The sequence below is a fragment of the Rhinoderma darwinii genome, chromosome 5 (genome assembly GCF_050947455.1).
Source record: "Rhinoderma darwinii isolate aRhiDar2 chromosome 5, aRhiDar2.hap1, whole genome shotgun sequence".
NCBI lineage: Eukaryota > Metazoa > Chordata > Amphibia > Anura > Rhinodermatidae > Rhinoderma > Rhinoderma darwinii.
The window spans coordinates 338,242,448-338,381,718 of NC_134691.1; the positions used below are offsets into that span (position 1 = coordinate 338,242,448).

General features: G+C 43.2%; 4 protein-coding genes across 6 annotated transcripts; 2 read left to right on the forward strand and 2 right to left on the reverse strand.

Moving 5' to 3' along the window:
- The first annotated feature begins 49,503 nt into the window (after positions 1-49,503).
- DNAJC19 (DnaJ heat shock protein family (Hsp40) member C19) lies at positions 49,504-57,568 on the forward strand. The gene is made up of 6 exons (XM_075827789.1): positions 49,504-49,614; positions 50,446-50,497; positions 51,227-51,300; positions 55,726-55,802; positions 56,540-56,610; positions 57,394-57,568. Exons 1-6 carry the CDS (start codon positions 49,612-49,614, stop codon positions 57,468-57,470), a joined length of 354 nt encoding a protein of 117 aa, XP_075683904.1. The 5' UTR covers positions 49,504-49,611; the 3' UTR covers positions 57,471-57,568.
- A 4,261-nt stretch (positions 57,569-61,829) lies between these two features.
- On the reverse strand, positions 61,830-69,194 carry LOC142652209 (E3 ubiquitin/ISG15 ligase TRIM25-like). The gene has a single exon (XM_075827788.1). It carries the CDS (start codon positions 68,900-68,902, stop codon positions 67,313-67,315), a length of 1,590 nt encoding a protein of 529 aa, XP_075683903.1. The 5' UTR covers positions 68,903-69,194; the 3' UTR covers positions 61,830-67,312.
- An 8,932-nt stretch (positions 69,195-78,126) lies between these two features.
- Positions 78,127-89,644, forward strand: SELENON (selenoprotein N). 3 transcript variants are annotated; one of them, XM_075827791.1, is made up of 2 exons: positions 78,127-78,220; positions 85,064-89,644. In XM_075827791.1, exon 2 carries the CDS (start codon positions 85,066-85,068, stop codon positions 86,758-86,760), a length of 1,695 nt encoding a protein of 564 aa, XP_075683906.1. In that variant the 5' UTR covers positions 78,127-78,220; positions 85,064-85,065; the 3' UTR covers positions 86,761-89,644. The 3 variants fall into 3 exon arrangements, with proteins under 3 accessions (XP_075683906.1, XP_075683907.1, XP_075683905.1); XM_075827792.1 differs by having other exon boundaries at positions 78,201-78,234; XM_075827790.1 differs by lacking the exon at positions 78,127-78,220 and adding an exon at positions 78,891-79,024.
- A 17,611-nt stretch (positions 89,645-107,255) lies between these two features.
- On the reverse strand, positions 107,256-121,086 carry LOC142652213 (uncharacterized). Its single transcript, XM_075827793.1, has 7 exons — positions 120,909-121,086; positions 115,827-115,924; positions 115,400-115,468; positions 114,653-114,763; positions 110,316-110,954; positions 109,460-109,525; positions 107,256-108,551 (listed from the first exon to the last, which is right to left on the reverse strand). The coding sequence occupies exons 2-7, from the start codon at positions 115,909-115,911 to the stop codon at positions 107,782-107,784; spliced, it is 1,740 nt and encodes a 579-aa protein (XP_075683908.1). The 5' UTR covers positions 115,912-115,924; positions 120,909-121,086; the 3' UTR covers positions 107,256-107,781.
- Between the last annotated feature and the right edge of the window lie 18,185 nt (positions 121,087-139,271).

The window sequence follows — 139,271 nt, forward strand, 5'->3', positions numbered from 1 at the left end:
AAGGGATAAAAGTAACACTGCCAGGAAAGGCACCCTGTAATTTCGGGCATCTTGACAGGGACGTCCTGGGCGCAAATACACACTAGAAGGATCCAATCAGAGAGCCGGAATAATTTTTCCTCGCCCCTTTGATTTCTCAGAATTACGGCTCTTCCTGTTTCTTTGTAGTCAGTGCTAAAGCAGTTTGTCATGTGATACCCCTCGGCCCTGCTGATTGGCTTAGGATAGAAAGGTGGGGCATATAAGAGAAGCTTTTTCCTAGCACTCTGATTGGCTCAGAAGGCTTTTTTAATTAAACCAGTTGTGCTCCCTGTTATTTACCACTCCATAGTCCGGCTCCATACTGGCGGAGTCCGTATGCCATAGCACCCGGCTCGGGGCCGATGACTTCACCTCTAGTGGTCTATTTAAAGTAGACTTACGCCTTTAGAGCTCCCTAACCTCCGGTTAGTATCTTTATGTTTGAGGTATTGCTATCGTTTTGTATCCCCTGATCCTGGTTATGAACTCTGCTACATCCTGACCTTCGCTCCTGCCGTCGCCCTTCAGATTTTATGCTCGGTACCTTCCCTACTGAACTGCCTGAAATCAACATGGACTCCATCCTGTGACTAAACCTTGGATCGTCCCAGGTACTTCTGCCTATTTCTGACTGCTTTCCCGATCAGGGACAGATGAAGTCCCTGTTCACACAGCGTGTATTTGGTGCATATTTTAGCACATCTTACGCTTGATTAAACTTTCCACTCTAATCAACGTGAAGTGCGCAGTTAGGACATTCAGCGCGTTGTTTTTTACGCAAGCGTATTTAAATAAATATTTGAATAAACGCGTCGCATAAGAAAAAAAAGCACCAGGTCAATGCTTTAACGCGTAAAACGTGCCGAAAATGCGCCAAATGTTGATTATTCGGCAAAAAAGTCCAAAAAGCATGCACAAGACGCGTAAAAAAACATGCGGAAGACGTGTCAAAAACACGTTAGCGTATTTGACACGTTTACATGTGGTTGTTTTTTTAGCGCCGTGTGAACATGCCCTAAGTCTGTCTTGAATATGGAGCCGTTCATTTATGGGGGCCAAAGATGGAGCCCACAGGGGTTGTGACATCATGGGGCCCAGAGCTGGAGCTCCTACAGCTCCAATGATACTCCGGCCCTCTTCCCGCTATTGAACCTTGACTTTTCCGGCCTATGCCTCAATATTCGCCATGTCCCTGCCTGACCTTCTTGGAAGCTCCCTTGCCGTCGATTGGTGACTGCTCCGCGGGCCATGACCTGGGGATCTGGTAAAGTCCATACCTCCGTGTGGTGTAAAGTATGGGGGGCTCCTCAGATTTCGCACCCTGTTTGCAGCCAAGAGCTTCCGCTATCTGGAGAGTTCTGTAACAAATTTTATTATCTTTGAGGGACCCTACTATTAACCCCTTGACGCATTATCACGTACATGTACGTGATAACCATCATAGGGAAGTATGGGGCGCGCTCATGGGCTGAGCGCGCTCCATACTCAGCGGGTGTCAAATGTGTATTAGGGCAAAGCCACACGTGGCGGAATTGCTCTTGAATTCCGCTGCGGACACTCCGCAGCGTTAATCCGCAGCGGAGCCGTTTCTCCATTGCCTTCCACTTCTTTTTAGTAGGCTTCGTTTAGATGAGGCTGAAAATTCCACTGCGGAGCATAGGCTGCGGTGCGGAATTTGGTGTCCGCAGCATACAATGGATGTTGCGGAGTTGTGGCGGACTGGTTGCGGACTCATGGCAGGAATTTCTCCATTGACTTCAATGGAGATTCTAAATTCCGCAATGAAGTCCGCAGCTGTCATGCACATGTTATGTGTGCTGCGGATGCGTCTTGCTTTTTTGACATGACATTTCTTCATTCTGGCTGGACCTATGTATTTCTAGGTCTACAGCCAGACTGAGGAAGTCAATGGGGCTCCCGTAATTACGGGAGTGTTGCTAGGAGACGTCAGTAAATAGTCACTGTCCAGGGTGCTGAAAGAGTTAAGCGATCGGCAGTAACTGTTTCTGCACCCGGGACAGTGACTACCGATCCCAATATACAGCAACCTGTAAAAAAATAGAAGTTCATACTTACCGAGAACTCCCTGCTTCTGTCTCCAGTCCGGCCTCCCAGGATGACGTTTCAGTCTAAGTGACGGCTGGAGCCAAATCACAGGCCAAGCACAGGCTGCAGCGGTCACATGGACTGCCGCGTCATCCAGGGAGGTCGGGCTGGATGCCGAAAGAGGGACGCGTCACCAAGACAACGGCCAGTAAGTATGAAAATCGTTTACTTTCACTAGGGAAAGTGCTGTCCCTTCTCTCTATCCTGCACTGATAGAGAGAAGGGAAGCACTTTTACCGCAGTCCGCAGCAGCTAGTCCGCATCAATTTACTGCACATTTTGGGCAGATCCGCCGCAGAATCTGCAACGCAGATTCTGTGCGGCATTGATACGGACAGTTGCGGAGGAAATCCGTTATGTGTGGGCATGCCCTAACAGTTGACTCCCGTGACTAACGGCCAGGAACTGTGATCGCGCTGTTCCTGGCCGTTTAACCCCTCAAATGCTGTGGTCAATCATGATCGTAGCATCTGAGGCATTGAATAGAGGTGGGGCGCCCCCTCCGACAGCTCATTGCCCCCCCGCAATGCGATTGGTGGGTGACGATGGTTGTCATGGCAGCCCAGTGGCCTAATAAAGGCTTAACAGAAGCCTGTAAAGATGACAATATACTGCAGTGTATTGTACCTGTGATCCAATGATCGCTGGTTCAAGTCCCCTAGGAGAGGGCTAATAAAATGTGTAAGAAAAAGTTTAATAAAGTTATTAGTAGTGACCACGCTATTGATGGAAACGTAAAAACGTTATGGCTCTTGGAAGGCGGGAAGTAAAAAACAAAAATGAAAACATGGCTCAGTCCTTAAAGGGCCAAAGTGCTGAAAAGTTCCCTTTAAAGAAACCAAAATCCCGGCGACATCGTTGCAGGTTCCGGTTTCTTGTGTTCTGTGAAATCTTCCAGTTTTCATTTTACGTTGGGTCGAGCTCAATTTTCTTTTCGACTTGGAGGTGAAGCGCTGGTATCAGATAAGTGATGCCGGATGTACAGTACAATGGGGAGTAAATGAGAGAAGATTTCCTTTCACAGCAGAAAAGCCGAAGAGCAGATTTAATATGAGGAGTGAATCAGTCAGTTCAGCCAGACACGTTGATACGATTCACCGTCTGTTCCTCGCCTGGCGCTCACCGACCCGGAAAATTAAAAGTCCAGTTATCAGTTAATGGATCTACATATGGGGAGAGCTGAAGAAGTCCCAAAACAGTGTGAAAGCAAATATGTATCAATGGTGATCCCTCTCGCTTTACACTGCAGCTCTGCTTGGATTAGCAGAGTCAAGGTATGGAGTACAGATTTTTATTAAAGTAAGGATACTGTGTCATTTCTGATGACATCAGGAGCTCAGGCTTTTTCTACCACTCTTGATTTACACTGCAGCTCTGCTTGGATTAGTACAAACTCTCTGTTCCACCCCTAGCATTTTGATGAATTTGGTTAAAGTTGGGAATTAAGGCGCGGAGAGTGGTTTTTATTTTAAAGCAAGGCTTCTCACCTTATTTCTGATTGACAGAAGTTCAGACCATTGCTTCCTTTCTGCTGATATTGCCCCTCCTGCTTTATACTGCAGCTCTGCTTACAAAAGTACAAGCCCTATATTCCATCATTGCAAAATAAAGAATCAAGGCATGGGAAACTGATTTTCCTCTGAGGTTTGAGAGGTTGACTATTGAAGGAAATTTTATAATAAACTGACAGCAGAGAAGGACCTTCATTTCTTACCCTTTATTAACTATTTGATTTAATAACCATAAATTTAGGTAAAAAACCTCCTTAGGGTCGGGGTACACAACGCGGCCTCTGTTTGGTCAAACTACGGGTGCCATCTGGCTAAAAAACGGACCAATATGCAATTGTTAAATGCTTATTTATGTCCATGCGTTTTTTGCAGGTAAACAGCAGTTCCCGATTATTTACCTTTCTAGAGCTTCTCCCTCGTGTATTCAGCAAACAGATTTAACTCAGGTTGCCTAGCAACCACTTCACTTCCTGCCTGGGTGACTACTATTTGATTACATACACAGACGTGGTCACAGGAAGTTCAGTAAGTTTCAGAAAATACTGTATCCGCAGGCTACGCAGACTTTTTAAAGCCTTGATGCTATTGCCGATTTGCACGGATGGCTGAGTTCTATTTTTGTAGCTTCAGTCACATTAATAAAAAAGCATGTTTAAGACATAAATGCATGATAAATTATATACTTCTTCAGATATAACCAAAAATACATAACTTCCACATGGCACACCCCATATACATCCCACATTACTTTAAAAGGGGTTGTCTAGGGATAATATATAACATCACATGGTTCTTCCAAACTGTCCCTCAATGACCATGTGGGTATTCTTGTATATAGGGGGCAGTATTATAGTAGTTATATTCTTGTATATAGGGGGCAGTATTATAGTAGTTATATTCTTGTATATAGGGGGCAGTATTATAGTAGTTATATTCTTGTATATAGGGACAGTATTATAGTAGTTATATTCTTGTATATAGGGGGCAGTATTATAGTAGTTATATTCTTGTATATAGGAGCAGTATTATAGTAGTTATATTCTTGTATATAGGGGGCAGTATTATAGTAGTTATATTCTTGTATATAGGGAGCAGTATTATAGTAGTTATATTCTTGTATATAGGGGGCAGTATTATAGTAGTTATATTCTTGTGTATAGGAGCAGTATTATAGTAGTTATAATCTTGTATATAGGGGCAGTAATATAGTAGTTATATTCTTGTATATAGAAGCAGTATTATAATAGTTATAGTCTTGTATATAGGGGCAGTATTATAGTAGTTATATTCTTGTATATAGGGGGCAGTATTATAGTAGTTATATTCTTGTATATAGGGGGTAGTATTATAGTAGTTATATTCTTGTATATAGGAGGCAGTATTATAGTAGTTATATTCTTGTATATAGGGGACAGTATTATAGTAGTTATATTCTTGTATATAGGGGGCAGTATTATTGTAGTTATATTCTTGTATATAGGGGCAGTATTATAGTAGTTATATTCTTGTATATAGGGAGCAGTATTATAGTAGTTATATTCTTGTATATAGGAAGCAGTATTATAGTAGTTATATTCTTGTATATAGGAGCAGTATTATAGTAGTTATATTCTTGTATATAGGGGCAGTATTATAGTAGTTATATTCTTGTATATAGGAGCAGTATTATAGTAGTTATATTCTTGTATATAGGAGCAGTATTATAGTAGTTATATTCTTGTATATAGGAGGCAGTATTATAGTAGTTATATTCTTGTATATAGGAGCAGTATTATAGTAGTTATAGTCTTGTATATAGGGGCAGTATTATAGTAGTTATATTCTTGTATATAGGGGGCAGTATTATAGTAGTTATATTCTTGTATATAGGGGGCAGTATTATAGTAGTTATATTCTTGTATATAGGGGCAGTATTATAGTAGTTATATTCTTGTATATTGGAGCAGTATTATAGTAGTTATATTCTTGTATATAGGGGGCAGTATTATAGTAGTTATATTCTTGTATATAGGAGGCAGTATTATAGTAGTTATATTCTTGTATATAGGGGCAGTATTATAGTAGTTATATTCTTGTACATAGGGGGTAGTATTATAGTAGTTATATTCTTGTATATAAGGGCAGTATTATAGTAGTTATATTCTTGTATATAGGGGGCAGTATTATAGTAGTTATATTCTTACTCTTAATGTGCATAGGAAACGTCTGGCTGTTTTAGTAAAGATCTTTTTTCACATAAGATAAAAATTCTGAAGCATCTTTTTTAAGTTTTTTATAATTCTTAGAGAGGGGAATGGTAACACCCAGTTATCAATTTATTTTTACATTTCCAGGAGACATAACAGAGGAACTGCACAATGCAGAACTCTGACAAAGCGTGCTCCAGAATTTTTATTTTATGGGGAATACAAGTATTTACTAATCCAGACATGTTGGGGAGCTGACAAGTTTTCTTTAGCAGATCTGGCACAGTTAATGTTATTATACAATCTTGTTGGGTAGAATGCAGTAAGGGCACATTCAGATGTGGCGGACAGTCCGCAGTGGAATTCTGCAGCAGCCGTTTTTTACATTTCTTTCTATACAGTTTTAGGAAACTTAGTTCAGACGTTGCTGGAAAATAACTGTACGGACATTAGGCTAAGGTGCAGATTTTTCCCTCCACAACATACTCATTACATTGCGGAGAAGAAGCGGAATTTCACTTCGGATTTCAGCCTTTGCAATGCAAAAACTGAAATCTGCTAGAAGTCCGCTGTGATATCTGCAACGTCTGAATTACCTGTCAGATATGAAAATGTTGGTGCAGATTCGTTGCGTAATCCCCCCGAACAGGGCCGGCGTCAGCACCCGGCAAACCCGGGCAAGTGCCGGGACCCAATCCACTTGGGGGGGCCCACTCGGCCGCCGGGTGCTGATGCTGCCGTCGTTAAGGCATCACTATCCATATATGGACAGTGACGTAAGAGGGAGAGGAGTCCCAGGCAGAGCGCTAGCGGCTCTACCCTGGGATTCAGTCTCTGGGAAATCCCCGGACATCACTGTCCATATATGGACAGTGAATATGGACAGCGATGCCGGGACCAGAGCAGTGTCCCAGCCTGACCGCGCTGGTCCCGCCTCCAACTGAGCCGGCATCCGCAGGACTCAGATTGAGTTAGGTTGAATGCTGGAGCCTCGCTCCGTCATTCACTGTGCCGTGAGCAGCTCGGCGTAGGCAGACGCGATGTAGTGACGTCTCTACATCGCACCTGTCTACGACGAGTCACTCACAGGACAGTGCAGAGGAGGAGAAGGATCCTACACGTCGTGGGAACGGGGGTAGGTAAGTAATTATGTTGTTATTTTCTATTAGGTACATATGGGGGCATTATACTGGATATGGGAGGGGGGTCCTATTGTAGCTGCTGAGGGGGTATTATGCTGTATGGGACAGCTATGGGGGGCATTATACTGTATGGGGGGCATTATACTGTATGGGAGAGCTGTGGGGGCATTATACTGTATGGTGCAGCTATGGGGGCATTATACTGTATGGTGCAGCTATGGGGAGCGTTATACTGTATGGTGCAGCTATGGGGGCATTATACTGTATAGTACAGCTATGGGGGGCATTATACTGTATGGTGCAGCTATGAAGGCATTAAAGTGTATGGTGCAGCAATGGGGGCATTATACTGTATGGTGCAGCTATGGGGGGCATTATACTGTATGGTGCAGTTATGGGGGGCATTATATGGTATGGGGCAGCTATAGGGACATTATACTGTGGTGGTCAGCTATGGGGGGAATTATAAAGTGTGGGGCAGCTATGGAGGGCATTATACTGTGTGGGGGGCAGCTATGGGGGCATTATACTGTGTGTGGGCAGCTATGGGGGCATTATACTGTGTGTGGGCAGCTATGGGGAGCATAATACTGTGGGGGCAGCTATGGGGGGCATTATACTGTGGGGGCATTCAAGGGGTCTGTCGGGCAAGGCAACTGGGCATAGGCGTGCGCAGGGGTCTGGTGGTGTTGGGTAGGGGGGCCTAAGCTGAATTCTTGCACCAGGGCCCATGAGCCTTTAGCTACGCCACTCCCAGTGCTAATAGTGCTCTGCCTGGGACTATGGCTCTGGGGTTGCCCCTGACAACACTGTCCATATATAGACAGTGACGTCAGGGGCTGTGTGGCACTTCCTGGGAGGGGGGGCTGTGTGGCATCTACAGAGGGCACTACATTTATTGGGGTACAAACTGGGGGCCTAACTTCTATATGGAGGCATAAACAGGGTTTAACGTCTATATGGGGGCACAAAATGACGATTTTTTAGCATTATACTGCCGCCGTGAGTTTCCCTGCAAAGAGGCCCACTAAGTCTGTGTCGCCCAAGTGCCCACATGAACCTGGAGCCGGCCCTGGCCCCGAATCTGCACTAACATTTGCAGCGGAAACATTCTGCCACGTCTGAACATGGCCTAACAGGTCTTCTAAAGATCTTATCATTCAGTTTAGAGGGTAAGAAAATCTGATGGAAATGAAAACAATGTAATCTCACCCTTATGAGTTTTAGCCATGTTTCCCAATGTTTCCAACCTGTCTACAACAAATGGATAGAAGAAATTTACGAGCCCTAGTCGAGTCATTGCGGGTAACATCTTTCCGCCCGTCCTGACTTTCACATTTTGGTTGCTGTTTTACTGTTTGGGGACGTTTAATGACAAGACGGGTTGTGTGAGATCATACAGAATCTCACCCCTCATGAAATGAATCATGCAGTTATTATCCAAGAGTAGGATCCTCATGGGAGTGTTATATATTTATTCTATTTTGTAAAAATCAAGTGGTTGGTGTATTGGTCACCTGAGTCACAGTGTACGGCGTTGTGCCGGGTCTATAGTGAAATCTACTAAAATCTAGTCACCGAGTCTTATAGGTTACTCACTGTCAGTTTGCATTGGCTACTTTATAATGTGCGGTTCTTTAATGTGGCTGAAAAAAGGGTCCGCCAGACTGTCAGCCCCCCCCCCCCCTTCGTGCCCCCCCCCCACCCCCCCTGCAGACCTGCTGTAACTTCTCCCTCTCCTAGCAGGCTGTCAGGAGAAGGAGAACAGTAATTGTAATTATAAAACACTTTTTTTTTAATCAAATCTATCTCATATCTTTCTATCTATCTGTAACGTCCAAAGTCGCGGGTGTGGATGAGATAGATTAGATAGACAGACAGATAGACAGATAGATAGATAGATAGATAGATAGACAGACAGACAGACAGACAGACAGACAGACAGACAGACAGATAGATAGATAGATAGATAGATAGATAGATAGATAGATAGATAGATAGATAGATAGATAGATAGATAGATAGATAGAATATATCTACTTTAATACTGTCCCCTATGTACAAGAATATAACTACTATAATACTGCCCCTATATACAGAATATAACTACTATAATACTGTCCCCTATGTACAAGAATATAACTACTATAATACTACCCCTATATACGAAAATATAACTACTATAATACTGTCTCCTATATACAAGAATATAACTACTATAATACTGCCCCTATATACAAGAATATAACTACTATAATACTGCTCCCTATATACAAGAATATAACTACTATAATACTGTTCCTATATACAAGAATATAACTACTATAATACTGCTCCCTATATACAAGAATATAACTACTATAATACTGCTCCTATATACAAGAATATAACTACTATAATACTGCCCCTATATACAAGAATATAACTACTATAATACTGCTCCCTATATACAAGAATATAACTACTATAATACTGCCCCTATATACAAGAATATAACTACTATAATACTGCCTCCTATATACAAGAATATATCTACTATAATACTGCCCCTATATACAAGAATATAACTACTATAAGGCTGGGTTCACACGTGGCGGAATTTCACTTAAATTCCGCTGCGGACACTCCGCAGCGTTAATCCGCAGCGGAGCAGTTTGTCCATTGACTTACACTTTAATTTAGCAGTGTTCGTTTAGACGAGGCGTAAAATTCCGCTGCGGAGCATAGGCTGCGGAGCGGAATTTGGTGTCCGCAGCATGCTCTGTCTGTTGCGGAGCAGTGGCGGACTGGTTGCGGACTCATGGCGGAATTTCTCCATTCACTTCAATGGAGATTCTAATTTCCGCAATGAAGTCCGCAGCTGTCATGCACATGTTATGTGTGCTGCGGATCCGCCTTGCTTTTTTAACTTGACATTTCTTCATTCTGGCTGGACCTATGTATTTCTAGGTCTACAGCCAGACTGAGGAAGTCAATGGGGCTCCCGTAATGATGGGAGCGTTGCTAGGAGACGTCTGTAAATAGTCACTGTCCAGGGTGCTGAAAGAGTTAAGCGATCGGCAGTAACTGTTTCTGCACCCGGGACAGTGACTACCGATCCCAATATACATGTATCTGTAAAAAAAAATGAAGTTCATACTTACCGAGAACTCCCTGCTTCTGTCTCCAGTCCGGCCTCCCAGGATGACGTTTCAGTCTAAGTGACGGCTGCAGCCAATCACAGGCTAATAACAGGCTGCAGCGGTCACATGGACTGCCGCGTCATCCAGGGAGATCGGGCTGGATGCCGAAGGAGGGACGCGTCACCAAGACAACGGGCGGTAAGTATGAATTTCTTTGACTTTCACAAGGGAAAGTGCTGTCCCTTCTCTCTATCCTGCACTGATAGGGAGAAGGGAAGTACTTTCCCCTCAATACGCAGCAGCTAGTCCGCATCAATTTACTGCACATTTTGTGCAGATCCGCAGCAGAATCTGCAACGCAGATTCTGTGCGGCATTGATGCGGACAGTTGCGGAGGAAATCCACCACGTGTGGTCATGCCCTAATACTGCCCCTATATACAAGAATATAACTACTATAATACTGCCCCTATATACAGAATATAACTACTATAATACTGCTCCCTATATACAAGAATATAACTACTATAATACTGCCCCTATATACAAGAATATAACTACTATAATATTGCCCCTATATACAAGAATATAACTACTATAATACTGCCGCCTATGTACAAGAATATAACTACTATAATACTGCGCCCTATATACAAGAAAATAACTACTATAATACTGCTCCCTATATACAAGAATATAACTACTATAATACTGCCGCCTATATACAAGAATATAACTACTATAATACTGCCCCTATATACAAGAATATAACTACTATAATACTGCCCCCTATATACAAGAATATAACTACTATAATACTGCCCCCTATATACAAGAATATAACTACTATAATACTGCCCCCTATATACAAGAATATAACTACTATAATACTGCCCCTATATACAGGAATATAACTACTATAATACTGCCCCCTATATACAAGAATATAACTACTATAATACTGCCACTATATACAAGAATATAACTACTATAATACTGCCCCCTATATACAAGAATATAACTACTATAATACTGCCCCTATATACAAGAATATAACTACTATAAGGGCATGACCAAACGTGGCGTATTTCTTCCGCAACTGTCCGCATCAATGCCGCACAGAATCTGCGTTGCAGATTCTGTTGCAGATCTGCCCAAAATGTGCAGTACATTGATGCGGACTAGCTGCTGCATATTGCGGTGAAAGTACTTCCCTTCTCTCTATCAGTGCAGGATAGAGAGAAGGGACAGCACTTTCCCTAGTGAAAGTAAAATAATTTCATACTTCCCGGCCGTTGTCATGGTGACGCGTCCCTCTTTCGGCATCCAGCCCGACCTCCCTGGATGACGCAGCAGTGCATGTGACCGCTGCAGCCTGTGATTGGCCTGTGATTGGCTGCAGCCTGTGATTGGCCTGTGATTGGCCTGTGATTGGCCTGTGATTGGCTGCAGCCGTCACTTAGACTGAAACGTCATCCTGGGAAGCCGGACTGGAGAAAGAAGCAGGGAGTTCTCGGTAAGTATGAACTTCTATTTTTTTAACAGGTTGATGTATATTGTGATCGGTAGTCACTGTCCAGGGTGCTGAAACAGTTACTGCCGATCGCTTAACTCTTTCAGCACCCTGGACAGTGACTATTTACTGACGTCGCCTAGCAACGCACCCGCAATTACGGGTGCAAACACATAGTTGCCCGTAATTACGGGAGCCCCATTGAATTCCTCAGTCTGGCTGTAGACCTAGAAATACGTAGGTCCAGCCAGAATGAAGAAATGTCATGTTAAAAAACCAATACGCTCCGCAGCACACATAACATGTGCATGACAGCTGCGGACTTCATTGCGTCATTTAGAATCTCCATTGAAGTCAATGGAGAAATTCCGCAATGAGTCCGCAACATCCATTGTATGCTGCGGACACCAAATTCCGCACCGCAGCCTATGCTCCGCAGCTGAACTTTCCGCCTCGTCTAAACGAAGCCTACTAAAAAGAAGTGGAAGGCAATGGAGAAACGGCTCCGCTGCGGATTAACGCTGCGGAGTGTCCGCAGCGGAATTCCAGAGCAATTCCGCCACGTGGGGCTTTGCCCTAATACTCCTCCCTATATACAAGAATATAACTACTATAATACTGCCCCTATATACAAGAATATAACTACTATAATACTGCTCCTATATACAAGAATATAACTACTATAATACTGCCCCTATATACAAGAATATAACTACTATAATACTGCCTCCTATATACAAGAATATAACTACTATAATACTGCTCCTATATACAAGAATATAACTACTATAATACTGCCCCTATATACAAGAATATAACTACTATAATACTGCTCCTATATACAAGAATATAACTACTATAATACTGCCTCCTATATACAAGAATATAACTACTATAATACTGCCCCTATATACAAGAATATAACTACTATAATACTGCTCCTATATACAAGAATATAACTACTATAATACTGCCCCTATATACAAGAATATAACTACTATAATACTGCCTCCTATATACAAGAATATAACTACTATAATACTGCCCCCTATATACAAGAATATAACTACTATAATACTGCCCCCTATATACAAGAATATAACTACTATAATACTGCCCCCTATATACAAGAATATAACTACTATAATACTGCCCCTATATAGAAGAATATAACTACTATAATACTGCTCCTATATACAAGAATATAACTACTATAATACTGCCCCTATATACAAGAATATAACTACTATAATACTGCCCCTATATACAAGAATATAACTACTATAATACTGCTCCTATATACAAGAATATAACTACTATAATACTGCCTCCTATATACAAGAATATAACCACTATAATACTGCTCCTATATACAAGAATACAACTACTATAAGGGCATGACCACACATGGCGGAATTCCTCCGCAACTGTCCGCATCAATGCCGCACAGAATCTGCGTTGCAGATTCTGCAGCGGATCTGCACAAAATGTGCAGAAAATTGATGCGGACTGGCCGCTGCGGACTGCAGGAAAAGTGCTTCTCTTCTCCCTATTCAGTGCAGGATAGAGAGAAGGGACAGCACTTTCCCTAGTGAAAGTCAAAGAAATTCATACTTACCGCCCGTTGTCTTGGTGACGCGTCCCTCTTTCGGCATCCGGCCCGACCTCCCTGGATGACGCTCCAGTCCATGTGACCGCTGCAGCCTGTGCTTGGCCTGTGATTGGCTGCAGCCGTCACTTACACTGAAACGTCATCCTGGGAGGCCGGACTGGAGATAGACGCAGGGAGTTCTCGGTAAGTATGAACTTATATTTTTTTTTACAGATACATGTATATTGAGATCGGTAGTCACTGTCCCGGGTGCAGAAACAGTTACTGCCGATCGCGTAACTCTTTCAGCACCCTGGACAGTGACTATTTACAGACGTCTCCTAGCAACGCTCCCGTCATTACGGGAGCCCCATTGACTTCCTCAGTCTGGCTGTAGACCTAGAAATACATAGGTCCAGCCAGAATGAAGAAATGTCATGGTAGTAAAAACAATACGCTCCGCAGCACACATAAGATCTGCGGACTTCATTGCGGAATTTTGACTCTCCATTGAAGTCAATGGAGAAATTCCGCCATGAGTCCGCAACCAGTCCGCCACTGCTCCGCAACAGACAGAGCATGCTGCGGACACCAAATTCCGCTCCGCAGCCTATGCTCCGCAGCGGAATTGTACGCATCGTGTAAACGAACACTGCTAAATTAAAGTGAAAGTCAATGGAGAAACGGCTCCGCTGCGGATTAACGCTGCGGAGTGTCCGCAGCGGAATTTAAGTGAAATTCCGCTATGTGTGAACCCGCCCTTATACTGCTCCTATATACAAGAATATAACTACTATAATACTGCCCCTATATACAAGAATATAACTACTATAATACTGCTCCCTATATACAAGAATATAACTACTATAATACTGCCCCTATATACAAGAATATAGCTACTATTAGGCTGGGTTCACACGTAGCGGAATTTCACTTGAATTCCGCTGCGGACACTCCGCAGCGTTAATCCACAGCGGAGCCGTTTCTCCATTGACTTCCACTTAAATTTAGAAGTGTTCGTTTAGACGATGCGTAAAATTCCGCTGGGGAGCATAGGCTGCGGAGCGGAATTTGCTGTCCGCAGCATGCTCTGTCTGTTGCGGAGCAGTGGCGGACTGGTTGCGGACTCATGGCGGAATTTCTCCATTGACTTCAATGGAGATTCTAAATTCCGCAATGAAGTCCGCAGCTGTCATGCACATGTTATGTGTGCTGCGGATGCGTCTTGCTTTTTTAACATGACATTTCTTCATTCTGGCTGGACCTATGTATTTCTAGGTCTACAGCCAGACTGAGGAAGTCAATGGGGCTCCCGTAATTACGGGAGCGTTGCTAGGAGACGTCAGTAAATAGTCACTGTCCAGGGTGCTGAAAGAGTTAAGCGATCGGCAGTAACTGTTTCTGCACCCTGGATAGTGACTACCGATCCCAATATACAGCAACCTGTAAAAAAATAGAAGTTCATACTTACCGAGAACTCCCTGCTTCTGTCTCCAGTCCGGCTTCCCAGGATGACGTTTCAGTCTAAGTGACGGCTGCAGCCAATCACAGGCTGCAGCGGCCACATGGACTGCCGCGTCATCCAGGGAGGTAGGGCTGGATACCGAAAGAGGGACGCGTCACCAAGACAACGGCCGGTAAGTATGAAATTAGTTTACTTTCACTAGGGAAAGTGCTGTCCCTTCTCTCTATCCTGCACTGATAGAGAGAAGGGAAGCACTTTTTCCACAGTCCGCAGCAGCTAGTCCGCATCAATTTACTGCACATTTTGGGCAGATCCGCAGCCGTAATCCGCAACCCGGATTAGGTGCGGCATTGATGCGGACAGTTGCGGAGGAAATCCGCCACGTGGGGGCATGCCCTTATACTGCCCCCTATATACAAGAATATAACTACTATAATACTGCTCCTGTATACAAGAATATAACTACTATAATACTGCCCCCTATATACAAGAATATAACTACTATGATACTGCCCCCTATATACAAGAATATAACTACTATAATACTGCCCCTATATACAAGAATATAACTACTATAATACTGCCCCCTATATACAAGAATATAACTACTATAATACTGCCCCTATATACAAGAATATAACTACTATAATACTGCTCCTATATACAAGAATATAACTACTATAATACTGCTCCTATATACAAGAATATAAGTACTATAATACTGCCTCCTATATACAGGAATATAACTACTATAATACTGCTTCTATATACAAGAATATAACTACTATAACACTGCTCCTATATACAGGAATATAACTACTATAATACTGCCTATATATGCAAGACTATAATACTGCCCCTATATACAAGAATATAACTACTATAATACTCCCTATATATACAAGAATATAACTACTATAATACTGCCCCTATATACAAGAATATAACTACTATAATACTGCTCCTATATACAAGAATATAAGTACTATAATATTGCTCCCTATATACAGGAATATAACTACTATAATACTGCTTCTATATACAAGAAAATAACTACTATAATACTGCTCCCTCTATACAGGAATATAACTACTATAATACTGCCCCTATATACAAGAATATAACTACTATAATACTGCCCCCTATATAGAAGAATATAACTACTATAATACTGCTCCCTATATACAAGAATATAACTACTATAATACTGCCCCTATATACAAGAATATAACTACTATAATACTGCCCCTATATACAAGAATATAACTACTATAATACTGCTCCCTATATACAAGAATATAACTACTATAATACTGCTCCCTATATACAAGAATATAACTACTATAATACTGCTCCTATATACAAGAATATAACTACTATAATACTGCCCCTATATACAAGAATATAACTACTATAATACTGCTCCCTATATACAAGAATATAACTATTATAATACTGCCCCCTATATACAAGAATATAACTACTATAATACTGCTCCCTATATACAAGAATATAACTACTATAATACTGCCTCCTATATACAAGTATATTACTACTATAATACTGCTCCTATATACAAGATTATAACTACTATAATACTGCCTCCTATGTACAAGAATATAACTCCTATAATACTGCCCCCTATGTACAAGAATATAACTACTATAATACTGCCCCCTATATACAAGAATATAACTACTATAATACTGCTCCTATATACAAGAATATAACTACTATAATACTGCCCCTATATACAAGAATATAAATACTATAATACTGCCCCTATATACAAGAATATAACTACTATAATACTGCTTCTATATACAAGTATATAACTACTATAAAACTGCTCCTATATACAAGAATATAACTACTATAATACTGCTCCTATATACAAGAATATAACTACTATAATACTGCTCCTATATACAAGAATATAACTACTATAATACTGCTCCTATATACAAGAATATAACTACTATAATACTGCTCCTATATACAACAATATAACTACTATAATACTGCCCCCTATATACAAGAATATAACTACTATAATACTGCCCCTATATACAAGAATATAACTACTATAATACTGTTCCTATATACAAGAATATAACTACTATAATACTGCCCCCTATATACAAGAATATAACTACTATAATACTGCTCCTATATACAAGAATATAAGTACTATAATACTGCCCCTATATACAAGAATATAACTACTATAATACTGCCCCTATATACAAGAATATAAATACTATAATACTGCCCCTATATACAAGAATATAACTACTATAATACTGCCTCCTATATACAAGTATATAACTACTATAAAACTGCTCCTATATACAAGAATATAACTACTATAATACTGCTCCTATATACAAGAATATAACTACTATAATACTGCTCCTATATACAAGAATATAACTACTATAATACTGCTCCTATATACAAGAATATAACTACTATAATACTGCTCCTATATACAAGAATATAACTACTATAATACTGCCCCCTATATACAAGAATATAACTACTATAATACTGCCCCTATATACAAGAATATAACTACTATAATACTGCTCCCTATATACAAGAATATAACTACTATAATACTGCTCCCTATATACAAGAATATAACTACTATAATACTGCTCCTATATACAAGAATATAACTACTATAATACTGCCCCTATATACAAGAATATAACTACTATAATACTGCTCCCTATATACAAGAATATAACTACTATAATACTGCCCCCTATATACAAGAATATAACTACTATAATACTGCTCCCTATATACAAGAATATAACTACTATAATACTGCCTCCTATATACAAGTATATAACTACTATAATACTGCTCCTATATACAAGATTATAACTACTATAATACTGCCTCCTATGTACAAGAATATAACTCCTATAATACTGCCCCCTATGTACAAGAATATAACTACTATAATACTGCCCCCTATATACAAGAATATAACTACTATAATACTGCTCCTATATACAAGAATATAACTACTATAATACTGCCCCTATATACAAGAATATAAATACTATAATACTGCCCCTATATACAAGAATATAACTACTATAATACTGCCTCCTATATACAAGTATATAACTACTATAAAACTGCTCCTATATACAAGAATATAACTACTATAATACTGCTCCTATATACAAGAATATAACTACTATAATACTGCTCCTATATACAAGAATATAACTACTATAATACTGCTCCTATATACAAGAATATAACTACTATAATACTGCTCCTATATACAAGAATATAACTACTATAATACTGCCCCCTATATACAAGAATATAACTACTATAATACTGCCCCTATATACAAGAATATAACTACTATAATACTGTTCCTATATACAAGAATATAACTACTATAATACTGCCCCCTATATACAAGAATATAACTACTATAATACTGCTCCTATATACAAGAATATAAGTACTATAATACTGCCCCTATATACAAGAATATAACTACTATAATACTGCCCCTATATACAAGAATATAAATACTATAATACTGCCCCTATATACAAGAATATAACTACTATAATACTGCCTCCTATATACAAGTATATAACTACTATAAAACTGCTCCTATATACAAGAATATAACTACTATTATACTGCTCCTATATACAAGAATATAACTACTATAAGGGCGGGTTCACACATAGCGGAATTTCACTTAAATTCCGCTGCGGACACTCCGCAGCGTTAATCCGCAGCGGAGCCGTTTCTCCATTGACTTTCACTTTAATTTAGCAGTGTTCGTTTACACGATGCGTACAATTCCGCTGCGGAGCATAGGCTGCGGAGCGGAATTTGGTGTCCGCAGCATGCTCTGTCTGTTGCGGAGCAGTGGCGGACTGGTTGCGGACTCAAGGCGGAATTTCTCCATTGACTTCAATGGAGAGTCAAAATTCCGCAATGAAGTCCGCAGATCTTATGTGTGCTGCGGAGCGTATTGTTTTTACTACCATGACATTTCTTCATTCTGGCTGGACCTATGTATTTCTAGGTCTACAGCCAGACTGAGGAAGTCAATGGGGCTCCCGTAATGACGGGAGCGTTGCTAGGAGACGTCTGTAAATAGTCACTGTCCAGGGTGCTGAAAGAGTTACGCGATCGGCAGTAACTGTTTCTGCACCCGGGACAGTGACTACCGATCTCAATATACATGTATCTGTAAAAAAATATATAAGTTCATACTTACCGAGAACTCCCTGCGTCTGTCTCCAGTCCGGCCTCCCAGGATGACGTTTCAGTGTAAGTGACGGCTGCAGCCAATCACAGGCCAAGCACAGGCTGCAGCGGTCACATGGACTGGAGCGTCATCCAGGGAGGTCGGGCCGGATGCCGAAAGAGGGACGCGTCACCAAGACAACGGGCGGTAAGTATGAATTTCTTTGACTTTCACTAGGGAAAGTGCTGTCCCTTCTCTCTATCCTGCACTGAATAGGGAGAAGAGAAGCACTTTTCCTGCAGTCCGCAGCGGCCAGTCCGCATCAATTTTCTGCACATTTTGTGCAGATCCGCTGCAGAATCTGCAACGCAGATTCTGTGCGGCATTGATGCGGACAGTTGCGGAGGAATTCCGCCATGTGTGGTCATGCCCTAATACTGCTCCTATATACAAGAATATAACTACTATAATACTGCTCCTATATACAAGAATATAACTACTATAATACTGACCCCTATATACAAGAATATAACTACTATAATACTGCTCCTATATACAAGAATATAACTACTATAATACTGACCCCTATATACAAGAATATAACTACTATAATACTGCTCCTATATACAAGAATATAACTACTATAATACTGCCCCCTATATACAAGAATATAACTACTATAATACTGCCCCTATATACAAGAATATAAGTACTATAATACTGTTCCTATATACAAGAATATAACTACTATAATACTGCCCCCTATATACAAGAATATAACTACTATAATACTGCCCCTATATACAAGAATATAAGTACTATAATACTGTTCCTATATACAAGAATATAACTACTATACGTCTGATATAAGTGAAGTCTTTGCTATGAAGAAGCTGCATTTATAGACATTATTGTATCAGCTCCTCCGGAGATTTGTGACCGCTATGAATTATTGCTGCCAGTCCCGGCCATTGCTTAGAAACATGGGTCGCGGCCTGTGGGTGACAATTCTTGGTTAATGCTGTTATGGAGATCTGCCAGTCATTAGTATTAGGTTATGTTCACACGCAAATGTAAATTATGTCTGAAATTACGGAGCTGTTTTCAGGCGAAAACAGCTCCTGAATTTCAGACGTTTTTGCATGTACTCGCGTTTTTCACAGCGTCCATTACGGACGTAATTGGAGCTGTTTTTAATTGGAGTCAATGAAAAACGGCTCCAAAAACATCAGAAGAAGTGTCCTGCACTTCTTTGACGCGGGCGTCTTTTTACGTGCCGTCTTTTGACAGCGACGCGTAAAATTACACCTCGTCTGAACAAAACATCGTAAAACCCATTGCAAGCAATGGGCAGATGTTTGCAGACGTATTGGAGCCGTAATTCGAGGCGTAAAACGCCTGTATTATGTCTGAAAATAGGTAGTGTGCACATACCCTAAGATGTGGCGGATGCAGGTATTTCGTTGCTCCACCAGAACGTCCATGTTGTCTTCTCTTCTGTTAAGGGCGGGTTCACACATGGCGGATTTTCACTTAAATTCCGCTGCGGACACTCCGCAGCGTTAATCCGCAGCGGAGCCGTTTCTACATTGACTTTCACTTTAATTTAGCAGTGTTCGTTTACACGATGCGTACAATTCCGCTGCGGAGCATAGGCTGCGGAGCGGAATTTGGTGTCCGCAGCATGCTCTGTCTGTTGCGGAGCAGTGGCGGACTCATGGCGGAATTTCTCCATTGACTTCAATGGAGATTCTAAGTTCCGCAATGAAGTCCGCAGCTGTCATGCACATGTTATGTGTGGTGCGGAGCGTATTGGTTTTTTAACATGACATTTCTTCATTCTGGCTGGACCTATGTATTTCTAGGTCTACAGCCAGACTGAGGAAGTCAATGGGGCTCCCGTAATGACGGGAGCGTTGCTAGGAGACGTCAGTAAATAGTCACTGTCCAGGGTGCTGAAAGAGTTAAGCGATCGGCAGTAACTGTTTCTGCACCCGGGACAGTGACTACCGATCCCAATATACATGTATCTGTAAAAAAACATATAAGTTCATACTTACCGAGAACTCCCTGTTTCTGTCTCCAGTCCGGCTTCCCAGGATGACGTTTCAGTGTAAGTGACGGCTGCAGCCAATCACAGGCCAAGCACAGGCTGCAGCGGTCACATGGACTGGCGCGTCATCCAGGGAGGTCGGGCTGGATGCCGAAGGAGGGACGCGTCATCAAGACAACGGGCGGTAAGTATGAATTTCTTTTACTTTCACTAGGGAAAGTGCTGTCCCTTCTCTCTATCCTGCACTGATAGGGAGAAGGGAAGCACTTTTCCCGCAGTCCGCAGCAGCTAGTCCGCATCAATTTACTGCACATTTTGTGCAGATCCGCAGCCGTAATCCGCAACCCGGATTAGGTGCGGCATTGATGCGGACAGTTGCGGAGGAATTCCGCCATGTGTGGTCATGCCCTAATTGTGTTCAGCCAGGGGAAGTTGGTTGACAGCCACCCAGCTTTTCTAGGCTGTAAAGTGGCATGATACTATCGATTTAATGCATCCCCTGCCCTTCCTTTCATTGACACATTTCACTCTCCCCATCCTCCAACATTGTGACGCAACGTCTCAGCGCCACAACGTCCAACTTCATGTCAGCTTAGGAGCTCCCAACACTGCTGCCCACAGCTGAAAGACACTAGCTCCCGTAATCTGGCACCTGCCGTCTACCAGCCCACCACAACCGTGGGCCAACAGGTGCACCGACCCTTCGGAATAGGACATAATCAATGTAGCAGCACTGTAAGGGCGGGTTCACACATGGCGGAATTGCACTTAAATTCCGCTGCGGACACTCCGCAGCGTTAATCCGCAGCGGAGCCGTTTCTACATTGACTTTCACTTTAATTTAGCAGTGTTCGTTTACACGATGCGTACAATTCCGCTGCGGAGCATAGGCTGCGGAGCGGAATTTGGTGTCCGCAGCATGCTCTGTCTGTTGCGGAGCAGTGGCGGACTCATGGCGGAATTTCTCCATTGACTTCAATGGAGATTCAAAGTTCCGCAATGAAGTCCGCAGCTGTCATGCACATGTCATGTGTGCTGCGGATGCGTCTTGCTTTTTTTAATTGACATTTCTTCATTCTGGCTGGACCTATGTATTTCTAGGTCTACAGCCAGACTGAGGAAGTCAATGGGGCTCCCGTAATGACGGGAGCGTTGCTAGGAGACGTCAGTAAATAGTCACTGTCCAGGGTGCTGAAAGAGTTAAGCGATCGGCAGTAACTGTTTCTGCACCCGGGACAGTGACTACCGATCCCAATATACATGTATCTGTAAAAAAAAATGAAGTTCGTACTTACCGAGAACTCCCTGTTTCTGTCTCCAGTCCGGCCTCCCAGGATGACGTTTCAGTGTAAGTGACGGCTGCAGCCAATCACAGGCCAAGCACAGGCTGCAGCGGTCACATGGACTGGCGCGTCATCCAGGGAGGTCGGGCTGGATGCCGAAGGAGGGACGCGTCATAAAGACAACGGGCGGTAAGTATGAATTTCTTTTACTTTCACTAGGGAAAGTGCTGTCCCTTCTCTCTATCCTGCACTGAATAGGGAGAAGAGAAGCACTTTTCCTGCAGTCCGCAGCGGCCAGTCCGCATCAATTTTCTGCACATTTTGTGCAGATCCGCTGCAGAATCTGCAACGCAGATTCTGTGCGGCATCGATGCGGACAGTTGCGGAGGAATTCCGCCATGTGTGGTCATGCCCTAAAACTGCAGCAGGTCTAAAGGTGCACACATATAAATAGCGACCATCTGAAAAACAAAATATATAAAAAAAAGTTGCGAAACGTTTATAAAAGAAAAAAAGCAAAAAAAAAACCACTTTAGGATCGGCTCAATAGAACATTTCCCGACTTGATTCGTCCTTTATTAAAGTTAGAAGGGAGCAAAATAAAATGTATTTTTGCAGCTTGAGCAGCGGTATTGTACGTGACATTTGCAGCGCAAACTGTTGTGAGCTATTTTTAACAATGTAACATTTGTGATAAGCGTCTGGCAGCGCATTACTCGCATGTCACCACTCTGACCCTTCCTGATTGTTACAAAAAAATGGATGTTTGCAACTGTACAAACAATTTCAAGGGGCGAGTCCACGTGTTACCCATTATCATATAGATTAGTTTAGTCTACGCTGACGGATCTTACCTATAATGATCAACTATTGACAATTACAACCACACAGGATCATGGAAACATCATTCCTATACTATGGTGCGGGGGAGGGGCAGAAGTTGCAGCTGCACCTGGGCCCTAGGGCCACCTGCTAGTGTCCTACCAAGAAGAGTGGGGGCTGCATAGCAAACTGGGCCCCCATTATGGTGCAAGGATTGGCCACCCAGGACGTAAGATCCCGATGTTTGTTTCCCCCTCCACCCTCTTTCCGTGCCCACAGGGCCAATTTCCCCTTGTTTGCTGACGATCCAGTTCCTCTGGAGAGAGAAGTCCTCACTTTCCAGTAGCAAAGGGGCCTGGGTCCCTCTCTCCAAGGGCCCCATGAGCGGTATCTATGGTTCATATGGCCCGGTCCCTGGGGCAGCACTACTATAAGGTATGTCCACGCGTAACCTAAACACTGCAGATTTTCCGCAACGGGTTTCATTGCGGAAAATCTGCAGCATAAAATTTGCCTAAAAAAACAGCCAAAAAACCATTCATAAATTGACCTGCGGTGCGGTTTTTAATACGCAGATTGTCAATTGTATTTGCGCAATCGCTACTTTTTTGTTGCGGTTTTTCCCCATTGAATTCAATGGGCGGTAAAAGCCGCAACAAATAGCAGATGTTGCAAGTTTTGCGGCAGAAAAGCTGAGATTCCGCCGCAAAACTCGCAACTCAGAAAAAAAAACAAGATTATACGCTAGAGGCGGGGGGGGGGGGTTTACTGAGCATCTTGCTGACAGCAGAAGGCTCTGTGGGGGGAACAATAATAAAGCAGGGGGTCAGAGCATCTGACTGAATGCAGAGAGCTCTATGGGGGGATAATTTCCCCCTATAGAGCCCTCAACATTTAGATGCTCAGACCCCCCCCTTGCAGTATAGTAACTACTATTATTCCCCCCCCCCCCCCCGCCACAGAGCGCTCTGATGTCAGCTAGGTGCCGAGACCGCCTTGCAGTATAATATCCCCCCCAGCGCCAGCCAATCACTTTTAAATTAGTGGGGGCAGGAGACTGAGCGCAGTATTATCCTTCCCCATAGAGCCCTCAGCAGTCAGTCAGATGCTCATCCCCCCCTGCAGTATAATCCCCACCATAGAGCCCTCAGCAGATATTATACTACAAGGGAGGGGGTCAGACCATCTGACTGACTGTTGAGAACTCTAAGGGAGGGATAACTCCCCCCACAGAGCCATCAGAGTTAGACGCTGAGACCCCCTGCAGTATAATTTCCCCCATAGCGCCCTCAGTAGTTATTATACTGCAAGTGGGAGGGGTGTCTGACGGCTTCAACTGTAACTAAACGTTTAAAAAACTTCTGACTTGCCATAGTGACATGTCAGAAGTTTTGATCTGTGGGGGTCCGAGCACTGAAACCCCCACTGATTACTAAAACGAAGCGACAAAATCACCCGGGTGAGCGCTGTGCCGCTTAGTTTCTGATCGGCTTTCCTCGGAGCGGTGTACGGACTCATAGACTTTCTATTGTGCCCGTACACCGCTCCGTGCCGATCAGAAATGAAGCGGCACAGCGCTCCTCGGGGTGATTCTTCCGCTTCGTTTTAGTAAGCAGCGGGGGTTCCAGTGCTCGGGCCCCCACCGATCAAAACTTCTGACATTTCAAAAGTTTTTTTAAAAGTTTTGTTAGACTTTGAAGTGTAACTAACTAATCTAGCAGGCGCTATGACTCCGATAACTACAGTGCGATTTGTTTTCAGAAACGTTTATTATTTGCATATAAATTATGAGATTTTTTCTAAATATGCTAATTTGCTATACTTGCCAAATAGGAGGTGACTTTTTCTTTTCACTCTGGGCGGGGTAATGTTTTCTGTATGACGCTGTCCAATCAGCATACAGCTCCTCCCCCTCCCCTGCCCAGCAACACAGCGTGCTTCGACTTACAAGTGTGAATTATCCAATAGAGGTTGGCTGCTTGGTTTTTTTATGATTTTTTTGCGGATGGGGGCGCCATTTCAATTTTTATCTCAAGCAGCAGAAAAAAACAGAATCGGCCCTGGGGGGGGGGGGGGTGTACATATTTAGCATGGTTGAACTGGTAAGATAGATGTATACCTCAATGCTGCGTCCATGGCTGCAATCTACGCTGCCTCTTTAAATGTCAGTGCAATATATGTCTGGATTTAATGACCCATTGATGGTTTATTGGTAGATGACAGGACGTAGATTATGATTATTATGTCATATTATGCGCAGGTGTCAGTGTGTGGTTGCACTCAGTCTATGTCCGGTGTAGAGGAGCCGGCACAGCGCGGCACAGAACATTCCACATTGATTTCTCCAACTCACACTCAGAAGCTTCTTGTATTTCCCATAAGGATATGACATTTCAATGCATTTTAATCCCTTCATTTTACAAATATTAAACTCGTAACCAGACAGGAATTAAACTGGGATCAGTCACGGACGCTGGAATTTATTTGCCAACAAAGATTTTAATGACATGAGTCTGGAGATATCCGGTTCCTGCAGTGAAGAAAGAGAAAAATGATTATAATCTGTGCTCAGAATAGAAATTCCTGCAGATTCATGGAAAAGTTTCTGTCATATAGAACTATCTATCTATCTATCTATCTATCTATCTATCTCATATCTATCTATCTATCTATCTATCTATCTCATATCTATTTATTTATCTATCTATCTATCGAGTGATACAAAAGGAGGATAGGTGATTTTTACACTCCACCGCTTTGTGGCAGTGCTGCTGTTATTCCTAGATGCTTCTACTTTACAATAATAACACTTACAGGTGACTGGAGAAAATATAGCAGCTAATAATACCACTTACAGGTGACTGGGCAGATCTAGCAGCTAATAATACCACTTACAGGTGACTGGGGCAGATCTAGCAGCTAATAATACCACTTACAGGTGACTGGGGCAGAACTAGCAGATAATAATAACACTTACAGGTGACTGGGGCAGAACTAGCAGATAATAATAACACTTACAGGTGACTGTGGCAGAACTAGCAGATAATAATAACACTTACAGGTGACTGGGGCAGAACTAGCAGATAATAACACTTACAGGTGACTGGGGCAGAACTAGCAGATAATAATACCACTTACAGGTGACTGGGGCAGATCTAGCAGATAATAATAGCACTTACAGGTGACTGGGGCAGATCTAGCAGATAATAATAGCACTTACAGGTGACTGGGGCAGATCTAGCAGATAATAAGAGCACTTACAGGTGACTGGGGCAGATCTAGCAGATAATAAGAGCACTTACAGGTGACTGGGGCAGAACTAGCAGATAATAATAACACTTACAGGTGACTGGGGCAGATCTAGCAGATAATAAGAGCACTTACAGGTGACTGGGGCAGAACTAGCAGATAATAATAACACTTACAGGTGACTGGAGAAAATATAGCAGCTAATAATACCACTTACAGGTGACTGGGCAGATCTAGCAGCTAATAATACCACTTACAGGTGACTGGGGCAGATCTAGCAGCTAATAATACCACTTACAGGTGACTGGGGCAGAACTAGCAGATAATAGTAACACTTACAGGTGACTGGGCAGAACTAGCAGATAATAATAACACTTACAGGTGACTGGGGCAGAACTAGCAGATAATAACACTTACAGGTGACTGGGGCAGAACTAGCAGATAATAATACCACTTACAGGTGACTGGGGCAGATCTAGCAGATAATAATAGCACTTACAGGTGACTGGGGCAGATCTAGCAGATAATAATAGCACTTACAGGTGACTGGGGCAGATCTAGCAGATAATAAGAGCACTTACAGGTGACTGGGGCAGATCTAGCAGATAATAAGAGCACTTACAGGTGACTGGGGCAGAACTAGCAGATAATAATAACACTTACAGGTGACCGGGGCAGATCTAAAATCCCTTGTAAAGTCACTGAGCTCTTCTGTATGACCCAAACTACTAGCAATGTTTGTCTATGGAGATTACATGATTAGGAGGAGGGGTCCACATACTTTTGGCCATATAATGTATCTATATATCTTTCTTATATCTATTTGTTCCAATAATAAAGAAGACTTTTGCAATTGGTTAGTGCCGTGAATACGTTGTCTCTGTTGCTGTGTATTATCGGGGACTTTGTACATACCGCTGAGCACCACTTATACAAGTTATGTAGCAGAGTCCATGAGCAGTATCTAAGGGTCCTGATTAGACCTGTAGTACTACACCATCTATAGAAGACGAGGCAGTGCCCGTTTAGTTCTCACTTTGTAATAGTTTTTCTTTATTCCTCTGATTTAGTGTTTGTTACTTGTAAAACTTTGATACTTCACCTTCTACAGAACATTGAGCAGACCTGCCGCATGTGGTATCATTTCTACAGTCCGCCTCCCGTCAATACATCAATCTACTGCCATGCAAAAATTAGGCTCAACACTTCTATATTAGTACTGGACAGCACAGGCGCAGCACTGCCATCAAGTGGCTGACTGCGGAACATATATTCTCTGAGAGCTGCTGGTAAGGCCTCATGCACACGACCGTATTTTTCATCCGTAATTACGGACCCATCAATTTTTATGGGCTACGGACACCTTTCCGTATTTTTACGGATGGGTGACCGTGGCGTAAAAATGATAGAACATGTCCTTTTTTTGCCCGTAATTACTGCACGGACCCTCCATAGAAGTCTATGGGCGCTTCAGTAATTACGGACGGCTACGGATGTGTATCCGTAGCCGTCTGTAATTACAGAAGCGTTGCTGGGCGATGCCAGATTACCCTAGATTCCTCCCTGTTTTTATGTGGATCCGTAAATACGGATGCATTAGACAGTATTTACAGACACCGTTCCGTATATGCGGACGATTTACGGATGACTACAAATGACTTCAAATCCGTATTTACGGACAGTATTTACGGATGGATAAAAAATCCAGCTGTGTGCATGGGGCCTAACCCACTAATATAAGACCCCATGCACACGAACGTGCTTTTGCGGCCGCAATTCCCCCGAACATCCACGGGAGAATTGCGGCCCCATTCATTCCTATGGGCCCATGCACGCGACCGTGGTTTCCACGGTCCGTGCATGGCCCAGGAGCCTGGACCGCAGAAAGAACGGGCAAGCCTTATTACGTCCATGTTCTGCGCTCCAGGCTCATAGGAAATAATGGACACGGCCATGTGCACGGCCCGCGATTTGCGGGCGGCTCGTGGGTGACACTTTGCGGCCGCCCGACCCAAAAATCACGACTGTGCACATGGCTACGGTCGTGTGCATGAGGCCTAAGATGTTCCGCTTTGCCAAGACACCCACCGCATGTCTCACAGAGTCCAACTTAGTCCAGGATGCAAATACAGTTGGATACAATGGTGGAGCAGTAACCCGTCAGCTCCCCTCTTCACCATTCACTCTCTGACGCATGCCGTCAGCGGCCCAATGCAAGTCAGCGTGATAACGCCATCACGCCTGCCTACTCCCACCCGCCAGCTGCACAGGCTAGAGGAAGAATGCAGAATGATCGGCTCCGTTCACTGTGGTAACGGGGCTAGGTGAGCATTTATTTTATTATTTAAGGGGCTCAATTTCTGTCTGGGGAGTCATTAAGGGGGCCGCGTTACTGTGTGTGAGCACTAAAGGGAATCCTTACTGTGAGAGCACACTAGGGCAACATCATCACTGTGTGGGGGGCACTAAGCGAGCATCATCCATTACAGGAGGTACTATTGGGGCATCCTTATTGTGTGGGGGTGCTAAGGGGCATCATCACTGTGTGGGGGCACTATTACTGTGTGCCACACAACAAAGGCACTATGAAAAATTATTGGGCACTATCACTGTGTGGGGGCACCATTACTGTGTGTGGCACAAAGGAGGGTACTATTACTGTATGGAAGCAGTAATACGGTGTGTGGCACAATAGGGGCATTATTACTGTGTGGGGGGACAATTACTATGTGTGGCACAATGGGGGGCACTATTACTGTATGAGGCACTATTATTATGTGTGGCATTATGGGGGCATTATTACTGTATGGAGGCAATATTACTGTGTGGCATTATGGGGGGCATTATTACTGTATGGGGGCATTATTACTGAATGAAGGCACTATTACTATGTGTGGCACCTTTACTGTATGGGGCACATTGGGGGCATTATTAATGTGCTGTGCACTTTGCCTGGGTTGTCCCTCTTTCCGATCTTTGAAAGTAAGGAGATCTAGTATGCCAGTATTATAAATGGCACGTGGTAGGTGGGGGCCTTTTATTGATTTTGCAATTGGGCCCCGAACCTTCATGTCACGTCTATGGATAGTAAATTATTATTATCTGACATCAAGAGTGTTGGACTCCAGACAAACATTTGCCTGCGCTGATACATTGTAACAAACTATCAGGACAGGAGGAGATTTGTGCTGCTGATGTGTTTACCTCACAGAAGATTGTCTTCATTAGATACAATTGTAACAAACCTTCAGCTGTAAGACGTTATAGGTTTGTTCAGGTTTTCGGTCTCCGAATGTAAACTAGAATATCTCTATTCAGCGACAGCAAGCAGACATCTTGAAAATGGTGATGAATTGAAGCACCAAAAGCTGTGACAAACAATAGGCTGCCAATATAGGGGTTGTTACCCTGCTTTACCAGTTTGCCTAATTTTGCAGTGAGTTGCCACATGGAGTCTGGGAAAGACACTTGAATCAATATTGATGGCCATATTTTTCATCATCCAGCTTTTCCAGAAACAGAAATGAGGTTCTGATGCACGACATTATGGGAGATGTCCTCTTAATCAGACTCCTGCGCAATGTTTGATGCAAACACTACATCTTCCACAATGCATCACAGCAGAGCATGCTCTGTACAGATAATGAACCAGCAGGGGGCAGCAGTAAGTTGTGAGGTCGTACAACCTGTGAGTTAACAGGAAAGCAGCAGAATTTGGAGTGAAATCTGGGGGATCCCCGATACTTGGGTTACCTACAAAGGGGGGCTACATAGTGGACAACACTGTACATGAACTGTGCTAGAGGGCGTAGATAGGATTCAGGATGGGGTCACTTAAGGATCCCAGAAGAAAGTGTAAAGTCTGTGGTAAGACAGGGACCCGCCAAGCAGCTGCTGTCTGAGCAGCGCTCGGATAATAACGTCCAATTGTTCTAAACATGTCCGTCTGTGGGCTGCGTGCGGCCAAATATCCGCAACCTGACACCGCAGCGATTACTCGAGGCGAAATAACGAAGATCAACACACCATCTGCAGAAACCCCCGGACTATACGTCTTTACCAACCCTATTAAATAACTCTGTAATGTCCACACAGCTGACACATAACATATGTACAGGGGGCAGCAGAGGGCACGGCCCAAAAATGGTGCATGCTCCTATTAAAGGGAATTTTGGGGTGAAGAATCTTTATTTATAGCTGTTTATTGCCTGACTGTTCCTTCAATTGAAATCAATGGGAGGTTTAGGAGTAGGCGTTTATATTGCGATCTTACAGGGTGTGTGTGGGCTGTCATGTGGCCATTCCTAGTCTCCGGTCTTCCTTGTCATAGTAGGTACCGAAGGCACATGGTAATAACCAGCACAAGTTTCATTGATAATAGGTAGGAAAGAAGGGAGAGGGGAAGAGTGTGTGTATACAGTACTTGCATGCAGAAGGGTGACCGGGTGACCAGAAAACTGAGCTACATGACTCCAAAATGGCTGACTAAGGCTGTAATGTCTGGTTTACAACTCGGAAGAATAAACTGCTGCTCTGACAAATGACATACAGAGAACAGAAGCACTTAAAAGCAAAACTCAAAACCTAAAAATACAGCTGGGACTACAGGTAACCCCAATATTCTCCTTCCCCCCATGTCACACTCATAGGAGTGTATCCAAGTGTCACAGGAAGCACAGGGAAGATAATACAGCTCTACAGTGGGAAGCAGTTTCGCATATCTCAGCATCCTGGACTTCTGTATGATGATTGTTTTCACATTTAAAACAACAAAGAATTATAAATCTAGAAGTTCTACTTCAGAGCTGAAATCTTCCAGAATACCATACTTGTGCAATGTCTGCACAGGGGCTGCCCTGCTGATTTGTCAGGCGATGTATAGTTATCTGATGTAGGAAAAACTAACTATCCCCCTGCATTATAGGAGTTCATACAAACTGCAAAGGAAGTTTATGATGACCAGCTTACAGATGGTCTCGCTCAACAACCAGCAGAATTGTGAATGCAGCACTAGAGTATAATACAGGCTGTAACTCAGGATCAGTACAGGATAAGTAATGTAATGTATGTACACAGTGACTCCAACAGCAGAATAGTGAGTGCAGCTCTGGAGTATAATACAGGATGTAACTCAGGATAAGTAATGTAATGTATGTACACAGGGATTCCACCAGCAGAATAGGGAGTGCAGCTCTGGAGTAGAATACAGGATGTAACTCAGGATCAGTACAGGATAAGTAATGTATGTACACAGTGACTACACCAGCAGAATAGTAAGCGCAGCTCTGGAGTAGAATACGGGATGTAACTCAGGATCAGTACAGGATAAGTAATGTACTGTATGTACACAGTGACTCTACCAGCAGAATAGGGAGTGCAGCTCTGGGGTATAATACAGGATGTAACTCAGGATCAGTACAGGATAAGTAATGTAATGGATGCACACAGTGACTCCACCAGCAGAATAGTGAGTGCAGCTCTGGAGTAGAATACAGGATGTAACTCAGGATCAGTACAGGATAAGTAATGTAATGTAGGACACAGTGACTCCACCAGCAGAATAGTGTGTAATGACAGGGTTGGGAGACAGACAGGTGAGCCCTAATCTACCCGCCACTCAGTCCCTGCCTACTTGCACGGCCCGTCCTAGGCGACGGCGTACAACTGGGCGACGGTCCCTACGCTCAATATGTGTAAGACAGACAAGGGTACACAGAAGCGAAGGGAAATGGGGCAGTTGCCCACGGCAACACCGTGAGCAACAGGAGTAGTGAACGAGCCGAGTCAAACCAGGAGTGTACGAGGTACCAAACGCAGAGCAGGAGCATAGTCAGCAAAGCCAGGGTCAAAATGAAGCAAGTTCAATAATAATAATAGCAGGAGCAGCAGAGCCAGGAAAGAGGAAAGAATCATAGGCAAAGGAGGAGCAGGAAATGAAGGTTTAAATAGACAGAGGGCGGGAGCTAGCTCCGTCTGGCCAGGCTGTGATAGGTTCTCCCACTCCTCAGCCTCCCAGCCTGAGTGGTAGTAGATCGAGTCACTCTAACAGACCTAGGCACAGATGCAGACTGATTAACCACGGGCGTCGACAAAGAAGCTGTGTCAGGCAAATCCATTACATAGTGAGTGCAGCTCTGGAGTATAATACAGAATGTAACTCAGGATCTGTACAGGATAAGTAATGTAATGTAATGTATGTACACAATGACTCCACCAGCAGAATAGTGAGTGCAGCTCTGGAGAATAATACAGGATGTAACTCTGGATCAGTACAGGATAAGTAATATAATGTAGGACACAGTGACTCCACCAGCAGAATAGTGAGTGCAGCTCTGGAGTATAATACAGGATGTAACTCAGGATCAGTACAGGATAAGTAATGTAATGTATGTACACAGTGACTCCACCAGCAGAATAGTGAGTGCAGCTCTGGAGTATAATACAGGATATAACTCAGGATCAGTACAGGATAAGTAATGTAATGTATGTGCACAGTGACTCCACCAGCAGAATAGTGAGTGCAGGTCTGGAGTATAATACAGGATGTAACTCAGGATCAGTACAGGATAAGTAATGTAATGTATGTACACAGTGACTCCTCCAGCAGAATAGTGAATGCAGCTCTGGAGTATAATACAGGATGTAACTCAGGATCAGTACAGGATAAGTAATGTAATGTATGTACACAGTGACTCCACCAGCAGAATAGTGAGTGCAGCTCTGGAGTATAATACAGGATATAACTCAGGATCAGTACAGGATAAGTAATGTAATGTATGTACACAGTGACTCCACCAGCAGAATAGTGAGTGCAGCTCTGGAGTATAATACAGGATGTAACTCAGGATCAGTACAGGATAAGTAATGTAATGTAGGACACAGTGACACTATTTCTTTATTTAGAACCACATGCGTTGTTTAAAAGCAAACTTTCCCTTTCAGAACTAATATTTATTATTACGAGAAGGGACCAGCAGGTTTATAATGGAGCCAACTAATAAGTGTGGTAGACGCTCTCATCCGGGGGAACAGCTTCCTATTAACGCCAGACCTGAGGCAATATCGCCTGCTCTAACAGTCAATCCCATGTGACTAATGGCGATCCGTGTCACATAGTCCACATGTTACATGCCTGTCCAGGAAACAAAACCTTTGTGACTCCCCCCCACCCCCCCTAAATACAGGACATGTGGTAAGTTATAATATTACCAGCTGCCGCTTTATTATCATTATATGTTATGTCACAGTGGTGTAACTACCGCCGTAGCAGCCGTAGCGGCTGCTACGGGGCCCGAGGCATGAGGGGGCCCGTGTCACCCGTCGGCACGGGCCCCCACCATGGCTGCAGGCTCCGCTAGCTGCCGCTATGGCTGCTACAGCGGGACGCCACTGAACACTACGGCAGAGCAGGGAGGTATCTCTCCGCTCTGCCATTAAACAAAAGACATGTATCCCCTATCCACAGAATCTCCACAGGATAGGGGATACATGTGTGATCGCTGGCAGCGATAGGGAGAACGGGGGACTGAAAGTCCCCTGAAGTTCTCCATCACAAACCTCGGACTTCCGGGGTCTGTGTCGGCAGCTCCGTAGAAATGAATGGAGCGCTGGTCGCGCTTGTGCGCATGCGTGACCAGCGCTCCTTTCATTTATATTGAGCTGCGCAGACGCCGGAAGTCAGAGGTTAGTCGTGGAGAACTTCGGGGGACTTTCGGTCCCCCGTTCTCCCTATCAATCACACATGTATCCCCTATCCTGTGGATATCCTGTGGAAAGGGGATACATGTCTTTTAGTAGGACACACTGTAGGTCGGCTTTTTTTGGGAGGGGGGGCGCTGTATGGCATTCCCTACGGGGGGGCTGTATGGCGTTCTCTACAGGGGGGGGCTGTATGACGTTCTCTACAGGGAGGGCTGTATGGCGTTCTCTACGGGGGGGCTGTATGGCGTTCCCTACAGGGGGGGCTGTATGGCCTTCCCTACAGGGGGGGCTTTATGGCCTTCCCTACAGGGGGGGCTTTATGGCCTTCCCTACAGGAGGGGGCTGTATGGCCTTCCCTACAGGAGGGGGCTGTATGGCGTTCCCTACAGGGGGGGCTGTATGGCGTTCTCTACAGGGGGGCTGTATGGCGTTCCCTACAGGGGGGGCTGTATGGCGTTCCCTACAGGGGGGCTTTATGGCGTTCCCTACAGGAGGGGGCTGTATGGCGTTCCCTACAGGGGGGCTGTATGGCGTTCCCTACAGGGGGGGCTGTATGGCGTTCCCTACAGGGGGGCTGTTTGGCGTTCCCTACAGGGGGGCTGTATGGCGTTCCCTACAGGGGGGCTATATGGCTTTCTCTACAGGGGGGGCTGTATAGCGTTCTCTACAGGGGGGGCTGTATGGCGTTCTCTACAGGGGGGGCTGTATGCGTTCTCTACAGGGGGGGCTGTATGGCATTAGCGCCATACAGCCCCCTCTGTAGATAACGCCATACAGCCCCCCCTGTAGACAACGCCATACAGACCCCTCTGTAGATATCTACAAAGGGGGCTGTATGGCGTTATCTACAGGTGGGGGGCTGTAAAAAAGGCACTATCTACAAAGGGGTGGGTTGTGTGACACCCAACGGAGGAGGGGCCCCAGTCAAAAGGTTGCTATGGGGCCCAGTCTTTCCTAGTTACGCCCCTGTTATGTCATATACTCATCTCATACCAAGTTATAGAAAATAAGGAAAAAAGTGTGACAATAAACCTGTACATAAGGGTCGGTATTATAGTAGTTATATTCTTGTATATAGGAGGCAGTATTATAGTAGTTATATTCTTGTATATAGGAGCAGTATTATAGTAGTTATATTCTTGTATATAGGAGGCAGTATTATAATAGTTATATTCTTGTATATAGGGAGCAGTATTATAGTAGTTATATTCTTGTATATAGTGCCAGTATTATAGTAGTTATATTCTTGTATATAGGGAGCAGTATTATAGTAGTTATATTCTCGTATATAGGGTCGGTATTATAGTAGTTATATTCTTGTATATAGGAGGCAGTATTATAGTAGTTATATTCTTGTATATAGTGCCAGTATTATAGTAGTTATATTCTTGTATATAGGGGCAGTAGTATAGTAGTTATATTCTTGTATATAGGGAGCAGTATTATAGTAGTTATATTCTTGTATATAGTGCCAGTATTATAGTAGTTATATTCTTGTATATAGGGAGCAGTATTATAGTAGTTATATTCTCGTATATAGGGTCGGTATTATAGTAGTTATATTCTTGTATATAGGAGGCAGTATTATAGTAGTTATATTCTTGTATATAGGGACAGTATCATAGTAGTTATATTCTTGTATATATGGGCAGTATTATAGTAGTTATATTCTTGTATATAGGGAGCAGTATTATAGTAGTTATATTCTTGTATATAGGAGCAGTATTATAGTAGTTATATTCTTGTATATAGGAGCAGTATTATAGTAGTTATATTCTTGTATATAGGGGCAGTATTATAGTAGTTATATTCTTGTATATAGGGGGCAGTATTATAGTAGTTATATTCTTGTATATAGGAGGCAGTATTATAGTAGTTATATTCTTGTACATAGGGAGCAGTATTATAGTAGTTATATTCTTGTATATAGGAGGCAGTATTATAGTAGTTATATTCTTGTACATAGGGGGCAGTATTATAGTAGTTATATTCTTGTATATAGGAGGCAGTATTATAGTAGTTATATTCTTGTATATAGGAGCAGTATTATAGTAGTTATATTCTTGTATATAGGGAGCAGTATTATAGTAGTTATATTCTTGTATATAGGGGCAGTATTATAGTAGTTATATTCTTGTATATAGGGGGCAGTATTATAGTAGTTATACTCTTGTATATAGGGGCAGTATTATAGTAGTTATATTCTTGTATATAGGGGCAGTATTATAGTAGTTATATTCTTGTATATAGGAGCAGTATCATAGTAGTTATATTCTTGTATATAGGGGGCAGTATTATAGTAGTTATATTCTTGAATATAGGAGGCAGTATTATAGTAGTTATATTCTTGTATATAGGAGCAGTATTATAGTAGTTATATTCTTGTATATAGGGGCAGTATTATAGTAGTTATATTCTTGTATATAGGAGGCAGTATTATAGTAGTTATATTCTTGTATATAGGAGCAGTATCATAGTAGTTATATTCTTGTATATAGGGGGCAGTATTATAGTAGTTATATTCTTGTATATAGGAGGCAGTATTATAGTAGTTATATTCTTGTATATAGGAGCAGTATTATAGTAGTTATATTCTTGTATATAGGGAGCAGTATTATAGTAGTTATATTCTTGTATATAGGGGCAGTATTATAGTAGTTATATTCTTGTATATAGGGGGCAGTATTATAGTAGTTATATTCTTGTCCATAGGAGAGGATAGACGTGTGCTTGTGAGCTCCCTGTTAGGACTATGCATGGCTTCTGACCCAGGTGGAGGGGAGGGGTCCTGGGCTGATGATCCTGGGAAAGCCCAGAGTCTGGAGTTTGGCCTGCAGCATGGAGATGGTGGAGGTGATGATCTGGAAATGGTGGCTGGTGAGTCAACTGAATCTCATGATGTTGGTGAATTGTGCACAAAAATGACAAAGAAAAATATCTTTAAAATGGAAATGCAAGTTCGCAAATTGAGAACTGAAATTAACCAAGAGACTGATCCAAAGGCAAAGCTGATGAAATGTGAGTGTCTGGATGTTTGCACACGTGAGCTGGTGATATTGAAGGAGAGATTGCAGAAAGAATCATGCACAGTACCCAAAATAAAGAACTGGGCAACTGAGAACAAAAGGGAGACCAGAGCCCAAACTGTGAAGAGAAAAAATATCATTGCAAAAAAAGACACTGACTATAAGACTGTGTATAATATTGTGGAGCAGGGAAACCCTGGAAGATATGAGTGTGCAGTGGCTGGAGGATCACAACTCCCATCATGTGTGGGGTCTGTGCAATCAGCCAACACAAATGCTGCTAAAGCTGCAGAGAAATGTGTGGCAGCTGACGAGGGGTTAACTGCAGTAGACTCTATGTGCAGTACTGATGAAGTGAATGCGAGTGGCACTCCTGGGAGTGAGCAAGAAAGTGCCGCATATACTGACATTGTAAGTGAGACCTCGCTCAGCGCGGTGATTGACAGTCTGATATCGGATGAACCAGCGGCACAGGCTGAGGCGGACATTGCAGACCCTGTTCTGGAGGTTCAGCCGTCCGCAGTGTCAGTGAATGGAGTGCAGGTTACACAGCGATCAGGAGCAGACACAGGAGGATCTGCAGTACAATCAGCTGAGGAGAGGTCCAGTCCTGACCCACCTGCTGACAGACCTCAGTACAGGAGACTGTTCTCCAGCGTCACAAGACCGACTAACCCCGCACCTCAGAGGAGGAACGCGGTCAGAATCAGGTACTCAGGACCAGATGAAAACCTCCCCTCCAGACTCTACATTGGGAAAGTTTTGTTGAAGGAGTTTATGAAGTTTAAAGCTTCTGAGGTGTTCGCTCTGATCCACGTTCCCTCCAGCAGGAATTATGACATCAGTTTCAAGCTGCAATCTAGTCTAGACTTATTCTGGAGTATTTATAATGATACGAAGGAGCACGCGATGTGGGAGCATCTACATGTCATCCAGCTGACTAAACCCCAGGTAGTCACCGCCACCGTCCTGTTCCAGTCTGAGGTGGTGGCTCTGGCAGATTTGCAGCACTGGTTGAGCAGATATTGTGAGGTGAAGAGACTGCCAACAAAGATCTATGATGAGGAGGAGATCTGGAATGGAGGATATTCTGTCAAGATCCAGCTGGTTCAGGAGAATGGAGTGACCAGACATCTGCCGCACTCCTTCTACCTGGGCTCTGAGAGAGGCGTATGTTACTACCCTGGTCAACCGCGACTGTGCCATAGATGTGGGGGCAGACACCTGGCATTCAACTGTTCCCGTATTAAGTGCTCACTATGTGGTCAGTTTGGGCATGTGAAGGACGATTGTACAGGACCTGTCATCTGTAACCTGTGCTTAGGACCAGGACATACATTCCGGGAGTGTCCGCATGCAAAACATAATAAGGAGGAGACCTTTAAAGGAGCCATGGAGGAAGAGCAAGAGGATGTCTCCATATGTGTAGATACAACCCCAGAACCTGGAAGCCCCAGCGAGGATGTGAGCCAAAGTACCAGAGACCCTGCTCCAGAGACGAATGTCCCATCTGTGGATGCTGCACAAGTGTCACCAGCCACTGAAAATAGAGGTCATGCTAAAAGCGAAATATCCAGTCGCTCTGTCACCAAAACATCTAAACATCTGCTCAACACCAGTAAAGAACCAGCTGATCCAGCCGCAGCGACCAGTAAAGAACCAGCTGATCCAGCCGCAGCGACCAGTAAGGAACCAGCTGATCCAGCCGCAGCGGCCAGTAAAAAACCAGCTGATCTAGTCGCAACGACCAGAAAAAAACCAGCTGATCCAGCCGCAGCGACCAGTATGGATGAGGAGGGATTTCAGACGGTTAAAAGGAGAAGTAAAACAGATGATTCTTCTAGGAAAAAAATCACTGCTGCAAAGAAATCACCGGAGTCTCCAGTGCTGGCGATAACTGGGGGACGTTACTGTGCGCTGGGAGAAGATGACCAGGAAGAAGAAGCAGAGATGGAGCAAGTCTCCTCACACATCCCAGATGACGAACCTCAGGATGAAGACGCTGACCCCCCAATGTCCACCAAAAGATGGGGTGTTACAGGACATAGCAGTGGAAGAAGGAAAAAAAGTAGGAAAGATATGTAACCAGGATGAGGCTGAAAATCACCTCCTATTAATGTGAACAGTGTGAAGAATAGGAGCAGGCGGCAGGCGATATTCCAGCGTCTGTCTGACGACAAAACCAATGTCATCTTTATACAAGAGACTTATCTACAGAGTAATGTCCCTGCAGTCACCACATCTAGTGGGACAGTGAAACTCTCAGCTGCTGTATGGAGACTTCTAGCCCGAACTCCGTTTATATCATAGAGGTTCACTATATGTCATAAATGTGGTGACCGTGTACCCTCTGTGGTGTGCGCGATGCTGCCTGGGCACCAATAAAGGAAGAACTCTCCTGTAATACTGTCTAGAATAATATCATGAAAAATAGTTGAAACAATCTATACTGGAGCAATATTCATGTATTATGGTTTGTTTAATGATTGTGATGTTATTAAGAGACATACGTTTACTTTCTTTATCTGTTATGAGTGTATTGCAAAGGTATTGTAATAATTTGTTGCAAGTTTTCAAATAAAAAAGATAATTATAGTAGTTATATTCTTGTATATAGGGGCAGTATTATAGTAGTTATATTCTTGTATATAGGGGCAGTATTATAGTAGTTATATTCTTGTATATAGGGGCAGTATTATAGTAGTTATATTCTTGTATATAGGGGCAGTATTATAGTAGTTATATTCTTGTATATAGGGGCAGTATTATAGTAGTTATATTCTTGTATATAGGGGCAGTAGTATAGTAGTTATATTCTTGTATATAGGAGCAGTATTATAGTAGTTATATTCTTGTATATAGGGGCAGTATTATAGTAGTTATATTCTTGTATATAGGGGCAGTATTATAGTAGTTATATTCTCGTATATAGGGGCAGTATTATAGTAGTTCTATTCTTGTATATAGGGAGCAGTATTATAGTAGTTATATTCTTGTATATAGGGGGCAGTATTATAGTAGTTATATTCTTGTATATAGGAGGCAGTATTATAGTAGTTATATTCTTGTATATAGGGGCAGTATTATAGTAGTTATATTCTTGTATATAGGAGGCAGTATTATAGTAGTTATATTCTTGTATATAGGAGCAGTATTATAGTAGTTATATTCTTGTATATAGGGGGCAGTATTATAGTAGTTATATTCTTGTATATATGGGGCAGTATTATAGTAGTTATATTCTTGTATATAGGAGCAGTATTATAGTAGTTATATTCTTGTATATAGGGGGCAGTATTATAGTAGTTATATTCTTGTATATAGGGGCAGTATTATAGTAGTTATATTCTTGTATATAGGAGGCAGTATTATAGTAGTTATATTCTTGTATATAGGAGGCAGTATTATAGTAGTTATATTCTTGTATATAGGAGGCAGTATTATAGTAGTTATATTCTTGTATATAGGGGGAAGTATTATAGTAGTTATATTCTTGTATATAGGGGGAAGTATTATAGTAGTTATATTCTTGTATATAGGGGGAAGTATTATAGTAGTTATATTCTTGTATAGAGGGTAGTATTATAGTAGTTATATTCTTGTATATAGGGGCAGTATTATAGTAGTTATATTCTTGTATATAGGAGCAGTATTATGGTAGTTATATTCTTGTATATAGGGGCAGTATTATGGTAGTTATATTCTTGTATATAGGAGCAGTATGATAGTAGTTATATTCTTGTGTATATAGGGGCAGTATTATAGTAGTTATATTCCTGTATATAGGGGCAGTATTATAGTAGTTATATTCTTGTATATAGGGAGCAGTATTATAGTAGCTATATTCTTGTATATAGGAGCAGTATTATAGTAGTTATATTCTTGTATATAGGGGCAGTATTATAGTAGATATATTCTTGTACATAGGAGCAGTATTATAGTAGTTATATTCTTGTATATAGGAGCGGAGCAGTATTATAGTAGTTATATTCTTGTATATAGAGGCAGTATTATAGTAGTTATATTCCTGTATATAGGAGCAGTATTATAGTAGTTATATTCTTGTATATAGGGGGCAGTATTATAGTAGTTATATTCTTGTACATAGGGGGCAGTATTATAGTAGTTATATTCTAGTATAGAGGAGCAGTATTATAGTAGTTATATTCTTGTATATAGGAGGCAGTATTATAGTAGTTATATTCTTGTATATAGGGGGAAGTATTATAGTAGTTATATTCTTGTATATAGGGGGAAGTATTATAGTAGTTATATTCTTGTATATAGGGGGAAGTATTATAGTAGTTATATTCTTGTATAGAGGGTAGTATTATAGTAGTTATATTCTTGTATATAGGGGCAGTATTATAGTAGTTATATTCTTGTATATAGGAGCAGTATGATAGTAGTTATATTCTTGTGTATATAGGGGCAGTATTATAGTAGTTATATTCCTGTATATAGGGGCAGTATTATAGTAGTTATATTCTTGTATATAGGGAGCAGTATTATAGTAGCTATATTCTTGTATATAGGAGCAGTATTATAGTAGTTATATTCTTGTATATAGGAGCAGTATTATAGTAGTTATATTCTTGTATATAGGAGCAGTATTATAGTAGTTATACTCTTGTATATAGGGGGCAGTATTATAGTAGCTATATTCTTGTATATAGGGGAGCAGTATTATAGTAGTTATATTCTTGTATATAGGAGGCAGTATTATTGTAGTTATATTCTTGTATATAGGGGCAGTATTATAGTAGATATATTCTTGTACATAGGAGCAGTATTATAGTAGTTATATTCTTGTATATAGGAGCGGAGCAGTATTATAGTAGTTATATTCTTGTATATAGAGGCAGTATTATAGTAGTTATATTCCTGTATATAGGAGCAGTATTATAGTAGTTATATTCTTGTATATAGGGGGCAGTATTATAGTAGTTATATTCTTGTACATAGGGGGCAGTATTATAGTAGTTATATTCTAGTATAGAGGAGCAGTATTATAGTAGTTATATTCTTGTCCAAAAAAGAATACATACATACAGGCTGCTGTGCTGAATAAGGACATTCTTCAGAATAACTCTTTTAATTCTCATTAACGCAGTAAGGAAAAATCATAAATAATCGCTGCTAAAATTTAAGATTATTATTTAAAACCTCTTCCATGTCTATCACGATTACAATCTGTTCAGTATAAGGCTATGTTCACACGTAGTGACCAAAAACGTCTGAAAATACGGAGCTGTTTTCAGGCGAAAACAACTCCTGATTTTTACACTTTTTTTAACAACTCGCGTTTTTCGCGTCGTTTTGTTACGGATGTTTTTGGAGCTGTTTTTCAATGGAGTCAATGAAAAACGCCTCCAAAAAGGTCTCGAGAAATGTCCTGCACTTCTTTTGACGAGCCGTCATTTTACGCGCCGTATTTTGACAGCGATGTGTAAAATAAGGGCTCGTGGGAACAGATCATCGTAAAAACCATTGAAAGCAATGGGCAGATGTTTGTAGGTGTATTAGGGTATGTGCACACGATAACTGCATTTACGTCTGCAAATACGGAGCTGTTTTCAGGAGAAAACAGCTCCTGAATTTCAATCGTAAATGCATGTACTGGCGAGTTTTTGCCGCGTCTTTTACGGACGTAATTTGGAGCTGTTTTTCATTGAAGTCAATGAAAAACGGCTCCAATTACGTCCCAAGAAGTGTCCTGCACTTCTTTGACGAGGCTGTTATTTTACACACCGTCTTTTCACAGCGACGCATAAAACGACAGCTCGTCGGCACAGAACATCATAAGACCCATTGAAAGTAATGTGCCTGATGTTTGCCAACGTATTGGAGGCGTTTTTTCTGATGTAATTCGAGGCGTAAAACACCCGAATTACGTCTGAAAACACTGTGTGTGAGGGTATGTTCACACGTAGTCAACAAAAACGTCTGAAAATCCAGAGCTGTTTTCAAGGGAAAACAGACCCTGCTTTTCAGACGTTTTTTTACCAACTCGCATTTTTCGCGGCGTTTTCACGCCGTTTTCGCGGCGTTTTTTACGTCCGTTTTTGGAGCTGTTTTCATTGGAGTCTATGAGAAAACAGCTCCAAAAACGTCCAAAGAAGTGTCCTGCACTTCTTTTGACGAGGCTGTATTTTTACGGGTCGTCGTTTGACAGCTGTCAAACGACGACGCGTAAATAACAGGTCGTCTGCACAGTACATCGACAAACCCATTCAAATGAATGGGCAGATGTTTGCCGACGTATTTGAGACGTATTTCCAGACGTAAAACGAGGCAAAATACGCCTCGTATACGTCTGAAATTTGGCCGTGTGAACATACCCTAAGGGTATGTTCACACGGCCTATTTACGGACGTAAATCGGGCGTTCATGCCCCGATTTACGCCCGAAAATAGCGCTTCAATAGCGCTGACAAACATCTGCCCATTGAAAGCAATGGGCAGACGTTTGTCTGTTCACACGAGGCGTATATTTACGCACCGCTGTCAAATGACGGCGCGTAAATAGACGCCCGCGTCAAAGAAGTGACCTGTCACTTCTTTGGCCGTAATTGGAGCCGCTATTCATTGACTCCAATTAATAGCAGCGCTAATTACGGCCGTAATTGACGCGGCGTTCAAGCGCCCGCACATGCCGGTACGGCTGAAATTACGGGGATGTTTTCAGGCTGAAACATCCGCGTAATTTCAGCCGTTACGGACCCCCGCCGTGTGAACATACCCTAAATCTTTGGTCTTGGAGTTACTTTAGTGGATTTATTTTCTGGGCTGCAGACAGTGGTTCTTTCCTGCCATCTTGTGGTTATATTTAGGTACTGCATGTGCTGCGTTTGTAATGTAATTGCTCTGCCACAGGAGCAGCAGTGAAGTTGGTATTTTGTGCCAATTGTGTGTCGCCAGCGCCCCTTGTACATGTCAGTGACACATCCAGATCATAACAAAACCAATTTGAGTGTTGCATACCTAGAGTTACGTCTCATAAGATAAGGCGGTACCATCCACACCGTAACTTATAGCTGACATTCGTCTGCAATGACTGGGATCGGAGCTTACTCCGATCCCAGTTATTTAACCCCTTTTATGCTGCAGTACACAGCATCCACATCCAAGTTTACCCTATTATCGCTATCGGGGGGCTGATGGGTTGTCACGGCCTATGTCTGCCATCTGTATGCGTCAAAAATCCCAATATAGTAACAAAAAAAATCTTCATATTTGGTATCGCCGCGTTCCTATCAACACATAAAAAAACGCCGCAAAAGAAATCCCCAGAAAACAATGGCAGATTTTTTTCTATTAAACCCTCTAAAAAAGTTAATAAAAAGCTAATCGATGACTTGTGTACCCCAAAATGGTATCATTAACCCCTTAGTGACCACCAATATGCCTTTTCACGATGGTCACTAAGGGGCCTAAGGCTAGGTCATCGCCTTTTCACGGCGGCCCAGTCTAAGCCCTGCACGGGTGGTGTCCCCTGCAGGCTGGAGCGGGTGCTCGGCCATCTGATGACAGCCGGGCTCCTGCTCCAACGGTAGCGATCGAAGTTTACTTAGATAGCGGGCGTTTAACCTGTTGAATGCCGCGGTCAATAGCGACCGCGGCATTTAACTTGTTTACAGAGGGGGGAGCTCCCTCTGTCACCCATCGGCGGCCCGCAAATGCAATCGCGGACCTCCGATGGGGTGTCATGGCCGCCGGGGGCCTGATAAAAGCCCCCAGGTCTGCCCTGGGCATACGCCTGTTAGGACGTGCCAGAGACACGTCCTAATAGATGCCTGTCAGATTTACACTATAATAAGTATACCAAAGCATTATAGCAGCGATCTGAAGATCACACAGTAAAGTCCCCGAGTGGGACTAATAAAATAAGTGATAAATGTGAATTAAAAATTGTTAATAAAAATTAGAGTGGTATGGCTCTTACGGACCTATATGTCTACTACCTGGCTGGTCAACTTAAATATCTGGGAGCATGGGTGTCACATGAGGAACCGGTGGGAATGGAGAGATGTCTGGCAAAATTTCTAGGATTGATGAAACTGTGGCCAATACTGGAACCTTCGGTACCAATTGGCAGGAATACCTTACCGATACATAAGGTGGCGAGAAAGACCTGGGCAGCCGCGGTGCAGATCTCGTGGAATGGTCAGATAATGGCGGAGACCCCCCTGTGGCATAATGACGCGATGGGTCAGCTGAGCTCGTCACAGGACGCTGATTTTTGGTCTAATCTGGGTATTAATATTATCGGAGATGTTTTTGATAACAATTTGCTATTTTTCTTTTACCCAGATGGAAGAGGTATACCAAGTTCCGAGACAGGCCTTTTATAAATTTCTGAAATTCCGACACTCTCTACAGGCTGAATTTAGTGGCAGGGCTATTGACATCTCCTCATACCCTCTGATAGGCATTGTTAGATCTCAGGGACCAGGGTTGATCTCCTCGATTTACTCCTTTCTCATTCATGCCAAAGCAAGTAGGGCAGACTTCTCGGCATTGGATAAATGGCAGGAGCTGATCCCGTCCATGGATGAGGAATCCAGAGCAAGCCTTTTGGAATCAAATCGATTTGTATCCCCTGCCATTAATAATAAACTTATACAGCTATATATAATACATCAGAGTTATCTCACACCACTCCGACTACATAAAATGGGAAGATGGTCTACTCCCCATTGTCATAGATGTTTCTTTAGCCCTGCCGGATTTCAGCATATGATATGGACCTGCCCAGACATTCGCCACTTTTGGACAGAAGTTACCACCCTGCTTGCTAGGGTACTGTCGATCCCTGTGTTAGTGGAGCCGGGTATCTGCTTATTCGGGCTGATTGAGGAGGAATTGATCTCACCACACCTCCGCACGTGCCTTCGTGAGACCTTGTTTATGGCCCGCAAGGCAATTGCACTTAGATGGATGAACGCCCGTCCCCCTAACAAAGCTATGTGGATCCAACTGGTAAACACGGCTATACCTTATGAACGTATTATTTATATTCATAGAAACCGACCTGAAAAATTTAACTGGATTTGGGATGGCTGGTGTAACTCGGACCTCACGTCTTACTCTGGGACGGAGTTATCAGTGACAATAAGGGTATGTGCACACACACTAATTACGTCCGTAATTGACGGACGTATTCCGGCCTCAAGTACCGGACCGAACACAGTGCAGGGAGCCGGGCTCCTAGCATCATACTTATGTACGATGCTAGGAGCCCCTGCCTCTCCGTGGAACTACTGTCCCGTACTGAAAACATGATTACAGTACGGGACAGTTGTCCTGCAGAGAGGCAGGGACTCCTAGCATCGTATATAACTATGATGCTAGGAGCCCGGCTCCCTGCACTGTGTTCGGTCGGGGACTTGCGGCCGAAATACGTCCGTCAATTACGGACGTAATTAGTGTGTGTGCACATACCCTTAGAGGGATCCACACATGAGCATTACCGGCCTGCACTGATCTCGGTAGGATAGGAAGGAAGTTAGCTGAACAATCGTCACTACAGGGGGTATCTCTATATATATCTATATACTGTACCGGATGCCCCGAGATGCATATGTTTTTGACTGATTGAATTACTGAAACCCCTACCCCCCCCCCACCCCCCCTGCTCTCTTTTCTTATTTTGGAATGTTTATATTTCATTGGGACGGGCATGTAGCTGGTCAGAACTTGATAAAGAGATGTATTTTTTTGTTCTCCTTTTTCATTTTTGTTGTTTCGTTTCATATAAGTCGATATGAATCTTGTTATGTATTTAATGTAACACTAAACAGTTTCTTTATATGCATATATTCTGGACATGTCCGCTGCGCGGGGGTCCAGCAGTTTACTGTGTTATGGTGTTTATATGTCTCCTTCAATAAACTGAGTTTAAAAATAAAAAAAAATTAGAGTAAAAAAAAAATGGAAATTTTTTTTTTTTCCTATGAAAAGTGGTTTTATTTAGTAAAAGTGTAAAAAAGAAATAAAAGTACACATATGTGGTATCACCGCGACCATAATAACGCAAGCAATAAAGTTAATATGTCATTTAGACCGCAAGGTGAACATCGTAAAAAAAAAACGCAAAAAACGAATGGCGAAATTGCTATTTTTTTCCATTGCCCCCCAAATAAGTCATAATAAAACTTAATCAATAAGTCCCACGTACCCCAAAACAGAACCAATCAAAACTACATCTCGTCCCGCAAAAAACAAGCCCTCACATCACGACATTGACGGAAAAATAAAAGAAGTTACGACTCTTGGAAAGCGACGCTGTAAAAACAAATAATTTTTATTCAAAAGTGTTTTTATTGTGCAAAAGTCGTAAAGATAAAAAACCTCTACATATGTGGTATCGCCGTAATCGTACCGACCCATAGAATAAAGGTAACGTGTTATTTACGCCACACAGTGAACGGCGTCCATTTAAAACGCATAAAACAATGGTGAAATTTCAGGGTTTTTTTTCAAACCCCCCCAAAAAAAGTTAATAAAAGTTAATCAAGAAATGCTATGTACCCCAAAATGGTGGCATTAAAAGTACAACAAGTCCTCATGCAGCGATGGCGACGGAAGAATAAAAAAGTTATAGCTCTTTGAATGCGACTATAGAAAAACGAAAAGAAAAAAGCTTGGTCATTAGGGCCTAAAATAGGCCGGTGGTCACTAAGGGGTTAACATATAAAAATCGCCCCGTTAAAAAACACGCCGTTAGAAAACCGCATCAACCAAAAAATGTGGGATGTGTCCCGAGTGACGGCCGGGTTTTCCGGAGCTTGCGCTCTATCTCCTCCTCACAGCGCAGAGTGCATGTGAGGAGGAGGAGTTGATGCCATTCTGACGAATGGCATCGCTGTACACGGTGTGGCAGGGCCGGGGTGTACAGCAGGTGGAGGGAGCGCTGCGCTGGCTCCCTTCCCCTGCTTGTTTTAAAAGCGCGCTGGCCCGGCGACACCTTCCATGGCGCCGCTAGCAGCTGCTGCGGCTACTACTGTAGCGACGCCACTATAGCAGAGCAGGGAGGTATCTCCCCGCTCTGCTATGTGCTAGCCCCACTTTAGCTCCTTGAAGGAGCGGAATCCCCGTGTGTTCGGGGATTCCGCTCCTGGACAGAGCGCTTGATGTCTCTGTCCATATCTGGGCAGTGACATCAGGGGAAACTCCTGAAGCGGAATCACCGAACACATGGGGATTCCCCTTCAGGAGTTGCCGCTGATGTCACTGTCCGGATCTGCCCGGCCCGGCACGGATGCAAAACTTTATGCAAACCGGCCGGGCAAAATGGCCGATTTTACCGGCCGACACTCGGGCTCGGGCGGGACCCTGTCGTGTGAATCCCGCCTTAGACTGAAATTCAGAAGGGGTGTCGGCTTGAGGTAAACCAATCAGAGACAATATAACAATATTTGTTATTCAGTAAAAAGCATACAATAAAATACATCCCAGATACATCATTAGAATTCTTCACACATTATGTTTACAGGTTTCTTATCTCTCTTTTGGACAGAATGTTCTCGTGGAGATGGGGGGGAGACCTTCCTTCACGCATACTTGCCACCCTCCCATCTCCCTCCCATCTCCCTCCCATCTTTCTCTACAAACTTCGCATGGGAACCAAGGTCAAAGATAAAACATACGAAATCAACAATACTTGTATTAAAGGAACAATGACTTTCCTATTCACTACAAAAGAACCAAGATGGGAACTCCAGACAAGATGGGAACTCCAGACAAGATGGGAACTCCAGACAAGATGGGAACTCCAGACAAGATGGGAACTCCAGACAAGATGGGAACTCCAGACAAGACGCGGCTGCACGAAACTAAATCATTTACACATTATCATCACTTTCACATATTACATATCTTAGTAATTCGGCCTCCTGCTTGATAATTCACAATGTCATTTCATACAGAGAATATAAGCAAATAAACCGTCCTTCACACTTCCCACCAAATAAAAATGAATAAAAGTTGATCTAGAAGTTCTAGCTACTCAAATACGTTATCATCAAAAAATATAACTGCAAAAAACACGCCCTCGTATTGCGCCGTTAACGGAAACATAAAAAAGTCATGGTTCTCGGAATGCAACGATGAAAAAACTGAAGCCAAAAATTGCTTGAATTGGCCAGTCACAAAAACGTCAGCTGCCGATCTGGATCATTTCATTTACTAAACGTGACCCAAATAGAATAATGTTTGCAGCAAAAGAAATCCAGATCAGATCAGATTGCTACGATTGTTTATCTTTCCTAATTATTTTAGTGACTGCAAAAAAAAGCTCCATGAAAGTGGCCGGGATAAGAAAAGTCGCTTACAATCATTATCCTTGACAGATCACATCGCTTTAGATCGGATTGTCAGCACTGTGCGTCTGTGAACAATAAAGTTGCGACTTTCAAAAAAAAGAAAAAAAAAAGTGCTACGGATCAACCTAACCTTGCTCATGCAGTGGGCGGGGTTACGGACGGAAGAGGCGGCCTCCAGGTCTGGCCACTTGGTGAGGGCATGGTGTCCAGGTGGTAACGCTGCGGCTTCGGCTTCTGGTCAGCGCTTGTCAGCATGGTAAGGCCGCGTGTGAGGCAGAGCACGGAGCCTGACCAGAGACACCATGCAGAGGTCACGTGTCTGCAGTAAACTAACCCTGTCAATCACTGGTCACATGACAGATCTACAACCAGAGGTCACGTGTCTCCAGTTAACTGACCCGGTCAATCACTGGTGGTCACATGACCTTTGTGCCCTGAGCTGTCAATCATCTTGATTGACAGGCGTCCCAATACCCTGTCAGGCTGGGGGCGGGCCCTCTCTGACGTTGCGCCTTTTTGACGTTACGTTGGTTGGAATCCATAATGCGGCGCGGTCTGTGATTTAAACGGTTCGTCCGGTTTTAAGTAAACGCAACTTTCTTATACTTTGTTTAGATTCCTCAATGTTCTCAAAAACTCTGCTTGCTGTTGGTGAATGGGAACGTACTAAACCGCTGTCATGGTGACACAGGTGCATGGTTTGTTGCAGGAGAGAGGTCTGATACACAGTAACAAGCCCTGCAGCTGTGCAAGGTCGCCTTCACACTATTGACTAGGGTTTCACTGCAGGGGCCCCTATAATGCCTAGAAAAGGCGGTGATGCTAGCGGGGCTCCTCCGGCTACTGCAACTTGTAGGAGAAAAGTATAAGGGCCCCTGTGTTTTGGCTATTATAGGGGCCCCAGAGACCGCATGTTGGGGCCCCGCTCCCTATTGTATTATTGTACAGTGCGGCTAGGGACGTTTTATCGTAAAGTCTTGTGGGGGCCGTGGTCGGAGGGGCTCATATATAGCTCCTGCCTCCGTCAGCCATGTTTTATATAAATGACGGGTTTGTAATGTTCTGTTTTTGTTGTTTTCCTTGTCAGGCGAGCTCGTTGATCGCTGCCGGCCTCACCATCGCAGTTGCAGGATTTGCAGGTACTTTACAGATGGAGCAGTCTGCAGTGATTTAAAGGGGTTGTCCAGGCTGGGGGCGGTTTTTCATACTAATGACCTCTCCACCGGATAGGTTATCAGTATATGATCGGTGGGGGTCCACCGACACCCGACCCCCGCACTGATCGGCTTCCTCCACCACCGGGTGTTATGCAGGGTCTTGGTTGGAAGGAGATGTCTCTGGTCCCTGTATAGCTATACAGGGACCGGAGACATCTCCTTCCAACACCGACCCTGCGTAACACCCGGTGCCAGGGCAGCTGATCAGTGCGGGGTCCGGGTGTCGGTGGACCCCCACCGATCATATACTGATAACCTATCCGGTGGAGAGGTCATTAGTATGAAAACTTCCCCCCCCCGTGCCCAGACAGCCCCTCTAAGGAAATGCTAAAAGGGTGTTCCCAGAATGGACAATTCTCCTGTGGACATGTGATCAATGTCTGATCGCTGGAGCCCCAATTGATCATGAGTGCGAGAGTCCCAGGTCCTCATTACTGCTGGACCGCAGTGAGGAGAAAATCGGATGTAGTGGCGGTCAAGCATTCGCGCTGCCGTGCCATTCAAAGTCTATACCTCTTACCCCCCCCCCAATACAAAATAGAAGTTGGAGACTCAAAATCGGTACTTTCCTTAAGGAGTTAATGGCTCAGGTGAATGCCGCCAATGTAAGGAGGTCTCCTAACCCCCGTATCATGTGTTTCATCTTCTCAGGCCGCTACGCGTTGCAGGCGTTCAAGCACCTGGAGCCTCAAGTCAAACAAGCGATTCAGACGCTGCCAAAGTCGGTAAGAAAACTGATCCGTCCTTCTCTTGTAGGACCTCGTGCACACAGTCATATAACAGATCCATGTGATACAGAGACGTAATATGGAGGCCGCCGCTCGCTCCGGGCCTCTGCTGTACCGCGTCTCGCTGTAGGGGGCTCCGCGTCTCGCTGTGGGGGTTCCGCGTCTCGCTGTGGGGGGCTCCGCGTCTCGCTGTGGGGGGCTCCGCGTCTCGCTGTGGGGGGCTCCACCTCTCGCTGTGGGGGGCTCCGCCTCTCGCTGTAGGGGGCTCCGCGTCTCTTCCATATACACGAGCCCTAAGGCTGCAAGTGGTTCCGCATTAGTACACATGTCCATAGTAGCATTACCACAGTGGGCTGTGATTGGTGGATATACAAACAAAGATGCAGCAGCAATGGAACTCGAGGCACCGCTTCTCTCCAGAAGGGGGTCTATGTGTTTGGACTGAACTGCAAAGCATCATAGGATTCACAATCGCTCCCCCAGGAGCTGTCCCTTAAAGGGAATGTGTCGCGAATGAAACCTTTTTTTTTTAAGTGTCGTTTCTTATTTCTATTATAGTTTTTACGTTTTTTTTTGCTGTATTTTTTTTTTCTTCCATGTGGTGGAAAGTATTAAAAATAAAATAACAATGTGACGTTTTCCTATGTTGGCCACCAGGGGGAGCACTTCCCAGAATTACAGCAAGGTGAATAAGGCAAAGCAACCTGACTCACAGCTGCTGTAAATGTGGGAGGGAATCGACCACGTAAAAAATGCCCTGTCGGAACAGAACGCCGTATTTCCCATTGAAACCAATGGGCAGATGCTTGTAGGTCTTCTAATTCCGATTTTTCGGCTGAAAACATAGTGTGTGAACATACGCTTAGAATGATGAAAGTGAAGTGAATGACTTTTCAGTTGACCGGTTCACACGCCGTGTATTTGACACGGGTTTTTTTTGCACATTTTACGTGCCAAAAACCACATAAAAAAACCGCTTGATTACACTTGATTTTGTGTGTTTGGGGGATTTGTATTTGTGTGTGTGTGTGTGGGGGTGCTCGCCACTGATTCTTCAAAACCGCTGATAAGCGGCTATGAAGTATCAGCGGCGCCCGTGCACACTCCGCTCTGACACACGCACGGGAAAAGTCTTAAACGGGTCGTCCAGGAAAACATGGCGCCGCTCCTGTCCTCAGGTCGTGTGTGGTATTACAGCTCTGTCCTATTCACTTCAATGGAGGTAAACTGCAATACCAGATACAACCTGAGGGCAGGTGCGGCGCTGTGTCTCCAATCCGGACACCCCTTCTGTCCTGAGATAACCAGGCGGGTGTCAGAGCCACCCACCGCCTTCACTGCAGCCATACAACTACGGCATGAGGGCAGGGCTTGTCCTGAGTGCACGGTCTCTTGTTATGGACAGATTTATAGTCACATGAACCCCGTCTGCATCAGAACCGGTAACCTAGGTCCCATCACATGACAGAGGGGGATCACCAAAAACCCTGTGCACCCTCAGCCCGTCCATCCAGCCCTTTCCTGGTTATATGTGCTTCTGGGAAAGCTGGGTGACCACCATTACCCCTCCTACTGGAGTGTTTGGGGATGTGACTAATGAACCTCTCACACTCCAGTAGGAGGGGTAATGGTGGTCACCCAGATTTCCCAGACCCCTGAACGGTAAATCTCTCTAGTTGTGCTGAGACTGTTTGGGGATGTGACTAATGAACCTCTCAGTCTCAGCACAACTAGAGATATTTATCGTTCAGGGGTCTGGGAAAGCTGGGTACCACACTAACAGCGGGCATATTGTTAGCACCCAGCTTTCCCAGGACAGTTACATCATAGAGAGTCCTGCACGACTATAGGGGGGGCGCGTCGGGTGGGGGGGGCCGTCGGGGGTCACGAGGGCGGCAGTCTGTGAAAGAGAGAGGGACAGACAGAGACACACACCTTACCTGCAGTGCAGCTGGTCTTCATAATGGCGCCTGCTCTCTCCCTGCAATCAGCTGCTCTGCTGTGTGACTGAACTGGGTCTGCGCAGTACAGAGCCAGAGAGCAGAAGCAATGGAAGGGAGCCGTTCATTGTGCCCTATGCACTGTAGCTGCCGTGTTCCGTCTCTGTATGTGCCGTGTTCCGTCTCTGTATGTGCCGTGTTCCGTCTCTGTATGTGCCGTGTTCCGTCTCTGTATGTGCCGTGTTCCGTCTCTGTATGTGCCGTGTTCCGTCTCTGTATGTGCCGTGTTCCGTCTCTGTATGTGCCGTGTTCCGTCTCTGTATGTGCCGTGTTCCGTCTCTGTATGTGCCGTGTTCCGTCTCTGTATGTGCCGTGTTCCGTCTCTGTATGTGTCGTGTTCCGTCTCTGTATGTGTCGTGTTCCGTCTCTGTATGTGCCGTGTTCCGTCTCTGTATGTGCCGTGTTCCGTCTCTGTATGTGCCGTGTTCCGTCTCTGTATGTGCCGTGTTCCGTCTCTGTATGTGCCGTGTTCCGTCTCTGTATGTGCCGTGTTCCGTCTCTGTATGTGCCGTGTTCCGTCTCTGTATGTGCCGTGTTCCGTCTCTGTATGTGCCGTGTTCCGTCTCTGTATGTGCCGTGTTCCGTCTCTGTATGTGCCGTGTTCCGTCTCTGTATGTGCCGTGTTCCGTCTCTGTATGTGCCGTGTTCCGTCTCTGTATGTGCCGTGTTCCGTCTCTGTATGTGCCGTGTTCCGTCTCTGTATGTGCCGTGTTCCGTCTCTGTATGTGCCGTGTTCCGTCTCTGTATGTGCCGTGTTCCGTCTCTGTATGTGCCGTGTTCCGTCTCTGTATGTGCCGTGTTCCGTCTCTGTATGTGCCGTGTTCCGTCTCTGTATGTGCCGTGTTCCGTCTCTGTATGTGCCGTGTTCCGTCTCTGTATGTGCCGTGTTCCGTCTCTGTATGTGCCGTGTTCCGTCTCTGTATGTGCCGTGTTCCGTCTCTGTATGTGCCGTGTTCCGTCTCTGTATGTGCCGTGTTCCGTCTCTGTATGTGCCGTGTTCCGTCTCTGTATGTGCCGTGTTCCGTCTCTGTATGTGCCGTGTTCCGTCTCTGTATGTGCCGTGTTCCGTCTCTGTATGTGCCGTGTTCCGTCTCTGTATGTGCCGTGTTCCGTCTCTGTATGTGCCGTGTTCCGTCTCTGTATGTGCCGTGTTCCGTCTCTGTATGTGCCGTGTTCCGTCTCTGTATGTGCCGTGTTCCGTCTCTGTATGTGCCGTGTTCCGTCTCTGTATGTGCCGTGTTCCGTCTCTGTATGTGCCGTGTTCCGTCTCTGTATGTGCCGTGTTCCGTCTCTGTATGTGCCGTGTTCCGTCTCTGTATGTGCCGTGTTCCGTCTCTGTATGTGCCGTGTTCCGTCTCTGTATGTGCCGTGTTCCGTCTCTGTATGTGCCGTGTTCCGTCTCTGTATGTGCCGTGTTCCGTCTCTGTATGTGCCGTGTTCCGTCTCTGTATGTGCCGTGTTCCGTCTCTGTATGTGCCGTGTTCCGTCTCTGTATGTGCCGTGTTCCGTCTCTGTATGTGCCGTGTTCCGTCTCTGTATGTGCCGTGTTCCGTCTCTGTATGTGTCGTGTTCCGTCTCTGTATGTCTCGTTAATCGACACATAGAGATGAAAAAAAAAAAAAATGGCAGCCCCCATAGTGAAGTAAAAGAAATAAAAAAATAAAAAGTACAACACAAATAAATAAAACTTATTTTAATGACATACTAAAATAAATATTATATAAAAAAAGAAAATCCGCGACACCCGTCCCTTTATGACCATAAGCACAAAGATCATTGACTTCTATGGGAGAGTGTAGTGAGCATGCTCTGTGACCGCGGGGGGGGGGAGCCCCGAGCTATCCCTATTGCTTATTGTCAATGGCGGATCCTGTGTTATCTGCCTCCAGCTTTATAATAGAGGCGTTACCTCTCACTCTTATCTGCCCCCGGTGTACACAGCACAAGCCCAGGAAGTCCTAATTCACTAAAGTCAATGCGCCGTCCATGTAATACTTAGGACCACCAGGTCCTCTTCGCTCTAGTTGTGGGGGTCCGATCATTCCTCATTCTTTAATTCCCATATGTCCTGAGAGAACGACCCCTTAAACCATGAAACGCGTGCCATGACTAGAATTTGGCGCCTTGAGTTTATATCAAACCCCAGAATCTTGGCCTTCCTGTACCAGGCTTAAAGCTCTAGGTATAATATTCGGGGCGCAGCGCTCGTTTGACTCGGAGAGCAGGATGAAAAGTTATAATTCCTGGTGCAGTGTCGGGGGAGGGGAGGGGGAGCTGCAAGTGGGAGCAGGAAGAAAGTTCCCAAGCTCTGGGTCCGTAATGAATAGATTTTTTTTTTTTTCTTACAAAATTGCATGAAGGCGCCCGTTAGTGTAAAGTGGAATTTTTTTTTCTTTTGTAAATTTGTATCTTTTCTTTTTAGCCCTTTGCCGGTTTTTACAAAGGTGGATTTGAACCCAAAATGAACAAAAGGGAAGCGGCGCTGGTGCTAGGCGTAAGGTGAGCGGCAACGTGTCCTCTATAAAGGAGACCGTCACAATGTCAGTCCATATAAAATAATGAAGTCCCTGACAGAGGGGTCCATCAGGACAGGTCATGTGCAGCTTTTTAGCCAATCAGGCGAGGAATATGCAGCCCTAGCTTTCATGTGATTGGCTACAAAGCTGCAGGAGGGTGCGACTCCTGCTGGGGGGTATTTGCTTTGGCAGCAGGAAAAGGTTTTAGGCTCCATATGGGCTATTATACAGACTCACTGAGGATTGTCTACACTGTGCAGATTGTCAGCCTCAGGAATGTTCACATTCACTGACAGCAATCACCGGCAGTCCCATAAAGAATGAATGGAGGGTCCCATGTTATAGAAAGCGGTTGTTCTGCAAATAAGGGAAGCCCCCCCCCCCCCCCCCCCTCTCCCCCGGGTGTGCTATTACAGTCTGTGCACGTAATAAGAATCAGGATGGGGTGTGTTAGACAGTAGCTCCATATGCTCATACAGCTGCAATTTTGTTACAATGTATCCAGTCTGGGTTCTCTGGGCTAAAGACACCTGCACTGATCGTAGCAAACCCTCAGCTGCGCGCGCAGCGCTAAATTAGGAAGGGTTTTCATTCTCGGGATGTTAACAATAATCTTTTAATTCGCTGACAGCAAGCAGAGGTATTGAAAATGATGACCTTTTTAACCTTTCGTTATACATTGATAAGTGCTGACGTTTCCTCCCATCTGTTCTCTTGTAGCCCCACCGCAAATAAATCAAAAATCAGGGAAGCTCACAGGCGGATAATGCTGCTCAATCATCCGGACAAAGGTAAACGGAGCAATGAAACCCCACCCCCACCCGCTGACGGGGGAGGGGGAAAGGATTGTGTTCTTTTGGTGACTCATGCGCTTTGACTTCATGGGCGTCATACACCGACCTTACTATTAACAATATATAGATATTTACAGCAAAATTCCTTTAATCCGGCATCTGATAATCCAGAAAATCTGATAATCCGGTGATTTCCGGATATACAGATATCTAGATAGATAACATCTTTCTCAAACCAAAAAACCATCGTCCAATGGCTGCCGAGGTCGGACAACCCCCCGCACAGTGGCTGACTCTGTAATCTGATATAATATAACTCTATAATAGTTCACCTGGCCGACTTTTTACCTACAAAGGTCTTATACACATGTAATGTCCTCAGTATAATGTACAGGCACTCAGTATAATGTACATGAAAAAGATCTTCTCGTGTGTCCCCATGTCAACACTTCCTGTCACAGTGAGGATCCTAATCGCCATCAATATCCACATAATTGGTTTGCGTAGTGGCGGCTGTGTGTATGTGCGGCCTTGAAAAAAAGTTTCATAGATTACTACATTCACGATTGTGAGGTTTTTTTTTTTATGCCTGGAGTTACAGGCCTGATCTGAACCCATGGCAACACTTCCTGTCTGTTCTACAGAGCCATTATGTGGATCCAAATGCCCCCACATATATAAACATTGCTGCCGCTATTAAAAACAATGAGCACAGGAAGTGTTGTCATGGGGATACAGAAGTAGTCCAGCCACGGTTATGGATGCATTTCTCTCTTACAGGAGGATCTCCTTATATCGCGGCCAAGATTAACGAAGCAAAGGATTTACTGGATGGTCAAGCAAAGAAATCGGCTTAAGTGACCGCGACGACAGAGAACTGTTTATAATTTTACCTCGCAGAGAATCTTCCGGGATTTACGGGGAAGTGATTGTCAATAAAGCGGAATGAATTGTGCGCGCCGGTGAGATTTACTGCGAGAGAGCGACATTCTCCTGTAATCAGAGTCCGTTATTATATGGTGCATGCAGGAGACAGGCCAGCAGCTTATAATAGTCCAGGAGCGTAATAAGAGGAGCGGCTGATATCAGTCACATATACAGATGTAGGGACCGGGCGTTATAATAGTCCAGGAGCGTAATAAGAGGAGCAGCTGATATCAGTCACATATACAGATGTAGGGACCGGGCGTTATAATAGTCCAGGAGCGTAATAAGAGGAGCGGCTGATATCGCTCACATATATAGATGTAGGGACTGGCCTGGGCGTTATAATAGTCCAGGAGCGTAATAAGAGGAGCGGCTGATATCAGTCACATGTACAGATGTAGGGACTGGACGTTATAATAGCCCAGGAGCGTAATAAGAGGAGCGGCTGATATCAGTCACATGTACAGATGTAGGGACTGGCCTGGGCGTTATAATAGCAGGAGCGTAATAAGAGGAGCGGCTGATATCGCTCACATATATAGATGTAGGGACTGGCCTGGGCGTTATAATAGTCCAGGAGCGTAATAAGAGGAGCGGCTGATATCAGTCACATATACAGATGTAGGGACCGGGCGTTATAATAGTCCAGGAGCGTAATAAGAGGAGCGGCTGATATCGCTCACATATATAGATGTAGGGACTGGCCTGGGCGTTATAATAGTCCAGGAGCGTAATAAGAGGAGCGGCTGATATCAGTCACATATACAGATGTAGGGACTGGCCTGGGCGTTATAATAGTCCAGGAGCGTAATAAGAGGAGGGGCTGATATCGCTCACATATATAGATGTAGGGACTGGCCTGGGCGTTATAATAGTCCAGGAGCGTAATTAGAGGAGCGGCTGATATCGCTCACATGTACAGATGTAGGGACTAGACTTTATAATAGTCCAGGAGCGTAATAAGAGGAGTGGCTGATATCAGTCACATATACAGATGTAAGGACTGGACGTTATAATAGCCCAGGAGCGTAATAAGAGGAGCGGCTGATATGGGGATGTAAATGTCTTCACGCTGGAGACGTGACATGGAGGCAGGACGTTTGCTTCATTTCCTACCACTCCACAGCCTCTCCCCAGCCTGCAATGACTGATAACAGAGAATAATAGATTGTTTTCAGCTGTCCCGCATCGTGCCAGTAGGAACACACACGGCGTATTCAGGGCGGATACATTGCGTCAGCGTATCCGCCCTGAACACCGCAGGGAATGCCGTCCGAAATCCCACGCTGCAGTGCTTTTTTTCGGCCGTAAATTCTGCTGCGTAAATTATCGCACATACTTACCCCCTCCCTCCTCGGACGTGCGCTCCGGCCTCCACGGATGACTTATCAAGCCCTGTGATTGGCTGCAGCGGTCACATGGCCTGCAACGTCATCCAGGGAGGCCGGACTGGAGAAGAAGCAGGGAACTCTGGGTAAGTATAACTTTTTCTTACTTGTGATTTTTGCTGCGGAATCGCGGTGATTCTGCCGCAAATATCGCAACACGCACCACTTTGTTGCGGGTTTAAGCACCACGTTGAATTCAATGGGAAAGCCCGCAACGGAAGAGCCGCGATTCCACAGCATTAATTGACATGCTGCGGTAAATTTTTTGGCTGCGTTTTTCCGCAGTGTGAAGACGAGATTTGTTGAGATATCACCCAGACCGCTGCTACTGTAACGCTGCGGATTTTCCACAATTAATCCGTTGCAGAGAATCCGCAGTGTTTACGTTGTGTGTGTTCGTCCATCGTGGGCCGTGTAAACGAGCGGCGATCAACGATCTCTACCTGTCCTATCGTCAGCCTCTCCATGGGGAAGAGACATTCTATTCACCTATCCTATAGTCAGTCTCCCTGTCTGAGATGGCTGATAACAGAGAACAATAGCTGGTGTCTTCACCTCTACTATAAACGGAAATGACCGATAGACCATAGATTATATTCACCTGTTCTGCCGTCGGCCTCCCTTATCCGAAAATTGCTGATTGGGGTATTCACCTTTTCTTAAAATGTGCTTCTTGCCTGGCAGAGCCGGCTGATCACAGAGAACAATAGCTTGTGTTGGTCTGCACAGCAAATTGAAACATTCATTTTGAAGGGAACAGTTCTACAATTTTCTAATAAACTTTGCATTCCAATTCCTCACCATTTTCAAGATCTCTACTTGTCAGTGAATTGACTCTTGAATTCAGAGGCTGTAACCGTGTCATGGTCTCAAAGCTGCAGGGCGTGTGGAGAGCGTGCGCTTAGGGTATGTTCGCACGGCTTATTTTCAGGCCGTGCCAAAAAACCGGAAGCAGAAAAGCGGCCGTGAAAAAGAAACACAGGTCACTTCAGCCGTTTTTCATACACTATAGAAAACAGCTCCAAAAAACGCCACCACGGACAATTACGGCCCGAAAAAGGGCTGAAAACACTCCATGTGAACATACCCTTACACTGTGTGGATAGAAATGGGTCAGGGCGAGTTTTACAGCTTCTGGATGTAAACAAGAATTTTTCTATTCACTGACGGCAAGCAGAGCTCTAATAAATTGGTACACAATGTATATTGGAAAGTTACAGAAAATGATTATTTAAAAGACTGGATGACTGAGAAACCGATCCTTGGTCAGAGTCTGTTGTGTCTGAGACCGGAATGTGTCGCAGCGTCACGTGCGCCCGCCTAATTGACGGCAAGGAGGATCGAGATGACCTTGAGGACTGCGTTCTTCTGAGTCTGTACGTGGGATGTGTGCGCTGAGCCGGGACTGCGCCGTCTTATGAATTAAACATCCCGTCTGAGGGATCGCACTTCTTACTCCGCTCACGTACTGCTGACCAACCCCTTCTCATCCCACCAGCGCCGCCCGGGCATCGGCTGCTCAGACAGTCAGTGTTATCAGGGGCCCGCTCGCCAGGAATCACGCCGGAGATAAAGATGGCAATAAATGAACTGATTTGCTTTAAATTTTCAGGGAATTCCTCTGGGTTTTTAAGAGATCAGGTGGATATTAAGGGTATGTTCACACGGACGATTTTCGGGTAAAATCGGAAGCAGAACGCCTCCAAACATCTGCCATTGATTTCAATGGGAAAAACGGCGTTCTGTTCCGACGGGCCGTTTTTTTACTTGGTCATTTTTGGAGCCGAGTGGTTTAAAAACGTCTGAAAATCAGGAGCCGTTTTCCCTTGCGCTGTCAATTTGCGCTGATCTCATTGTGTTATACTCCACTCACATCCAGAGCTGCACCCACAGTTCTGAAAAAAACTATTCCATCAGGAAAACTACTTACTGACATTTCCTTCACTGACAAAATGTCTAGAGAAAAAATCACTGCACCCCCGTTACCAAGAACCACCGAAATGTAGCAGAACATTGTAATGATAGTGACCATTCGATTCTATTTATGCCTGGCAGTGTAATATTACTGGAAACAGTCAGTAGGTTTGTTTATAGACATCCCTGTATTATACCTGTCCTTGCAGCTAGTCTCCCCCTGATCAGCTTATTGGAGGAGGAACCAGCCTCCGCACAGGGGTCAACCAATAAGGTTACATGATGTTTTATGCTCCAATCACCTCCAGAGCTGCCACTTGAAACCCAAGAGCACTGTGCTGACATGCAACTCTAGGAGTGGATTTTCTATAATGTGATTTTGTTTGCTGCGCTACCACTACATCTCCCACAATGTACAGCAGCAGATTGTTAATACAGACACTAGTCCAGCAGAGGGCAGCATTTAGATGCAAAGTACAGCAGCTTGAGAAATAACTAATGCAGCTCTGGATGTGACTGGAGTAGAACACCAGTTGGCTGCAGCTCTGCATTGTGGGAGGTGTGGTGATTAAACCAGTTGCTGTATAGATGTAGAATAAAACTAACTCCCAGGATGCAGCGCAGCAGAGTGAATCACATCATAGGAACTCCGCTCCTAGAATTGCTTTTGTCAGCACAGTGCCCTTGGGTTCCAACTGGCAGCTCTGGATGTGATTGGAGCATAAAACATAATGTAACCTTATTGGTTGACCCCTGTGCGGAGGCTAAGCCCCCAACAAGCTGATCAGAGAGAAACTAGCTGCCAGGACAGGTGTAATACATGGATGTCTGAAAACACACCTACTGACTGTTTCCATTAATAGTACTCTGCCAGGCATCTATAGAATTGAATGGTGACTCTCATTACAATGTTCTCCTACATTTCGGTGGTTGTTGGTAACAGGGGGCAATTACTTTTTCTCTGGACCTTTTGTCAGTGAAGGAAATGTCAGTAAGTAGTTTGCGGTGACGGGTCTGATGGAGCAGGTTTTTTTTTTTTCACCAGTTCTCCGCAGTGAGAGAATAAGCAGGAGGCGGTGCAGCAAGGGTTAAGTTACACTCGCATTCTATTCATGTCCCCCGTGGTCTCTTCTATTGTGCCTTGCTGACCGTTTCTATTGGCGTAGATGTCGGTTGTTGCCAATCACCGCCACGTCTGATATTATAAGTGACAGGCTGCGATGGTCTGCGCTGTACTCCCATGTGATATACGGAAAAATTCCAATACTCCGGAAAAGCATCATGCAGGGATTAGGGGGTAAGAATTCCTAACGTGGAGTTGAATGCCATCTATTGCTCTCTGTTATCAGCCATTTCAGGCTGGGAGAGGATAACTGCCGTGTTCTACAATGTCCCCCCATTTAGGTCCCACCTCTCCAGTGCTGAGAACTTCCAGCTACATTTACCTTCATAGGTGTGACTGATATTAGCCGCTTCTCTTCGGTTGCGTTCGCACGTCGCAGTCAATTTGCGTGTTTTTATTTTTTTATGCAATTTTATAAATTGCTCATTTAAGGTGTGACGGCCCTTTAACCGCAGACTGTTTTGGCCTTCGGGCCGCGTCAATTTTTTTTTGTTTTTTCATATTTGCATTTCAAAAGCCTAAAACATTTTTCATCGGCGTAGACGTACCAGGCTTGTTTTTTGCGAGACGTGTTTTCTTTACGTCACCATTTTGACGTACATATAATGTATAACTTTTATTGATTTTTTTTGGGGGGGGGGGGCAAAAAACAGCAATTTTCTATAATTTTCTTACAGTTTTTGTTTACAGTGTTCACCGTGCGGGACAATTAATATGTCCATTTTCTCGCACGGGTTGTTACGGATGCGGCAATACCTATTATTATTATGGTTTTTTTTTATTTATTCTCAATGATAAAGGCCTTTGAAAGGGAAAAAATGTTTTTGTTTATATGGGAATTTTTTTATTCTAGAACTTTTTTTGTTACTCCCCCAATGGGACTGGAACATGCGCTGCTCTGATGGCTCCCATAATACTTTGCACTTCTATGTTAGACCTGATTCACACACTGTTTTGTGCTGCGTTTTTGTCCGTTTTTCATCGTGTTTTTAACTGCATTTTATACGGCTTTTTTATGCCTTTTTTTTTTAGTGCGGCCAAACGTTGCGTTATATTCTGTACTGAAATGTAAAATTCTCTACATACAATTGCATTTTGCAGCGACTCCCATTATCCGCAGAACATCTGGAACGTCGCCTGGAGTAACAGCTGCTTCTTGTGGTGGACGAGTGTTCAGGGCGAGAAGACATCTGGAGAAGTTTCGTGTCTTCCCCCCCTCACTATAGTGTGAAAAGTAACATGAAGCACCGAAACATAAAGACCTGCTGCGTCCCGTGTAATTATCACCATAAAACAGAACCCGGACACTCAAGGTCAATCTGCATCAGGCCAAGCACGTCGTGGTGCTGGGAGGTCAATGTGTTCAGATGCCTGGGTAAAGGATGTGTTCAGATCTACTTATACAGGGGTTGTCTAATATGTATGGGGGCCTGTTGGCTATCCCTGACGGCAGATGTTGGGGGGAGGGATCGAGCTTGAACCGCCCCAAATCCCAAGAGTCCACTCCATTTTATATTACCGCCAAACCTATACACACTGATACAAGGGCAGGTTATACCCCAGTTCCTATCAGGATGCAGACAAGACACAGGATAGGTTATAAGTGTTTGATCGCCAGAGATCGCACCGCTGGGAAGCCCACCAATCAGGAGATCGCTGCACTCGGCTCTCAGGCAGTCCCATAGAGAATGAATGCAGCGGTAGCACGAACGCGTGACCTGCCGCTCCATTCACAAGGGGACTCAGGACCCCCGTTCTCTTGATCAGTGGTTGGACCCCCAGCGATCAAACACTTATGACTTATCCTATGGTCGTTGTAATGGGATAACCCCTTTAATTATAAAACAAAAAAAAAAAAAATCGCTGAGAAATCGGCAACAATAACAGCACATTAGGCCCCCTGCACACGTAGCGGAATTGTGGCTGAAAAAATGTTAAAATTCGCAACAAATCTGCTATACTGCGTATCCGTCCTGGTCGCCGCAGGGAATTCTGGACGAAATACCACACCAAATTGTGGTGCAGTTTTTCGGCCGGAATATCCGCCTCGAAAATCTGCACGTAAAAAAAAAAAGTTTCATACTTACGCGTAGCCATGTCGACGCGTCGCTCTGCCGTCCTGCATCCCGGTCTCCTGGGATGACATTTCATCCCATGTGACCGCTGCAGCCCGTGATTGGCTGCAACGATCACATGGGATAAAATGTCATCCCGGGAGGCCGGCCTGAATGAAGAAACACAGAATTCTGGGTAAGTATAAGATTCTTTTTTTTTCTGAGTTGTGAGTTTTGCGGCGTAATCGCAGCTTTTCCGCCGCAAAACTCGCAACATATGCTATTTGCTTTTACCTTCTCATTGAATTCAAGAGGGAAAACCCTCGCGGAAATCGGAAATTAGTCGCGGAATATCTGCAATAATTACGCTACGTGTGAACTCGGCCTATGAGTGGGTTCCCCTTAGACTGGGTTCCCACACGTTGCAGTAGATAAACAGGTAACCAAAAAACGCAGGTGTTTTATCGCAATTTTCCTCGGTTTTCACAGGTGAAACGCGTTTTTGACGTTTTTCACCTGCAAAAAACGTGCAGCAAATAAGTCTTGCAAAACCGTGACAATTTGTGGTAAAACGCGTGTCACTTGTTTTTTGACCGCGTGTCATCTGACCATGTGAACATAACAATGTGGCTTTTCTGCGTCCTGCTGGGAACTGGGGTATTCCCTGCCCTTTTATCAGTAGGGATCTCTCCTTATGTGACAGAGGGGCCCCCTCGGACAGCAGGGTCTGCACCCCCGGTAGTTACGCCTCGGCGCCCACGTTCAGGGTGTTGGTGCCGGTGGGATTCAGGTCCATATACAGTAAACGATCTTCATTTTTTAATTGTTACGTTTCTGGGAAGGGACGAGAAATACAATATTTATAGGTCGCAGATTTACAGAAATGATCAGTAATGTCAAATATTCACTGCAACAGCGAGATCATAAACAAAGAGCACGGACGCGATCACCCGCCATAGATCCGCCCAACATCAGCCTTATACAATATAGACCATGCCCCCTTTCTGCTATGCCCCACCCACTTTTTAGTAAAATGCCTTGAGCCTCGCACGCGTCCCATTTTTTTGCGCAAATTGAGATTTTTAAGCATTTACGACTTTTCTACGCCAGAAAACTGCAGTAGAAAGAGCATTAAATCCCCCCTTTAAGTTTCAATTCCTTATTATTTTTAAGATCTCTGTTTGCTTTAAGTAAATAGGAACATTCTTACACCCAGAGGCTTAAAACCTGTACAGAACGAATATTTCCCACAGCTGAGGGTTTGTTACAATTGTATCCAGTCTAGACAATCTTCTGTGTGCTAAACAGCCTGAACTCCATTTTACCTGCACTGATACATAGTAACAAACTATCAGGACAGAAAAGAGATTTGTGTTGCTGGTGTGTTTAGCTAGACTAAAAGCTTCCAGAAAACCAGCAGAATTGTGAATGCAGCTTTGGATGTAACTGGAGTATAAGACATAATGTAACTCCTTCGTCTTCTGTCTTGAGACACGGGGATCAGAGGGGAGTCTGGAAAAGCTGAGGAGACCCCCCCCCCCCCCATGGGAGGCCATATTGGTTGTCACCCAACTTTTTGAACAAACAGATACAACAGAGAACAGGGTTTCGCCAGAAGAGGACGTTTTTTCTATGAACACACTCGGCGTAAATACTGCAATGGATTTCTTTGCGGAAAATCTGCAGCGTAAGGCTATGTTCACACACTTACTAAAAAACGTCTGAAAATGCGAAAGCTGTTTTCAAGGGAAAACAGCTCCTGATTTTCAGGCGTTTTTTTAGCAACTCGCGTTTTTCGCGGCACTTTTTACGGCCATTTTTGGAGCTGTTTTTGTATAGAGTCAATGAAAAACGGCTGTTTTCCGAAAATGAGTAAAAAACGCCCTGACAGAACAGAACGCCGTATTTCCCATTGAAATCAATGGGCAGATGTTTGGAGGCGTTCTGCTTCCGTTTTTTCAGGCGTTTTTCAAGGCGTAAACTCCCCGAAATACGCCTGAAAAGACTCCATGTGCACATACCCTAAGGGTATGTAGACACGGCCGTTTTTCGGGCCGTAAACGCTCCAAAAACGGCCAAAAAATTGGAAGCAGACGGAGCGTTTTTCTTGGGACGTTTTTGGAGCCATTTTTCATTGACCCTGTTGAAAAAAGCTCCAAAACCGGCCGTAAAAAAACGCAGCGAAAATCGCGAGTGGCACAAAAACTGTCTGAAAATCAGGAGCTGTTTTCTCTTGAAACGTTTTTGAGTTTGTGTGTGAACATAGCCTAATACAGTAGCAACAGAGTGGTTGAGATTTGAACAATTCTCATCTACACGCTGCAGAAAAAAAATCAGCCCAAAAAAGTTCATAAATTGACCTGCGGTGCGTTTTTTTTAAGCCGCAACATGTCAAGTTATGCGGTGGAATCGCTGCTCTTCTGTTGCGCATTTTGCCCATTGAACTCAATGGGGGATGTAAAACCTGCAACAAACAGCAGATGTGTTGTGACTTTTTCGTCAGAAACATTACGATTCCAACGCAAAAATTGCAAATGAATAAAAATTGAGCAACCACTCACAATACAGCTTTCATTTTACATGCAAATTTGAAGAAATTAAAGTGGAGTTCTGATTGGCTGCTAAGGGCAACAAGGCCAGTTTTCATGTTAGACAGTCTCCATAAATAAGGAAAACTGGCCTTGTTGCCCATAGCAACCTGTCAGAACGCAACTTTCATTTCTTCAACTTATCATGCAAAACGAAAGCTGTATTGTGAGTGGTTGCTATGGGCAACAAGGCTAGTTTTCCTTATTTATAATAACTGTAACATGAAAATCAACCTTGTTGTCCATTGCAACCAATCACGGCAGCTTTCATTTTCCAAAACAAGTTGAAGAAATGAAAGTGGAGGTCTGATTGGTTGCTATGGGCAACAACACCAGTATCACATTAGACAGTTTTCCTAAATAAGGAAAACCGGCCTTGTTGCCCTTAGGAACCAATCACAGTGCAGCTTTCATTTTACCTCACATGTTGAAGAAATGGAAGCAGAGTTCTGACTGGTTGCTATGGGCAAAAGAATCTATCAAAGAGTCTGAAATAACGATCTATAACAGAAATATAGCAGCAAATACGGAGTAAAAAAACATGTGGTATCTCCCACTACTACAGCTCAGATACATGCCCCCCGATATTTGTGTCATCTACTAGATACATGTAATATATGACCCCCACCCCCCATCTATTAGATACTCATCACCACAATAAAACCCCAAGGTGAATAGTTGTGGAGGAGTGAACGAGTCGTGGTCTTAGCTTCTGATGCGGACCCAGGAATTATTATAGACGCAGAACGCAGCGTGAAGAGGTTCTGTGAAGTGAGCGATGAAAGTGTGTAGGTGCCTGATGGACTCACAGACCTGATAGAAGGACAATCGTCCCGCCTCGTAGTCCAAGTATATGCCCAGTCTTTCCACCGGCGTGTCGGGGTACAAGGGGTTTATCTTTGAGTCGTGTATGGCCGAGTGCGTTTTATCCGACATTCGCAGACACCAGGATTTTTTATTGTAGCCAGTCACGGCCCGGTCTCCTTTTCGCTCTATACTTGGGTAGGCCAATCCCACCATCCAGTAGCCGGATTCACTTGTCTCCACCTCCCAGTAATTTTGACCGGACGTGAATATTCTGGTGCTTAAAATGTGATAATTCACAAACCGTTCTGGGGTCTTGGGTCGACACTGCTTATTCTCCGACCAAGAGGCCGTTTTCAAGTCCCGGGACACTGCTACGTAGTCCCCGGCCGTGTTGACGTCCAGTAGTATATCCGAGGCCAACTTCATGTTGAAACCTCGTTTGGCTTTCAGACCGGTCACGATGTCCGCTAAAGTCGTGTGTAGTATTACCGAGATCAGTCCTTCATCCAGATCACATACAGCCTGGACTTTTTTGTCGTCTCTCTTCCTGTCCTCATGTTCTCCATCCTCAACCACGTAACATTTGGTGGCATCCGACTCCCGTCCTTGCAAGACGGTCAACGGGTCGGTGATGTTGCACAGCTCCTCGATGCACCTCATCTTCTCGGTCAACTCATCTTTCTCCATCTCCAGTTGTTGGATGAGATCGGACACGTGAAGTGAAACCTGCACCTCTTGACTTGTGATCTCCGTCAAGACCTTCCTCTCCAAAACTTCCAGCTCTTCTCGAATTTCCTTGAACAAGAGGGCGACCCTTTCGATTATGGTGGCCGCCTTCTCTTCCACTTTTTGCCGGTGTTCTTGTAAACTTTGCACCTTCTTTTGGGTCTCTTCTCTTTTTGAGGTCAATTTCTCCATCACGAGTCTCAGTTTCTCCTTCTTTTTCTTGGAGGCCTCATAGAGTAGAGTCACCTGATGTCCCCGATGCTCTCCAAAGGCGCAGCAGGACACGCAGATGCATGCGGCGTCCTGCGAGCAGTAGTATTCCAGCAATTTCTTATGGACGGAGCATTTTCTATTTTCCAAAGACGTCGTTGGCTCGGTCAAGGTGTGCTCCACCAGCTTGCTGTGCGCCTGTAGGTGGACCTCACACAGGGAAGTCTCGCATTGTAGACACGTCTTGACTGCCGGCACAGGACAATGCACACAATAAGTACAAAAGATCCCCGCTTGCTCCTGCACCGGCCTGGTGGACAGGAAGCATTCCACTATATTGCATAGTTTCATGTTCCTCGGCACTGCAGGACGGCTTAAATACTCCGCTCTGCATTCAGGACAGCTGTAAGTGCCCGCTTCTTCCTGGGTATCCAGGACACGGCTGATGCAGACCTGGCAGAAGTTGTGGCCGCAGTTCAGCATGGCAGGATCGGTGTAAATGCTCAGGCAGATGGAACAGTTCAGCTCCTCTTTCAGTTCAGCAGAAGCCATTTTTTGGAAGAGCTGCAGGACACAAAGGAACTGTGGGTTTTGCTGCAGCCTCCTGACACTGTGCAGACCCTCTGTAGCAGTAATGGCAAAGCCACAAGCCCTTGACTTTCTCCCCCAGGGTATATGTAGCTGTGCGGCGGAATAGAACAAGAGTTCATCTGCCAACACTCCAATAGACGACTGATGTGAGCCCCCAATAGCAACGCCTCTCTCAGACTACATTGCCAGAAAGTGCAAAGTCAGCTGTGATTGGTCAATGTGTTGATAAGCAGAAGAAAACTCTGAGACCAGAACAAAACTTAGGTTATTTCATGTGTTGGGGATTTAAAGAGACACTAACCCTAAAGTGGTCAGCTTATAATAGTGCAGCAGCGTTATAAGAGGAGCAGCTGATATCCGTCACATATGTGGATGTAAATACCTCTGGAGTTTTTCAGCCCTGGAGACATAAAGTAGTGATCATGGGGGAGGGGAGGTTTCTACACTTCCAATCTGTCATCTCTCTCCAGTCTAAAATGGCTGATAACAGGGAACAATCGATCGTATTCGCCTGTCCTACAGTCACCCTCTTCCTGGCCTGAAATGGCTGATCGCAGAGAACAATAGATTGTATTCACCTGTCCTACCGTCCTCTCTCTCCAGCCTGATATGGCTGACAACAGGGAACAATAGATCGTATTCACCTGTCCTACAGACAGCGTCTCCTTAGGGTGATATTACACAGGCCGAAATGGGCTGTGTAAATGAGCGCCGATCAAGGAGACAGCTCGTTGATCGGCGCTGGTTTCACAAGGAGCTATGGATGGGGACGAGCGATCGTTACTCCGATCCCTCGTCCTCATACGTTATTATCATGTGGGCCCCGCGTCGTCCCTGATTACACACCAAGATGTGCTGCAGACAACTATAAGGCTGGGTTCACACATGCACGTCCGTTACGGCTGAAATTACGGAGCTGTTTTCAGGAGAAAACAGCACCGTAATCTCATCCGTAATGGCATGTGCAGGCGTTTTTCGCAGTGTCCATTACAGACGTAATTGGAGCTGTTTTTCTATGGAGTCCATGGAAAACGGCTCCAATTACATCCCAAGAAGTGACAGGCACTTCTTTGACGCGGGCGTCTTTTTTACGCGCCGTCTTTTGACAGCGGCGCGTAAAAAAAATGACCGTCGGCACAGAACATCGTAAGACCCATTCAAATGAATGGGCAGATGTTTGGCGACGCTTTGGAGCCGTATTTTCGGACGTAATTAGAGGTTAAAATGCTTGAATTACGTCCGTAAATAGGGCGTGTGAACCCAGCCTAATAGTTGCGGCCCTTTAAAAACTATGCAATTAGCCGATGAAACAGCATTTATTCTCTCATTGGCTGATCGCTGCCCTGTTTACGCGGTTCAATTATCGGGAACGTGCGTTCGGTGAACGCTCTTTTAACTGATAATGGCCCGTGTAAAAGGGCCTTGAGTCCCTTTAATATTGCCATATACATTACATTCATGTCTACCAGTCCCTCCCCAGGACACCTCGGTTGGTTTATTATTCAGCTTTAACCCCTTGAAGATCCGGCCAGGCTTGTGTCACCACATTTATGGACTGACCCCTGGATTTGCCATAAATGTCTTAGAATTGTGTGTCTCTCCTCTGGGACCCGCACCCATCTCTTGACCCCTGTTCCGCCTGGTGAGCTCGCAAAGTTTAGCTGTTTCCGTAACTTCCATAGAAGTGAAGAAGAGGTGCGGGAGATGGTGATGGTCCCGGGGTAGGGACCTACATTTTTAAGACATTTATGTTATAGCCTGCGGATATGCTAGAAATACTTGTGGTGACACAGTCCCTTTAGGGACCAATTCATTTTTGGGTTTTAACCTCTCAGCATTCTGGCGGTCACAAGTTTTTTGATTTTAGTCCACACTTGTATTTCGCGGGAGTAATTGGTCTCTCAGTAACATTTTTGGGGACATATACGTTAAAGAATAATTTATATTAATTTATATTTGGACTAAAATGCAAAAAAAAAAGTTAGCATTTTAATTTTTCTTTTTTTTATGCCATTCACCAATCACCCTAAGGGGCGCATTCACACGAACGTGAATCTCGTCCGTGCGATTTCAATGGGGCCGTTCATACATGGAAGAGTTTTTACGCAGGGAGACTCACTGCATGTCCTATATTGGTGCGTTTTCACGCACCTGCGCGCCCATTGAAGTCAATAGTTGCGTGAAAACCACGCACGGCTCGCGGATGTTGTGCGTGGTTGGCGCATCAGTTCCATTAAAGAAATAAAATGGGCTTTGCGAGTGCGTGCAAAACACATGCCCCTCGTAAAGCACAGATGCAATAACGCAGCACACACGGACCAGATTTACGCACGTTTTTTTACGTGTGTAAATTTGTCACAGTCATGGAAATGTAGCCTAAATAATATAGTAGATTTATAGAACAGGTTGTTACAGTTATGGTCGGGGGGGGGGGGGGTAACTAAGAAAGACTGGGCCCCATAGCAAACTTTTGACTGGGACCCCCTCCCTTGGGTGTCACACACAGCCCCCCTGTATACAGTGCCATACAGCCCCCCCCCCACCTACCCCTTATGGCTGCTACGGTGGTAGTATCGCCACTGTTTATGGTGATATCCAATATTTCCGTATTATTTGTACAGTTCCCGTAATAAAATGTATTATATATAAAACTATTTTGTTTGCGTGTTTTTTAATTCAATGTTTTCTTTTTGCCACACATATTATTAGTTGCATTTTTTATTCCCATTATGGGGGTTTTATTGATAAGGTACCTGCATATATACATATATATGTGAGAACATTAGCTTTTGCTAGGGCACACCTAAGAGACAGCCCCAGGGTCCTCCAATGGACCGAGTTATCTGAGTGTGGGTAGAGATTGCGTTACAGGATAGCCCTATGATGCGATTAAAGGGGGCACCCGCCTTTGCTTTGCTCTTGTGTGCCGCAAGCCGCTTTGATTGCAGCATACAAGGGGTCAAACGACGGACAGAGGGTTGTAAGATGTCTTTCGTTAGAGCAGGACCATGGCTGTGTGCTACAGATCAAAGCAAAATATATGTGGCTGTAGAGCAGTGGAGGACTCTGGGAAAAAGGCTATTGCCTAAATATTACCACCATACAGTACCCACATAAAATCTCTCCACAGTGCCCAAGTAATATCCCCATACAGTGGCCACACAATATCCCCATACAGTGTCCACATAATATCATCATACAGTGGCCACATAATATCCCCATACAGTGGCCACATAATATCCCCATACAGTGGCCACATAATATCCCCATACAGTGGCCACATAATATCCCCATACAGTGGCCACATAATATCCCCATACAGTGGCCACATAATATCCCCATACAGTGGGCACATAATATCCCCATACAGTGGCCACATAATATCCCCATACAGTGGCCACATAATATCCCCATACAGTGGCCACATAATATCCCCATACAGTGCCCACATAACATCCTCATACAGTGGCCACATAAAATCCCCATACAGTGCCCACATAATATCCTCATACAGTGGCCACATAATATCCCCATACAGTGCCCACATAATATCCCCATACAGTGGCCACATAATATCCCCATACAGTGTCCACATAATATCCCCATACAGTGTCCACATAATATCCCCATACAGTGGCCACATAATATCCCCATACAGTGCCCACATAATATCCTCATACAGTGGCCACATAATATCCCCATACAGTGCCCACATAATATCCCCATACAGTGGCCACACAATATCCCCATACAGTGTCCACATAATATCCCCATACAGTGCCCACATAATATCCCCATACAGTGGCCACATAATATCCCCATACAGTGGCCACATAATATCCCCATACAGTGTCCACATAATATCCTCATACAGTGGCCACATAATATCCCCATACAGTGTCCACATAATATCCCCATACAGTGGCCACATAATATCCCCATACAGTGCCCACATAATATCCTCATACATTGGCCACATAATATCCTCATACAGTGGCCACATAATATACCCATACAGTTCCCAAATAATATCCTCATACAGTGGCCACATAATATCCCCATACAGTGGCCACATAATATCCCCATACAGTGGCCACATAATATCCCCATACAGTGGCCACATAATATCCCCATACAGTGGCCACATAATATCCCCATACAGTTACCACATAATATCCCCATAGAGTGGCCACACAATATCCCCATAGAGTGGCCACACAATATCCCCATACAATGTCCACATAATATCCCCATACAGTGCCCACATAATATCCCCATACAGTGGCCACATAATATCCCCATACAGTGCCCACATAACATCCTCATACAGTGGCCACATAATATCCCCATACAGTGCCCACATAATATCCTCATACAGTGGCCACATAATATCCCCATACAGTGCCCACATAATATCCCCATACAGTGGCCACACAATATCCCCATACAGTGTCCACATAATATCCCCATACAGTGCCCACATAATATCCCCATACAGTGACCACATAATATCCCCATACAGTGGCCACATAATATCCCCATACAGGGTTCACATAATATCCTCATACAGTGGCCACATAATATCCCCATACAGTGTCCACATAATATCCCCATACAGTGGCCACATAATATCCCCATACAGTGCCCACATAATATCCTCATACAGTGGCCACATAATATCCTCATACAGTGGCCACATAATATCCCCATACAGTTCCCAAATAATATCCTCATACAGTGGCCACATAATATCCCCATACAGTGCCCACATAATATCCCCATACAGTGCCCACATAATATCCCCACACAGTGGCCGCATAATATCCCTATACAGTGGCCGTATAATATGCCCATACAGTGTCCACATAATATCCCCATACAGTGGCCACATAATATACCCATACAGTGGCCACATAATATCCCCATACAGTGGCCACATAATATCCCCATACAGTGGCCACATAATATCCCCATACAGTGCCCACATAATATCCCCATACAGTGCCCACATAATATCCCCATACAGTGGCCACACAATATCCCCATACAGTGTCCACATAATATCCCCATACAGTGCCCACATAATATCCCCATACAGTGGCCACATAATATCCCCATACAGTGTCCACATAATATCCCCATACAGTGGCCACATAATATCCCCATACAGTGGCCACATAATATCCCCATACAGTGCCCACATAATATCCCCATACAGTGTCCACATAATATCCTCATACAGTGGCCACATAATATACCCATACAGTGACCACATAATATCCCCATACAGTGCCCACATAATATCCCCATACAGTGGCCACATAATATCCCCATACAGTGGCCACATAATATCCCCATACAGTGCCCACATAATATCCCCATACAGTGGCCACATAATATCCCCATACAGTGGCCACATAATATCCTCATACAGTGGCCACATAATATCCACATACAGTGGCCACATAATATCCCCATACAGTGCCCACATAATATCCTCATACAGTGGCCACATAATATCCCCATACAGTGGCCACATAATATCCCCATACAGTGGCCACATAATATCCCCATACAGTGGCCACATAATATCCCCATACAGTGCCCACATAATATCCCCATACAGTGTCCACATAATATCCTCATACAGTGGCCACATAATATCCCCATACAGTGCCCACATAATATCCCCATACAGTGGCCACATAATATCCCCATACAGTGCCCACATAATATCCCCATACAGTGGCCACATAATATCCCCATACAGTGGCCACATAATATCCTCATACAGTGGCCACATAATATCCCATTACAGTGGCCACATAATATCCCCATACAGTGCCCACATAATATCCTCATACAGTGGCCACATAATATCCCCATACAGTGGCCACATAATATCCCCATACAGTGGCCACATAATATCCCCATACAGTGGCCACATAATATCCCCATACAGTGCCCACATAATATCCCCATACAGTGTCCACATAATATCCCCATACAGTGGCCACATAATATCCCCATACAGTGCCCACATAATATCCTCATACAGTGGCCACATAATATCCTCATACAGTGGCCACATAATATCCCCATACAGTTCCCAAATAATATCCTCATACAGTGGCCACATAATATCCCCATACAGTGCCCACATAATATCCCCATACAGTGCCCACATAATATCCCCACACAGTGGCCGCATAATATCCCTATACAGTGGCCGTATAATATGCCCATACAGTGTCCACATAATATCCCCATACAGTGGCCACATAATATACCCATACAGTGGCCACATAATATCCCCATACAGTGGCCACATAATATCCCCATACAGTGGCCACATAATATCCCCATACAGTGCCCACATAATATCCCCATACAGTGCCCACATAATATCCCCATACAGTGGCCACACAATATCCCCATACAGTGTCCACATAATATCCCCATACAGTGCCCACATAATATCCCCATACAGTGGCCACATAATATCCCCATACAGTGTCCACATAATATCCCCATACAGTGGCCACATAATATCCCCATACAGTGGCCACATAATATCCCCATACAGTGCCCACATAATATCCCCATACAGTGTCCACATAATATCCTCATACAGTGGCCACATAATATACCCATACAGTGACCACATAATATCCCCATACAGTGCCCACATAATATCCCCATACAGTGGCCACATAATATCCCCATACAGTGGCCACATAATATCCCCATACAGTGCCCACATAATATCCCCATACAGTGGCCACATAATATCCCCATACAGTGGCCACATAATATCCTCATACAGTGGCCACATAATATCCACATACAGTGGCCACATAATATCCCCATACAGTGCCCACATAATATCCTCATACAGTGGCCACATAATATCCCCATACAGTGGCCACATAATATCCCCATACAGTGGCCACATAATATCCCCATACAGTGGCCACATAATATCCCCATACAGTGCCCACATAATATCCCCATACAGTGTCCACATAATATCCTCATACAGTGGCCACATAATATCCCCATACAGTGCCCACATAATATCCCCATACAGTGGCCACATAATATCCCCATACAGTGCCCACATAATATCCCCATACAGTGGCCACATAATATCCCCATACAGTGGCCACATAATATCCTCATACAGTGGCCACATAATATCCCATTACAGTGGCCACATAATATCCCCATACAGTGCCCACATAATATCCTCATACAGTGGCCACATAATATCCCCATACAGTGGCCACATAATATCCCCATACAGTGGCCACATAATATCCCCATACAGTGGCCACATAATATCCCCATACAGTGCCCACATAATATCCCCATACAGTGTCCACATAATATCCTCATACAGTGGCCACATAATATCCCCATACAGTGCCCACATAATATCCTCATACAGTGGCCACATAATATCCCCATACATTGCCCACATAATAGCCTCATACAGTGGCCACATAATATCCCCATACAGTGCCCACATAATATCCTCATGCAGTGGCCACATAATATCCCCATACAGTGGCCACATAATATCCCCATACAGTGGCCACATAATATCCTCATACAGTGCCCACATAATATCCCCATACAGTGGCCACATAATATCCCCATACAGTGGCCACATAATATCCTCATACAGTGGCAACATAATATCCCCATACAGTGGCCACATAATATCCCCATACAGTGGCCACATAATATCCCTATACAGTGCCCACATAATATCCCCATACAGTGGCCACATAATATCCTCATACAGTGGCAACATAATATCCCCATACAGTGCCCACATAATATCCCCATACAGTGGCCACATAATATCCCCATACAGTGGCCACATAATATCCCCATACAGTGCCCACATAATATCCCCATACAGTGGCCACATAATATCCCCATACAGTGGCCACATAATATCCCTATACAGTGGCCACATAATATCCCCATACAGTGGCCACATAATATCCCCATACAGTGCCCACATAATATCCTCATACAGTGGCCACATAATATCCCCATACATTGCCCACATAATATCCTCATACAGTGGCCACATAATATCCCCATACAGTGGCCACATAATATCCCTATACAGTGGCCACATAATATCCTCATACAGTGGCCACATAATATCCCCATACAGTGGCCACATAATATCCCTATACAGTGGCCACATAATATCCTCATACAGTGGCCACATAATATCACCATACAGTGGCCACACAATATCCCCATACAGTGGCCACATAATATCCCCATACAGTGCCCACTTAATATCCTCATACAGTGGCCACATAATATACCCATACAGTGGCCACATAATATACCCATACAGTGGCCACATAATATCCCCATACAGTGCCCACATAATATCCCCATACAGTGGCCACATAATATCCTCATACAGTGCCCACATAATATCCCCATACAGTGGCCACATAATATCCCCATACAGTGCCCACATAATATCCTCATACAGTGGCCACATAATATCCCCATACAGTGGCCACATAATATCCCCATACAGTGGCCACATAATATCCCCATACAGTGGCCACATAATATCCCCATACAGTGCCCACATAATATCCTCATACAGTGCCCACATAATATCCTCATACAGTGCCCACATAATATCCCCATACAGTGGCCACATAATATCCCTATACAGTGCCCACATATTATCCCTATACAGTCCCAAAATAATACAGTGCCCAAATAGTTGTGCCATATCCCCTCCACCATTCCTTCTCTGCAGCAGGTGAATTGTAGTCTTCACCTTCTATACTTACAGTCCACCACATCTGTCCCAGCCACTGGTATTAGCACAGAAAGAGTTAACACATCTGCAGCGCCTCCCCCTCCCCTGCAGGATGGATGCGCCCCCCGCTGATCCTCTACTCAAATTATACCAGCGACGAATGCGTTAACTGAGTGGGACTGGCACGTACAACGCAATCCGGCTGCTTCACCCGACCGTACCACTCTGCAGCAGAATGGGGGGGACGTAAACAACTCATTTGGTATTTTCATGCGTATGGAGCTTCTGCAAAAACTGTCAAATCGTTATCTTGAGCGATTCTACTCGTAGATGTACGTCTGTGCTGGGCAGAGGGTTCCCGGGATAATGTGACATGTAAGAAGGGTTTGGCTCCCCCCATCCCTGTAGGAGATAGTGAGGCCCTGTGTTCAGGCATCAGAGCTTCATTCTGGCTGGGAGTGCGGGAGGTAAGCGGCTCCTTGTAAGATCATCTTCATCCTGATGTATTAAGTCTGTCATTAATATTATCATTAGTATCATTATAATAATGTGCTGTAGGGGGCGCTCTGCTATCTCTCCATTGTAAATGACCTGCAAGGTGACCGTTCGCGAGCTTCAGGGAGAGTGGCTTGTATTACCCACATAGGACGCTGCGTTTTTCATGCGGTTTGTGAATCCTCGCACCTTAATTAACCCCCTCTTCTCCATAGAAGTCAGTAAAACGTCTGAGGACTATGGCGGCGGCGTCTGATTTCCATTGGCCCCTGTGGAGCTATACGGATGCGTGTTACAGACACGTAGCGTGATTGAATTCGATTTTATTGGCTACGAAAAAGTTTGATAGGTCGCGTCGTACCGGCCGACCTATAGACACGGTCATCTTTATGTATATATTTTTTTACTTTGCCCCAGTGAAGGTCATGTTGTTACATTTGTATCAGTTTGTTGATATTGTATGTTTTTATGCACTCTAGGGGGCGCCCTGCCATTTCTCTATTGTAAATGGAGGGCCTCATTCCTGGAATTGAGCTCAGGGGGTTTGTATATTTTAGTGTTGGATCACTCGGCTTCGTTCTGGTCTATGGGCTGTGAAGTGGTACTACGGTTCTTTTTCTATACGATTCTGTTTCTTGCCGTAACCTTGGACATTCATCATCTCCGAGTTCTTCAAAGTTTCTTAAAGGGGTTGTCTACTATACCTGCTTGACTATCCTTCTATGGACGCATGGATCATCCAAGGTTGCGTGTGCCTCCTGTAGCCCCTTCTCATGGTTAGATAGGCTTCAGTCTATTGTAGATCCAATAGTTTACTTTGACCAGATGGGGCTAGCGTGGAGAACCCAATACTAGATTCTCCAACCTCCAGGAGACCACCCCACTATCACCATCACCACTACCACCTCCAGCAGGACCACAGTTCCTCCCATCCACCAGTTAATTCATATTACTTTACTGGTGGCTCCATACACTATGGGAATATTCTCTTGAATTATTTTCCGATGGAAACGGGACTGGTCACAACAAGACCCATGACTTCTAAGAGAGAACAGTCCCATCTAAAACCGAGCAGGTTGCTTGCCCCTAGGGACTGTGAGGCGTCTATAGTCAATAGATAAACATTGTCCAAAAGCTGCCCTACTATTAGGCTTGTTCCTGATCTGCCATGTTGGATTCTTTTGGTCAACGCTCATTCTCATAGAGCATTCGTCTATGGCTGGTTGTCCTGTCCCCATGGGTGGTATCTCTCACTGAGATCATTCAGCAATCTAATGTATGCCTCTAGGGAAGACATGTCCCACCATGCCGAAAATTTGTAATAATGGGGTAATCGAGATGGAGACTTGTGGGCAGAATGATTGTTCTATGGGTACGGTGGCCATAGATAGATTGACAGATCCAACTAGTTTTGGTGCCAACTGCTGATGACCTGTTGTGTATGGTGGACCCCGGACCATTTATTTTCAGCACGTCCCACCGACCGACACGGCAAACAAATATATTTTACTCCTTATGGATGATATGACCTGAGAGTTCAACAGTGAAAATAAAATTGTCCGTGCCCTTGTTCTGTATAGATGGGGCATGGTTATTCAGAGACCTTTCCTACATACAGTAGGCCCAAGTTACCTTAGTCTGACTCTAGAGCGTATGGTGAACATATGTATGACAAAAAAGGGGAGGGGGGCACAATGAACTGGAAAGTAAAGTCCCTGATTTGTCCTCTTGTGTGAAGTCTTTTTAATGATCGACTCTGCCAGAATTTGAGTTATATTACCTTGGGTTACCTTGAGTTGTCTCGGGCTCCCTTGAGTTGCCTCGGGTTCTCTTGAGTTGCCTCGGGTTCTCTTGAGTTGCCTCGGGTTCTCTTGAGTTGCCTCGGGTTCTCTTGAGTTGCCTCGGGTTCTCTTGAGTTGCCTCGGGTTCTCTTGAGTTGCCTCGGGTTCTCTTGAGTTGCCTCGGGTTCTCTTGAGTTGCCTCGGGTTCTCTTGAGTTGCCTCGGGTTCTCTTGAGTTGTCTCAGGCTCTCTTGAGTTGTCTCGGGCTCTCTTGAGTTGGCTCGGGCTCTCTTGAGTTCTTTTGAGTTGTGGCATACATAGAAAAGAGGGGCCGCATAGCAAAGATCAAAAATGTTCCCACCATTATGGTGCTGCGTTTTGCCACCCAGGACAGAAGGGTCTGATATTCGTTTCCCCCCCCCCCCCCTTTCCATGATGCATTGGCCAATTCCCGCCCCTTTGCTTACTACCTATGCAATTCCTCTGGAGTGGGGTTTAGTACATATTCTCGTCACCCAGTGGCAAAGGTTATAGGGCTAGCCATGCCATTGCCCCCCTCTTCATGGCCCCATAGCAACTGCATAGTCTTACTTTATGGTAAATCACTGATTCTAACCGACATCACTTGTGGCCGCCATTACAGCGCCCATACGGTGTCACCCAGCTTTTGCAAAACCGTTGGTGTATAAATCTGCGATGTAGTGGAACGTGACTCCCTAATAATCAGATGTACATCCCATTTACAGTTCGCGGACACTGTATAGTAATGGCGGCTATTAGGGATTCTCACCCAGAATCTGTTAACAAGATAACTCCGAAAGGGAGGAAGAGAATATAGGATCTGACTGACCCCCACTCATCAGACGGTCACGGTATATCCCTTTAAGGCTTCACACAATAGGACGACACACAGACTGATCAATCACAATGCATCCAGTGCTGACAGAATGGAAATAAATGACGTACATTAGGGCCTGAAATCCCGTTATTGGCATTGATCGAGGTGACCGCCGGCAGGCCAAACCTGCACTTAGTGCCATTTCCATGGGATTTGTGAAAAGCTACAAAATAACTCTTATTTCTTGCATGTTACTTGCTGTGCATTGAATGATACAATATAGACAGATATAGCAGAGCTGAGGCTGTTATTTCAGACATTGTGGAACTGTAAAGATGTGTTCTCTGTGGTGTTACATAGGACTGCAGTAACTGCGTTGTGTTCTCCAAGAGCTATCACTGTGCACAAAAGGAACAGTTCAATGACAAATTCAGCACTGCTACTCCTGTGTATATAATCTGGACATTTTATAGGATGTATCGTATATGTGCTGTCATTCTATGCGGTAAAACATTTTCATCAAGCGGAGTAAGTAAGAATTGTATCCCAGAGAAACCAGAGCAGCTGCCTGATTTATTTCAGTATCTGCTCGATACATATCCCTGGCACCAAATGCATTATACCGATACATCTGTGTAGAAGATGCCGTAATATATAGGTGTTCCTGTACATAGGGGGCAGTATTATAGTAGTTATATTCTTGTATATAGGAGCAGTATTATAGTAGTTATATTCTTGTATATAGGGGCAGTATTATAGTAGTTATATTCTTGTATATAGGAGCAGTATTATAGTAGTTATATTCTTGTATATAGGGGGCAGTATTATAGTCATTATATTCTTGTATATAGGGGCAGTATTATAGTAGTTATATTCTTGTATATAGGAGGCAGTATTATAGTAGTTATATTCTTGTATATAGGAGCAGTATTATAGTAGTTATATTCTTGTATATAGGAGGCAGTATTATAGTAGTTATATTCTTGTATATAGGGGGCAGTATTATAGTAGCTATATTCTTGTATATAGGAGCAGTATTATAGTAGTTATATTCTTGTATATAGGAGCAGTATTATAGTAGTTATATTCTTGTATATAGGGGGCAGTATTATAGTAGCTATATTCTTGTATATAGGAGCAGTATTATAGTAGTTATATTCTTGTATATAGGAGCAGTATTATAGTAGTTATATTCTTGTATATAGGGGCAGTATTATAGTAGTTATATTCTTGTATATAGGAGCAGTATTATAGTAGTTATATTCTTGTATATAGGGGGCAGTATTATAGTCATTATATTCTTGTATATAGGGGCAGTATTATAGTAGTTATATTCTTGTATATAGGAGGCAGTATTATAGTAGTTATATTCTTGTATATAGGAGCAGTATTATAGTAGTTATATTCTTGTATATAGGAGGCAGTATTATAGTAGTTATATTCTTGTATATAGGAGCAGTATTATAGTAGTTATATTCTTGTATATAGGGGGCAGTATTATAGTAGTTATATTCTTGTATATAGGAGGCAGTATTATAGTAGTTATATTCTTGTATATAGGGGCAGTATTATAGTAGTTATATTCTTGTATATAGGGGGCAGTATTATGGTAGTTATATTCTTGTATATAGGGGGCAGTATTATAGTAGTTATATTCTTGTATATAGGGGGCAGTATTATAGTAGTTATATTCTTGTATATAGGGGGCAGTATTATAGTAGTTATATTCTTGTATATAGGAGCAGTATTATAGTAGTTATATTCTTGTATATAGGAGCAGTATTATAGTAGTTATATTCTTGTATATAGGGGGCAGTATTATAGTAGTTATATTCTTGTATATAGGGGGCAGTATTATAGTAGTTATATTCTTGTATATAGGAGCAGTATTATAGTAGTTATATTCTTGTATATAGGGGCAGTATTATAGTAGTTATATTCTTGTACATAGGGGAAGTATTATAGTAGTTATATTCTTGTATATAGGAGGCAGTATTATAGTAGTTATATTCTTGTATATAGGAGGCAGTATTATAGTAGTTATATTCTTGTATATAGGGGGCAGTATTATAGTAGTTATATTCTTGTATATAGGAGCAGTATTATAGTAGTTATATTCTTGTATATAGGGGCAGTATTATAGTAGTTATATTCTTGTACATAGGGGAAGTATTATAGTACTTATATTCTTGTATATAGGAGGCAGTATTATAGTAGTTATATTCTTGTATATAGGAGCAGTATTATAGTAGTTATATTCTTGTATATAGGAGGCAGTATTATAGTAGTTATATTCTTGTATATAGGGGGCAGTATTATAGTAGTTATATTCTTGTATATAGGAGCAGTATTATAGTAGTTATATTCTTGTATATAGGAGGCAGTATTATAGTAGTAATATTCTTGTATATAGGGGGCAGTATTATAGTAGTTATATTCTTGTATATAGGAGCAGTATTATAGTAGTTATATTCTTGTATATAGGGGCAGTATTATAGTAGTTATATTCTTGTATATAGGAGGCAGTATTATAGTAGTAATATTCTTGTATATAGGGGGCAGTTTTATAGTAGTTATATTCTTGCATACAGGAGCAGTATTATAGTAGTTATATTCTTGTATATAGGGGGCAGTATTATAGTAGTTATATTCTTGTATATAGGAGGCAGTATTATAGTAGTAATATTCTTGTATATAGGGGGCAGTATTATAGTAGTTATATTCTTGTATATAGGAGCAGTATTATAGTAGTTATATTCTTGTATATAGGGGCAGTATTATAGTAGTTATATTCTTGTATATAGGAGGCAGTATTATAGTAGTAATATTCTTGTATATAGGGGGCAGTTTTATAGTAGTTATATTCTTGCATACAGGAGCAGTATTATAGTAGTTATATTCTTGTATATAGGGAGCAGTATTATAGTAGTTATATTCTTGTACATAGGGGCAGTATTATAGTAGTTATATTCTTGTATATAGGGAGCAGTATTATAGTAGTTATATTCTTGTAAATAGGAGCAGTATTATAGTAGTTATATTCTTGTATATAGGAGCAGTATTATAGTAGTTATATTCTTGTATATAGGAGCAGTATTATAGTAGTTATATTCTTGTATATAGGCGGCAGTATTATAGTAGTTATATTCTTGTATATAGGAGCAGTATTATAGTAGTTATATTCTTGTATATAGGGGACAGTATTATAGTAGTTATATTCTTGTATATAGGGGACAGTATTATAATAGTTATATTCTTGTATATAGAGGCAGTATTATAGTAGTTATATTCTTGTATATAGGGCAGTATTATAGTAGTTATATTCTTGTATATAGGGGCAGTATTATAGTAGTTATATTCTTGTATATAGGAGGCAGTATTATAGTAGTTATATTCTTGTATATAGGGGCAGTATTATAGTAGTTATATTCTTGTATATAGGGGGCAGTATTATAGTAGTTATATTCTTGTATATAGGAGGCAGTATTATAGTAGTTATATTCTTGTATATAGGGCAGTATTATAGTAGTTATATTCTTGTATATAGGGAGCCATATTATTGTAGTTATATTCTTGTATATAGGGGGCAGAATTATAGTAGTTATATTCTAGTATATAGGAGGCAGTATTATAGTAGTTATATTCTTGTATATAGAGGCAGTATTATAGTAGTTATATTCTTGTATATAGGGGCAGTATTATAGTAGTTCTATTCTTGTATATAGGAGCAGTATTATAGTAGTTATATTCTTGTATATAGAGGCAGTATTATAGTAGTTATATTCTTGTATATAGGGCAGTATTATAGTAGTTATATTCTTGTATATAGAGGCAGTATTATAGTAGTTATATTCTTGTATATAGGGCAGTATTATAGTAGTTATATTCTTGTATATAGGGAGCAGTATTATTGTAGTTATATTCTTGTATATAGGGGGCAGAATTATAGTAGTTATATTCTAGTCCATAGGGAGGCACTGTTATTTTTTTTATTTTAGGGTGCAGTGTCCATATGGGACAGAATGGAAGTAGTAAATATATAATTTCGCCAATCATGTATAGCACATTTACGTGGTTTATTTTGAGACATATACTAATCGTGTGTGTATATGTGTGTGTGTATCTATATATATATATATATATATATATATATATATATCTACTGATAACATAATTAAAGCTTCTCCTTTTTTTCAGATATGACAACTGATCTTCGTAAAAGGAAAAAAGACACAGAATTGAACAATGATGCGCACCAAGAAACTGTGGACAAAGAGAAAGTCCAGGAAGAAAAAAGTTCTTCTTTTTGCTTTTTGTTCTTCAAGTGGACAATGATCTTTCTATTGTTTGGGGTCATCATTTTTGGAGTGAGGTTGTACCGTGATAATGAACTGGTAAAACGCCAGGATGAGGCTCTGCGGACTCTAGGTACTGAGGGTCTCCTTCTTTTCTCTTCACTTGATGCCGACAAAGATATGTACATAAGTCCTGAAGAGTTCAGACCTATTGCCGAAACTTTTACAGGGGTCACACCAGCATTCGACTATGAAGATGACGATATCTTGGATCCCAATGGGGAAACCATAGGTGTTGCTGCTCGGTTTCAGCCTCTGATCATGGGCACCATGACCAAGAGCAATGATGGGTTTTTAGGAATCACCAACAGTGCTCTTTCAGGACTGAGAAACTGGACTACGCCGGTAATGTCCAACACTTTGGTTTTGGCCAAGCAATTCAAGGCCTTTCTTCCACCAAAAAATAAAGCAAATCTTGGAGATCCTTGGTGGATCATCCCTAGTGAGCTAACTATCTTTACTGGTTACTTGCCTAATAATCGAATTTATCCTCCACCTCCGAAGGGGAAAGAAGTTATCATCCATAAACTGCTATCTATGTTTCACCCTCGTCCATTCGTCAAGACAAGATTTGCACCGCAAGGTTCGGTGGCTTGTATCCGAGCTGTCAGTGACTTCTACTTTGATATTGTGTTTCGCATCCATGCCGAGTTCCAGCTAAATGAGCCACCAAATTTCCCTTTCTGGTTTTCTCCTGGTCAGTTCACCGGCCGTATAGTCCTCTCCAAGGATGCTTCCCATGTAAGATACTTCAAGCTTTTTGTCCCAAATAACCGGACACTGAATGTTGACATGGAATGGCTGTATGGGGCAAGCGAAAGCAGTAACATGGAGGTTGACATCGGCTACCTGCCGCAGATGGAATTGGAGTCTTTAGGTCCGTCCATCCCATCAGTGATCTACGATGAAAATGGAAATGTCATCGATAAACGGAATCCTGATGCGGAACCTTTAGAATTTGTATTTGAGGAGATAACCTGGGAGTCTGAGATAACCTGGGAAGATGCTGCCCAAAAACTAGAAGTCACCATGTACCCTTTTAAGAAGGTTTCATATTTTCCTTTCGTGGAAGCTTTTGATAGAGCATTTTCTGAAAAGAAACTCGTGCACTCAGTCTTACTTTGGGGTGCATTGGACGATCAGTCCTGCTGAGGTTCGGGGCGAACTCTTCGGGAAACCGTCCTGGAGAGTTTGCCCGTTCTTGCTCTGCTCAACGAGAGCTTCATCAGTAGTTGGTCGCTGGTGAAAGAACTTGAAGAACTTCAAAAAAACAAAGAAAACATTTCATACGCAACTTATGCTTCTCTTCATCTGGAGAAATATAACTTTCCTGTTGAGATGATGATCTGTCTTCCAAATGGAACCGTTGTGCACCATATTAACGCCAATCATTTTCTAGACATCACTTCCGTCAAGCCAGAAGAAGTGGACTCCGGTCTGTTCAGTTTCTCGGATGGTCTGGACGATGTGTCCACTTCCACATATGTCAAATTTTTGAAAGAAGGGTTGGAGAAAGCGAGACCGTTTTTGTTGTCCTAGGTGGTTTTCCGAGAATCTATTTTTCCAATTCTTTCTGGTGACACTAAAAATGGCGTCCTGTTATTGTAGGTTCACGACCAACATCAAAAAGACACGGCTGGCAAAACTGTTAGTGTGTTTTGCCCAGTACAGGCCCGAGGCGGGCGGTGCATGACCAGTATTTTTTCTTTAGTAATCTTTGATTTCTTGTGTCATGCCCCACCCCCTTAGGCCCTGCACTAGACATCAATTTTTCCAGAGTTCTCCTTTAAGGGGGATATTTATGGTATATCCTTGATAAGCCATAAGTGTCTGATAGAGGGGGGATCCAATACTGGGACACCCATATAATGAAAGAATAGGGGTCCTTGACCCCCAGTTCCGCACGCCAGTAGGAAGGAGATGGGGTGGAGAGGTGACTGTATTTGTGGCTTTGCATTGAAGTTTATAGGAGTTATGAAATGCTTGTAACCCCCATAAACTACTATAGAGGGAGGTGCACACAATTATGGTCTCCTACTCTCTTTGGCGCTGAACCGAGAGAAAAAGGACCCCCATTTTCCCAGAAGGTGAACCCCCACCTATAAGAGATTTCTGACCTGTACTGTCGATATGCCATAAATATCTCACATGGGAATACCCCTTTAAGTTGGCCGAAATTATTGTGCACCCCAGCTCTAGATGGACTTTTTAAAGGGTGCAAAGTATTAGCAAAGTTACTCAACAAATGTAGATTATATCAAGAATGTAAAAAAAAAAATTATTTTTTTTTTTTTAGCCCAATGTGAACTATGCATCAATGAAGAAGACGTGATCGGCAATAATCCTGCTTCTAGTATGTGCCAATTTTTGGGATTTTCTAGCAGTGTAGAGGGATAATTTTACCCTGTCCTGGATGTGCAGCGCTATATGACGGTTTAACCCTAAATTTACTGCTAATGGGCTGGACCTGATTTTATTTTGTGCAGCTCCAATTCAGGGAGGTGAAAGTTTCTGTCTATCCTGCTTTGTTTTATGTTCCTACAGACTCTACAACTTTTTGTATTTTTGTGACGCCTGAAAGAGCCGGGTGGTTTGTCCCGTTCTACGATCATGTTATGTAAGAATGTACGTGGATTGGACCATAACAGAACTCAGAGGTGACTTCAGATGTATAAGGAGTTTTATACGAGGGGTGGGGTGGTAAGTGGGGCCAAACCAATACAAATATCTGGAGAATCTCTGACCAGGCACGGGGCCGCCTTGTCCTCGGGATTTGTGTGGATCTAAGCAGCCACAATGTCCATAGTCGTATACGCCTTCAACTTTAAGGAGTATACTACTATAGACATAGTATAAAAGTGGGATCATTGTGTCCTGCACCGCCCCCTAGGCCAGGTACTAGGTATAACATCGTATCAGTTTTCTCCAGAGTGTCCCTTTAAGGCAAAACTGATACTGTGTTATACTGATTACCTGGACTAGGGGGCGGTGCAGGACACAATGATTCTTTGGTGACATTTCAATCTCTGTCAGTGGCCCTGCCCTAGTCCAGGCCACAATCACTGCCATGAGTGGGAGGGAAATAGCTATGGGGCATGCCACCCTTGCTGTGGAGCACCTACTGATGCCTATAAAGGGTTAAAGGGGGCACTTTACAGACCTCCCCCCTGAACCAGAATTTGGGATGCTGTATACAAATTAATTAGTATAAAGGGACAATCGTGGACAGTCCAGTAAACCGGGCTGCAAATTTATGCAAATTAGTTTCAAAGAGTATTTCTGACCTATTTGGGGGCGGTCCCATGTGGAAAAAGGGAGGAGCTTAAATAGTCAGACAATTTGTGTTTTAAAAGTGAAGCTCCAACAACTCCTCACATGGAACCTATTGATTTTAAGAGGGGTCTCCGGAGCTGTGATTGGTGGCTTTAGCTTATTGGGAATGGGGTCCCAAGAATGTAACCTTCTCCAGTAGATTTAACCTAGGAGATAGGGTAGTGGGAAACAGACACCCCCTTTAATATCCACCTCCCAGTTCTTCAACCATGTACAAGCAAGTCACCTATGGCTCCACCTGTAAACTCCGCCCTCTACCCCGCGCCGCACCTTCCGCCACATCTTACTGTTAGTCACGTGTTACATAGTGAAGTGTCAGAATGTACCGAAATGTTTAATAATCATTACTATGCAGATCCCGATTTTTTTTTTTTGATTTTTTTTTTATATATATATAATATCTATTTGTCTTGTGTCTATTGTGACAATGTTAGAATTGTATTATTATTTTTTGACTATATTGTGTTATTCAGAAGGCTTAGGCCCTGTTCACACAGTTTTTGTTTTTTTTTGCAGTTTCCGTGATCTTTTTCGCATTGAAGCTAATGCAAGGACTGTGGGCAAAAACACAACAAAAAACACTTTTCTGCCCCTCATTGCTTGCACTGGGAGGTCGGAGGCGTAAACTGCGGCAAGAGAGGTCATGCAACTTTTTTTTTTCCGCAAGTGGCCAAAAGCCGCCCGGGAAAAAAAATAGCCTGTGCCTCCGATTGTAATCAATGGGGGCGATTTCGGCTGTTTTTTGTCGCTGATTCTGACGTGGTTTCCGCATAAAAATCAGCGCCCAAAAACTCAATGTGAACAGTGCCTCAAGGTTTACCAAATGGTTTAATTGTAATTGAGAGAAATGGGCCTTTATATACAGTAAAATGCCAATAATCCGGCACCTGGTAGAAATTCTACGTTTAGATCACAGGACTCTTTTGGTAAATTTAGCTCCATTATTCTGGGCTTTGTTCCATGCTACTACATGTGAATACACCCCATAGAACCATCTGATAATTCGGAATCTACCAGGTCCAATTAATGCCAGATTAAAGGAATTTTACTGTATTACGGTAATTTTAATACAAAAACTCCAACAATATATTTTAAAAAAAAGTGTTTCATCTTTATATATAATTTTTAGAATCCATTTTTCTGGATAAGAAAACCATCGTTTGTCTATATGCAACTTCCATTACGTGTTCTAATCCAGACCTCCATCTTTTTGCTGGATATAATCTATTGTTCCCTGTTATCAGCCATTTCATGTTGGGAAGAAGCTGATTTTAATGGTACCCAATCGTCGACCCTGCCAACCCAATATGTAGTCGTGAACCGGCCCTTTAATAAGGGACCGGGCTTGTTAAAATTTACATTAAAGTGTAATTTCTCTGCTATTATGGGGTCGTTTCTAGGGAGAAAGGGACGAGGGCTTAAAATGTTGGGACTTATAGTTAAAGGTAGAAAAATTGTATTACAAAAATGTCCTCCTGGGATTATAAATCAAGTGATCTGTACTTCAAGGATGTATAAAGGAAGTTGTGTAAGACTAAACTTTATTAAAAGCACATAAAACGGAAAATAAACCGAAACCGCCTCATCAATAAAAAAAAAAGTAGTAGAGGGCAAAGAGGAAGGGTTGTCCATAGCAACCAATCAGGTCAATGCTGTCATTTTCTAACCTGCACAGGAGAAATATAAGGTAGAATCTGATTGGCTGGTAAGGACAGCTCCTCCCCTCTGTCTTGCACTAGTATTTATGGACGAGGCCTGGTGTTTTTTATACGTTGTTTTTATATTGCGGCAGACTGAATGGATTATTTAACATTTCTTAAAACTTCCGTTCTTTTTGACGGTCTAATCTGAAAGTGACTCTGTTGCCGGGTCAGTCCTGAGTACTGTGGACGGTTGTTTTTTAAGAAATGACGAGTAATTTTATTCTTTCTGCTAAAAACATTTTTTTTTCAAGCTTTTTGTTTTCTAGTTTCTTCCAATTTGAAGGTTTGTTATTTTTAAAGCATTAATTAATAAAACATTTGGTGTGTAATTGATGTCGGCTTTTTATTGATGTCAATTTTTGCCTATCCCGCACCTATTTGGGGCCCCATAGACTACGTGTTTTGTAGGAGAGAGGGTTGGTGGAAGCCTCCCCTGATCTGGTTTCCTCCTCCTCGATTGCTAATGTTGCAGACAGGGCTGGTCTTATGGCGGCCATATATCTTAAAGAGACTCTGTCACCATATTATGGTGCCCTATCTCCTACATAATGTGATCGGCGCAGTAATATAGGTGACCACAGCGTTTTTTATTTATCTATTTTCACCACGTTAGGAGCGATTTTAGCTTTATGATAATTACTTTCTTAGTGCCCAACTGGACGTGTTTTTACTTTTGACCAAGTGGGCGTTGTAAAGAGGAGTGTATGACGCTGACCAGTGACCAATCAGCGTCATACACTTCTCTCCATTCATTTACTCTGCACATAGTCATCCTGCTAGATCACTATGGGCAGTCACTTACTTACACATTAACGTTACTGAAGTGTCTTGACAGAGAATAGACATCACCTCCTGCCAGGACGCGATGTCTATTCATAATCCCGACACTTCGGTAATGTTTGTGTGGGAATTACAGCATAACAAAGCGTAATCTCGCTATAACCTGTCATTTACAGCGTAATCTCGCGAGTTTACGCTTGCTCTGTCGTAAGTACCACACAAACGTTAGCGAAGTGTCGGGATTGTGAATAGACGTCCTGGCTGTAAAAAAACGGCCTGTCAGAACAGAACGCCGTTTTTCACATTGCAATCAATGGGCAGATGTTTAGAGGCGTTCTGCTTCCGATTTTTCAGCCATTTACAGCCCAAGAAACGGCCAAAAATAGGCCGTGTGAACATACCCTAACCATAATCATCAACATTAAAAGAAAAAACTGCTGAAAATAGATCCCTCTGTGTGTAATGAATATATGAGAGACAGTTTTTGAATTTAATTAGTAAAACAAATAAACTTTTTGATGATATTCTAATTCATTGAGAAGGACGTATGTGTGTGTGTGTGTGTGTGTGTGTGTGTGTGTGTGTGTGTGTGTTTGTGTGCTGCATCTTGCGCTGAAACCTGTACCTGTCAGGTCAGCGGGACTGACGGGTTCAGTGACAGCGGGTCCGATCCACTTGTTATTGATCATATCTAAGTTCATATCCTGACGGATTCAGGTCTTAGCACAAAATACAGCTGCTCTATATACAGGATACAAAGCAGCTGTATCTAAAAAGAAAAAAGAATAATTGTGAATAAAAAGTATTTAGAAAGTTGCACCAATCACACCGACAGTTTTTTTTAATAAAAATGTCCATTTCAATGGCCTTTAAAAATTTGACATTTTTGTGCTAGGCCCCAGACCATAGAGTATGTTTGTCTACTTCTATACCGCTCCTCTTCATGGAGAACACATTCCAACCCTCCCAAATCTCTGTCAATTTGAGTAAATAGTAATATATGTGATGTTGATAATACTAGTCATATTATCATTGCGTTCTATCAAGTCCGGTTTGGTGGCCATACGTTTAGTGTTTCTCCGGAATGTCCATCAGGTCTTATTCTTCCTCATTTTTGCTTCTTCTGACCACATTTGTCTCTTCCAATGATCTTCTCATTATTTAACCAGAAGATAAGACTTGAGAGCGGTCATTGTGGTTCTTGTCTTCTAAGACTTCCCAGCAATAGTTCCGTAGATCAAATGTTGGGAATGGTAGCCACCAAAAATGCCAAACCTTTAGACCATCCGTGTTTTCATAGACCCGTCATCACACGTGTATTCTAAGCTGCCATATCAGCCTGTCACGTAGGGTTCATGGACCCACTGGGCCGTACCGCCTTGGGGGTATGGCAGCTGGCCAACAGGGCGCAGGTCACTGGCTATAGTTCGTATAGGTTACCTGTGGCAGGTTGGACAGTAGTAAGACAGGCTCGGCTGGGACTAGGCAGCAGGTAGACGTCAGGCGTGGAGCAGCAGGACAGGCGTGGAATACAGCCCAGCACGGCTACAGCACAACACGGCACTTGACCAGGATAGCGCGGGATACAGGTACGGGGAACACTGGGAACTGGAAAACACTAGGAGACCATTTGCTTAGACAAACTAGGATACGACAAATGATGCTCAGGCATGGAAGCAAGAGGCTGGGTCCTTATAGTCCAGGGCACTCATGGGCTGATTTCATATTAAAGTCCGGTGCGCGTGCTGCCCCTTTAAGAGTGGGCAGAAGCGTGCGCACGCACCCTAAGGGACCCGACCGAGGTCAGTGGAAGTGAGTGCTGACGTCTCCAGAGGAGGAGACTGGGGCCAGCGCTCGCAGACCCATGGCTGTGGCCGTCAGGAGGTGAGTAAAGCTGACGGCCCGCAGCCATGGACATGACGCAGCCAAATAACCATTTGATCCCTGACTCCCCATTAATGGGTGCCAAATTGGCTATTGAATTTGTTATTTTAAATGGGTGGGGGAGGAGATACGTGGCTTCTGGTGCGATAAAAGTATTGGACGGGTGCAAATCAAAATTGTCCTATACTTCCCCTGATGACTGTTCAGCTGCCCCCTAGACATGAGATTGAAAAGAAATCCTTCTGAGGTTGATGGTATCTGCCCACAGAAGTCCAATGTCTTGGCTGGCTTAAGTGATGTCAAGATTATAATATTTTTTTTCCCAGTAGATTAAATATCTTGAAATACCAACATTGGGACGTTCTTTGCAGGTACTTTTCGTGTCACACCAGCAGAAGAGCCAAGTCGACTTCTAGCCGTTTCTTTTCTGTTTTGTTGGGAATCGGCCAAGGTCTAGGAACCTGCGCTGTTACTTTATAACACGACCGGATTTCCCTCATTGCCCTCATTTATATGCCGACCTAATTTCTGTATAAATTATGTCCATCTTTATGACGAAGGTGACACAAGTATCAGTAGAATGACTGGATGCTAATAAAAGTCCTCACTTCTATATATGATGTATCATTTCTCAAGCCAAAATTATTGTCTACGGAAGCAAAGAGAATAAAACAAACTTAATGGATAGTGATACTCTGTATGACAGCCAGAGGGCGATGTAGAGTCAAGGGCAGGGCAAATAAAACAATTACTTTGTAGACAGGGGGTTCAGCGGTAGCAATATTTACTGGTCCCTGAAGCCTAAGAAGCCCCAAAGCCCCCTCTGTACATAAGCAGATATCAGTATTATAAATGGCACATGATAGATAGGGGGCGCTGGTGCTGATTCTGCATCGGGGCCCAAAAGCTTCATTGCCTTTCTAAGTGCCTATTACAAATATGTAATGGGTCCCGCCATTTAATGCATTAAAATCGGCTCTGTAGAAAAGCACTGGTCCAGCCGGGCTTCTTCTCTAGTCAACACACGATAGCCAATGTCTTGTCGCAAAGCCTTGTGGGAGTAAATATGGAAAAGACCAGGACTGCTGGTCAAAGAGCGTCTCTCTGTTTTGCTGGTGGACCCAACCCCTCCGTACACAGACAGCCCAGTGATATAAATGAACACTGTAATGCTTTGTTTCCCCTGTGGTGGCGCTGCAGGATAACTGAACACTTGCTGTGTAAATCCCCACAGATCACAGCTGATCGCTGGGAGTCAAAGCAGCAGTACAACCTTTAGAAGGCTTTCTGCTGGGAGACCCCTATAACAAAGTAGGGATTGTCCAAAGTGGAAAACCCCTTTAATTATTACAATCAATATGATAAACACTTTAAAGGGGTCTTCTCTCAGATATGTATGGCGTATCCACAGGATATAAATTCCGTGCAAAGAATAACCTTTATTTGCTGAAACTGGAATACCCCTTCATGGAATATTGTGGGTAACCTTGTACAGTTTGTACATAGTACATGTGCCCTGTAGTTATTATATACACATGTACATGTTCCCTAAGCGGCTTTCAGTGGGTGGTATTAGGCCCCATACAGCGCAGTTTATACTAAGGCTGGGTTCATACTACCTATTTTCAGACGTAAACGAGGCGTATTATGCCTCGTTTTACGTCTGAAAATACGGCTCCAATACGTCGGCAAACATCTGCCCATTCATTTGAATGGGTTTGCCGATGTACTGTGCAGACAACCTGTAATTTACGCATCGTCGTTTGACAGCTGTCAAACGACGACGCGTAAATTGACTGCCTCGGCAAAGGAGTGCAGGACACTTATATACATTATATGCGGGACACTTATATACATTATATGCGGGATACTTGTATACATTATATGCGGGACACTTGTATACATTATATGCATGACACTTCTATACATTATATGCGGGACACTTATATACATTATATGCGGGACACTTATATACATTATATGCGGGACACTTATATACATTATACGCGGACACTTATATACATTATATGCGGGACACTTATATACATTATATGCGGGACACTTATATACATTATACGCGGGACACTTATATACATTATATGCGGGACACTTCTATACATTATATGCGGGACACTTATATACATTATATGCGGGACACTTATATACATTATATGCGGGACACTTATATACATTATACGCGGACACTTATATACATTATACGCGGGACACTTATATACATTATACGCGGGACACTTATATACATTATACGCGGGACACTTATATACATTATACGCGGGACACTTATATACATTATACGCGGGGCACTTATATACATTATACGCGGGGCACTTATATACATTATACGCGGGACACTTATATACATTATACGCGGGACACTTATATACATTATACGCGGGGCACTTATATACATTATACGCGGGGCACTTATATAGATTATACGCGGGGCACTTATATACATTATATGCGGAGCACTTATATACATTATATGCGGGGCACTTATATACATTATATGCGGGGCACTTATATACATTATATGCGGGACACTTATATACATTATATGCGGGACACTTATATACATTATATGCGGGACACTTATATACATTATATGCGGGACACTTATATACATTATATGCGGGACACTTATATACATTATATGCGGGACACTTATATACATTATATGCGGGACACTTATATACATTATATGCGGGACACTTATATACATTATATGCGGGACATTTATATACATTATACGCGGGACACTTGTATACATTATACGCGGGACACTTCTATACATTATACGTGGGACACTTCTATACATTATACGCGGGACACTTATATACATTATTTGCGGGACACTTATATACATTATATGCGGGACACTTATATACATTATATGCGGGACACTTATATACATTATACGCGGGACACTTGTATACATTATACGCGGGACACTTGTATACATTATACGCGGGACACTTCTATACATTATACGCGGGACACTTCTATACATTATACGCGGGACACTTATATACATTATTTGCGGGACACTTATATACATTATATGCGGGACACTTATATACATTATATGCGGGACACTTATATACATTATATGCGGGACATTTATATACATTATATGCGGGACACTTATATACATTATATGCAGGACACTTATATACATTATATGCGGGACACTTATATACATTATATGCGGGACACTTATATACATTATATGCGGGACACTTATATACATTATACGCGGGACACTTATATACATTATACGCGGGAAACTTATATACATTATATGCGGGACACTTCTTTGAAACGTAATTTGAGCCGTTTTCATTGAATTCAATGAAGAACAGCTCAAGATTACGGGCGTCAATGACGCCTCGCAAAATGCGAGGAGGAGCATTTATGTCTGAAACTACGCAGCTGTTTTCTCCTGAAAACAGTCTGTATTGTCAGACGTAAAACCAGTTATCGTGTGCACATACCCTAAAAGGGCACTTACCGTTATATAACTGAATAAAAGCCATATACAGATCGCCCCCTAGTGGCGGCAACAGGTAGCCTTGATAAAGGTCTGTATGGAATGAATGGGAGCAGAGCACTGTACTAAAGAAAATAGCCCTGGTGCCTTGTATATTGGGGGAAAAACATTTAAAATCATGTATACAGCTGATAAACAGTAAAGGTATGTTCACACAGTGCGGATAAGCTACGGATTTAATTACGGAGAATTCGCAACGTGTTACAGTAGTAGCAGAGGGGATGAGATCTGAACAAATCTTATCCACACGTTGCAAAAAAAAATTCATAAATTGACCTACGGTGCTTTTTTAAAATCCGTAACATGTCAATTTATGCTTCGAAACCCGCAACAAATAGGCAAATGTTGTGATTTGTGCGTCGGAAAAGCTGTGATTCCGCCCCAAAAATGGCAAATCCGAGAAAAACAACACATTTTTTTTTTTTTTTTAATACAAAGGTTAATACTTAGCCCCAGGCATTGTCATAGCGTCACGTCCCTCTGTCACGGCACCCTGGGATAACGTTTTATCCAATCAAAGGATGTAGCGGTCACATGGACTGCAGCGTCATCCCAGGAGGCCGGGCTGCACTCAAAAAAAGGGACGTGTCGCTATGACAACAGAAAACGGGGTAAGTATTCACTTTTTTTCTAGCAGTGTTTCCGCAGCGGATTTGGTGCAGTTTTTGGGCAGAATTCCCTGCAGATTTCGGGACGGATACGTTGTGTACTTTTATGCAGCGTATCCGCCCTGTGGGCACTTAATAGTTAACTTTATACAGAATATTTCTGGATTTTAAGCCGGAGTGTACAAAGAGGGAAAGGCCCGTAGGAAGAGATCAAAATGGGGTCCCCTTTGCAGCACTGGGTAAAAGCCAACCACGAGAGCAGGGCCTGGTGCATCCTCTTGCGAGGCCCCTTGCGCAGATCCCCCCCCCCCCCCCCAAACATTTCAGTGCCTATATAGAGAGGAGTCCTTCATGGACTCTCACCACCCAATAGCAAAAGTTCTGGATCCCAACTAGACAGGTCCCTTTGTCTCCAGGGGCCCCATGGCATGGGCGGCCTCTATGCATTTGTACCAATAAAATTAATTCTCGCTTCTTAATAATAAGACGTTAATATTTCCTGGCTCCGATACCGGTGTGCGGACAGTCGCTGGGGTCTATGGTGGAGGTGCCAGGCTCCTTGCTGCACCCGCCCATAAATCTGAATTATTTCAGTATAAAAACTCTTTATTAGATAATAAGTGACACGTTCCATTGCCTTTTGTGACCTTAAATTCTGCTAATCTGTTCCAGCTGCGATTAAATAACATTACAAGTGATTCTTCTACCATATGTCAGGCTGGTTGTGGCAGATCCTATCAGGGAATTGCATTATCAGCAATTCATGAGGCCAGGGGCATGCACAGAACTTATAGGGCCACATATCTAAACTTAGGACTGGCCTCACCCCCTACTAAGAGCTCCGCAAATGTATTATATATTCAAGGTGATGTCCACCATTCTGTCGTTAGGTCCAAAATTCTGAGCTGATAAATGTATCTATATAGGGGGCTTTGTTTTTGTGAAGTGACAAAAGATATATATCTGTCTAACTCCAATCATCACTGCATATGGATATATAACTAACTAGTATAGAACTCAATGGGAGCTGTAATAACCACTCTCTCCTGTAATCACAGCTCCTCTCTTATAATCTCAGCTCCTCTCTCTTATAATCTCAGCTCCTCTCTCTTATAATCTCAGCTCCTCTCCTGTAATCACAGCTCCTCTCTCTTATAATCTCAGCTCCTCTCTCCTGTAATCACAGCTCCTCTCTCCTGTAGTCACAGCTCCTCTCTCCTGTAATCACAGCTCCTCTCTCCTGTAATCACAGCTCCTCTCTCTTATAATCTCAGCTCCTCTCTCCTGTAATCACAGCTCCTCTCTCCTGTAATCACAGCTCCTCTCTTATAATCTCAGCTCCTCTCTCCTGTAATCACAGCTCCTCTCTCTTATAATCTCAGCTCCTGTCTCCTGTAATCACAGCTCCTCTCTCCTGTAGTCACAGCTCCTCTCTCCTGTAGTCACAGCTCCTCTCTCCTGTAGTCACAGCTCCTCTCTCCTGTAATCACAGCTCCTCTCTTATAATCTCAGCTCCTCTCTCCTGTAATCACAGCTTCTCTCTCTTATAATCTCAGCTCCTCTCTCCTGTAATCACAGCTCCTCTCTCTTATAATCTCAGCTCCTGTCTCCTGTAATCACAGCTCCTCTCTCCTGTAGTCACAGCTCCTCTCTCCTGTAATCACAGCTCCTCTCTCCTGTAATCACAGCTCCTCTCTCTTATAATCTCAGCTCCTCTCTCTTATAATCTCAGCTCCTCTCTCTTATAATCTCAGCTCCTCTCTCTTATAATCTCAGCTCCTCTCTCTTATAATCTCAGCTCCTCTCTCTTATAATCTCAGCTCCTCTCTCCTGTAGTCACAGCTCCTCTCTCCTGTAGTCACAGCTCCTCTCTCCTGTAATCACAGCTCCTCTCTCCTATAATCACAGCTCCTCTCTCCTGTAATCACAGCTCCTCTCTCTTATAATCTCAGCTCCTCTCTCCTGTAATCACAGCTCCTCTCTCCTGTAGTCACAGCTCCTCTCTCCTGTAATCACAGCTCCTCTCTTATAATCTCAGCTCCTCTCTCCTGTAATCACAGCTCCTCTCTCTTATAATCTCAGCTCCTGTCTCCTGTAATCACTTCTCCTCTCTCCTGTAGTCACAGCTCCTCTCTCCTGTAGTCACAGCTCCTCTCTCCTGTAGTCACAGCTCCTCTCTCCTGTAATCACAGCTCCTCTCTTATAATCTCAGCTCCTCTCTCCTGTAATCACAGCTTCTCTCTCTTATAATCTCAGCTCCTCTCTCCTGTAATCACAGCTCCTCTCTCTTATAATCTCAGCTCCTGTCTCCTGTAGTCACAGCTCCTCTCTCCTGTAGTCACAGCTCCTCTCTCCTGTAATCACAGCTCCTCTCTCCTGTAATCACAGCTCCTCTCTCTTATAATCTCAGCTCCTCTCTCTTATAATCTCAGCTCCTCTCTCTTATAATCTCAGCTCCTCTCTCTTATAATCTCAGCTCCTCTCTCTTATAATCTCAGCTCCTCTCTCTTATAATCTCAGCTCCTCTCTCCTGTAGTCACAGCTCCTCTCTCCTGTAGTCACAGCTCCTCTCTCCTGTAATCACAGCTCCTCTCTCCTATAATCACAGCTCCTCTCTCCTGTAATCACAGCTCCTCTCTCCTATAATCACAACTCCTCTCTTATAATCACAGCTCCTCTCTCTTGTAATCCCAGCTCCTCTCTCCTGTAATCCCGGCTCCTCTCTCCTGTAATCACGGCTCCTCTCTCCTGTAATCACGGCTCCTCTCTCTTATAATCTCAGCTCCTCTCTCTTATAATCTCAGCTCCTCTCTCCTATAATCTCAGCTCCTCTCTCCTATAATCTCAGCTCCTCTCTTATAATCTCAGCTCCTCTCTCCTATAATCTCAGCTCCTCTCTCTTATAATCTCAGCTCCTCTCTCCTGTAATCAGAGCTCCTCTCTCCTGTAATCACAGCTTCTCTCTTATAATCTCAGCTCCTCTCCTATAATCACAGCTCCTCTCTCTTATAATCTCACCTCCTCTCTCCTGTAATCACAGCTCCTCTCTCCTGTAATCACAGCTCCTCTCTCCTGTAATCACAGCTCCTCTCTCCTGTAATCACAGCTCCTCTCTCCTGTAATCACAGCTCCTCTCTCCTGTAATCACAGCTCCTCTCTCCTGTAATCACAGCTCCTCTCTCTTATAATCACAGCTCCTCTCTCCTGTAATCACAGCTCCTCTCTTATATTCTCAGCTCCTGTCTCCTGTAATCACAGCTCCTCTCTCCTGTAATCACGGCTCCTCTCTCCTGTAATCACAGCTCCTCTCTCCTGTAATCACGGCTCCTCTCTCCTGTAATCACGGCTCCTCTCTTCTATAATCCCGGCTCCTCTCTCCTGTAATCACAGCTCCTCTCTCTTATAATCACAGCTCCTCTCTCCTGTAATCACACCTCCTCTCTCCTGTAATCACAGCTCCTCTCTCCTGTAATCACACCTCCTCTCTCCTGTAATCACAGCTCCTCTCTCCTGTAATCACAGCTCCTCTCTCCTGTAATCCCAGCTCCTCTCTCCTGTAATCCCAGCTCCTCTCTCCTGTAATCACAGCTCCTCTCTCTTATAATCACAGCTCCTCTCTCCTGTAATCACACCTCCTCTCTCCTGTAATCACAGCTCCTCTCTCCTGTAATCACAGCTCCTCTCTCTTATAATCACAGCTCCTCTCTCCTGTAATCACACCTCCTCTCTCCTGTAATCACAGCTCCTCTCTCCTGTAATCACAGCTCCTCTCTCCTGTAATCTCAGTTCCTCTCTCTTATAATCTCAGTTCCTCTCTCCTGTAATCACAGCTCCTCTCTCCTGTAATCACAGCTCCTCTCTCTTATAATCTCAGCTCCTCTCTCCTGTAATCACAGCTCCTCTCTTATAATCTCAGCTCCTCTCTCCTGTAATCACAGCTCCTCTCTCCTGTAATCACAGCTCCTCTCTTTTATAATCTCAGCTCCTCTCTCTTATAATCACAGCTCCTCTCTCCTGTAATCACAGCTCCTCTTATAATCTCAGCTCCTCTCTCCTGTAGTCACAGCTCCTCTCACTTATAATCCCAGCTCATCTCTCCTATAGTCGCAGTTTCTCTCTCCTGTAATCCCAGCTCCTCTCTCCTATAATCACAGCTCCTCTCACTTATAATCTCAGCTCCTCTCACTTATAATCACAGCTCATCTCTCTTATGATCACAGCTCCTCTCTCCTGTAATGACCTCGTGTGAACATACCCTAAGAGAGAGGAGCTGTGACTACAGCTCCTCTCTCTTAGGGTATGTTCACACGAGGTCATTACGTCCGTAATTGACGGACGTATTTCGGCCGCAAGTCCCGGACCGAACACCGTGCAGGGAGCCGGGCTCCTAGCGGCATAGTTATGTACGATGCTAGGAGTCCCTGCCTCGCTGCAGGACAACTGTCCCGTACTGAAAACATGATTACAGTACGGGACAGTTGTGAGGCAGGGACTCCTAGCGTCGTACATAACTATGACGCTAGGAGCCCGGCTCCCTGCACGGTGTTCGGTCCGGGACTTGCGGCCAAAATACGTCCGTCAATTACGGACGTAATGACCTCGTGTGAACATACCCTTATAATCACAGCTCCTCTCTCTTGTAGCCACAGCTCTCTCTCCTGTAGCCACAGCTCTCTCTCCTGTAGTCACAGCTCCTCTCTCCTGTAGTCACAGCTCCTCTCTCCTATAATCACAGCTCCTCTCTTATAATCACAGCTCCTCTCTGCTACAATCACAGCTCCTCTCTCCTGTAGTCACAGCTCCTCTCTCCTGTAATCACAGCTCCTCTCTCCTGTAGTCACAGCTCCTCTCTCCTGTAATCACAGCTCCTCTCTCCTGTAATCACAGCTCCTCTCTCCTGTAGTCACAGCTCCTCTCTCCTGTAGTCACAGCTCCTCTCTCCTGTAGTCACAGCTCCTCTCTCCTGTAGTCACAGCTCCTCTCTCCTGTAGTCACAGCTCCTCTCCTGTAGTCACAGCTCCTCTCTCCTGTAGTCACAGCTCCTCTCTCCTGTAATCACAGCTCCTCTCTTATAATCTCAGCTCCTCTCTCCTGTAATCACAGCTCCTCTCTCCTGTAGTCACAGCTCCTCTCTCCTGTAATCACAGCTCCTCTCTCTTATAATCACAGCTCCTCTCTCTTATATTCTCAGCTCCTCTCTCCTGTAATCACAGCTCCTCTCTCCTGTAATCACAGCTCCTCTCTCCTGTAATCACAGCTCCTCTCTCCTGTAATCACAGCTCCTCTCTCCTGTAATCACAGCTCCTCTCTCTTATAATCACAGCTCCTCTCTCCTGTAATCACAGCTCCTCTCTCCTGTAATCACAGCTCCTCTCTCCTGTAATCACAGCTCCTCTCTCCTGTAATCTCAGCTCCTCTCTCCTGTAATCACGGCTCCTCTCTCCTGTAATCACGGCTCCTCTCTCCTGTAATCACGGCTCCTCTCTCCTGTAATCACGGCTCCTCTCTCCTGTAGTCACAGCTCCTCTCTCCTATAATCACAGCTCCTCTCTCTCTTACTCGCAGCTCCTCTCTCCTGTAGTCACAGCTCTTCTCTCTTATAATCACAGCTCCTCTCTCCTGTAATCACAGCTCCTCTCTCCTGTAATCACAGCTCCTCTCTCCTGAAATCTCAGCTCCTCTCTCCTGTAATCACAGCTCCTCTCTCCTGTAATCACGGCTCCTCTCTCCTGTAGTCACGGCTCCTCTCTCCTGTAGTCACAGCTCCTCTCTCCTATAATCACAGCTCCTCTCTCTCTTACTCGCAGCTCCTCTCTCCTGTAGTCACAGCTCTTCTCTCTTATAATCACAGCTCCTCTCTCCTATAATCACAGGTTCTCTCTATTTATTGTATTAACCCGATAGATAACAGCCTGTACACGCAATTTCCTCGCTCCTGGCTCTTCTTCCGCTGCAGGCATGCAGAACTGGGTCCTGACGTGGTCCAGCATCAGGAAAAAGTGTGCAGAAACAACATGGGGTCTGAATTTAATATAAGGGCCTGGTCTGGGGTGTGATATTAACATAGGGTTATGCGGTCAAATATATCTAGGGGGTCTGAAATATATTTAGGGGTCCGGACTGGGGTCTGATAATAATTTAGGGGTCTGACTAATTAGCCACGCCCTTTTATTTAAGTGACATTTCTTTAAAAAAGCCAATCCCATTTTTGCAGAGATCCCCACTGCTCAAGTATCACCCTGTGAGGGGCTTTTCCAGGTTGACATCTCTGGGAAGGTGACGTCCTATGACCGTTACAGAGCTATTGAGTACGGCCCATTCTCCTGCTAATATTTGTCTGCAGAGATTGAATGTAGCATAAAAGCCGTCCATGTGGCTGCCAGGAGGACCATGAAGGAAAAGGCCCAGCTAAGGCTGGGGATATTAAAGATTGGGTGGAGGGAACTCACACAGGCCCCACAACATGAGCAAGGGAGAAGAAAACCAAACCACGGGGGTAACGCCAAACTTCCCTCCAACAAAGTACAAGAATTAGGTAGCATGGCAGAGGAACAAGCGTTTGGCCCTCCAGTACGTGGAAGAAACCCCATTGTAATTGATGGTACTCTTATAGATGCCGAAAGATCTGATGCCCTTTAATATGGGAACAATATGTGTTTTTATCAACTATTTACCTTGAAAATGTGGCCTTTCATGGGCAAAGGTAATGTGACCCACCTGATATGGCCCATGCCAGGTTGACCCCAAAATCTTTGGCTATGAATAGCCCCAATTTTAAAGTAAATTTGACCCTTTCCTTGACCCCAATGTTTCTTTTTTATGGACAGTGCACCCTTGGTCTATTTCTTCACACCAGGGTAACCATTGGACATGGTGGCCCTTCTTCCATGATGTTGCATTAATGGCCATTGGAAGGAATTGGCTGCAAAATGAGAACTTCTCACAATGACAATTGTGCTCCTCCTGTGTCGCGTGACTTATAGAGACCTATATTTTAATGTGTTATCCATGTGGTTCTGACTCCTGTGACTATTCGCGCTCATGCACATGGCTGTATTACATATACGTGTGGTAATAGCACATATTATGGCACCCATTGAAATCTTTGCTTTCGCGCTGTATCTTTGGCTTCATACAGAGGTTTTTCAAATCGTCACATGTTGCATATTACGCAGATTTTTTTTTAACATAGAAACATTTATTTTAGAGATTAATATGGTGCCATATGGAGGCCGCACACCGCAGCACAGGGTGTTTACAACTCCGTTATATGGAAATGAAGGGGCAAAGCCGTGTGCACGAGTCTTTATAGAGTTTTCCATGACATGAGGCGTCTGTAGGATAAATGCTTTATGAACAAGCTGAGCAATAAACGTGAACGCCTCTGTTTACACCATGTTCGGTGTGTATATTGAGCACGCGCTTCGGGAGATACCCCCTGTATACACTCAGCATATCCATAGAGCCCTATAGACCTGGTGGCGTCCATATGGCATCCGCTGGGCAGATATAGGTCGGTATACCTTATTTTTAACTGTATAGGAGACGTAGTCTGCTTTTCTATACAGTGGGTCACAACAAAGAAATGTACACCACGCGGTATAGTTTTGCAACATGGGGGTTTATGTATGACATATGCCATTGTATGCGCCAAACTTATATAAAAGTGAAAAACAAACGTAAATAGTTAAAATTAAGCATATTAATAATCACAGGCAGGACCAATCTTACTATGTGCCATGTGTGCTCTGTTGGTGCTATATGTCCACTATGTGGGTGCTGTTTAAATACTGTATGGGTGCTGTGCTTTTGAAATATATGTACTATGTGGGTGCTGTATAAGTACTGTGTGGGTGCTCTGTTGGCGCTATATGTGTACTATGCGGGTAATGTATAAGTATTCTTTGGGTGCTCTGTAGGTGATAGATTTGTACTACGTGGGTGCTCTGTTGGCGCTTTATATGTAGAATGAGGGTGCTATATAAGTAGTGTGTGGGTGCTCTGTTAATGCTGTTGGTGTTTTATGGGTGCTGTATGTGTACTGTGTGGGTGCTCTGTTGGTGTTGTATAAGGTAGTTAGTGTTCTGTTGGTGCTGTATAAGGTAGTTAGTGCTCTGTTGGTGCTGTATAAGGTAGTTAGTGTTCTGTTGGTGCTGTATAAGGTAGTTAGTGTTCTGTTGGTGCTGTATAAGGTAGTTAGTGCTCTGTTGGTGCTGTATAAGGTAGTTAGTGTTCTGTTGGTGCTGTATAAGGTAGTTAGTGCTCTGTTGGTGCTGTATAAGGTAGTTAGTGCTCTGTTGGTGCTGTATAAGGTAGTTAGTGCTCTGTTGGTGCTGTATAAGGTAGTTAGTGCTCTGTTGGTGCTGTATAAGGTAGTTAGTGCTCTGTTGGTGCTGTATAAGGTAGTTAGTGTTCTGTTGGTGCTGTATAAGGTAGTTAGTGCTCTGTTGGTGCTGTATAAGGTAGTTAGTGTTCTGTTGGTGTTGTATAAGGTAGTTAGTGTTCTGTTGGTGCTGTATAAGGTAGTTAGTGCTCTGTTGGTGCTGTATAAGGTAGTTAGTGCTCTGTTGGTGCTGTATAAGGTAGTTAGTGCTCTGTTGGTGCTGTATAAGGTAGTTAGTGCTCTGTTGGTGCTGTATAAGGTAGTTAGTGTTCTGTTGGTGCTGTATAAGGTAGTTAGTGCTCTGTTGGTGCTGTATAAGGTAGTTAGTGCTCTGTTGGTGCTGTATAAGGTAGTTAGTGTTCTGTTGGTGCTGTATAAGGTAGTTAGTGCTCTGTTGGTGCTGTATAAGGTAGTTAGTGCTCTGTTGGTGCTGTATAAGGTAGTTAGTGCTCTGTTGGTGCTGTATAAGGTAGTTAGTGTTCTGTTGGTGCTGTATAAGGTAGTTAGTGTTCTGTTGGTGCTGTATAAGGTAGTTAGTGCTCTGTTGGTGCTGTATAAGGTAGTTAGTGCTCTGTTGGTGCTGTATAAGGTAGTTAGTGCTCTGCTGGTGCTGTATTAGTACTGTGTGGTCACTATTATTTTGTATGTCTACTGTATAAGTACTGTGCGGGTGCTCTGTGGGTGCTGTATGGTAGCGATGTGGATGCCACATAACACCAAGTTGGACACCAAAGTACGCACAGGACTCACCTGTTTTTAGGGAGTTTTACTTTCTCTTTCAATAGACTGTAAGCAAATACTCATGGGTATGACTCAAGGCAGCGCCAAATGAATTAGGATACCGGTGGGAATCGTGGCGAACCGTACTGATTGACTCCCACCATTATCTTATTATCTACATTAGATGTAAAAATTTTGAGTATTTTCCCCTTAAGGCCCTGTTCACACAGAGGTTTTTTTGACGCGGAAACCACGTCGGAAAATGCGCCAAAAAACGGCCGAAAATGCCTTTTTTCCCGCGAGTGGAAAAACCATCTTGCGGGAGAAAGAAGCAACATGTCCTATCTTCGGGCGTTTATCTCTCTGACCTCCAATTGACATCAATGGGAGGCAGAGAAAGCGTATTTTGCTGCGTTTTTGCCCACGGCACTCAATGGCTGCGGGCGAAAAACGCGGCAAACGGCATACAGGCAGATCAAAATCTGCCTCAAAATTCCAGACGGAATTTTGAGGCAGAATTTTCTGCCTGCCAAAAAACTCAGTGTGAACAGGGCCTAAAGGGGTTTTCTGCTCAAAACTTGTTTCTGTTATTTGAAATGTGATATCAGTATTACTTACATATAGATATACGCCCCGGCAATCAGAAGCGCCATTCCACCGCTATCAGTGCCAGTCACATGACCACAGATGCTCCATCGCATCATTGGTAGTTAGTGGTAACGACCACCTGGGAGCGTCATAGCAGCATGTGACCAAAGCGCTGATGTGTCTATCAACATGGAGAGAAGGAGCGGGAGTTGTTTGGGATGGGTGTCATATACATCACCCGCCAATTTTACCGGCTTCAGAATGAAGAACAGAGTTTCGCTGTCACGAGACTGACGGTAAAAACAGAAGAAGGGCACATATGACCGCCGGAGCGCCTATCTATAAGTAACGCTCACCTTACATTTAAAGGAGCCAAAACATGTTTTTAGCCGGATAACCCCACTAAGAAGAAAATAAGTAAACTTCAGGAAATCAACAACCAATGAGGAATTGGAAACCAACACTCATAAGCAAAATGTTTCTTAGTTTAGACGCGAGATACATTATAGCATTATTACAGTCCCAGGAATATAAAAAAAAAATGAAGGAACCATTTTACATTAATGTCCATGTTGCTATATAGATGTGGACTATACTATATGACTACCTTGGGGTAATGCTGACTTGCTATGTATTGTCTTCAGTGTTTTTTTAGCTCCGCTTTATTTGGGATATCACTGACTCCAGCTTAGCTACATTGTCTGTTGGAGTCTGAGGTAGTCTGAAATCCTCCCACTTTTGCTTTGCCCCACCCACAAGTTTCACACTGCAGCTCTGCTTGTTCAGATTAGCTGCTGTGTCTAAGCACGAGCCCCCCACAAGCTCAGCAGGAAGTCAGTGCATGGAGAGCGGATTACGGAAAAGACAGAAAGATTATAAGCTACAGTCAACTAAACCGCCAGTGATAAACTGAGGACATCGGGGAACTGCCGCACGTAGACTGAGGGCAGTGACCCAAAACAAATAAACATCCAGTGCGTCCACTACAGATCAATGTTTTTTTAGCTGCTGGGATTGGAAGGCCGGGGCTGGTCTCCGTCCTTGGCTGTGGCTGCTGGGGTTGACTTCTGAAGCGGTGGAAGATGCAGATGCCGGTTCCGCAGAACCTGCTGGAGACAGTGACGTAGACTCAAACATGGCTGCCGTCAGTATCATTGGGTTTGGGTTGGTTTGGTTTGTAGGGTATTTGGGTGAAGATACAGGAGATGACGTGGGTGACGCCATAGGACTTACAGTCGGAGCGGGTTGTAGGTTTTTTATGGCATGTACCATTGCCCCGTAGAACTGTTTGGTGTCGCTGATATAGTTCTGGAACATGTGATTGAAATGCGATTGGTTCAGGTGTATCTGCTGCACATGGGCGTTTAACTCTCGGACCTCCGACACAAGACCCTCCAGCTGCTGGACCATTCTAGTGTTTCCTTCCACCACATTTTCCCGTAACCGGTGCAGTTCCACATTGTGGGCCTGTTTCAGGTGCCGGAGGCTTTTGTTATGTTCTTCTTGGAGATGTAGGCAGTGCTGGTCAGTGACTGATGTCTCAGGTCCATTTGTGAAATGAGTGATGTCTGAAGGGTCAAGTAATTTGGGCTCGGGCTGTGGTTCATCTGCATCTATTCTCTCATTGGGAATAGGGGCTGCTGGGGTACAAGGGGCTTCTTCCTCCGACCATTCACTGATAAGATGGATGTCCACCGGAGAAAACGCCTCATCATAGTCCGAGACGGGCTCACATATCGGGGGTTGGGTAATCTGAGCAGCTGTTGAGGATGAGAGAGATTTTGTTCTTAATTCATAGGTATCTTGACCCACAATGCAAAATCCCCCCTTTAATTTGTCACTTGAGATCCACCATGGTCAAGCACCAACTGGATCCCCAAACATGGAGAAAAAATTCAACTCTCTTTAGTATCGACCACTTTTTTACCTCTAGCCTAATCAGTGACTCCAGCTTAGCTGCACTGTCTGTTGGTGTCTGAGGAAGTCTGAACTCCTCCCCCTGTCTTATAAGAGGTCCCTTTAAAGGGGTTATTTATTTCTGCCGCTCCCATAATTGTGGCCAAATTTAACTTTAGAAACGTGGTCTCTCTTAAATATGTCCTCCACCGGCATCTCAGGACCATTATATAGAATATTGTAACACTTCAGCACTGCTACATCCACTATGTATGTAAGAAGGTGCCTATGGAAGAAGTGTCCAAGTGAGATAAGGTTTTTTTTTGCTCTAAATTCCAGGGCGGGAATGTGAAACTTTTATTTATTAGTTAATTTGTCTTCATGGTAAACCCCTTCTTTCTTTTTTGTCCCCTGTAATGTATGAGTGAATCCATCTGCAGGTGTTTGGTTTCCCTGCAGTGCCACCACAGGAGACATTAAGTATTACACAGTTCTGATTGAATTGAATGGGCTGTCTGTGTAATGCATGGATGTACCGGGTCCTCCAGAGCGAGAGACGCTCTTTGTAGCCGCTTCTCACTCTGGCTAATAGATAAACGGGGAAACCTCTACTATTAACTCAGAATTCCCTACTGAAAATGGAGTTTCTAGACCGGACAACAACCCCTTTAATTAGCGGAAGATCCATTATTTTTAAAACGAACCCTTACCTTGCTGCATAGCCGGATGTCGGAATTAAAAATAAGAATTAAATAGATACCCCCGGTCTCACCTGAGGTCTCGATGGTGGGCGCCCAGGATGAGAACTGCTGGGATATCGATGATGGAACGTTGGAATCTGAAAATAATTACATAATTATTTTAAACAGGGGGAGGCCCTGTTGTAACTACTATGGGAATGGGGGGGGGGGGATGTTGTGGGTGTCCTCTTGTGACTAATGTGAAAATGGGGAGGCACTACTTCGATCACTGGAGAAACGGGGGCCTTTTTGTAAGCATTATGGAAATGAGGACTCTGCTATGAATACTAGGGGACTACTGTGGGAAAAGGGAAGCTACATTTCCAACTGGGGAAAGGGAGGTTTGCTGTGACTACTAGAAGGATGGGGCTCTGCTGTGCGTACTGGGGGAAGGGGATCAATGATTTGAATAGTGGTGAAGTCCTATTATGATTACTGGGTGGAAGAGGGAGGTAATTATATGAGCACTGGAAAAAAGCAAACTTTTGCGACTATCAGGAGAAGCGGGGGGACTGTTGTGACTATCAGGGGGAGCAGGGGGGACACATGTGACTATCAGGGGGGGCAGGGGGACATGTGACTATCCAGAGAAGCAGGGGGACACATGTGACTATCAGGAGAAGCAGGGGTCTTCTGTGACTACTTGGCGAAGGATGGAGAGGTCCTGCTGTGACTACTCGGAGAAGGATGAGAGGTCCTGCTGTGACTACTTGGAGAAGGATGGAGAGATCATGCTATGACTACTGGGGAGAGAAGAGGACGTTACAAGGCTATATTTTTTAGAATAAGAGGACGAGGCCTAATCGGTCATACATTCTATGCTATAGGCTTCTGATATGTTAATCCGGTGGTGGATGGGACTAATTTGCTATGGAGACACGTACTCACCGATGAGCTCCAGGCTGGAGGGTTTACACGTGTCCAGCACACGCTGCGCTCCATTCATGGTCACAGAAATGATCTTCTGTCTTAGTCTTTCTTCCCAGTTATTAAACCTGATCTGCTCTTGAGGATCTCCCCATCCCATCGCCTGGTGTTCTAGAGCCGCCATCTTGAGTTTCACCGCTCGCCTGCAGTCCCCGTAGCGCTTCTTGCACACCTCAATAGTCCTGTAAGTCATCCCTATGCTATTGACTTTATTAACTACTTCCTGCCAGAGACGTCTCTTTCTTGAGGCGCTTCCCTTCAACGCGGAGTACCCACAGAGCTCCTTGTAATGGCTGAGCACGCTCGCCACCAGCACTTCGTTCTCTTCCTCACTGAACCGCTGCCCCCGCTGCCGCTCTTCCTCCACATAGGTGGCACAATGTCTTTTTAACTTTCGGTCAAATTGCTGCCGCTCCCTATAAACAAACTGGTGCCAACCCCCCCTCTTCCTCCGCCCGGTGTTCCTCTTAGATAACCCGTTACACCCAGATCTGAGGGGCTCTCTCCCCAGCTCCCCATAACCTGCTTCGTCTGACTTTGTAGGTGCTGTCTCCCTATTATTTTCTGTCCCCTGGTACGCTGCCCCACCCTCCGTGCCCGCTGTATATAGGGGAAATGTTCATAGGAAATGTACAGGAAAAGTGTAAGAAGAAAAACAAAAGAAAAATAGTTATTAGTTTTGATCAGTATAACAAACCAATATGGCTGCCAACAGTCTTTTTTTTACATCCAGAGGCTCAAAAGCTGTACAGACCAAATACTTCTCACAGCTGAGGGTTTGTTACAATACATGAGCAACAAAAATCCTTCTCCTGCACATCTAGCTTGTTACAATGTATCAGTGCAGGCAAACTGTTGCAGCTTGGAGTGCAAAATGCTAAAAGGGATTTTCAGTTTTACATAAATAAGGCATAACCATGGTTATAAGGAAAAGTGCTGCAACTTTCTAATATACTTTGTGTTTCAATTCCTTCCCATTTTCAAGATCTCTGCTTGCTGTCAGTAAATGGGAACATTCTGTCCAGATAATGTGATGCTTGTACTGATGCACGGTTCGTCACAGTATAAGGCCTCATTTACACGAGCGTATTATACGCGCGTGCGACGCGCGTGCTTTTCACGCGTGTCGTACGCACCTATAATAGTCTATGGGGCTGTTTAGACGATGCGTGAATTTTGCGCAGCGTGAGTGCGTTGCGTAAAACTCACGACATGTTCTATATTCTTGCGTTTTTCACGCAACACGCACCCATTGACTGCAATGGGTGCGTGAAAACAACGCATGCCACACTGACGGTCCTGCGTTGCATGCGCGAAAATCACGCAAGAGCTGTCAAACTCCTGAATGTAAACAGAAAAGCACCACGTGCTTTTCTGGTTACAAACATCCAAACGGAGTGTCAAATTAGAGATGAGCGCACCGAACTTCACCGGGTTCGGCCGAACTCGTTTTAACCGAACCCGGCAAAAAATGTTTGGGTACGCGACGTCAGGAGACAGTCACTGCCCACGGTGCTGAAAGACTTAAACTGTTTCAGCACCATGGACAGTGACTTTCGATCACAATATACATATACGTGTAAAAAAAAAACAGAAGTTCTGACTTACCGATAACTCCCGGCTCCTTCCTCCAGTCCGACCTCCCGGGATGACAATTCAGGCCAAGTGACAGCTGCAGCCAATCACAGGCCAAGCACAGGCTGCAGCCAATCACAGGCTGCAGCGGTCTCATGGCCTGCCGCGTCATCCTGGGAGGTGGGGCCGGATGACAAGAGAGGGACGCGTCACCAAGGCAACGGCCGGGAGACCGGACTGGAGGAAGCAGGCAGTTCATGGTAAGTGTGAACGTCTTTTTTTATTCACAGGTTGGTGTAGATTGTGATCGGCATTCACTGTCGAGGGTGCTGAAAGAGTTACTGCCGATCAGTTAGCACTTTCAGCACCTTGGACAGTGACGGGCGTCGACTAACCTCATCTCTATGATGGCGGCTGCGCGAAAATCACGCAGCCGCGCATCATACACGGATGACACACGGAGCTGTCAATTGCCTTTTGCGCACGCAAAACGCAGCGTTTTTTTGCGTGCGCAAAACGCACACGCTCGTGTAAATGAGGCCTAAGGCTGGATTCACACGAGCGTTGCGTTTTTGCGCGCGCAAAAACCATTTGACAGCTGCGTGTGTCATGCGTGTCTGATGCGCGGCTGCGTGATTTTCGCGCAGCCGGCATCATAGAGATGAGGCTAGTCGACGCCCGTCACTGTCCAAGGTGCTGAAAGAGCTAAATCTTTCAGCACCCTCGACAGTGAATGCCGAACACAACAGCGAAAAACCTGTAAAAAAAAAAGATAAAGTTCCTACTTACCGAGAACTTCCCGGCCGTTGCCTTGGTGACGCGTCCTTGGTGACGCGCCTCTCTTGACATCGGGCCCCACCTCCCTGGATGACGCGGCAGTCCAAGTGACCGCTGCATCCTGTGATTGGCTGCAGCCTGTGCTTGGCCTGTGATTGGCTGGAGCTGTCACTTGAACTGAAGTGTCATCCCGGGAGGTCGGACTGCAGGAAGGAGACAGGAGTAATCGGTAAGTTAGAACTTCGTTTTTTTTTACAGGTTCATGTATTTTGGGATCGCAAGTCACTGTCCATGGTGCTGAAACAGTTTAACTCTTTCAGCACCATGCACAGTGAATGTCTCCCGACGTCGCGGACCGGAATTTTTTTTGCCGGGTTCGGCCAAAACGAGTTTGGCCGAACCCGGTGAAGTTAGCTTCGGTTGTCGGGGTTCGCTAATCGCAAAGACACTCCGTTTGGATGTTCGGAAACAGAAAAGCACATGGTGCTTTTCTGTTTACATTCATCCTTTTGACAGCTGTTGCGCAAACACGCAGTTCGCACGGAAGTGCTTCCGTGCGACATGCGTGGTTTTCACGCACCCATTGACTTCAATGGGTGCGTGATGCGTTGAAAACGCTGAATCAACGGACATGTCGTGAGTTTTTGGCAACGGAGCAACGCTGCGCAAAAAACGCTGCCATGTCTGCACGGCCCCATTGACAAATATAGCTACGGGCAACGCACGTGAAAATCACGCGCGTTGCACGCGCGTATTTTACGTTCGTCTGAATAAAGCCTAACACCGCTTACTTACAATGAGCTCGGCAGCTGTGTGAGCTGGACAATATTAGAATACGTTTTTGACATCTGCAAAGCATTAGGTCTGAACAGGGCCTAATGTCGTCCTTTCACTTTCAGCATCATCCGAAAAGTGGATAAAAAGTTCTATAATATGACAAGCCATGAATCAAGTCTCTTGAACATGTAACTAAACGTTCAACAAACTTCTGACATGTCATAGTGACGTCAGAAGTTTTGATTGGTGGGGGTCCAAGCACTGAGACCCCCACCAATTCGCTAAAACGAAGCGGCAGAAGTGCTGGTATGAGCGCTCAGCCGCTTCGTACCTGTTCGGCTTTATCGGGAAAGTCGATGTATCGGAGTACAGGCTCATAGACTTTCTATTGATTTCCGGAAAAAGCCGAACAGACACGAGCACTTCTGCCGCTTCGTTTCAGCGATTTATGGGGGTCTCCGTGCTCGGACACCCACCAATCAAAACTTCTGACATGTCACTATAACATGTCAGAAGTTTGTTGAAAGTTTAGTTACCGTTTAAGACCAGGGGATGTATTGTCATCACTAAGGCGCCCTCTACTGTAAGATATATATCACTGCACGTCCTTGGAGCTGAGATTTGTGAGACTTTATGGGTATGTTCACACGTGCACGTCCGTTACGGCTGAGATTACGGAGCTGTTTTCAGGAGAAAACAGCTCCGGAATTTCAGACGTAATGGCAAGTGCAGGCGTTTCTCGCTGCGTCCATTACGGACGTAATTGGAGCTGTTTTTCTATGGAGTCAATGGAGTCAACGGCTCCAATTACGTCCCAAGAAGTGTCCTGCACTTCTTTGACGCGGGCGTCTTTTTTACGCGCCGTCTTTTGACAGTGGCGCGTAAAAAAAATGACCGTCGGCACAGAACACCGTAAGACCCATTCAAATGAATGGGCAGATGTTTGCCAACGCTTTCAAGCAGTATTTTCGGCCGTAATTCCAGCAAAAAAAAGCCTGAATTACGTCCGTAAATAGTGCGTGTGAACATACCCTATATCTGACAGTGAGGATGGAGGTTGCACTGATAATATATTGATACTGGAGCAGCAGCCATTCTGGAGGGGCCGGGGGCGCACAATGTAACTTCACCCTCATTTATTATCCATGTGATGACATCAGGACACTCACCCGGGCTGTAGAACGGAGCAGCGTTATTCATGTTCTTGGGTTCAGTCTTCCCCGTCCTCCAATCTTTCTCAGATTTAACCTGAGGTTCCTCTGGAGGCTGCTCCTCCTCTCCTGTCAGAAGGAAAGGGGTTTATAAAACAGGTCCCCCTCCCTTTATATTACAGATCAGTCCTACCCCTCTATAATACAGATCAGCCCCCCTCTATATTACAGATTAGTCCCCTCCCCCTCTATATTACAGATCTGTCCCCTCCCCCTCTATATTACAGATCAGTCCCACCCCTCTATATTACAGATCTGTCCCCTCCCCCTCTATATTACAGATCAGCCCCCCTCCCTCTATATTACAGATCAGTCCCCCTCCCTCTATATTACAGATCAGTCCCCCTCCCTCTATATTACAGATCAGTCCCCCTCCCTCTATATTATATATCAGCCCCCTATATTACAGATTAGTCCCCTCCCCATATATCACAGATCAGCCCCCCCTCTATATTACAGATCAGCCCCCTCCCTCTATATTACAGATCAGCCCCCTCCCTCAATATTACAGATCAGTTCCCCCCCTCTATATTACAGATCAGTCCCATCCCTCTATATTACAGATCAGTTCCCCCCTCTATATTACAGATCAGTCCCCTCCCTCTATATTACAGATCAGTCCTCTCCCTCTATATTACAGATCAGCCCCCCCTCTATATTACAGATCAGCCCCCCCCCCCTCTATATTACAGATCAGTCGCTCACCTTCTGTATTTGTTGAGGGGTCATCCTCTATCTTCACCTCAATTCTTTCTAGTACGACCTCTGGGAATCCTATAAAATGAGAACAGTTTGTAAGCAGATGTAGCAGAGCCGAATTTGTCATTTACATGTTAGACACTGCTCTGTTCATTGTGATGACTCTGATATAAGATAATAGGTTTACCTGCAGTCCTATGAGAAACCACCGATCATACATGACCAAATGACAAACTCAGCTTTACTACATGTGACAAACTCAGCTTCACTACATGTGGCAAACTCCGCTGTAAGTAAAATCCCTTCAGCACTATGATCCAGCAGCAGTCGGCTAGTATATGTCTCCATTGTGTACGTGTCGGAGGCTCACACTAGTACAATATATATATAAATAAACCCCTCCGGTCCTTGGCGCTGCGTCCGCCATACTCACGTAAGAGGTTGGGGTCCATGCTGATGAAGGCCTGGGCACCTCTAATGCTGCTGAGATACGGGTATTTCTGAGATAACATCTGCATGATGGCGACTTTCCTGAAATAGAGAATATAGATTTGATGTATCCGGTTCAGTCTCATCCATCCTGCATCCCCATGGGTGATGTGAAGCCAAGCAGGGTCCCCATCAATAATCACACCGCAGTTGTTGGTTTTGGGGAGCAGCGGGGGAGGGGCAGTCTGGATAGAGGTCATTATAAGCTGCGGGACTTTCTCTGGTTTAGTGACAGAACCGACTCCTTTTCTGCTTATTATAATGTTATTCTGGGCTCAGGAGACAAGTGAAAGATAAATGAAGCAATATTTTAAATTTTGCCACAGATTTTTGACCACAGGTGGTGTGGCCCCTGGAGAATAAGTTTGAGGAGCCCTGATCTACAAAACATCTTACACACACTGTCCCCCCTTCATGAACAATGGGACCATGTCCATTATGTCTAAGGCTTCGTTCATATCTGTGTCGGAGGCTCGGTTAGGTCCGGCGGGGCTTGCTGGAGATTACAGGAGACAATAGCGCAGCATGCTGCGCTATTGTGTACGGTAAAATCACGGACACCCAGACGGAAAGTCGTTAGAACCCAGTAAAGTCAATGGGATCCCTCAGCAACCGGCGGCATGCGTTGTACAATGGAACCTTTGGTTCCATTATTTCCTTGTTCTGCTCCTCTGACTGAGAAGAACAGAACAACCAACGCAGGTGTGAACAAAGCCTGACCAGCGGTTTGCTAACACCCATCCCTCCCTGCCTCCCTAATACCACTTACCTCCCTAATACCCTGCTCAGCTCCCTGCCTCCCTAATACCACTTACCTCCCTGCCTCCCTAATACCACTTACCTCCCTGCCTCCCTAATACCCTGCTCAGCTCCCTGCCTCCCTAATACCCTGCTCAGCTCCCTGCCTCCCTAATACCCTGCTCAGCTCCCTGCCTCCCTAATACCCTGCTCAGCTCCCTGCCTCCCTAATACCCTGCTCACCTCCCTGCCTCCCTAATACCCTGCTCAGCTCCCTGCCTCCCTAATACCCTGCTCAGCTCCCTGCCTCCCTAATACCCTGCTCAGCTCCCTGCCTCCCTAATACCCTGCTCAGCTCCCTGCCTCCCTAATACCACTTACCTCCCTGCCTCCCTAATACCCTGCTCAGCTCCCTGCCTCCCTAATACCCTGCTCACCTCCCTGCCTCCCTAATACCCTGCTCAGCTCCCTGCCTCCCTAATACCCTGCTCAGCTCCCTGCCTCCCTAATACCCTGCTCAGCTCCCTGCCTCCCTAATACCCTGCTCAGCTCCCTGCCTCCCTAATACCACTTACCTCCCTGCCTCCCTAATACCCTGCTCAGCTCCCTGCCTCCCTAATACCCTGCTCAGCTCCCTGCCTCCCTAATACCCTGCTCAGCTCCCTGCCTCCCTAATACCCTGCTCAGCTCCCTGCCTCCCTAATACCACTTACCTCCCTGCCTCCCTAATACCCTGCTCAGCTCCCTGCCTCCCTAATACCCTGCTCAGCTCCCTGCCTCCCTAATACCACTTACCTCCCTGCCTCCCTAATACCCTGCTCAGCTCCCTGCCTCCCTAATACCCTGCTCACCTCCCTGCCTCCCTAATACCCTGCTCAGCTCCCTGCCTCCCTAATACCCTGCTCAGCTCCCTGCCTCCCTAATACCCTGCTCAGCTCCCTGCCTCCCTAATACCCTGCTCAGCTCCCTGCCTCCCTAATACCACTTACCTCCCTGCCTCCCTAATACCCTGCTCACCTCCCTGCCTCCCTAATACCCTGCTCAGCTCCCTGCCTCCCTAATACCCTGCTCAGCTCCCTGCCCCCCTAATACCACTTACCTCCCTGCCTCCCTAATACCACTTACCTCCCTGCCTCCCTAATACCCTGCTCAGCTCCCTGCCTCCCTAATAACACTTACCTCACTGCCTCCCTAATACCACTTACCTCCCTGCCACCCTAAGGCTGGGTTCACACACCCTATTTACGGACGTAATTCGGGTGTTTTAACCTCGAATTACGTCCGAAAATACGGCTCCAATGCGCCGGCAAACATCTGCCCATTCATTTGAATGGGCTTTACGATGTTCTGTGCCGACGGTCATTTTTTTACGCGCCGCTGTCAAAAGACGGCGCGTAAAAAAGACGCCCGCGTCAAAGAAGTGCCTGTCACTTCTTGAGACGTAATTGGAGCCGTCTTACATGGACTCCATAGAAAAACAGCTCCAACTACATCCGTAATGGACGCAGCGAAAAACGCCTGCACATGCCATTACGTCTGAAATTCCGGAGCTGTTTTCTCCTGAAAACAGCTCCGTAATTTCAGACGTAACGGAGGCTGCCGATGGAACATACCCTCATACCCTGCTCACCTCCATAATACCCTGCTCACCTCCCTGCCTCCCTAATACCCTGCTTACCTCCATAATACCCAGCTCACCTCCCTGCCTCCCTAATACCCAGCTCACATCCCTGCCTCCCTAATACCCTGCTTACCTCACTGCCTCCCTAATATCCTGCTTACCTCCCTAATACCCAGCTCACCTCCCTGCCTCCCTAATACCGTGCCTACCTCCCTAATAGCCTGCTTACCTCACTGCCTCCCTAATATCCTGCTTACCTCCCTAATACCCAGCTTACCTTCCTGCCGCCCTAATACACAGCTCACCTCCCTGCCGCCCTAATACACAGCTCACCTCCCTGCCGCCCTAATACACAGCTCACCTCCCTGCCGCCCTAATACACAGCTCACCTCCCTGCCTCCCTAATACCCTGCTTACCTCCCTAATACCCTGCTTACCTCCCTAATACCCTGCTTACCTCCCTGCCACCCTAATACCCTGCTAACCTCCCTGCCTCCCTAATACCCTGCTTATCTCCCTGCCTCACTAATACCCCGCTGACCTCCCTGCCCCCCTAATACCCTGCTTACCTTACTGCCTCCCTAATACCCAGCTTACCTCCCTGCCTCCCTAATACCCTGCTTATCTCCCTGCCTCCCTAACACCCTGCTTACTTACTTCCCTGCCTCCCTAATACCCTTTTTAGCTCCCTGCCTCCCTAATACGCTGCTTACCTCCCTGCCTACCTAATACCCTGCTTACTTCCCTGCCTCCCTAATACACAGCTTACCTCCCTAATACGCTGCTTACCTCCCTGCCTCCCTAATACACAGCTTACCTCCCTGCCGCCCTAATACCCTGCTTACCTCCCTGCCGCCCTAATACCCAGCTCACCTCCCTGCCTACCTAACACCCTGCTTACCTCCCTGTCTCCCTCATTTCCTGCTTCCCTAATGCCTGCTTGGCAATCCGAGTATTTACAGTCATTAGTGGCTCCCGCCCCACCTGACATATCTATGCACTGCATACACCATTATCTGTGATCCGGGTGGCCATCTATGGGAGGTTGGTGAGATTACCTCCCACATTTACGGCAGCTATGAGTCAGGTTGCTTTGCCTTATTCCCCTTGCTGTAATTCTGGGAAGTGCTCCCTCTGGTGGCCGACACAGGAAAAAAAATACAGCAAAAAACATAAAAAAATAATAGAACTAAGTAACTTCCTTAAAAAAAAAAAGATTTAATTCGCGACACTTCCCTTTAAACAACTTAATCAAATGGAATTGCAAGCTGTCAGGAGGGAACTTACTAGCTAATGAAGTCCGGTGATTACAGCAGCCTCTGCACTGGCAAGCAAACAGTCTCTGTAGTGTGAGGGTGGTGAGGTATGGCAAGTGTACTGTGAGCTTTCAGGTTGTAGAGACGGTGACCGTGACCGGGCTGCAACTCTACTATATCTGGAACATGGCAGAAAATAATGACAACTTCCTGTTAGTGAATTAGGAAGAAGGAGAGGTCTGTGGCACAAACCGTTCAGCTTTGGAGATAAAGGCTCCGCACATGAAGATCAAAGAGCAGTGTGAGGGTTTTGTCCTCCAGCTGGGTTCAGGCATCACTGCAAAAATGTGACCGCGACGTGTGAACCCAGCCGAACCATTTTCTGACGCTGTAACTTACACATTGTGGCAGATTTACTAATCAGGATGCGCCAGAATTCTTGCTCAAATTGAGCAAAACAAAAAAAATGGCGCACATGCCACACTCCACATTATACTAACGTTAAGTGCCCCACTAAACACTAGAAAAGGGGTCACGGCTAAGTTGATTTGTAAATTTCACCAGTATTATGAATGGCGTGGCCCAATTTTTATTTTTTTTTTGCAAAATAGTGGTGTAAACGTAGACAGCCAGGACCTGGCATAAGGAAATAAAAGTATCTAACTTCTAGCAAGATGCGCCAAATGTATCACACAGCGCGCACCACTGCGATAAATTTGGCGCAACATCTGACTGTCTCGACTAAGTTTGCGCCGTTTGAATTTTCCACAGTGTTAGGCTTCGTTCACATCTGCGTTGGGGTCCCGTTCTGACGTTCCGTTGGAGCTTTCTGTCAGAACGGGACTTTGAACAGACACAAACTGGTTTCCGTTTCCATCACTACTGATTTAAAATGGTGACGGAAACGGAAACCATGGGCACCGGATCCATCACCATTGAAATCAATGTCGATGGAAACAGTTTGTGTCTGTTCAGGGTCCCGTTCTGACGGAAAGCTCCGATGGAACGTCAAAACGGGACCCCAACGCAGATGTGAACGAAGCCTTAGTAATTCTGCCAATTAATAAAATTGAAAATTCACTCCAATGGGGCAGAGTTGTAATACCAGACACAACACATGGACAGGTGGGGCGCTATTTGTGGAAGAAAGCATCTGTCTTTTTCTAAAACTGGATTAACCCCTTTAAGTTCTTTATTAACTAAACCAAAACATGGCCCTGGTAATGAAACTTGCAAACCAGTTATCCCATCTCTAATCATGACCAGTACTGACCAGTATCACAATCCCCACCCTCTTCTAGGACACAGCTGCAATGTCACACAGTGCTGGGAGTAATGGACATGGCCACTCACATGAAAGGGTTAATACAAGGATTGGGGGGGGGGGGGGGGTTGTAGCACAATGACTTACCCAGTGAGATTGAGGAGATGTGGGAGCGGAGAATGAACCTTGTTAGAGGGGAGACAGGCAGACAACAAGATGGTCTTTGATGTGGCCCTATGTAGAGTCTTCCTGGGGGCCCCATGCACTAGATACCTGAGTACAGAAGAGCCCCCAACATCCAGGTCACTTCTCTTCCTGCTGCCACTGACACAGAGGAAGCGCATAAAAGGGGAGGAGCTCAGAGATGAGAATGGAAGAGGGGGAGGGGTCACTAAAAGATCTCATGGATACATTGTAGCAACATGTAAACAACACACAGCGCTGTATACAATCCAAGTGTAACACTATTATATATACACAGCACTGTATACCCTCCAAGTGTAACACTATTATATATACAGCACTGTATACCCTCCAAGTGTAACACTATTATATATACACAGCGCTGTATACCCTCCAAGTGTAACACTATTATATATACAGCACTGTATACCCTCCAAGTGTAACACTATTATATACACAGCACTGTATACCCTCCAAGTGTAACACTATTATATATATAGCGCTGTATACCCTCCAAGTGTAACACTATTATATATACAGCGCTGTATACCCTCCAAGTGTAACACTATTATATATACAGCACTGTATACACTCCAAGTGTAACACTATTATATATACAGCGCTGTATACCCTCCAAGTGTAACACTATTATATACACAGCACTGTATACCCTCCAAGTGTAACACTATTATATATACAGCGCTGTATACCCTCCAAGTGTAACACTATTATATATACAGCGCTGTATACCCTCCAAGTGTAACACTATTATATATACAGCACTGTATACCCTCCAAGTGTAACACTATTATATACACAGCACTGTATACCCTCCAAGTGTAACACTATTATATACACAGCACAGTATACCCTCCAAGTGTAACACTATTATATATACACAGCGCTGTATACCCTCCAAGTGTAACACTATTATATATGCACAGCACTGTATACCCTCCAAGTGTAACACTATTATATACACAGCGCTGTATACCCTCCAAGTGTAACACTATTATATATACACAGCGCTGTATACCCTCCAAGTGTAACACTATTATATATACAGCGCTGTATACCCTCCAAGTGTAACACTATTATATATACACAGCGCTGTATACCCTCCAAGTGTAACACTATTATATATACAGCACTGTATACCCTCCAAGTGTAACACTATTATATATACACAGCGCTGTATACCCTCCAAGTGTAACACTATTATATATACACAGCGCTGTATACTCTCCAAGTGTAATACTATTATATATACACAGCACTGTATACCCTCCAAGTGTAACACTATTATATATACAGCACTGTATACCCTCCAAGTGTAACACTATTATATATACAGCACTGTATACCCTCCAAGTGTAACACTATTATATATACACTACACTGTATACCCTCCAAGTGTAACACTATTATATATATAGCGCTGTATACCCTCCAAGTGTAACACTATTATATATACACAGCACTGTATACCCTCCAAGGGTAACACTATTATATATACACAGCGCTGTATACCCTCCAAGTGTAACACTATTATATATACAGCGCTGTATACCCTCCAAGTGTAACACTATTATATATACACAGCACTGTATACCCTCCAAGTGTAACACTATTATATATACACAGCGCTGTATACCCTCCAAGTGTAACACTATTATATATACACAGCGCTGTATACCCTCCAAGTGTAACACTATTATATATACAGCGCTGTATACCCTCCAAGTGTAACACTATTATATATACACAGCACTGTATACCCTCCAAGTGTAACACTATTATATATACACAGCGCTGTATACCCTCCAAGTGTAACACTATTATATATACAGCACTGTATACCCTCCAAGTGTAACACTATTATATACACAGCACTGTATACCCTCCAAGTGTAACACTATTATATATATAGCGCTGTATACCCTCCAAGTGTAACACTATTATATATACAGCGCTGTATACCCTCCAAGTGTAACACTATTATATATACAGCACTGTATACACTCCAAGTGTAACACTATTATATATACAGCGCTGTATACCCTCCAAGTGTAACACTATTATATACACAGCACTGTATACCCTCCAAGTGTAACACTATTATATATACAGCGCTGTATACCCTCCAAGTGTAACACTATTATATATACAGCGCTGTATACCCTCCAAGTGTAACACTATTATATATACAGCACTGTATACCCTCCAAGTGTAACACTATTATATACACAGCACTGTATACCCTCCAAGTGTAACACTATTATATACACAGCACAGTATACCCTCCAAGTGTAACACTATTATATATACACAGCGCTGTATACCCTCCAAGTGTAACACTATTATATATGCACAGCACTGTATACCCTCCAAGTGTAACACTATTATATACACAGCGCTGTATACCCTCCAAGTGTAACACTATTATATATACACAGCGCTGTATACCCTCCAAGTGTAACACTATTATATATACAGCGCTGTATACCCTCCAAGTGTAACACTATTATATATACACAGCGCTGTATACCCTCCAAGTGTAACACTATTATATATACAGCACTGTATACCCTCCAAGTGTAACACTATTATATATACACAGCGCTGTATACCCTCCAAGTGTAACACTATTATATATACACAGCGCTGTATACTCTCCAAGTGTAATACTATTATATATACACAGCACTGTATACCCTCCAAGTGTAACAATATTATATATACACAGCACTGTATACCCTCCAAGTGTAACACTATTATATATACAGCACTGTATACCCTCCAAGTGTAACACTATTATATATACAGCACTGTATACCCTCCAAGTGTAACACTATTATATATACACTACACTGTATACCCTCCAAGTGTAACACTATTATATATATAGCGCTGTATACCCTCCAAGTGTAACACTATTATATATACACAGCACTGTATACCCTCCAAGGGTAACACTATTATATATACACAGCGCTGTATACCCTCCAAGTGTAACACTATTATATATACAGCGCTGTATACCCTCCAAGTGTAACACTATTATATATACACAGCACTGTATACCCTCCAAGTGTAACACTATTATATATACACAGCGCTGTATACCCTCCAAGTGTAACACTATTATATATACACAGCGCTGTATACCCTCCAAGTGTAACACTATTATATATACAGCGCTGTATACCCTCCAAGTGTAACACTATTATATATACACAGCACTGTATACCCTCCAAGTGTAACACTATTATATATACACAGCACTGTATACCCTCCAAGTGTAACACTATTATATATACAGCGCTGTATACCCTCCAAGTGTAACACTATTATATATACAGCACTGTATACCCTCCAAGTGTAACACTATTATATATACACAGCACTGTATACCCTCCAAGTGTAACACTATTATATATATAGCGCTGTATACCCTCCAAGTGTAACACTATTATATATACAGCGCTGTATACCCTCCAAGTGTAACACTATTATATATACACAGCACTGTATACCCTCCAAGTGTAACACTATTATATATACACAGCGCTGTATACCCTCCAAGTGTAACACTATTATATATACACAGCACTGTATACCCTCCAAGTGTAACACTATTATATATACAGCACTGTATACCCTCCAAGTGTAACACTATTATATATACAGCACTGTATACCCTCCAAGTGTAACACTATTATATATACAGCACTGTATACCCTCCAAGTGTAACACTATTATATATATACAGCACTGTATACCCTCCAAGTGTAACACTATTATATATACACAGCACTGTATACCCTCCAAGTGTAACACTATTATATATACACAGCACTGTATACCCTCCAAGTGTAACACTATTATATATATACAGCACTGTATACCCTCCAAGTGTAACACTATTATATATACAGCGCTGTATACCCTCCAAGTGTAACACTATTATATACACAGCGCTGTATACCCTCCAAGTGTAACACTATTATATATACACAGCGCTGTATACCCTCCAAGTGTAACACTATTATATACACACAGCGCTGTATACCCTCCAAGTGTAACACTATTATATATACAGCACTGTATACCCTCCAAGTGTAACACTATTATATATACACAGCGCTGTATACCCTCCAAGTATAACACTATTATATATACAGCACTGTATACCCTCCAAGTGTAACACTATTATATATACACAGCACTGTATACCCTCCAAGTGTAACACTATTATATATACACAGCACTGTATACCCTCCAAGTGTAACACTATTATATATACACAGCGCTGTATACCCTCCAAGTATAACACTATTATATATACAGCACTGTATACCCTCCAAGTGTAACACTATTATATATACACAGCGCTGTATACCCTCCAAGTATAACACTATTATATATACACAGCACTGTATACCCTCCAAGTGTAACACTATTATATATACACTACACTGTATACCCTCCAAGTGTAACACTATTATATATACAGCGCTGTATACCCTCCAAGTGTAACACTATTATATATACACAGCACTGTATACCCTCCAAGTGTAACACTATTATATATACACAGCACTGTATACCCTCCAAGTGTAACACTATTATATATATACACAGCGCTGTATACCCTCCAAGTGTAACACTATTATATATACACAGCACTGTATACCCTCCAAGTGTAACACTATTATATATACAGCGCTGTATACCCTCCAAGTGTAACACTATTATATATACACAGCACTGTATACCCTCCAAGTGTAACACTATTATATATACACAGCGCTGTATACCCTCCAAGTGTAACACTATTATATATACACAGCACTGTATACCCTCCAAGTGTAACACTATTATATATACACAGCACTGTATAACCTCCAAGTGTAACACTATTATATATACACAGCACTGTATACCCTCCAAGTGTAACACTATTATATATACACAGCACTGTATACCCTCCAAGTGTAACACTATTATATATACACAGCACTGTATACCCTCCAAGTGTAACACTATTATATATACACAGCACTGTATACCCTCCAAGTGTAACACTATTATATATACAGCACTGTATACCCTCCAAGTGTAACACTATTATATATACACAGCACTGTATACCCTCCAAGTGTAACACTATTATATCTACTGCACTGTATACCCTCCAAGTGTAACACTATTATATATACAGCACTGTATACCCTCCAAGTGTAACACTATTATATATACACAGCGCTGTATACCCTCCAAGTGTAACACTATTATATATACACAGCACTGTATACCCTCCAAGTGTAACACTATTATATATACACAGCACTGTATACCCTCCAAGTGTAACACTATTATATATACAGCACTGTATACCCTCCAAGTGTAACACTATTATATATACAGCACTGTATACCCTCCAAGTGTAACACTATTATATATATACAGCGCTGTATACCCTCCAAGTGTAACACTATTATATATACACAGCGCTGTATACCCTCCAAGTGTAACACTATTATATACACAGCACTGTATACCCTCCAAGTGTAACACTATTATATATACAGCACTGTATACCCTCCAAGTGTAACACTATTATATATACACAGCGCTGTATACCCTCCAAGTGTAACACTATTATATATACACAGCACTGTACACCCTCCAAGTGTAACACTATTATATATACACAGCGCTGTATACCCTCCAAGTGTAACACTATTATATATATACTGCACTGTATACCCTCCAAGTGTAACACTATTATATATACAGCACTGTATACCCTCCAAGTATAACACTATTATATATACACAGCGCTGTATACCCTCCAAGTGTAACACTATTATATATACAGCACTGTATACCCTCCAAGTGTAACACTATTATATATACACAGCGCTGTATACCCTCCAAGTGTAACACTATTATATATACACAGCGCTGTATACCCTCCAAGTGTAACACTATTATATATACACAGTGCTGTATACCCTCCAAGTGTAACACTATTATATATACACAGCGCTGTATACCCTCCAAGTGTAACACTATTATATATACAGCACTGTATACCCTCCAAGTGTAACACTATTATATATACACAGCACTGTATACCCTCCAAGTATAACACTATTATATATACACAGCGCTGTATACCCTCGAAGTGTAACACTATTATATATACAGCGCTGTATACCCTCCAAGTGTAACACTATTATATATACACAGCACTGTATACCCTCCAAGTGTAACACTATTATATACACAGCACTGTATACCCTCCAAGTGTAACACTATTATATATACACAGCGCTGTATACCCTCCAAGTGTAACACTATTATATATACACAGCGCTGTATACCCTCCAAGTGTAATACTATTATATATACACAGCGCTGTATACCCTCCAAGTGTAACACTATTATATATACAGCACTGTATACCCTCCAAGTGTAACACTATTATATATACACAGCGCTGTATACCCTCCAAGTGTAACACTATTATATATACAGCACTGTATACCCTCCAAGTGTAACACTATTATATATACTGCACTGTATACCCTCCAAGTGTAACACTATTATATATACAGCACTGTATACCCTCCAAGTGTAACACTATTATATATACAGCGCTGTATACCCTCCAAGTGTAACACTATTATATATACACAGCGCTGTATACCCTCCAAGTGTAACACTATTATATATATACAGCGCTGTATACCCTCCAAGTGTAACACTATTATATATACACAGCGCTGTATACCCTCCAAGTGTAACACTATTATATATACACAGCGCTGTATACCCTCCAAGTGTAACACTATTATATATACACAGCACTGTATACCCTCCAAGTGTAACACTATTATATATACAGCGCTGTATACCCTCCAAGTGTAACACTATTATATATACACAGCACTATATACCCTCCAAGTGTAACACTATTATATATACTGCACTGTATATCCTCCAAGTGTAACACTATTATATATACAGCGCTGTATACCCTCCAAGTGTAACACTATTATATATACACAGCACTGTATACCCTCCAAGTGTAACACTATTATATATACACAGCACTGTATACCCTCCAAGTGTAACACTATTATATATATACACAGCGCTGTATACCCTCCAAGTGTAACACTATTATATATACAGCACTGTATACCCTCCAAGTGTAACACTATTATATATACACAGCACTGTATACCCTCCAAGTGTAACACTATTATATATACACAGCACTGTATACCCTCCAAGTGTAACACTATTATATATACACAGCACTGTATACCCTCCAAGTGTAACACTATTATATATATACACAGCGCTGTATACCCTCCAAGTGTAACACTATTATATATACACAGCGCTGTATACCCTCCAAGTGTAACACTATTATATATACACAGCGCTGTATACCCTCCAAGTGTAACACTATTATATATACACAGCACTGTATACCCTCCAAGTGTAACACTATTATATATACACAGCACTGTATACCCTCCAAGTGTAACACTATTATATATACACAGCACTGTATACCCTCCAAGTGTAACACTATTATATATACAGCACTGTATACCCTCCAAGTGTAACACTATTATATATACACAGCGCTGTATACCCTCCAAGTGTAACACTATTATATATACAGAGCACTGTATACCCTCCAAGTGTAACACTATTATATATACACAGCACTGTATACCCTCCAAGTGTAACACTATTATATATACAGCGCTGTATACCCTCCAAGTGTAACACTATTATATATACAGCGCTGTATACCCTCCAAGTGTAACACTATTATATATACACAGCGCTGTATACCCTCCAAGTGTAACACTATTATATATACACAGCACTGTATACCCTCCAAGTGTAACACTATTATATATACACAGCGCTGTATACCCTCCAAGTGTAACACTATTATATATACACAGCGCTGTATACCCTCCAAGTGTAACACTATTATATACACAGCGCTGTATACCCTCCAAGTGTAACACTATTATATATACAGCACTGTATACCTTCCAAGTGTAACACTATTATATATACACAGCGCTGTACACCCTCCAAGTGTAACACTATTATATATACACAGCGCTGTATACCCTCCAAGTGTAACACTATTATATATGCACAGCACTGTATACCCTCCAAGTGTAACACTATTATATACTGCACTGTATACCCTCCAAGTGTAACACTATTATATATACACAGCACTGTATACCCTCCAAGTGTAACACTATTATATATACACAGCGCTGTATACCCTCCAAGTGTAACACTATTATATATACACAGCACTGTATACCCTCCAAGTGTAACACTATTATATATACACAGCACTGTATACCCTCCAAGTGTAACACTATTATATATACACAGCGCTGTATACCCTCCAAGTGTAACACTATTATATATATACAGCACTGTATACCCTCCAAGGGTAACACTATTATATATACACAGCACTGTATACCCTCCAAGTGTAACACTATTATATATATACAGCACTGTATACCCTCCAAGTGTAACACTATTATATATACAGCGCTGTATACCCTCCAAGTGTAACACTATTATATATACACAGCGCTTTATACCCTCCAAGTGTAACACTATTATATATATACAGCACTGTATACCCTCCAAGGGTAACACTATTATATATATACAGCACTGTATACCCTCCAAGTGTAACACTATTATATATACAGCGCTGTATACCCTCCAAGTGTAACACTATTATATATACAGCACTGTATAAACTCCAAGTGTAACACTATTATATACACAGCACTGTATACCCTCCAAGTGTAACACTATTATATATACACAGCGCTGTATACCCTCCAAGTGTAACACTATTATATACACACAGCGCTGTATACCCTCCAAGTGTAACACTATTATATTTACAGCACTGTATACCCTCCAAGTGTAACACTATTATATATATACAGCACTGTATACCCTCCAAGTGTAACACTATTATATATACACAGCGCTGTATACCCTCCAAGTGTAACACTATTATATATATACAGCACTGTATACCCTCCAAGTGTAACACTATTATATATACAGCACTGTATACCCTCCAAGTGTAACACTATTATATATACACATCACTGTATACCCTCCAAGTGTAACACTATTATATATACACAGCACTGTATACCCTCCAAGTGTAACACTTTTATATATACACAGCGCTGTATACCCTCCAAGTGTAACACTATTATATATACACAGCACTGTATACCCTCCAAGTGTAACACTATTATATATACACAGCACTGTATACCCTCCAAGTGTAACACTATTATATATACAGCACTGTATACCCTCCAAGTGTAACACTATTATATATACACAGCACTGTATACCCTCCAAGTGTAACACTATTATATATATACTGCACTGTATACCCTCCAAGTGTAACACTATTATATATACACAGCACTGTATACCCTCTAAGTGTAACACTATTATATATATACTGCACTGTATACCCTCCAAGTGTAACACTATTATATATATACTGCACTGTATACCCTCCAAGTGTAACACTATTATATATACACAGCACTGTATACCCTCCAAGTGTAACACTATTATATATATACTGCACTGTATACCCTCCAAGTGTAACACTATTATATATACACAGCACTGTATACCCTCCAAGTGTAACACTATTATATATACAGCGCTGTATACCCTCCAAGTGTAACACTATTATATACACAGCACTGTATACCCTCCAAGTGTAACACTATTATATACACAGCACTGTATACCCTCCAAGTGTAACACTATTATATATACAGCACTGTATACCCTCCAAGTGTAACACTATTATATATACACAGCTCTGTATACCCTCCAAGTGTAACACTATTATATATACAGCACTGTATACCCTCCAAGTGTAACACTATTATATATACACAGCTCTGTATACCCTCCAAGTGTAACACTATTATATATACACAGCACTGTATACCCTCCAAGTGTAACACTATTATATATACACAGCGCTGTATACCCTCCAAGTGTAACACTATTATATATACACAGCACTGTATACCCTCCAAGTGTAACACTATTATATATACAGCACTGTATACCCTCCAAGTGTAACACTATTATATATACTGCACTGTATACCCTCCAAGTGTAACACTATTATATATACACAGCACTGTATACCCTCCAAGTGTAACACTATTATATACACAGCACTGTATACCCTCCAAGTGTAACACTATTATATATACTGCACTGTATACCCTCCAAGTGTAACACTATTATATATACACAGCGCTGTATACCCTCCAAGTGTAACACTATTATATACACAGCGCTGTATACCCTCCAAGTGTAACACTATTATATATACACAGCACTGTATACCCTCCAAGTGTAACACTATTATATATACACACAGCACTGTATACCCTCCAAGTGTAACACTATTATATATACTGTACTGTATACCCTCCAAGTGTAACACTATTATATATATACAGCACTGTATACCCTCCAAGTGTAACACTATTATATATACACAGCGCTGTATACCCTCCAAGTGTAACACTATTATATATACAGCACTGTATACCCTCCAAGTGTAACACTATTATATATACACAGCATTGTATACCCTCCAAGTGTAACACTATTATATATACACAGCACTGTATACCCTCCAAGTGTAACACTATTATATATACACAGCGCTGTATACCCTCCAAGTGTAACACTATTATATATACAGCGCTGTATACCCTCCAAGTGTAACACTATTATATATACAGCACTGTATACCCTCCAAGTGTAACACTATTATATATACACAGCGCTGTATACTCTCCAAGTGTAACACTATTATATACACAGCACTGTATACCCTCCAAGTGTAACACTATTATATATACACAGCACTGTATACCCTCCAAGTGTAACACTATTATATATACAGCACTGTATACCCTCCAAGTGTAACACTATTATATATACACAGCGCTGTATACCCTCCAAGTGTAACACTATTATATACACAGCACTGTATACCCTCCAAGTGTAACACTATTATATATATACACAGCACTGTATACCCTCCAAGTGTAACACTATTATATACACAGCACTGTATACCCTCCAAGTGTAACACTATTATATATACACAGCGCTGTATACCCTCCAAGTGTAACACTATTATATACACATCACTGTATACCCTCCATGTGTAACACTATTATATATACTGCACTGTATACCCTCCAAGTGTAACACTATTATATACACAGCACTGTATACCCTCCAAGTGTAGCACTATTATATATACACAGCGCTGTATACCCTCCAAGTGTAACACTATTATATATACACAGCACTGTATACCCTCCAAGTGTAACAATATTATATATACACAGCGCTGTATACCCTCCAAGTGTAACACTATTATATATACAGCACTGTATACCCTCCAAGTGTAAAACTATTATATATACACAGCACTGTATACCCTCCAAGTGTAACACTATTATATATACACAGCGCTGTATACCCTCCAAGTGTAACACTATTATATATACTACACTGTATACCCTCCAAGTGTAACACTATTATATACACAGCACTGTATACCCTCCAAGTGTAACACTATTATATATACACAGCGCTGTATACCCTCCAAGTGTAACACTATTATATATACAGCACTGTATACCCTCCAAGTGTAACACTATTATATATACACAGCGCTGTAAACCCTCCAAGTGTAACACTATTATATATACAGCACTGTATACCCTCCAAGTGTAACACTATTATATATACACAGCGCTGTATACCCTCCAAGTGTAACACTATTATATATACACAGCACTGTATACCCTCCAAGTGTAACACTATTATATATACACAGCGCTGTATACCCTCCAAGTGTAACACTATTATATATACACAGCACTGTATACCCTCCAAGTGTAACACTATTATATATACACAGCACTGTATACCCTCCAAGTGTAACACTATTATATACACAGCACTGTATACCCTCCAAGTGTAACACTATTATATATACAGCGCTGTATACCCTCCAAGTGTAACACTATTATATACACAGCACTGTATACCCTCCAAGTGTAACACTATTATATATATACAGCACTGTATACCCTCCAAGTGTAACACTATTATATATACACAGTGCTGTATACCCTCCAAGTGTAACACTATTATATATACACAGCACTGTATACCCTCCAAGTGTAACACTATTATATATACACTGCACTGTATACCCTCCAAGTGTAACACTATTATATATACACAGCACTGTATACCCTCCAAGTGTAACACTATTATATATACACAGCGCTGTATACCCTCCAAGTGTAACACTATTATATATACAGAGCACTGTATACCCTCCAAGTGTAACACTATTATATATACACAGCACTGTATACCCTCCAAGTGTAACACTATTATATATACACAGCACTGTATACCCTCCAAGTGTAACACTATTATATATACAGCACTGTATACCCTCCAAGTGTAACACTATTATATATACACAGCGCTGTATACCCTCCAAGTGTAACACTATTATATATATACAGCACTGTATACCCTCCAAGTGTAACACTATTATATATACAGCGCTGTATACCCTCCAAGTGTAACACTATTATATATACACAGCGCTGTATACCATCCAAGTGTAACACTATTATATATATACAGCACTGTATACCCTCCAAGTGTAACACTATTATATATACACAGCACTGTATACCCTCCAAGTGTAACACTATTATATATACACAGCACTGTATACCCTCCAAGTGTAACACTATTATATATACACAGCACTGTATACCATCCAAGTGTAACACTATTATATATATACAGCACTGTATACCCTCCAAGTGTAACACTATTATATATACACAGCACTGTATACCCTCCAAGTGTAACACTATTATATACACAGCACTGTATACCCTCCAAGTGTAACACTATTATATATACACAGCGCTGTAAACCCTCCAAGTGTAACACTATTATATATACACAGCGCTGTATACCCTCCAAGTATAATACTATTATATATACACAGCACTGTATACCCTCCAAGTGTAACACTATTATATATATACAGCACTGTATACCCTCCAAGTGTAACACTATTATATACACAGCGCTGTATATCCTCCAAGTGTAACACTATTATATATACACAGCGCTGTATACCCTCCAAGTGTAACACTATTATATATACAGCACTGTATACTCTCCAAGTGTAACACTATTATATATACACAGCACTGTATACCCTCCAAGTGTAACACTATTATATATACACAGCACTGTAAACCCTCCAAGTGTAACACTATTATATATACAGCACTGTATACCCTCCAAGTGTAACACTATTATATATACACAGCGCTTTATACCCTCCAAGTGTAACACTATTATATATACACAGCACTGTATACCCTCCAAGTGTAACACTATTATATATACACAGCACTGTATACCCTCCAAGTGTAACACTATTATATATACAGCGCTGTATACCCTCCAAGTGTAACACTATTATATATACACAGCACTGTATACCCTCCAAGTGTAACACTATTATATATACACAGCGCTGTATACCCTCCAAGTGTAACTCTATTATATACACAGCACTGTATACCCTCCAAGTGTAACACTATTATATATACACAGCGCTGTATACCCTCCAAGTGTAACACTATTATATATACACAGCGCTGTATACCCTCCAAGTGTAACACTATTATATATACAGCGCTGTATACCCTCCAAGTGTAACACTATTATATATACACAGCACTGTATACCCTCCAAGTGTAACACTATTATATACACAGCACTGTATACCCTCCAAGTGTAACACTATTATATATACACAGCGCTGTATACCCTCCAAGTGTAACACTATTATATATACACAGCACTGTATACCCTCCAAGTGTAACACTATTATATATATACACAGCGCTGTATACCCTCCAAGTGTAACACTATTATATATACAGCACTGTATACCCTCCAAGTGTAACACTATTATATATACACAGCACTGTATACCCTCCAAGTGTAACACTATTATATATACACAGCGCTGTAAACCCTCCAAGTGTAACACTATTATATATACACAGCGCTGTATACCCTCCAAGTGTAACACTATTATATATACAGCACTGTATACCCTCCAAGTGTAACACTATTATATATACACAGCACTGTATACCCTCCAAGTGTAACACTATTATATATACACAGCGCTGTATACCCTCCAAGTGTAACACTATTATATATACACAGCGCTTTATACCCTCCAAGTGTAACACTATTATATATACACAGCACTGTATACCCTCCAAGTGTAACACTATTATATATACACAGCACTGTATACCATCCAAGTGTAACACTATTATATACACACAGCGCTGTATACCCTCCAAGTGTAACACTATTATATATACAGCACTGTATACCCTCCAAGTGTAACACTATTATATATACACAGCGCTGTATACCCTCCAAGTGTAACACTATTATATATACACAGCGCTGTATACCCTCCAAGTGTAACACTATTATATATACAGCACTGTATACCCTCCAAGTGTAACACTATTATATATACAGCACTGTATACCCTCCAAGTGTAACACTATTATATATACACAGCACTGTATACCCTCCAAGTGTAACACTATTATATATACACAGCGCTGTATACCCTCCAAGTGTAACACTATTATATATACACAGCGCTGTATACCCTCCAAGTGTAACACTATTATATATACAGCACTGTATACCCTCCAAGTGTAACACTATTATATATACAGCACTGTATACCCTCCAAGTGTAACACTATTATATATACACAGCACTGTATACCCTCCAAGTGTAACACTATTATATATACACAGCGCTGTATACCATCCAAGTGTAACACTATTATATACACACAGCGCTGTATACCCTCCAAGTGTAACACTATTATATATACAGCACTGTATACCCTCCAAGTGTAACACTATTATATATACAGCACTGTACACCCTCCAAGTGTAACACTATTATATATACACAGCGCTGTATACCCTCCAAGTGTAACACTATTATATATACACAGCACTGTATACCCTCCAAGTGTAACACTATTATATATACACAGCGCTGTATACCCTCCAAGTGTAACACTATTATATATACACAGCGCTGTATACCCTCCAAGTGTAACACTATTATATATACACAGCACTGTATACCCTCCAAGTGTAACACTATTATATATACACAGCGCTGTATACCCTCCAAGTGTAACACTATTATATACACAGCGCTGTATATCCTCCAAGTGTAACACTATTATATATACAGCACTGTATACCCTCCAAGTGTAACACTATTATATATACACAGCGCTGTATACCCTCCAAGTGTAACACTATTATATATACACAGCACTGTATACCCTCCAAGTGTAACACTATTATATATACACAGCACTGTATACCCTCCAAGTGTAACACTATTATATATACACAGCGCTGTATACCCTCCAAGTGTAACACTATTATATATACACAGCACTGTATACCCTCCAAGTGTAACACTATTATATATACACAGCACTGTATACCCTCCAAGTGTAACACTATTATATATACACAGCGCTGTATACCCTCCAAGTGTAACACTATTATATACACAGCGCTGTATATCCTCCAAGTGTAACACTATTATATATACACAGGACTGTATACCCTCCAAGTGTAACACTATTATATATACACAGCGCTGTATACCCTCCAAGTGTAACACTATTATATATACACAGCACTGTATACCCTCCAAGTGTAACACTATTATATATATACAGCACTGTATACCCTCCAAGTGTAACACTATTATATATATATACAGCACTGTATACCCTCCAAGTGTAACACTATTATATATACACAGCACTGTATACCCTCCAAGTGTAACACTATTATATATACACAGCACTGTATACCCTCCAAGTGTAACACTATTATATATACAGCACTGTATACCCTCCAAGTGTAACACTATTATATATACACAGCGCTGTATACCCTCCAAGTGTAACACTATTATATATACAGCACTGTATACCCTCCAAGTGTAACACTATTATATATACAGCGCTGTATACCCTCCAAGTGTAACACTATTATATATACTGTACTGTATACCCTCCAAGTGTAACACTATTATATATACACAGCACTGTATACCCTCCAAGTGTAACACTATTATATATACACAGCGCTGTATACCCTCCAAGTGTAACACTATTATATATACACAGCACTGTATACCCTCCAAGTGTAACACTATTATATATACAGCACTGTATACCCTCCAAGTGTAACACTATTATATATACACAGCGCTGTATACCCTCCAAGTGTAACACTATTATATATACTGCACTGTATACCCTCCAAGTGTAACACTATTATATATACAGCACTGTATACCCTCCAAGTGTAACACTATTATATATACACAGCACTGTATACCCTCCAAGTGTAACACTATTATATATACACAGCGCTGTATACCCTCCAAGTGTAACACTATTATATATACAGAGCACTGTATACCCTCCAAGTGTAACACTATTATATATACACAGCACTGTATACCCTCCAAGTGTAACACTATTATATATACAGCGCTGTATACCCTCCAAGTGTAACACTATTATATATAAACAGCGCTGTATACCCTCCAAGTGTAACACTATTATATATACACAGCGCTGTATACCCTCCAAGTGTAACACTATTATATATAAACAGCGCTGTATACCCTCCAAGTGTAACACTATTATATATACACAGCACTGTATACCCTCCAAGTGTAACACTATTATATATACAGCGCTGTATACCCTCCAAGTGTAACACTATTATATATAAACAGCGCTGTATACCCTCCAAGTGTAACACTATTATATATACACAGCGCTGTATACCCTCCAAGTGTAACACTATTATATATAAACAGCGCTGTATACCCTCCAAGTGTAACACTATTATATATACACAGTGCTGTATACCCTCCAAGTGTAACACTATTATATATAAACAGCGCTGTATACCCTCCAAGTGTAACACTATTATATATACACAGCACTGTATACCCTCCAAGTGTAACACTATTATATATAAACAGCGCTGTATACCCTCCAAGTGTAACACTATTATATATACACAGCACTGTATACCCTCCAAGTGTAACACTATTATATATACACAGCGCTGTATACCCTCCAAGTGTAACACTATTATATATACACAGCACTGCATACCCTCCAAGTGTAACACTATTATATATATACAGCGCTGTATACCCTCCAAGTGTAACACTATTATATATATACAGCACTGTATACCCTCCAAGTGTAACACTATTATATATACAGCGCTGTATACCCTCCAAGTGTAACACTATTATATATACACAGCGCTGTATACCCTCCAAGTGTAACACTATTATATATACACAGCACTGTATACCCTCCAAGTGTAACACTATTATATATACACAGCGCTGTATACCCTCCAAGTGTAACACTATTATATATACACAGCACTGTATACCCTCCAAGTGTAACACTATTATATATATACAGCGCTGTATACCCTCCAAGTGTAACACTATTATATATATACAGCACTGTATACCCTCCAAGTGTAACACTATTATATATACAGCACTGTATACCCTCCAAGTGTAACACTATTATATATATACAGCGCTGTATACCCTCCAAGTGTAACACTATTATATATATACACAGCGCTGTATACCCTCCAAGTGTAACACTATTATATATACAGCGCTGTATACCCTCCAAGTGTAACACTATTATATATACACAGCACTGTATACCCTCCAAGTGTAACACTATTATATATACACAGCGCTGTATACCCTCCAAGTGTAACACTATTATATACTGCACTGTATACCCTCCAAGTGTAACACTATTATATATACACAGCACTGTATACCCTCCAAGTGTAACACTATTATATATACACAGCGCTGTATACTCTCCAAGTGTAACACTATTATATATACACAGCGCTGTATACCCTCCAAGTGTAACACTATTATATATACACAGCACTGTATACC

Coding starts and splice junctions, on each gene's coding strand:
- DNAJC19 (XM_075827789.1), top strand. Junction 50,498..51,226: donor CGCAGTTGCAGGATTTGCAG/GTACTTTACAGA, acceptor TCATCTTCTCAG/GCCGCTACGCGTTGCAGGCG. Junction 51,301..55,725: donor TTCAGACGCTGCCAAAGTCG/GTAAGAAAACTG, acceptor TTTTCTTTTTAG/CCCTTTGCCGGTTTTTACAA.
- LOC142652213 (XM_075827793.1), bottom strand. CDS start 115,911: ATGCAGATGTTATCTCAGAAATACCCGTATCTCAGCAGCATTAGAGGT. Junction 115,469..115,826: donor CATGGACCCCAACCTCTTAC/GTGAGTATGGCG, acceptor CTCATTTTATAG/GATTCCCAGAGGTCGTACTA. Junction 108,552..109,459: donor GCCCACCATCGAGACCTCAG/GTGAGACCGGGG, acceptor CATCCTCAACAG/CTGCTCAGATTACCCAACCC.
- LOC142652209 (XM_075827788.1), bottom strand. CDS start 68,902: ATGGCTTCTGCTGAACTGAAAGAGGAGCTGAACTGTTCCATCTGCCTG.